Genomic DNA, 125,723 nt, shown 5'->3' on the forward strand with positions numbered 1-125,723 from the left:
ACCCACTGAGTGACCTTGGGCAAGTCACACTTTCTCAGCCTCAGGGCATGGCAGTGGCAAACCCCTTCTGAAGCAACTTGCCTTAGGGCTGCCATGAGTCAGAAATGACTTAAAGGCACAAAACAACAACAACAAACAGATCCCAAGGGAAGGGCAGGAAGACATCTTGTCTTGGGTCTGATCCTGGATACAAGCTTTGTGTTCATGTTGCTGCTGCTGATGGGCAAACTAATGCTGTACTTTGCAGCAATGGAAGTAAGCTAAGGGCAAAGAGAAAGAATGGGAGGCAGAGAAGAACTAACCAAATGGACTTCAACAGGGATAAATGTAAGGTACTGCACATAGACAGAAAAAATGTAATGCATAGATATAGGATTGGGGACACCTGGCTTAACAAGATGACATGTGAAAAGGATCTAGGAGTCCAATTAGAACACAAGTTGAACATGAGTCAACAGTGTGATGTGGCAGCTAAAAAGGCCAATGCGATTCTAGGCTGCATCAATAGAAGTATGTAGAGAGATCTTGTAGCACCTTTGAGACTAACTGAAAGAAAGAAGTTGGCAGCATGAGCTTTTGCAGACTTCAGTCTAGTTTCTCAGATGCATCTAGATGCATTCACTAAATGCATCTGAGCAAAGAGACTGAAGTCTATGAAAGCTCATGCTGCCAACTTCTTTCCTTCAGTTAGTCTCAAAGGTGCTACAAGATCTCTCTACATACTGATTCTACAGACTAACACAGCTATATCTTTGACTTCTACCTCAACAGAAGTATAGTGTCTAGATTAAGTCATTGTGCCACTCTATTCTGCTTTGGTCAGGCCTCACCTGGAATGCCATGTCCAGTTATGGGCACCACATTATGAGAAGCATGTTGAGAAGCTGACGTATGTCCAAAGAAGGGTGACCAAAATGGTGAAGGGCCTGGAAACCATGCCTTATGAAGACAGACTTAGGGAGCTGGGTATGTTCAGCCTGGAGAACAGAAGGTTAATAAATGATATGATAGCCCTGTTTAAGTATTTGAAGGCATTTCCTAATGAGGCTGGAGCAAGCTTGTTTTCTGCTGCTCCAGAGAATAGGATCCAGAGCAATGGATACAAGCTCCAGGAAAAGAGATTCCACCTCAACATTGGGAAGAACCTGCTGACAGTAAGAGTGACAGTGGAACACACCTCCTCAGAGAGTGGTGGGGTCTCCTTCTTTGGAGGTCTTTAAGCAGAGGCTGGAAGGCCATCTGTTGGGGGTTTGATTGTGTATTCCTGCATGGCAGGTTGTTGGACTGGATGGCCCTTGTTGTCTCTTCCAAGTGTAGGATTGTATGGTTCCATGAGAGAAACTGGGAAAATTTTCAAGCAGCTGAAAAAGTGGGATGTCAGCATATTAACTGGGATGGCCCCTGTCAAACTGGGACAGTTGGAGGGAATGAGTGTTGATGGGGGGAGCAGGGAAGAGAAGGAAAGAGAAGAGATAACGATGACCTTCTTTTAATGCAAAAGCACACAAGCAGTAAGAGAGTGCACACATGTCTGGAAAGAGATGTTGAAAAAGCACCCGCAGAATTTCTCTGTAATCAGAGGACTGGGCCTTCGTCCTCCAAACAAGTTACTGATGTTCGTACTTCCTGAGTAAATAGTATCCTATAAATATTTATGCCTCCTATGTGGTCTTGTGAGTCAGGGAGAAGAACGCAGGTCCTACAGATGGGAAGGAAGCCTTTGATTGATCCCAGCAGCCGGATGCTGTTTGGGGGTCGAGCGAAACATCCGTATGGTCCAGACGTGTGAAAATGAGCCAAAACGGAGGGATGGGAAGAGGAAAAGGGCGGGGGGGGGGGGGTTGTTCTTTCAAATAAAGCCAGATCAAAAGCCATCTTTTTGGACATTTGGGTAAACACGAACAACCCCCTGGAAGTGAAATCCCCACTTGAACTTCCAGGGATTGAACCTTTTTTTAAAAATAGTTTTCTGCACAGTGGGCCTTTTATTTAAGATGTTGGAGGGGAAAAATTTCCCCCCATCAAAAATGGATGCTTTGCGGATTACCTGGGTGTGTTTGTGGGATGAAGTCACCTCTGCCGAGATCGGATCATTTGCATTTCCAGGAAATTTCAAATGCAGAGCAAATATGGGACACATGAGAATGTCTTTCCCCTTCTTTTCCATTTCTCTTTTGAAGAAATCCATTCAGCGCCATTGACAGACTGGGAATCCAAAGTGTTGTGTTTGCTCTGGGGATCTCACCCTCTTTGTGAATAAAAGGCATGTGTTTTGTGAACCAGAACTTGCAAGAGTGTTAGGATAGGGTGAATCAATACATGACTATGGAGACATAGACTATTTGCATATTTCCTCCCCAGTTCCCAGGAGTATTCTTTGCATATCGTTTGCATGCCCATTGTGGATGGCACAGCTGGTGGAGAAAGCTCCATTGCATTGGAAATGTAGGTGAAGATGGACTAGTTGTTCTGATCCTTTGCCCTGGATGCACAACATCACACATCCACACTGCATGTTAACACACTTGAATTGAAGCTCACCCTAGAAGATTTGGAGAGATCAAAGTTCTCTGAGCAAGAAGACATGCCAGAATGACTTAAGGAATGGCAAACAACAGAATCCAGATGGCTCAAGCAAGTCAGCCAAGTCATGTGCTAAAGGGAAATGGAAAAGGGACAGATGGGAGCTGAAGCCATTTTGACTCTAGCCAATACATCCCGGGGCATAAATTTCATCTTGAATGGAAATGGAATCAGAGCACTTTTCCAGCCCCATGTCTTCCAGATGTGTGGGCTATAATTCCTGTTGTCCTTGTCAGCATGATGTAGATGTAGATTGATGGCACTATATAAATAAACATTAAAATAATAATAATAATAATAATAATAATAATAATAATAATAATAGGATTGTAGTCTAGCCCGGCTGGGGTGGGGGTCAGCTTGCAATAGACTGAAGTAGATCTTCAGCGGGATGGACAAATAGATTAGACAAATCTTTGATGGCCTTCTCCTGCACCTCTTCATTGAAAGAGTAAATAAATAAATAAATAAATAAAAGTTTTATTTATATTCCGCCCTTCTTGTAATCAGGGCGGTGCACAACAAATGAAATACAAATTACAAATACAAATACAATATAAATACAAATACAAATACAATAAAAACTATTAAGACCCATATTAAAAAACCCCATTCTAACCAGCTACTACTGCTGTCAGAGGGGGGAAGACTAGCTGGAACTTGTGTCTGGGAATGCTAGTTGGAACAGGAAGGTTTTTAGTTCCTTCCTGAACTGGGCCAGGGAGGTGGCCGAGCGGAGCTCCATGGGCAGCGTGTTCCAGAGGGTCAGGGCAATGATGGTGTATGACCTCCTTGATGTGGAGGCTAGTCTAGCCCCTGGGACCCTCAATAGTTGCTGCCCGGATGTTCTGAGGGTGCGGGGCGGAATGTATGGGGAGAGGCGGTCCTCTAGATATCCTGGGCCCAAGCCATGTAGGGCTTTATAGGTTATAACCAACACCTTGTATTGCGCCCGGAAGCGAATGGGCAGCCAGTGTCGATCTTTAAGTACAGGTGTAATATGACTGGTCCTGGATGTACCAGTGACCAATCTGGCTGCCATGTTCTGTACCATCTGTAGCTTCTGGGTGTGGTACAAGGGTTGCCCCATGTAGAGCGCATTGCAGAAATCCAGTCGAGAGGTTACCAGAGCATGTACTACCGTTTCAAGGTCCCTCTGGCCCAGGTATGGGCGCAGCTGGCGAATAAGCCGAAGCTGATAACAGGTGCTCCTGACCGTCGCATCCACCTGAGATGTAAGGTGAAGCGACGAGTCAAGGAGCACCCCCAGACTAGCCTTCTCCATTGTCACTCCTAGAACATCACAGACTGATGGTGACTTTCAGTCTGGTTAATTCTGAGTTTGAAAATCTCATCTTCCTGGGAGAGATTTTTCAGAGCGGTCCTTCAGGGGTGGGAATAAGATGGCCATCCAGAGGTAGTTGGTCTGCATCTCCCAGAGGCGCTAGTTAGCATGATGAATGCTGAGAGATGCAGTCTGGCAATATGTGGAGGCCAGCATGATTCACATTCCTGTCCATCCCTGTGCCAGGAATTGCAGGAAAATAATCTGGGACCACAGAAATGTCTTCATATCCTCCAGTATTTCATGGATGAAAATTGGGACACATGTGGCCAAGCAACTTGAGAGTGCGGTCAAGATGGCAACAGTTATTAGAGAGGTAGAAAATGAAATCTAGGAGAGGCTGCAGCAGTTTGGTTTTGCCTGACCCTGCAAGGAAGGAGAAGACTTTGTCCCCTTCTCTCTTCTCCTATGCTCAGTTAATATGAGCAGAAACTACTTTTGCACTTTCAGCTCAGTTTGCAGGAGTTGGCATGAGATGAGGAGAAAGCGGGAACCTGGGGGGAGGAAAGAGGAACGGGGGCATTTTAAAAGCAGCTGAGAAAGTGGGATGGGCTCTTGGTATCCTCTGAGGTTGGGTTCCAGGAATCCCATGGGTAGAAAAATCTGTGGATGGTCATGTCCCGTTGAATCCAGTGGCATAGTAAAATGGTACCCCTTATATAAAATGCCAAAATATTTACTATTTTCAAGCCATAGATGCTTGCATTCATGGATTCTTTATCCATGAAGGAGGAAGGAAAACACTACTGCTAAGAGATTAGCTTGTTTTGGAATTTTCCCAAAGAAAACAGCATCTTTTCTGCTCACACCAAGCAGTATTGGCTTCCACTTTTTTCTCTCCCACCTTGATTCAGGTTGTCTCTTTGGGGGGAAAACACCCCCAAATTTAAATGGTAGTGGATCATGGGGACTATTACACTATTCTTATGGAATGTGACTTTCTTTGCTAGATTTCATCTACCTCTCTTTCTCTCTCCTCCCACTCTTATTCTCCCCCACTGATTAAAACAATTCAGCATTGAAAGAAATGAACCTTTCAGATAACGAGACGAGGAGCATAGACTCTGCAGGAGATCAACACTGCTTTCCTTCTTTCCAGCACTATTTGAACCAAGTGCCAGGCCTTCTTTGGTGTTAAATGCATCAGCTTTTTGAGTGCAAGGTTAAGGCATACTGCTTGGAGATGGAACCAAAGAGACAGAAGGAATCCAGATGCGGGAGAGATCCTGTCATTCCTTAATTGTTCATTGTTGGGGTTTTATAATGGGAAAAGTTTTAACTGTTTCCTTTCTATCGCTCTGCTTTTGTCTCCAGACAGGTACAGCTGAACTTAACCTCCAACTTGGTTTTAAACTCCTGCTTTGGGGATTGTTTCAGATTGGTGGAGGTATTTTAAAAATGGTGGTACATTTCTTTTTAAAATGATGTTTATTGATCTCTCTATCCCTCTAACACTCTGTTGTTGGGTACCTTTACGGATGTGTCTACACAGCAGCAATAACGCAGTTTGACACCACTTTAACTGCCATGGCACTTGCGATTTGTAGTTTGATGAGGCACCATCTCACTTTGGCAGAGAAGGTTAAAGACCTTGTAAGACTACAAATCCCAGAATTCCATAGGATGCAGCTACAGCACACAAATGGTGTCAAACTGCATAACCAGAGTCCATGCTTTCAGGAAGACAGAGGCCAAAAGTGTCTAAGAGTAAAACCAAAGATTTGTTTACAGAAGTAAAATAAAACACAAGTCACGTTCTCTCAGCCTCAGGGGAAGGCAATGGCAAACTTCCTCTGAACAAATCAGAAAACCCCATGATAGATTTGCCTTAGTATTGCCCTAAGTTGGAAATGACTTGAAGGCATAGAACAACAAGAAACTACAACTGTGGTTATTTTTTGTCTTTTTGTATTTTTATTTGCCTGCTTTTATGATACTGGAACATTATTATATGTAACTTCATGCTGTAGCATACCAAGACTAACTAATACAAGTATTAGTTTGCATTCTCCTTCCCACTCCATCTTTGTGGCGCCAGGACTAACCCTCTGCATCCAGCTTCTGGCTAAAGGCAAGGAGGCTGGATTAAAAGTTCCTTATCCCAACGCCCTAGGAAAGTGAGAAAGAATAATCCTTGCATTTCATCTTAATGTTGGAACAGCCCCTTTAGCTAAGATTACTGTCTTAATTTCCAAACAGGAAAAATATGTCCTCTCTCTTCATCTGTGTGTGTGTGTGTGTGTGTGTGTGTGTGTGCATGCGTGCATGCATGCATGTGTGTGTGTGTGTGTGTGTGTGCGTGCCTGAATCAAGGTGTGAGCAACTATGGCTGGACCTTAATGCCTGATGCTTAGTGACATTGCCTAAGTCTCATCATAGACTCACAGAGTTGGAAGAGACCACAAGCCGCCTTGATCTTTGGGAGATGGGGTATAATATTCCAGGCCCCACCTGGAATATTGTGTCCAGTTCTGGGCACCACAATTTAAAAAAGCTGTTGAGAAACTGGAGCGTGTCCAAAGGAGGGCAACCAAAATGGTGATATGACTGGAAACCATGCCCTATGAGGAACGACTCAGGGAGCTGGGGATGTTTAGCCTGGAGAAGAGAAGGTTAAGGGGTGATATGATAACCCTGTTTAAATACTTGAAGAGATGTCATATTGAGGAGGGAGCAAGCTTGTTTTCTGCTGCTCCAGAGACTAGGACCCGGAGCAATGGATGGAAGCTCCAGGAAAGAAGATTCCACCTCAACATTAGGAGGAACTTCCTGAGAGTAAGGGCTGTTTGACAGTGGAACACACTCCTTCCTCAGAGTGTAGTGGAATCTCCTTCCTTGGAGGTCTTTAAACAGAGGCTGGATGGCCATCTGCGAAGATGCTTTAATTTAGGTTTGCTGCATGGCAGGGGGTTGGACTGGATGGCCCTTGCGGTCTCTTCCAACTATGATTCTATGAAAATATCATCATCATCATCATCCAGTCCAACCCCCTTCTGCCATGCAGGAACTCTCAATCAAAGCATCCCCGACAGATGGCCATCCAGCCTCTGCTTAAAGACCTCCAGGGAAGGAGACTCCACTACACTCCGAGTGAGTTTGTTCCACTGTCGAACAGCCCTTACTCTCAGGAAGTTCCTCCTAATGTTGAAGTGGAGTCTCTTTTTTCTGTAGCTTGAAACCATTGCTCTGTGTCCTATTCTCTGAAGCAGCAAAAAACAAGCTTGCTCAATGTAACATCCCTTCAAATGTTTAAACAGGAGTATCATATAACCCCTTAATCTTCTCTTTCCCAAGCTAAACATCCCCAGCTGCCTAAGTCACTCCTCATAAAGTTGGTGGTTTCCAGACCCTTCACCATTTTGGTGGCCTTCCTCTGGACACCCTCCAATTTCTCAACATCATTTTTGAATTGTGGTGATTGAACTGGACACAGTGTTATTCCAGGTGAGGCCTGACCAAAGCAGAATAAAGTGGCACTATTACTTCTCTTGATCTAGACACTATACTTCTATTGATGCAGCCTAGAATCGCATTGGCCTTGTTAGCTGCCGCATCACACTACTGACTTATGTCAACAGTGGTCTACTAGGACTCCTAGATCCCTTTCACATGTAGTCTTGTTAAGCAGGTGTCCCCAATCCTATACACACACACACACACACACACATATACACACACACACATTTCATTTTTTTCTGCCTAAATGCAGTACCTTACATTTGTCTCTATTGAAATTCATTTTGGTAGTTTTGGGCCAGCTTTCTAACCTATTAAGGCCATTTTTAATTTTGATCCAGGTTTTGGCCTGGAAACCTCAGGGCCTGGGAAAATCCTGAGCTAGCAACTCCAGTTGGACTACAAGTGCCACCATCCCCAGCCAACAAGCCCATGATGGCTGGCATGCTGGGAACCATAATCCAATACATTGGGAGGCACTATCTTGAGGAAGGCTGATCTGGGATCACAGCCAGGATTTCTGCTAGGCCAGACCCTGTCCCTGCCTCACTCCATTTCCACAATGCTGAAGACTCACTTTCCCCACCTGATATACATTAAACTGGTCATAACAATTTCCTTTTAAAAAAATAAAATAAAACAACTGAAGTCTGTTTCATAGAGTGCTTAATCTCATAATAGATCTGGTTGTACTTACAGAACAGCTATCACTGGAGCAAGTCTGCTGTCTGGTGATGGGAGGGAAAGATGTATGCTGCTGGCATATTTTATTTTGCAGCTGCTATGCTCTTTACACCTACCTAGGAACAAATCTCTGGATTATTATTATTATGACTGGAGGCATCCTTGCTTGTTTCCACAAGTGTGCATGCATTCCCATCGTCAAAAGCTGGTGGTTCCCATGTCTGCATTGGATTTTAGTAGGAAATTAAAATTACAGTTGACCCTCCGCATTTGCAGCTTTGACTTTTGCGGATTTGATTATTTGCCACTTTTATTAGTATGTTCTCTCTAGGAACCTCTAAGTCCTCCAACACAATTCTGCTGGAGGGTGACCATAGAGTTGTGCTGGAGAACCGAGATGTTCCTAGAGAAAACACTTCTCTAGGCATTTGTAGGTCCCCCAGCATGATTCTGTGATCAACTTCTGGCAGATGTTGACCATAGAGTCACACTGGAATACCTGGAGTTTCTTAGAGAGGTGTTCACTCAGGTCAAAAGAATAGCGTTCTTTTTATTTGCAGTTTTTCCACATTCACAAGGGTCCTTCGCCCCTAACCCCAGAGAATGTGAAGGGACCACTGTTGTTAAATTAAAAGGAGCCACCCAAAGTGCTAGACCTATTATCGGGACAAGGAGTCAGCACCTTGGACAACCTCTTCAAGCTAAAATTCAGAACAGATTCACCATCACATGGAAAAGCCACTACCCATCATTGGTTCATATGTGCAACCATGTCAGAATCAAGACAAAAGCAAGGCAAAATTCCCTTTTCCCCAGCTACAACCACCAGAATCTGACTACCAGCCTGACCACCCCAAACATCTGCCTGTTTCCCCTTGTGTCCCATTAAAATGCTGAAGAGATAGTACAAGTGGGGCAAGGCTCAGTGGAAGGAAAAAGGAGAGGCCTAGGTTAATAATAATAATAGTAGTAATGACTATAATTAATTTATTAATTAATATTATTAAATAATATCAAACACTATTAATTTAATAATAATAATAATAAGTTATTATTATTACTCTTATTTCTTTTAAAATTTCTTTAAAAACATCACTTCTAACCAAATTTTCACTTTATCCCACATGAAACTATGTACATGTAAATACATTTAGGCTGTGTGTATGATATTATAATTTATAGGTATAATTTTAATTTTGCTAGTCGTTTATGTCCCAGCTGATGCCATTGCATACTGGAATTAAGATTTATGAGAAATATTAACACGAAAATATTACTAAGGATTTTGTAGGGGATGGGAGAAGGTCAGTGGTGGAGGTGACACTGTGAGTTACCATACCAGGTGATGCCAACCTTAGGGATGCCACTGGGCATCTCCTTGGTAACTTCCACCTGAATGATTCTGTGTTTTTACAACTGATATGATAACAGCGAGAACACCAGAGTAAAATATAAAGAACATGGGACAGATAGTTTGGAAATAGCGCTTGCTCCGTATCAGTGAGTTTGCATGTCACAGCCATTTCTTGCTCAATTGCTGCCATTGCATGCCTTTGTGGGACTTTTAAAGTTGATTTAATTGCCTCTTCAGGGTGAAATCTTGGGCTACCAAGCCAGAGCCCACTTGGCACTGATGTTAAACAGCTGGGTTCAATCTGTTTTCTGACTCTATTCATGAACCTTGGCTGCATCCGCACTGCAGAAATAATCCAGTTTGAAACCTCTTTAACTGCCAATACAATGGAATGCTAGGATTTCTAGTTTTGTGAGGCATTTAGCCCCTTCTGTCAGAGAGCAACAAACTACAAATCTCAGAATTCTATAGCACTGAGCCATGGCAGTTAAAGTGGTGCCAAGCTCGATTATTTCTGCAGTGTGGATGCAGCCTCACAGTTGTTGTTGTTTTTAAATCCTCTCCACAAGTCTATGTCTCTTGTCAGGAGAGATGTTCTCCTTCAGTGAAGCCATTAAAGCAGAGGCTGGATGGCCATAAGTCAAGGTAGATCATGAGAGATCCTGTCTTGAATGGGGGTTTGGACTAGATGGCCTTAAAGTGTCCTTCTGGCTTTGCAACTCTGTGATTCCCTTCTTCTGTTTTTTCCCAGTCTTCAGCTCATCATCTTCAGAAATTTTAGCTAGTAGGGGCAGAGAATGAGAAGCCTTTAAACAGCCTATCGTTTCCAGAGCGGAGCTGTTTATATGCCACAAGCCATACAGGAATTTTAACTCCTAGTATCATGTGCTGGTACACTGCGCATCTCTAACCAATATGAAGTAACTTCATTGTAAGTAAGCGAGTTCGCAATGAAGTGGCAAAGCAATATCTGGCACCGATCGTGATCATTAGCGTCGTAACTACTACCTCTGCTCCTTGAAAGACCTCCTGAAAAAGAGATTAAAAACCAATGTTTAAAACACTTTTTTTAAAAAGCAGTCTTTAACAACAGTTCAAAAACAACAGTAAAAATCCAGATTTAGAAGCAGTTTCCAAAGACCATCCAAGATAATATGATTTTGGCTATGCATCAAAACCTCAACGGTATAGACCCTTTTTGGAGGGCTTGGGTTCCACAGTTGGGGTACTGCTACTGAGACACTTCAGTCTCATATACTCCCTGATCTAACTTCTCAGGATGATGGGAACTGAAATGCAAAAAATATGAAGTATGACTTCATAAGTGTGAATGTTCCATACGCTCCGACATTTCACAGATGAAAAATGGGACATATGTGGCTTAGCCACATCAGAGTGTGGGCCAAAGGATGCATCTAAGCAACAAGAGAGCAAAAGTTACTATTGAGGAAGAAAACACAAAAATGGTATTTTTAAGGAGACCACATCAGAGTGTGGTCATGATGCCATAAGTGATGTTCTCTATAGTAATACCCCAGTTGTGGAACCCATGCCCAAAAGAAGCTTTTGATGGTTAGCCAAAATCATATTATTTTGGATGTACAATTGTTTATTATTTTTCTTCTCTCTCTTTTAACCTATTTCAATTATCACCTCCCACTTATGAGTTAAGTAGTTTGTAACTTTTTCCCATTCTTCTACGTACGAACAACTTTTGCACTTTGAACACGGTTTGATGCAGCTGAAGTAATCTGAGGACAAAGGAGAAGAGTGGGAAGAGGAATGAAAAACCGGGCCATTTTAAAAGCAGCTGTAAAAGTGGGATGGCAGAGGATTAGTCGGGCTTGACTTTGCCAAAGCAGAATAGTTGGACGGTCTGGTGATATAATTTTCCACAAGTGGAGTTATACAGTGACTGTGGTCTGCGACCCTTGTGTTGAACTGCAACATAGCACAATGGAACACACAGACAACTGTGCAACCTAATGCTTAAGAAATGTGCATTGGCATTCCATGCACAACCATGTGCATGCACATCTGCGTGCGGATCACAGGCATAACTCCAAATTTCTTTCTTTCCGTTAGTCTCAAAGGTGCTACACGATCTCGCTACATACTGATTCCACAGACTAAGGCCTCATTCGCACTACATAATAAACTGATTTTTGCTTTGGATCATTTTGAATCAATGGAGCAATTTGCACCGGATCAGACTGTTGGCTGCCGCAATCAAACTGGCCCATTTCAATTTAACCCACTTCACATTCACATTAACAATTGGATCAATTCAAAATGGAGTCTCCATGTGCAATGCCACAGGGATGATTGCTTCACAGGGAACTGAATCCTATCAACAATGCACTTGCACTTGTGTTGAACAGAATCATTTAAAAAGATGCACTAAATGCCTCAGATATGGTTTAACTGGGTTTAGCACTGGGGCTGCTGCAAACCACATCAGTGCCAGTGTGAACAAGGGCCCTTTAAAGTGATTTATTATGTAGTGTAAATGAGGCCTAAAATGGCTATGTCTTTGATTTCTAGGCATAACTCCAGTACCTCAAAGTGGAACTCAGTGTGGAAATACTGTATTGAACAGTAGTGTCCGATGGCTTTTGCAGCTTACACATGCGCAAGACACCCAACAGGATCCTAGCCAATGAAAACTGAAAAGCGCACTCTTCTTGACTGACATTTCAAAGAGCATTATTGCACTCATGATTTGTGCACATTTCGGATTTTACCACATTTGCAGCTTTTACTTTTGCCAATTTGATTATTCGCAGATTTTATTAATAGGTTCTTTCTAGGAGTTTCTAGGTCCTCTAGAGCAAACCTATGGTCAATTTCTGCCAGAAGTCACACTGGAGGAGCTAGAGATTCCTAGAGGGAACAGCTCTCTAGGCATCTGTAGGTCCTCTAAGGCAATTCTATAGTCAACACCTGGCAAATATTGACCATAGAGTTGCTTTGGAGGACCTAGAAATCCCTAGAGAGATGTTCTCTTAGGTTAAAAAATAGTGTTTTTTTATTTGCATCTTTCCCACTTTCATGGGGATCCTGTGCCTCTAACCCCAGCGAATGTGGGCAGCCCAATGTATTATTATTATTTTAATTCTTAAAGGAGATATTGATAATTTCCTTCAAACAACGATTTTTCCCAGGTCTGATCCCAGAAAACAGGGACTCTGGGGGAGATATTTAATGGCAACCTCTGCAAGAGCCATCACAGTTGTGCACCTAACAATTGTGCACCTTCACTTTTATTTTTAACTGTGAATACCTTTGCAAGTTTGACTTCTCAGGTGTTTTTTAAAAGTCAGGGGAGATTTCTTTCTTGGGAAGGTTGGGAAAAGTCACACCCGGAGGGGGGCATGTGCATGTTCGGCATTGGTGTGTGTGTGTGCATGTGTGTGTCGCACATGATTTTATCAGAAAGTGCCAATGCTGGGCACACCTGTGCAAAAGGCCCGAGAACGCTGTTTGCTGTGTTAACAAAATTGTGTAGTTGACACGTCCTTTCCACACAATGCCTCTTTGCTGTCCCATAGCATCAGGAAATCGACTGTCGGCCCGCATTTGGGGCAAGTTGCAGCTGGCTCCTTCAAACTCACTTCTTTATAACACTGTGGGGATTCCTGAGGTGATTTAACAGCCCAAAACCCTGGTTTTTTCTTTATTTAAAACAAGTTCTGGCTGGAAAACAAAGTGGTTTAGATCAACACATCTGCTGAAAGGCCTCACTGAACGCGTTATCACAGTACACTTATTTTTTTAAATTATTTTGTCACTCAGCCTAGACTGGCTGCATCCATGCTGCAGAAATATGATTTGCTTAATGATTTATTTCATTTGTAGGCCACCTTTCTCCCAGAAAGCACTCACAGGTAAAGAGTATTGCAAAACAACAACAACATTGCAATAGAAACATAAAACATTCCAGGCTGACACCACTTTAACTGCCATGGCGCGATGCTATGGAATTGTGGGAATTGTAGTTTGCGGTGGTGCCAGAGCTCTCCGACAGAGGAAGGCTAAATGTCCCACAAAGCTACAGTTCCCAGAATCCCATAGCATTGAGCCAGGGCAGTTAAAGTGGCATGAACAGCTGCACCCACATTGCAAAATTAATGCAATTTGACACCACTTTAACTGCCATTGCTCCATGTGATGGAATTCCGGGAATTGTAGTTTGCTGTGGCACCAGAGTGCTCTGACAGAGGAAGGTTAAATGTCTCACAAAGTTACAGTTCCCAGAATTCCATAGCATGGAGCCATGGCACTTAAAGGGAGGGGTTAGCCTGGATTATTTCTGTGCTACTAGTTCTTGGAACTGACCTAAGGTGTTGCCACACTGCAGAATTCGTGCAGTTTGATACAGCTTTTACTGTCAGGGCTCCATCCTATGGAAATTCTGGAATTTGCATTTTTTTTGGTAGCACTAGAGCTTTCTGACAGAGAAGGCTAAGTCTCTTGCAAAACTACAAACCCCAGCATTCCATAACATTGAACCATACCAATTAAAGCAGTGTCAAACTAGATTAATTCTTCATTCTAGATGCAAAGGAACCAGTATGGTGTAGTGGTTAGAGTGTTGGACAATGATGCGGAAGGCCAGGGTATGAATCCCTGCTTAGCCCTGGAAAACCACTGGCTGACCTTGGGTGAGTCACACTCTCTCAGCCCCAGAAAACCCTGTGATAGGGTCACCTGTGGTTGCTATACATTGGAAATGACTTGAAGGCACACAACAGCAATAACAACAACAACAACAACAACAACAACAACAACAACAGAGATGTTGGCTGATCTCTTCTCTTTTTAACCATCGTATTTGTAGTTTGTTTTTACCATGGGATTTGTAGTTTATTGTGACATCAGAGATCTCTGACAGAAAAGGCTAAAACTTGCAAAACTAGAGATCCCAGGATTTCATTGGATGGAGCCATGGCGCTCAATGTGGTGTCCAACTGCATTAATGCTGCAGTGTGGATGCAGCCCTAGAAATGATGACAACAGCCTATCTGCCTCATTCAGGGGATGAGGATTTTTTCTTACTACACGTTCCTGATTTGTAAGCAGTGCTTAAACCATGCTTGGGCATCCCATTTCCCATTTGGGCATCACAGGTGACTCTGGTTTAAAATACCACAATCAGGGTCAGGTACAGCAAGGTCTATGGCAAGATTTTCTGTCAACTGGGTCCAACTTCTGCCTCGAACGTTGTTTCTTATTGTTATATGCTTTCACATCGACTCCAACTTATAAGGACCTTATTGAAGAGTTTTCTTGCAAGGCTTCTTTAGAGAAGGCTGAGAGTGTGTGACTCAGCAAAGCTCACCTTCGGGCAATGTGTATTAGGTATATATGAAACATAAATGAATTTCGGGTTGAGGCTTGGGTCTCAACTCCAAGATATCTCATTATGTATATGCAAATATATAATTAATTTTTTTAAAAATCCCCTGCAAAACACTTCTGGTCCTAAGCATTAACCTGAATTATTGAAATAATAATAATAATAATAATAATGATGATGATGATGATAATAATAATAATAATAATAATAATAATATCCATACATACAGGCCTGAAACCCAATACTTGGACCAAGATTGTAACATCCGAATGGGTCCTCTGTGGCCTGACCTCTTGTTAAGATTCTTAAAAAGAAAAAACAGCAAATCAAATGTTTTCTGTTTTCTTTCCTTTCCTTGGGTTTTATTTGGCCCGTTGCTCCTAGAAAACAGTATGGGGGCCAAATGATTAACACCTGTGGCAATACATTGGAAGGCGAACAGCAGTGGCTTGCAAATCTTCCTAAGGCACTTGACAAAACAATAAATCAAAATATTATCCTATGGCATCCCAGCTACAGTTACAAGTGATTTAGGCTCCAGTCCAATGCATGCTGGCATGGGGAGTAAACTCCATTAGACTCCATGTGGCTTACTTCTGAGTAGGCCTGGATAGGGTTGCACTGTTAAGCTCTCTAGAAAAACATTTCACTTCTGAGTGGGATCATTTCTAATATGTGAAAATATTGCGCTGCAAATATACAGACACACACAACTGGCAAGCCTTCTAGATATTAATTCAAGTTGTTGATGTTTCAGAAATGCTGGCTGTATACAATGCTGCCAAGAGGATGGGGGATACTTGGCTCAGCAGCAGTATATGTGAAAAGGACCTTGAGATTATAGTTGATCATAAATGGAACATGAGCCAGCAGTGTGATGCTGAAGAAAAGAAGGCAACTAATATTTTTAGCTTGCATTAATAGCACTGTAGTTTTCCAAGACAAGGGAAGTAATAATCTGACTAGAGACTACAGTAAAAACAATACTCAGAAGAGTTTATCAGACAAGGGAAATTGGAAGTATAATCCAATGGCAATCTGAACGCAATCATGGGGTTTCATGTTATTGCGTGATAGACTACCACACACAGTTTCGGACAATGGGCAAGCTATTTTCAGGCAATGGGAAGTCAGTTCAAATGCAATCTGAATTCACGTAAATTCGCTGAACTAGCGAATTCACGTGAATGTGTTCTTGCCCCACGTTCTTTTCATTCAAAATAAAGAGAAATTCTTCCCATGTGATAAACTCCAGAGCTATATAAGCAAGATGAAAGAATGGCAGATTCATCTGAGGAAGAATGATATGATGATGAACCTCCAGTTTTAGATCGTGAAGTGGAAGCTATACTCAAGGCACTTGGGAGAAATAAATTGCCAGGAACTGATGGCATACCAATAGAGCCGCTTCAAGCTATAGAGAGGGAATCTAGGTCTAACTAAAACCAGAAATGCCAAATATCTAAGCTGGGTTCAGTTAATGAAAATTAGTCAACAAATATGGAAAACAAAAGAAGGGCCCAATGATTGGAAAAGATCAATATAATTCCAATCCCCAAGAAAGGGAACACCAGGGATTGCATTAACCACAGAACTATTGCACTAACTTCCCATGCAAGCAAAGAGATGCTCAAAATTCTGCGATGAAGACTTCAGTCATATATAGAGCAAGAAATGCCAAATGTCTAAGCTGGGCTCAGAAATCGAAGAGGGACGAAGGAACATATTGCGAACATACATTGGATAATGGAATGTACCAAATAATTTCAGAAGAAAATCAGGCTGTTCTTTATAGATTCTAGCAAAGCCTTTGATTGCATAGAGCATGAAAAACTTTGGCTCACTCTTAAAGAGATGGCTGTGCCACATTTGATTGTCCCACTGCATAAACTGTATTCAGGACAAGAGGCTACTATCGGTACAGAATATGGCAAAACAGAATGATTTCCAATTGGCAAAGGGGTCAGGCAAGACTTCATTTTATCACTTTATTATTTGTTTAACTCATATGATTCACATACATCAGAGGAAGGTGATGTGAAAATTGGAGAAAGGAATATGAACAGTTTAAGATATGCAGCTGATATCACAATGTGTATGAGTGTGCAGTGTGCTTTCAAGTCATTTCCAACTTATGGCGACTATAAGGCAAATCTATCACAGCGTTTTTCTGGCCTCACAGGTACACCTCACTACCTATTCACAGATAAAAACCAGGACACATAAGGCCAAGCAACACCAGATTGTAATCAATATGGCAAAAGCTATTGATGAGGAAGAAGAGAAAGCTAGGAAAAGTTGTGTCAGTTTGCTTTTGCCTGAGCCGACTGGGAAGGGCAAGGCTCCACCTGTCTCTCAGACACTGAGTTCACTGAGTCCAAACTGGCTCTCAGTTCTATGTTACTTATGAAATATTAGCCTCATCCCCTTTCAGTTTCCTGGAAAACAAAAACTGAATTATTTCGTCTTCTGTTTCAACCCACATTGACAACAACCGCTTAGGACTTGGCAGCCGTCCTGCCTCAGGATGGTAGACAATTGCTGATATGACATAATGAAAGATAGGGTATCAGAAACCTGAATTCCAACCATTTCTTTATTGCTTTTGCATTCTTGTTCGGTGAGCTCAGCAGCATCAGTGGACTGAATTCAAAGCATATTCAGGCGAGGCTTAGCCAAAAAAGAAAAGCGGGGAGGACTTGCAAGGGCACAGCTATTGGAAAGGCAAACAAGATGGCATCACAAAGGCAATTGGTCATAGAATAAGGGCTCTCATTTGTGAGACTACCTTGTGATCTTGTGGGTAAGAAATCTTATTCCAGCCTCTAGTAAACCCTTCTCAAGATTATGAGACTACAACTTCCATTGTTATTGTTGTTTCTGTGTGCCTTCAAGTTGTTTACGACTTACAGCAATCCTAAGGCAAACCTATCTCAGGGTTTTCTTGGTAAGAATTGTTCAGAGAAGGTTTGCCATTGCCTTTCTCGGAGGCTGAGAGAGTGTGGCGTGACCAAGATCACTCTGTGAGTTTCATGGCTGATGTGGGTATCGAACCCTGGACTCTGGAGACCAGAGTTCTATTTCCCACACATGTACATACAGTGGTTGTTGTTGTTGTTGTTGTTGTTGTTGTTGTTGTTGTGTGCCTTCAAGTCATTTCCAACGCATGGTGACTTAACATAGGGTTTTCTTGGCAACATTTGCTCAGGGGAGGTTTGCTATTGCCTTCCCCTGAGGCTGAGAGAGTGTGACTTGCCCATGTTCAACCAATGGGTTTCCTATCCAAGCCAGGAATGGTACCCTGGTCTCCAGAGTCATAGTCCAGCACTCAAACCACTATGCCACACTAGCTCTCAGCAACCTCTTCCCACATTTCACAGCTGAAAACTGGAACATGTGTGGCTAAGCAACATCAGCTTGTGATCAAGATGGTGAAAAGGTCTTATTGAGGAAGAGTACCAGAGCTAGGAGAGGATGCAGCAGTTTGCTTTTGCCTGAACCAACTGTGAAGGACAAGACTTCCTCCTCCTTCATCTTCCCATTGCTGTGATAACTGAGTGCAAACTACTTTTTTCACTTTTCACTTTTTTTCCACTTTAAACACAGTTTACTGCAATTGAAATAAGCTGAGGACAAAAGGGGAAAGTGAGTAGAGAAAAGAGAAACTGGGACTTTTTAAAAGTAGCTTTTTGGTAGAAACAGCAAATCCCATAATTCCATAGCACTGAGCCGTGACAGTTAAAGTGGGGCCAATCTGCATTATTTCTGCAGTGTAACCGCACCTATGGAGTTTATCCCACACGACGAATCCCATGCAGAAACTAAATTTAAACTGAAAACAACCCGCATTTGCCAGTTGTTTTTCAGACAACGTTCGGTATTAACCCAAACAGAAAGTTGAAAAAAACTGTATTTGCAGGGTGTTTTTCAGACGACGTTTGTGTGAAAATAACCTGAACGCAAAGTCATCAAAACCAGCTCCTTTTTTACTTTCATTACATTCCAAAATTACAAAGGTGCTTTCTGTTTGGATTATTTTCGCATTATTTCTCTTTCACGCCAACACATCTGACAAACAACACCGGGATTTTAAAATCCCGTTCCTGCATGAGATTTTACCAATTCCACCTCTGTGTGATAAAGTCTTATGTTTGTTTTTCAAAAGCGCTCTTGTAAGCCACCTTAAATAATACATAAAATAATAAAAATTGTATTTGTATACCGCCCTTCCCACGATCAGGGCGGTGAACAGCAAATCAAAACAGTACAATACATACATCCGCAAGAAGACAACAATACAAATGCAATAAACTATTAAAATCAATATTAAAAACCCCATCAGCCAGCTACCCTTGCTGTCAGAGGGGGGAGACTAGCTGGAACTTGTGTTGGGGAATGCTGATCGAAACAGGAAGGTTTTCAACTCCCTCCTGAACAGGGCCAGGGAGGTGGCCGAGTGGAGCTCAATGGGCAGCGTATTCCAGAGGGTCGGGGCGACGATGGAATATGATCTCCTTGTTGTGGAGACTAGTCTAGCCCCTGGGACCCTTAGTAGTTGCTGCCCAGATGTTCTGAGGGTGCGGGGCGGAATGTATGGGGAGAGGCGGTCCTCAAGGTATCCTGGGCCCAAGCCATATAGGGCTTTATAGGTTATAACCAACACCTTGTATTGCGCCCGGAAGCAAATGAGCAGCCAATGCAGATCTTTGAGTACAGGTGTAATATGACTGGTCCTGGAAGTACCAGTGACCAGACTGGCTGCCATGTTCTGTACCATCTGTAGCTTCCGGGTATGGTACAAGGGTTGCCCCATGTAGAGCGCATTGCAGAAATCCAATTGAGAGGTTACCAGAGCATGTACTACCGTTTCAAGGTCCCCCTGGGCTGGGTATGGGCGCAGCTGGCGAATAAGCCGTAGCTGATAACAGGTGCTCTTGACCGTCGCATTCACAGGAAGCATGATCCCGTTCAGGACAGGTGGAACCACCGCCATTCCTGGACCAGGGGAACCTATCATAAGTACCTTCGTTTTCTCTGGATTCAGACTGAGTCGGTTTTCCCTCATCCAGCCCATTACCGACTCCAGACAGGCCACGAGAGGAGAGACTCCATCCTCAGTCACTGCATCAGTTGGAGACATAGAGAAGACTATTTGGGTGTCATCAGCGTACTGATAACCCCGCGCCCCATGTCTCCGGATGATCTCTCCCAGCGGTTTCATGTAAATGTTAAAAAGCATGGGAGACAGAATGGCTCCTTGAGGGACCCCAGATGTAAGGGCCCTCTTATTGGAGCACACGTCTCCCAGCTGCACCATCTGGAACCTCCCGGAGAGGTAGGACCGGAACCACTGGAGCGCAGTGCCCCCGATTCCCACCTCTGCCAGGCGCTCCAGAAGGATACCATGGTCTATGGTATCGAAAGCCGCTGAGATGTCCAAGAGCACCAATAGGGACACGCTTCCCCTGTCGATGCCCAGACGGAGATCATCGACCTAGTTTGATTCCCAAACTAGGGTGGGATATAAGTAAATAAGACATTTTTGTGCTGGTCTCAGGGGTCAGAGAAGTGGTGCCTAGAGACTTGTTTTTGTTGGCCATCCCTTCTGTATGGGCAAGATATTTCACAATGTGGATAAAGGCCATCTGTCCAACAGTAATCTTTCAATGCAACAGCTTTGAGACTTATCAGCATGGTTCAGAGGGAAATGCCCCCCAAAACACCAGATCCTCTCTGATCTTGGATGCTAAACAGGCTGGTCCCAGCTAGCACTTGGATGGAGCACTGGGCACTGTAGACAGAGTGACCAGATGTCCTCCTTTCCCAGGACATGTCCTATATTTGAACCTTCTGTCCAGGAGAAATTCCAAAATACCCTCCATTTTGAGCATGACCAAGAAGTCCATAACACCTCCTTTGCTGTTCCCCTTCTACAAATGCATCTACTTGGCATCGTGTCCTCACTGCAAATCCTACTAAAGTTATTTTTTTTCCCCTTGGAGCACCAGCAGACAAGACTCACACCCAGAGCTCAGGCTGCATTTGTTTCTCAGAGGGCAGAAAGGACAGCAAATGTATTAGGCAATGGCCTGCAAATGTTGAAAAGGTGTTTTTCTTCTTTTCAGTCCAACGGACAAATCAAGAGGTTGTTGCTAGTAAAGTACAATTGTAAGCCTTGCTCCGAGTTCCATAACTATATGGCAAACCAACAAAGCATTTTGACCAAGATAAGTTCATTGGAAAAAATAAGGTTGAGTACATAATAAAATATAGTATATATAATATAAATGTAATAATATATAATATATAATGTAAATGGACCATATGTAATGAATTTATGGGAGCCCGTGCAGCCTAGTGGTTTGAGTGTTGGACTACAACTCTGGGAGTCCAGGGTTTGATTCCCTGCAAAGCCATGAAACCCATTGGGTGACCTTTAGGTGAGTCACACTCTCTCAGCCTCAGGGGAGGGCAATGGCAAACCTCCTCTGAACCAATCTTTCCCCAAAACCCCCATGATAGGGTTGCCATAATTCGGAAATGACTTGAAGGTGCACAACACACAATGAATTTATATCAGTGTTTTTAGCTTTTATATGGTAAGGCCCTACATTTTTCTTGAATGCCCAACATTTTGCAGCCCCTTCTCCTCTTTTACGGTTAGGACATCTGGTTACCCTGGTTGTAGGCTAAATTTGAGAGGAAGGAACTAGCAAAACCATCTTTTGAGTATTCTTTGCCTAAGAAAACTCTCTGAAATTGTGGGGTCACCACATAGGTCCTTTCCAATGTCCCAAAGTAGAGCATTGCTCCAAACAGCAATTGTCAAGTCTGGCTTTCCTCTCAAATTCAGCAATCGTGCCTCTTCTCCTGTCACCTCCAGCACTGGTTACAGACATCTTCCAGAGCTCCCCCTTTGACATCATGGAGTTTGCAGGATTTCATAGACCATTTTGAGGCCCACGGGCTCCAAACAGTGATCCCAAAGAGGACAGGAATGGCATATCCAAACCTTTCCCCTATGGGATCTGTAAAGCCAGACCTGTTAAGAAGGAGTAAAATTCACAGATGATGTGCAGGTAAGTGCTGAGCCAGTCCTTTCATGCTGAACAATCACCCCTTAAAGAGTATCGGGGGACAGTGTTTATGTGTTCCGGTGAGATCACTGCGACTTTTGCTCAGTTTACAAATAAAAAGAAGTGGGAATTGACACACACACACACACACACACACACACACACACACACACACACCCTCCACATCCTCGGCCCAAATTGCTAGCTCTGGAAATAAAACCCATGATCTTGGAATCCAGATGTCCCTGGTCCACATGGCGCATTCCTCCCACTTATATACCTTGCATGAAGTTATTTCCCTAGCTTCCTCTCAATCCCCTGCCCAGCCCCTCTTGTCTGGGCTGAGACAGGACAAACAGAAAGTGTTTTGATGAAGTGACACTCAGCCCAACACATGCGGAATCCAATTTTAAGGAAGGCTGGAAAGAAAGAAAGAAAGAAAGAAAGAAAGAAAAGAAAAGAAAAGCACTGGCACTTAGGGCAGATAGTTAAAAAGAGTCCAGAGGCTGCTTCTCCAGAAACAATTTGGCATTTTTGAAATACCTAAAAGGGTTTGAAAAGGAAAGAGTGGTGTAGAGAAATAATTTCTTTTAATATTGTGCATAGATGTGGAATTCCCATCAAAATGCATGTCTTCTAAGGCACATTGGGCACTTCTGATGACACTGGGCATTTGAAGACTAGGACATGGAAGGGCAGCTTTGAATGAACTGGAGAAGATCCTGAAGGGTAAAAGGAGATCATTAAATACCAAAGCAAAGATTGTCCATGGCAGTTTTTCCCATTTCTATGCAAGGTTGTGAAAGCTGGAAAGTGAAGAAAGTGGATAAGAATAAAATTAACTCATTTGAGATGTGCTGGAGAAGAGTGCTGGGGATACCATAGATCGCCCAGAAGACAGTCAAATGGGTCCTTGAAGAGATCAAGCCCGAACTCTTCCCAGAAGCCAAGATGATCAAATTGAGGCTGCTGTATTTTGGCCACATCGTGAGAAGGCACGACTCATTGGAAATGACAACAATACTAGGAAAGGTAGAGGGTAGTAGAAAGAGAGGAAGACTGCATACCAGATGGATAGATTCGGTCATGGAGGTCCCAGGTCTGAATCTACAAGACCTAAGCAAAGCAGTGGAGGATGGAAGTATATCATCCATCATCCATGGGGTCACGAGTTGGAGTCAACTTGAGGGAAGTTAACAACAACAGTAGATGTGGATTAAGAACAGGGCCATATCCAGCATTCTTTCTTCTAAAGTACTGGCACTCAGTCTTTGGTCCTCCAGATGTTTTGGACTTCAGGTCACAGAATCCCTGAGCTTCACCCATGGTAACTGAAGCTTCTGGAGGACCAGTTAAGAACTACTGCCTAAGAACATACGAAGTCCAAGAGGCTATAGTGTAAATTGGTACTCATGTGGCATATGATGATTCCATTTACACTTTCTGCTAATACCAAAACCATGCAACCAATGGTGTATGTGCTGACGTGCCTACAAATTGACCCTTGGGTAATGGAGATGACAAAGCAGCTGTTTCTGCATCTGCTGCCAGACTGCAGAATAAATGCAGTTCAACACCGCTTTAACTGTCATGACTTCATGCTATGGCATCCTCAGATTTGTAATTTGGTGAGCTCTCTGACACCAGAGCTGTCTGACCAGAGGAGGTTAAGTATCATACAAAACTACAAATCCCAGGATCCCATACTATTGAGCCATGGCAGTTAAAGAGGTGTCCAATTGTATTAATTCTGCAGTGTAGATGCAGCCTCTGTAACAGTACCTATGGCGTTTTGTAAACAGCACCTATGGAGTTTTTATATAAGTCATGGAGCGTTTTGGCCACAGTTATCTGCACTGAGCCTGTGGAGGAAGTGAAGATGGCTTGAGTTCTTCTGGTCTTTTACACACATAAAACTTTCCTTACAGATGCAATTGTCCTTTTTTGGGCAATATGGAGTGCCCATATTCAGTTCATAGTTGCAAAAGCGACATTCCACAAGGGTAGCCATTGCACATGGATTAGCACATTCTGGGATGTTGTATAACTCTCAGACTGCATATTCATTGTACCTCTTGATTCCCTGGGATTGCAGAAACAGCCCCTGTGCATTTTTTCTCATTGCACAAGGAGAAAAGAAGCACCCAACACATAGGCAGATACATAACTGGTTGCAGTTCAGGTTGACTCTCCCTTATCTGGAATTCTGAAAGCCAAAATACTCCAAAAGCCTGAATTGTTCACATGGGCGGTTGAAACAGTGACATCTTTGCTATCAGGTGGTTCAACGTACACAAACCTTGTTCATGCACAAGATTATTAAAACATATTGTGTATAAAATTACCTTCAGGCAATGTATATAAGTTGTATACTAAACATAAATGAATTTCATGTTTAGATTTGGGTCCCATCTCCACAGTATATCCCATTGTGTATATGCATATATCCCAATATAAAAATATACTAAATAAATAAAACGTGATATCCCAAACACTTCTGGTCCCAAGCATTTCAGATAAGGGAGACTCAACCTATATTCAGCAAAAGGATGCTGTAGAGCAAATACTACCATTTAATAATGTGAGGCTAGATTTATGCTTTTTGAATAGTAATAATAATCATAATCTAAATAATAATAATAATAATAATAGGTATTTATGACTTATGATGACTATAAGGTGAAGCTGTCATGCAGTTTTCTTGATAAGATTCATTCAGAGGGGTTTGCCATAGCCTTCCTGTGAGGTTGAGACAGTGTGACTTGCCCAAGACCACCCAATGGGAATTCATGGCATCTACACTGCAGAATTAATGCAGCTTGATATTGCTTTAACTGCCATGGCTCAATGGCTTTGTAGTTTTGTGAGGATTCCATAGCATAGTGCCATAATAGTTAAAGTGGTATTAAACTGCATTAATTCTGCAATTAATGTGGCAGAATGCCAGCTTGGGTCAATATGTTGGGAGAAAGGTGGGATGTAAGAAAATAATAGTAATAATAATAACAATAATAAGTCTAGCACTTAAACCATTCCACCACGCTGGCTCTCTACACATTACACTATGCTACACAGACACAATGTGGGATCTCAGCCAAGATATACCTAAAATTGAAGCCATCAGTATAAAAAAAGAAAGAAAAGAAAGAAAGAAAGAAAGAAATCACAATGCACCCAGAAAAGAATCTGATGCTAACGAGGATGAGGATGATAACTGATGAGGATGATGGCTTTAGCAAAGAAGGAGCTGGCAGCAACAGCAAGCTGTGTGCTGGCAAATTTTATGGAAGATGCTGGGTTGTTTTGATGATCTTGCAGAAGGTAATAATATAGTGATAGCCTTGGCTTCAGGTCGGCTTGTATCTTGGAAAACATAAGAATGCATCTGCTGCCAAGCAGTGTTCAATCTAAACCAGTTTTCCAAATGGCATTCATTTTCTGAGCAAAACCCTCCAAGCCTTAGCATGGCCGGGGTGTGTGTGTCTGTAACATACCAAAAACACAAACTCACCCCCGCCACACACACACACACACACAAATGGAGAGGGAGAAGATTGACTGCTGTTTTCTTGTTTTCCTTCTTGATGACAGCTGTTTGCAAAAGAGCCAATTCTTATGCCTCAGCAAAGATATGTGTGAGAGGGCATGGTTTACGTCTGTGTCTTTCTGGGTGCCAAAAATCCTGAGCTGAACCCTGGTGGCTGGGAGCTTCCATGTCAATGGGGCGGTGAATCTGCTCCAGGTTTTAGCATGAACTTTAGGTATCTAAAGGACTGTGTTCGCAAATCCAGGGGTGCTCCTGGATCCATCGCTCCAGATGTCAGCTCAGATAGACGCGACAGCCAGGAGTGCCTGTTATCAGTTTCGGTTGATACATCAACTGCGCCCCTTCCTGGAACTTGAGGACCTAAAACTGTGGTACATGCACTGGTAATCTCATGACTTGACTTCTACAACATGCTCTACATAGGGCTACCCTTGCACCTAATCTGAAAACTTCAATCAGTTCAAAATATGGCAGCCAGATTGGTCACTGAGAGATCTAGGGGTGACCATATAACACCGATATTGAAGTCTCTATACTGGCTGCCTATTAGCTTCTGGGCACAGTACAAGGTGTTGGTTATGACCTTTAAAGCCCTTGATGGATTGGACCCAGCTTACTTATGGGATCGCCTTCTCCCATACAATCTGCCCTGCACACTCAGGCCTTCTGGTAAAAACTTACTGCAGCCAGCAAAAACTAGGCTGGTGATGGTTACCCAGAGGACCTTTTCTTCTGCCGCTCCCAAGTTATGGAGTAGCCTGCAGGAGGAGATCCGACATATTGTTAGTCTTGACTGTTTTAAACAGGCAGTCAAGACGTGCCTCTTCCGGCAGGCTTTCCCAGATTAGCCTCTCAGTGGCCTCCCATCAGTTGCCCCTCAATTGTCCCTGCTTAGTTTTATAATTAAAATGTGTTTTTATTGTGAATGGGAGGGTTTATGAGTTATGATGTTTTACTGTATTTTAAAGTTGTTCTATTATTGTTAGCTGCTTCGATCTGCTTGGAAAGATGGGATATCATCATCATCATCATCATCATCATCATCATCATCATCATCATCATCCAAACAGATCCAGCACCTTTAAAGCTTGGAGTACAGTTTAGAATGGTGCCTTTCCAGTTTTGGTCAGAACTTTAAAGGAGCTATCCAAGGCATTTATCCCTGAATAGGTTTAGCACCTTGGATAGTTTTGTTTTTGTAAATTCTACATTAAAAACTGAAGCTGAATCACTGCCACATAGATATGGAAGATCCTGGCTGCCTCCATAAACATGTACTCACAAAATGATAATTCGACCTTTATCCATTTTGGCTGCTTTAACTTTTGACCATTAAAGCAGTGTCAAGTTGCATTAATTCTGCATTAAGTAATGCAATCTGACACTGCTTTAACTGTCATGGCTCCATCCTCTGGAATTCAGGGATCTGTAGTTTGTTTTGGCACCAGAGCTCTCTAACAGAGAAGGCTAAATATCTCACAAAACTACAGATTCCAGAATTGCAGCACCTTGAGCCATGGCAGTAGAAGCGGGGTCAAACTGCATTAATTCTACAGTGTAGATGCCACCTTTGTCTTTTCTACCCAGAGTCACACAGTGTGTGTGTGTGTGTGTGTGTGTGTGTGTGTACACATGCACACACACACACACACCATTCACTTCCATGCCATCATTCTCTGACGATGCCAGCCACAGATGCCAGTCAAACATCAGGATAAACTCTACTAGGACATGGCCACGTAGCCAAAAAACCCCACAAAAAACTATGAATGCTGGCCTTGAAAGCCTTCAACTTCACACTTTGTCTCTTCTCTTTTTACCATGGTAGTTGCAACATCTCTCCTTCATGTTGTCTATAGGAACAATATGAACCAATTACAAGTGGTGGTCCTCCAGGCACAATAGCTAAATAAGAAGCAACATATCTTAGAGTAGCAGATGAAGGAAGACAAAGTCATGGGAAAGATGGTTGCTTTCATGAATTGCTTTGGATTTCCTAGATCATCGAGCAACCCACTGTTAGAAATAGCAAACTAGGCTAGATAAGAGCTTTGGATCACCTTCTGTTGAAGTGATAACTCCAGGTCATATTCATTACAGGAACAGATTCTGCCCCCTTCTTTCCTCTCCCACACCACTGAGTTCAATTAGGTGCAAATTACATTTTTCATTTTGAACTGTTTGCAGCAACTGAAGTAAGCTGAGGACAAAGGGGGACAGCCTCAAAAGGAGAGAGAAACTGGGACATTATAAAAGCAGCTGAAAAAGTGGGACAACAGAAGGTTAATCTAGACTGTCCCTGGCAAATCAGGACAGTTGGAAGGCATGATGCCAATTTGGGGAGTTGGGGAATTGCAGTCCAGAATAACAACTTTCCCAAGTCTACATGAAATGTGGTCTTTTCTTAAAAGTCCCCCCTTTTTTTCTGGCTTCTGACTTCCCTCTCCATCTGACTATCTCCTAGTGCAAGCATGTATGTTTTCCTTTTACACTGTGGGTCATGCATTGTTTATGGCCAAACATCTTCTTGGCTCCATTGTGAGATTCTCCAGCAGATTTCTTCCATTCCGTGGGGTACTTTCCCCCCTCGCATCATTTTTTGGCAGATCTGTGTATTTGGCTGGGTGTGATGAAAAGGAATGGTTTGATTTTTCTCCACACATATACAGACACCCACCCCTCTTTGCCGCCCCCACCAAGTTCCTTCAAAGATGCTTTCTCCCAAATGTGCTTTGAGAATGTCTGGCTTGTCATTCATTCCTTCGTCTGCCTCTGATGAATTATTTTGCTCAGACAAAGATTTGGATCAACACCCTAATTCCCCTCCCAGGTGCCTCTGAAAAGCAGGAAGAAAAAGGACGAAAGAGAGAGTCACTTTAAGAATGAACAATTGCACTATTTCATACCTAGGAGAATAAGATCACATGAAAAAGGTTAAAACAAACACTGTTCACTGAGAAAACAAGGGTGTGCCCCCCACAAAAAAGATATTAGATTGACTTACTTATTCCAAGTCTCTCTCTCTCTCTCTCTCTCTCTCTCTCTCTCTCTCTCTCTCTCTTTTTTTTTTTTTTTACAAGACCCAAGTACCACGTGATGGAGTGAGCTCCTGCCACTAGTCCCAGCTTTTGCCATCCTAGCAGTTTGAAAGCATGTAAAAGTGCAAGTAGATAAATAAGTACCACTTTGGTGGGAAGGTAACAGCGTTCTATGCAGTCATGCTGGCCACATGACCACTAGAGTTGTCTTCAGACAATGCTGGCTCTTTGGCTTAGTAACGGAGATGAGCACCACTCCCTACAGTTGGTCACAACTAGACAATCATGTCAAAGGAAAATCTTTACCTTTACTTTTACCTAGCACTGGTATAGCACAAGTGGTCTTCAGGTGTCATAAATTATTCCCATGGTGGTTCTGGGATTGCACAGTCCTATAGTGTCAGTGTTTCCTCCTCTCCCATGGCCCCCTTCCCCTTTGCTATTCCAGAACAGCCAGGCTTTGGGTTTTTTTTTTTTAAACTGTCTTTTATTTATTTTTGTTTTTTAAAACCATATTAGTATAACATAATGGAATTTCATTGCAAAAAACAACATGCACAAAAATGAAATGCACATTGGATAAGGCATAGGGCAAGGGAAGTGGAGTTAAGGATGAGGGCAGAATTGAGCACACAGGACCAGCAACAGCCCAGTAGCACTGATGATGGGATGTACAGTAAGGAGTGCTCCAAAACCGGTATGTATGCACTTCCCTTAATGTGATCATGGCAAGAATGGAGGTGAGGCCTCATAAACTTCTATCACTCCTCACCAATTTTTCTGGATCTTCCAAACCCTTACAGCTATCTGTGGTAACATCAGTGGCTCGAGGGTGGTGGTGTTGTCTGGTGAGGACATCTAGAAGGCCTCAACATTGGGTGCCACAGCAATGGGACAGGTGAAGGTACCACATTGGGTGGCAATGATGGGACAGGTGGATGATCCTATGTGGAATGGTGAGTCAGTATAGGGCAATACCTTTGATTCTGTGGTTCTGCTGTAGTCAGGACCGACAACAGGATTTAGACCCACATGAGAAAACTCCTAAGTCCATTTTTCCAACTAGAGTCAACCCATTGAATCCATTGGATTTCAGCTGTGTGTCAGTAACTGATTCAATGGCTCTATTCTAGTTGTGACAAACCAACAGGAATTAGGCCTTTGTGTAGAAAGATCTAGGGTGCATCTACTACATGGTACAAATAAGGCAGTTTGAAACCATTTTAAGTGCTGTAGTTGCATTTTATAGGATCCTAGGTTTTGCAGATTTACAAGGTCTTTAGCCTTCGCTGCCAAAGAGTGCTAGTGCCACATGAAACTAAAAATCCCAGAATTCTGTAGGATGAAATCATGGCAGTTAAAGTAGTGTCAAATTGCATTATTTCTGGAGTAGAGATGCACTATAGTCCAACAAGGATTTATTCATAGCAATGTTTTCTTCCTCTTCTGCTTAAAGAATGAGAGGGAGAAAGGAAGGAAGGAAGGAAAGAAGGAAGGAAGGGAGGGAGGGAGGGAGGGAAAAAAGAGAACAAAAGAAGGAAGGAAGGAAAGAAAGAGGAAGGAAGGAAGGAAGGAAGAAAAACAGAGCATGACTCACAATCTGCCTTCAATTTGAGTGCTTGCACTGGGGTTTCTGTTTATTTATAGTGAAATCTAATTAGATTGTGTAGTCTTTCCTATAAACATCTGAATTACCCCACGAAGAAAAGACATGCACCTTTCTGTAGTAAAGACTAGGGCGGGAAAGATTTTCCATCAGGCGAGTAAACCCAAACATCCTGATGTTTTAAGAAAGCAATTCCCCAATGGCATGCCACAGGAGAAACCACTCGGGTCTTGTGGAAATAAATTCCATGTGCCAGCGAGTTCAGAACTGTACTACTCACAAAAGAGGTTGCCCGCAGCATTGATTCATTACTAGCATTGGGAGGTATTACTCCCATCTGATTTTAGGCACATGGGAAGTTGTCTTCAACAATTCCCGAGCTTGGTAAAATTGCCATTTTGGAATGCAGTTCCAAAAAGCTCTCCAGCCAGCATGCCTCCTATTAAAATACACAAGCAGGAGTTTGCAACAAAATGTTGCAGCATGTCTTTTGGATGTGCATGTGTCGCAGGTAGTCATCCTTAGACCTCTGGGTCAAGGATCATCCTGACCTGACAACCTTATTGATGTTATACGCCTCTGCAAGTTCTCATACATATGCAATTGTACTTCTTTGAGCTGTTGTACAATGGACATATTCCAGTCAGTCAATGAATCATCCCAAATCCTGCTCTTATTCTAGAAGAAACTCACTGAATCCATGCGATTTACCTATGTGTTGATTTACCATTCCACAACTGATGGGATGGGTCTACTCTAGTTGTCATCAAAAAGACCAAAGCTTGCAAAAGTTACTGTTGTGGAATGCAGTTCCAAACCCCAAACCCCCTTCCAGCCATCCTGCCTGCCTTTGATTAAAATATTTAAGCAGGAGGTTGCAACAAAATGTTGCAGCCTGTAATCCAACAGGATCTCAGCCCAAAATGAACAAGGGATTGGAACAACTCTTGGAGTCCTAGGCTGCTTCCACACTGCATAATTAATGCATGGAATACTGGGATTTGTAGTTTGTTATAGCACCAGAGCTCTCTGACAGAGAAGGCTAAATGTTTCATAAAACTGCCAATCCCAGAATTCTGTAGCATTGAGGCATGGGCGTTAAAGTAGTGTTAAACTCATTAACTCTGCAGTCTTGTCTCCAGCCATACATGGAGAAAGAAATCCCAGAGGTCCAAGCAAGGTTCAGGAAAGGAAGAGGCTCTAGGGACCACATTGCAAACATACGATGGCTAATGGAGCACACCAAGGAATTACAAAATAAAAAATAAAAAAAAATCAGCATGTGCTTTATAGACTGCATAGATTTGACTGCATAGATCATGAAAGGCTAGGGCGTGCCCTTAAAGACATGGGAGTGCCAACACATGTGATAGTCCTGATGGGGAATCTGTACTCAGGACAAGAGGCTACTGTCAGAACAAAACATGGAGAAACAGAATGGTTCCCAACTGGCAAAGAGGTCAGACAAGGTTGCATCTTATCACCTTACCTGTTCAACGTATATGCAGAACATATTGTAAGAAAAGCAGGATTGGACAAAGAAGAAGATGAAGGAGTGAAAGCAGCAGGAAGGAATATCAACAATCTGAGACATGCAGATGACACCATAATACTAGCAGAAAACCCCCCAGACCTGGAACAACTACTAAGGAAGATCAAGGAAGAAAGTGCAAAGGCAGGCCTACTGTTGAACAGAAAGAAAACAAAAATAATGACAACGGAGAATCTACACAAATTCAATCTAGACAATGAAGAAATAGAAATACAGCGCGCCCGCGCCATACGTGGGCGCGCCATACGCGGCCTTGAGCATACGCGCTCAAGCCACGGGGGGTGGAAGGGGCAGCGCGTCCCATTCAATTGAATGGGTGCACGCGCCCGTTGCGCCCTGCGCGCGCCTGCACTGCCACGCCGCCACGCACGAGCCCCATTGTTTCCAATGGGGCTCGAGCATAGGCGGAATTTGCCTTACGCGGAGGGATCCGGAACGGATCCCCCGCGTAAGGCGAGGACGGACTGTAGTAAAAAAAGTTCTCATACCTGGGATCAAATATTGATAGAAATAGGGACTGCAGAGTGGAAATCAGAAGAAGATTAAGACCGGGGAGAGCAGCTACGAAAGAACTAGAACTAGAAAAGATTCTAAAATGCAAATACAACTCAGCACAAAAGTTAGTATCATACACGCCATTGTATTCCCTATTACCGTGGATGGATGTGAGAACTAGATAGTTAAGAAAGAAGATAGGAAGAAAACCCATTCATTTGTGATGTAGTGCTGGAGAAGAGTGCTGAGTCTCCCTCCCTGGAAGTCTGTAAACAAAGGCTGGTTGGGTATGCTTTGATTGAGAGTTCCTGCATGTCAGGATGGGGTTGGATTAGATGTCCCTTGTGGTTTCTTCCAGCTCTATGCTTCTTTAATTCTGTGATGCCATGAACAGCCAAAAAGACAAATAAATGGATCCTAGAGCATATCAAGCCATAAATCTCCCTGGAAGCCAAGGAGACAAAAATGTACTTTGGGCAAATCATGAGATGGGAGTACTCACTGGAAAAAAACAATAATGCTAGGAAAGGTAGAGGGATGTAAGAAGAGAAGACCATATGCTAAATGGGTGGACTCTATTAGGGAGGTAACAGGTATGAGTTTGCAGGAACTAAGCAGAACAGTAGAAGACAGTGGGTCTTGGAGATGTCTCATCCACAGAGTCACCATGGGTTGAGATCAACTTGAGGGCAGTTAACAACATCTAGATGCAGCACTCAAACCTCTACACCATGTTGGCTCATGAGGTGCACAGTCTGCCTTTGTACAACAAGGTGCATCTCTATAGTCCTTATTCTTCACCTAGCAAACTTTTTAAAGACTGAGCCATATGACTCACACTCTCTGTACCCTTCCTTGGGCATTTGACCTCTACACTTTCAGCCTGGTTATCAGATAGATCAGAAACCCAACAAAAAAGCTCTATGTCAGTTTTTTTTAAAGTACAATAGTGTTTGGGTTTATTTGTGAAACCAGTCTTTGAAATCAGTCCGTGCCAGTCGGCTTTCGAGAAGGTAACATGAAAGATTTCCGGCTGAACTATTAACAGCTTATTTTTTCTTTTTGGTAATCATTAACCATCCCCCGGAATCACTTTCAAAACACGATTACAGAGCTTATTTCCTATAAAGCAGAAAATATGACTGTCCTGGCAGTGTGGGTGGTGCAGGGGAGAGGGAATAACCCGACCATGAATGAATCTATGAATTTATGAATGAAAGACGGAAGTTTATTTTGGTCATAAACCAGCATGGTAATCTGAAAATAAACTTTACAAGTTCATGCTTCTTAAATCTTTGCCTGGGTTATAGCAATGTTGATTTACTCCCCATCATTTCTTAACTATAGAAAAACACTTGTATAGAGTATTTATTTATTTTCCTGAAACTCCAGTTGTAATTAGAAAGGGCAAACTTTAATTGACAAGGCAGCAAGTTAAGGGCACATATCGGTTTATTCTTTCCTGTTTGCTTCTGGTATCCCATATTAAGATAAAACGAACATTTAATTACACAGGCCTGTGATTAAAAAACTGTATTTTTTAAATACTGTAGCTAATTTTAATGTATATTTGGGTGATGAATTTTAAAAACACAATTTAAAAACTCTTACACCATACACAGTTCTTTGATTAAAAAAACTGAGATTTTCATTAATTCAAGGGTTACTTGGCTCTGATGAAGTGCAGCCGTTGCTGTTCCAGTGCGGTTTCTTTTCATGCTTTTGAACAGATTTTTCTGTTCCATATCAGCAAATTAAAGTGTTTTCCAAGTCTATCAGAAGATTTTAAACCCTTTCTTGTTCTTTGCGAGATCATTTCATTCTGTTACGTATTACAACACAGAAATGTCAAAGCAGGTTTGAGGTAATTTTGGGATTTAGAACACCAAATTCCTATAAAACCAGCACACATTTTAAGAAGTTTTGATCACCCTCAATTTTGCAGGCCTGTGTTATCACCTAAGATCAATAGCTTTTGTTCATGAAATTATGTTGCACATTCTTTTATTTATTTATTTATTTATTTATTTATTTATTTATTTATTTTTACAAAGCACCATTGTTCAAGTTTGGATGGTGCCTTTCTCTTATACCATTGGAAAAAGCAGCAGGGAACTGCATTAGTGACAAGTTTTGAATTGTGGATGCTCAATACAACAATTTGGATAGCTGGACACGCAAGGAGCATCCCAAACTTCAGGAAACTGTAGCAGTTTTCCAGTTCCAACAGATGCGGGTCTTTTGTAATGCTAATGGATCTTAACAACTACGATAGCAAATATATTGCTACTAGAAAAATCACACACACAAACCAGTTACTCTGAGGGTGCAGCTGACCTCAGAGGGCACAGGGAAGCCTGGGTAGATGGTGGCAGATTAGATTAGATTAGATTATCAACTGTGACAACCAAACCACTGGCACTTTGACTATGATTTATCAGACTGTATTACATCCCAGTGGGTGACTAGTGTCTGACCTATTCTTTTCCTGCGTCAACTCTTGCAACACTGAAGAGTCTGCAAGCTGGCTCGCTTCTTTGCACTGACTGTAGAGAGGCTGAATAAAAGTAATTCTTTCACTTGGAAACTAGTACCTTCTATGTATAAAGAGACAGAGAGAGGGGGGGGAGGGAGGGAGGGAGAGAGGTTCTAGCTTCTTGGAAAACTTTGCCCATCCTGACATCAAAAATCTTGCACTAATACTGTTCCAATCCTATCTGCAGTTTCTTGGGATTAACATCTCATTGATTTGAATGCCATTTGATCCACGCTGGTCCATGATACTCAGTGCTACTTGATTATAATATGGATATACAGTATTATATGTGCGCACACACAGAATACACACACACACACACACACAGAGGATTCTGTAGCCATATGTATAGATAGATGATAGATAGATAGATAGATAGATAGATAGATAGATAGATAGATAGACAAACAGACAGAATATATATTGTTTATACATTGTGGAGCCAGAGTGGCACAATGATTTGAGTGTTGGATTATGACTCTGGAGACCAAGGTTCAATTCCCAGCTCAGCCATGGAAACCCTCTGGTGACCTTGGGCAAGTCACAATCTCTCAGGCTCAGGGGAAGGCAATGGAAAACCTCCTATGAACAAATCTTGCCAAGAAAACTCCATGATAGGTTCCCCTTCAGGTCGCCATAATTCAGAAATGACTTGAAGACTCACAACACACACATGCATATGCCTGAGTCCTAATGCAATGCTCAAACCACTACACCCCAGTGGCTCTCTACGATTATGTATTAAAAGCAAAGACAGGGTCACCACAAGTCACTTATAATGTTCTAAAGTACAGGAATGTTCAAAATCCCCGAAACAGTGATACCTTTAATCAGCCAACCAAAATGCACAAAGTACATGATGCAATGCTTTCGGAGCTCCACTGACTTCTTCATCAGGCAGAAGTACTAAAGATCAAACAGGAGGGGGGGAGTGATACAATGACAGTGTTAGTCACAGACTTGCATTTTCTCAGGGGGTTTATGATGTTCCAATGATGTTCCAATGTTGTGGTTTGAGTGTCTGGACTAGGACTCTGGGAGGCCACGGAAACCCACTGATTGACCTTGAGCAAGTCACACACTCTCAGCCTCAGAAGAAAAGGCAAATCCCCTTTCCATGACACCTGGCCAAGGAAACCCTGGGTAGGGATCACTGTAAGCTGGGTGCCAACCTGCAGGCCCCCAAACCCAAGCAATCATGGGATTGCCTTGCACCCTTCAAGAGCCTGCCCTCTGGTGTTAATCTTTAGATATGGCTTGGAAAGACTGCAAAGGACTCTCTCTCTCTTTCTCTCTCTGTATGTGTGTGTGTGTGTATGGAAGAAGGAGAGAGAGGGAGGCTGGAGCAAGGCATGATCCCTTGGCAAATATGTGCCTTTTGGGGTTCCTTTTGTTGGCTTCCTTCCCCCTTTGAATAGATCAAACAGGTGATTTGGAAAGCTTGCAAATCCTGCAAGTTTTTTTCCCTTTCCTTTTCCCCTCCCCTTCTCTCTTTCCTTTTTTTGTTATGCTAATGCAAGCTGACATCATCATTCACATCAAAGCCCAGAGGAGAAGATATAAGCAGGTTGCAAAGGAGGGGGAAAGAGCCAGAAAGCAGTTTTACAGCTGCTCAGTTTAGAGGGAAACTAATCTGGGGACCGAGAAACCGTGCGTAAAAACGCACAGGATTGCACCTTTGCATCTCCTTCTTGCGTCTTGCATATCCTTTCCTCTCATCCATCATCATCATCATCATCATCATCCCTTCCTCCTTTTTAATCCCGCATCCAAACGTGTGGGGCTGATTATTCTTCCCTTCCTACTTTTATCCCATCCTCCTGTCTTTTTTAATTTTTAGAAAACATCCATTTATTGAATTTAACCCTCCCCCCCCCCTTTGGTGATGTTTGGTTTGGAGGGGTCCCCTGTAAACCCCCCAACAGCCCTTGTTTCAAAGATCTGAGGATTTTAGGGGGAAGAAAGAAGATTTTATTTTTTCAAAAAAGGAGTGCTGAAATCTCTTTTGGAAAGAAAATAATAGGAGGATTTGGAAAGGGAAGGAAGCGAGTGTCAAGCTTTCAAAACTGCTATAAGGTAAGATCTGGATGATAGACATATGTATTTTCCCCTCTTCCCCATAGCAAAACAAACAAACAAAAAGGGGAGATCCTTGTGTGGGTTTTGGAGGGCGATCCATAATATTTTTGGGTGGAATGCTTTGAGACAAAGTGGCAATTTTCAGGGTGTGTTTGCAGGAATGGACTGGGGTTTTTTTCCTTTTTTTTTTTTAGACACTTTGTGTCTTTCTAAACCCATCTTAGTGTGCAGATTCTTCCCTCCTTTGTGTATGTGTGGTCCATTTTTGCAACATTGACCAGACTGGGAAAGTGAAAAGTGTCCAAAATGTAACATAAGGGAGTGTGAAGAGTTACTTATCTGGGGGATGAGGAGGAGAGAGTGTCATTTACAACTTGGCAGTGACTCTGTACCCATAAAGAGGAGTAAAAGGCAAGAAACATGGGAAGAGGTTTTCTTTCTTTCTTTCTTTCTTTCTTTCTTTGCCACCCAGATCCATAGTGCCAGCTCTGACTGGCAGCTGTAGTTCTCAAAGCCTTCAGGTGGGACTTGAACCCAGGACCTGCAAAGAAACATGGCAAGTTGGTTTGATACGAAGTAAAGCCCTTATTTGTCCACTCTGACTGGCAGCCAGGGTGCCAAAGTTTCAGGCAGATTTTTTCCCAGCCCCATCAGAAGTGCATCTACCATCTACACTGTCGAAATAATGCAGTTTGACACTACTTTAGGTGCTGTGGCTCCATCCTGTGGCAACCCCGGGATTTGTAGTTTTGCAAGGTCATTAGCCTTCTCTGCCCAGGAGTGCTGGTGCCTCACCATTCTACATATCCCAGGATTTTGTAGCCATGGCAGTTAAGTTAAAGTGGCATCAAACTGCATTATTTCCGTAATGTACATGCACTCTAAGTATTCCTTCCTAAATTATATATCTGAAGATTCTGTAGCCATGGCAGTCAAAGTGATGTCCAACTGTCTTGACAGTGTAGATGAACCCAAAGTACCCATCCCGAAACTGCAAATCCCAGGGTTCTGTAGGATAGAGCTACAACCAACTACAGTTCTCAGGATCCCCTAGCACTGAGCCAGGCCAGTTAAAGCAGTCTCAAACTGGATTATTTTTGCAGTGTGTTTTGGATCTGAGTCACAGATCCCAACAGTTGATAGGATGTTGCTGTGGGAGTTAGACTGGAATCATAGCAGTATAATTGTGCCACGTGGAAGGTGTGATGTGAGAATCCGACACAATTTTGGAGGAAGGAAAGAGCCTTTCCTGGTCAGTGTCTGTGATTCCTCTTCCCTCTGAGGTGCTGAAAACTTAATGGATCTAGTCCTGGGAGTCCTCTCTTATCTCCTGCACTTGGTTTTTCAGCCTTCTGTAAGATGATCATCTGGAAGGAATTTTAAAAAGCTCGTAAAAGCAGAGCAAACAAGCAGGGATTCAATTGCATTTAAAAAAAAAATCTGGGATGAAAATGCTGGGAATTCAAATAAGAGGCTATTGCAGTTCTTGAGGAAGTTTTTCTTGGGGGGGGGGGGACAACAATGCCCACCATCCTCAGCTATGCTATCTGTGGGTTCTGGGAGCAGCAGTCCAAAAAAAGGTCCTTTCCTAAGTTTTGGGTTATTTTTAGTTGAGTGGCATGTTAAATCTTTACTTCCAGTTCATAAGTAAGTCTCATGATAATCACTGGAGTAAGGACAGGCAGCCCTCCAGATGTTAGACTGCATCTCCCATCATTCCACAACACTGCTGATGTTCACTAGTCCTGCTGGGAGTTGTAGTTGAACAGCATCTGGAGGGCCTCATGATTCCCATCCTTGTACAGGAGCTTTCACAGAAATGTGGCTAAGGATAAACATTAGGATTACCCATTGCAGAAATATATCCTATATAAATATTGGGAGAATATGTTCAGTATACAGCAGTAAGATATAAATCAGAGCAATCTGAATTTTGATCTTGGTACAATTCATTTACTCATGAGTAAGCTCTTTGCAAACAAGTCAGTATGACGTAGTGGTTTGAGCACTGACTATAGAACAGGATTCAAATGAAACCCACTGGGCAAACCACACTCTCTCAGCCTCAGAGGATGGCAATGGCAGGCCCTCTCACTTGCCAAGAAAACCCTGTGATGAGTTTGCCTTAGGGTTGCCATATGTCAGAAATGGCTTGAAGCCAAGCAACAACAACAACAAGAGACAAATGTTCTGTTTATAATTCACATTATACATTGTATTCAGCCTCTATTGACTTGTCTTACAGAGAACAGGGTTTGAATCCCCGGTCAGCCATGAAACCCAATATGGAGACGGGAGGGGGATTGTATTAAGGTTACAGTTAACAAGTCAAAGATGAACTGTACAAACAAATAATAATAATAAAAAATCATTACCCTTGTAAGAAAGGTGTGCATCACCTATCAAAGAGTATAACAGAAGGAAATGGTAAAAAAAATCACTATTAACCAAATGCAAATCTGACCATGAGAAGCCAGGGGACAATGGAAGTTGGGTTGTGTCAGGATTTGCAGCTGCCTGTGAACCCATACCCTCCAGAGATGCAACTCTATGGCCAGAATTAGTGAGACAAAGGCTGGTAGATTTTTCTCTCCATAGGATTAGGCTGTTTTTGCAAAGGAGATGAAGAGATCTCTCACAGGTGTTGTGTGCTGTCAAGTCATTTCTGATTTATAGCGACCCTACGACAACCCTATCATGAGGTTTTCTTGGCAGAAATTGTTCATAAGGGGTTCCCCTTTGCTGTCCTCTGTGGTTGAGAGAGTGTGACTTGCCCAAGGTCACCCAGTAGGTTTCCATGGCTGAGCGAAGATCTGAACCCTGGTCTCCAGAATTGCAGTCCACTGTTCAAACCACTGTATCAACACACTGGTTGTTGTTGTTGTTGTTGTTGTTGTTGTTGTTGTTGTTGTGTGTCTTCAAGTCATTTCTGACTTATGTTGACCCCCTAAGGCAACTTTTTGGGTAACCTTGAGCAAGTTGCATGCTCTCAGCCTCAGGGGAAATAACAACAACACCACCACATTTTATTTATATCCTGCCTACTCTGAGGTGGCTTACAGCAAAACAGTCAAATACATAATAATATAACAGGAAAGCAATGGGAAACCTTCTCCAAAGAAATCTTGCCGAGAAAACCCCATGATAGGGTTGCCTTAGGGTCGCCATAAGTTGGCAATGACTTGAAGTCACACAACAACAGCAACAAGAGGCAATTCAGCTTGCATGATAGCCTAATTTCCCCCAGAACATCTGCAATAACCCTCCAAAGGCCTGGCATCTCTATGCAACTCTAGCAGATAGTTACAGGCAACAGATCATCCTTCCTGGGTGGAAATTCCTGGAAGGAAGCCTCAGCAGGTGGGGAAACCTTGCATTGTGTTTCGGTGAAAAGGTGTCACATATTTTTGCAAGCCTTTTCAGTCCTGGAAGTTAAAGCACACACAGCTTCAAGAGGAATTTCCAAGAGGAAAGACTGAGGCGTGCATGGCTAAATCTTTAAGCCATCAGCTTTCTTGTTTACCAAGGTGAAAAGTCAGACCACAGGTCAAGCCAGGAACAAGTGGCTAGTTATCTCCTACTCTTCACAGGGTCTTGTTTGCCTTTGGTTGATGCATTGTTTTCTTTGCACATCCCAGCATGTGTCTTGGAGCAGAAATGTTTTACAGTCCACAAACATCACTTTGCATCCCAACGAAGGCGTGAGTCTTTAAGGTGCCATTAGATTCTTCGCTGTTGGCATTCTTGTACTTTAAGCTGGTTTTAAGAAAGGACTGGGGCTGCATCCACATTGCAGAAATAACCCAATTTGACACCATTTTAATCGACATGGCTCAATGCTATGGGATTCTGGGAATTGTAGTTTGTTGTGGCTCCAGAGCTTTGCCAGAATTCCATAGCATTGGGCCGTGGCAGTTCAAGTAGTGTTCAGCTGGATTATTTCTGCAGTGTGGATGCAGCCTAAGTAAATTCACAGTGGAAAAAAGAGGGAATTGGTCTGTGGTAATTCATTACGATCCCAGAAAAACAGAATTATAGTTGGGACATATGCGCTCCCCAAAAGTAATGCAGTCTCTCATTGATGCAGGAAATTCAGAGAGTATTTTATTTCACTCTCTACCTTTTTTCTCCATTACTGGTTTGTTAGTCTTCCACATATCAAACAAGTCCCTGTTCAAATCCTTTTAAGAAGGTTGGACCTTACTGAGAGCTGGTGCAGTGTACTGGTTTGAGTGCTGGACTATGACTCTGGAGACCAGGGTTCGATTCCCTCCTTGGCCATGAAGCCCACTGGGTGACCTTGGGTACATCACAGGCTCTCAGCCTCAGGGGAAGGCAATGGCAAACCCCCTCTGAACAAATCTTGCCCAGAAAACCACCACAACAAATCTTGCCAAGACAATAGTGTAGTGAAAGGGTCTTACAGTTCTCCTAAGAAGCATTCTGAATATACTGTTTTTGTTATTTATATCTCTCTCACCCCAGTTTGGGACTCAAGGCAGCTTGCAACACCTCAAGTTAAAGTTAAAAATCATCGGCTTTTAAATATTTAAAACATCCAGGTCTCCTGAAAAAGCAATTTTCAAGGGACTGTTGGACTGTTGGAATAAAAAGCTTTTTACTTGCCAGCAGAGAGATTGCAAGAAGGGTGGCAGTTTAACTTCTCTGGGAAGGGTGTTCCAGATCCCAAGAGCAGCCCATGAAAAGGCCCTGTGTCCCATGTTCCTACCAGGTGTACCAGTGTGCATGACGGGGCACAGAGAAGGGTCTTTTCAGCACATCTCAAAACACAGGCAGGTTTGGAAGTGAGAGTACAGTCCTTCAAATGATCCAGACCTGGACAATACATGTATGTCTGTGCCTTCAAGTCACCTGTTGACTTATGGTGACCCTATGAATTTGATAGGGTTTTCTTAAGGTGTATGCACAGTGATAAAAATAAAGCAGTTTGACATCACTTTAACTACCATGACTGAATGCTATGACATTCTTGGATTTGTAGTTCTGTGAAATATTTAGCCTTCCCTGCTGGAGTGTTCTGGTGCCACAACAAACTCCAAATCCCAGATTTCTATAGGATGGAGCCATGGAAGTTAAAGTGGTGTCCAATTGCTTTATCTCTGAAGTGTGGCAGCAGCCTTAAGCAAGGAATACTCAGAGGTGCTTTGGGCAGCTCCATCCTCTGAAATATAGCCTGCAGCACCTATTAATAAAATCACAGAATCATAGAGTTGGAAGAGACCCCAAGGACCATCCCGTCTAACCCCCTTCAGTCATGCAGGAACATGCAATGAAAGCACTCCTGACAGATGGTCATCCAGCCTCTCTTTAAAAACCTCCAAAGAAGACAACTCCAGTACTCTCCAACGCAGCATATACCACTGCCAAACAACTTTTACCATCAAGAAGGTCTTACTAATGCTGAGGTGGAATCTTTTTCTTGATAGCTTGAATCCATTGCTCCATGTCCCTAGTCTCTAGAGCTGCAGAGAATAAGCTTGCTTCTTCTTCAGTATGACATCCCTTCAAATATTTAAACATGACTATCATGTCACCTCTCATCCTTCTCTTCTCAAGGCTAAACATAGCCAGCTCCCTAAGTCGTTCCTCAGAGGGCTTGGTTATCCGTTGGTAGTCCCCCATCCAAGTACTAACCAGGTCTGACCCTGCTTAGCTTCCAAGATCAGACAGGCTCTGGCACCTTTATGGCTTTCTATGAGAGCCAGTGTGGTGTAGTGGTTTGAGTGCTGGACTACAACTCTGGAGACCAGGGTTCGATTCCCACTTGGCCATGAAATCTACCTTGGGCAGAACACATGTGCTCAGCCTCAAGGGAAGGCAATGGCAAACCTCCTCTGAACAAATCTTGCCAAGAAAAGCCCCAGAAAGGTTCACCTTAGGGTCATCATAAATTGGAAAGGACTTGAAGGCACACAGCAACAACAACCAACAATGTCATCACCAGCACTTTGAATTCTGCTTGGAAACAGATGGGTAGCAAGAGGGGTTGTTACAACAAGGGAGTCATGTGCTCCCTGTAGAATCAACAGGCAGCCCTTCTTATCCACAGATTAGATGGATAGATAGATAGATTTCAAAAAGCAAACCTTGATTTTGCCATTTTATATAAGCAGTGCCATTTTACAGTGCCATTGTGTCCAATGGGACTTGAGCATCCACAGATTTTGTTATCCATGGTGGGGTTCTGGAACCAAGGGCCCACTGCATTTTGTTTTGTTCTTTGCTTGCAGTATGATTTCTCTGAGCTGGGGCTGGTTTTGATGTTCTGCAATTTGTATTTCAGTTCTGCATTCTAACAGCTTAAAACAAAAAGCCAGCAGTAGTCTATATGGTTCAAAGGTCAAACCCAGTGGAGAGATAAGAAGTATATCAGAAATAGCCCATCTCAGGCCCTGCAATGAAGGCTCCTGGATTAAGCCCTGAAGGTTTGAAGTGGGCTTCTTTCGGGCAGAGATTAAAGGCACTGATGGATACCAGCTGCAGGGCAGAAATAGAAGACAGAGAGGGAGATGTGACTAGCAACTTATCTCTACTTGCAGTTTCAAAAGGGAAAAAAAGAAAGAAAACCTAGGGAGGGAAGGTGACTAAAGGCACGTTTGTTTTTTCCAATGGCCATTTTCCAAGAACGACATTTTAGAGATTCTTAGACCTGTGGGAACCTTTGGATGAAAACTTTAATGTGCACAGCAGAGTGCAGCAAATGTAGTTCATCAAATCATTTCCAAGTATACCTTTCTCCTCAGAGGCAGACCAGGGAATGGAGCTTTTCCATTTTCCTTATATTCCCAGTGTTTCACGCACACTCATAAAAATTACAATTACAATACAGTTTGTGTCTCTCTTATCTGGATCCCTGAAATCCAAAATACACCAAAATTCAATGCTTTTTTTTCATGGGTGGCTGAGATAGTGACACTTTTGCTTTCAGACGGTTCAGTCTATCCAAACTTTGATTCATGCACAAAATTATTACAGTTAGTATGCATAAAATTAACTTCATGGGGGATGAGGTGTATATGAAACATAAATGAAATTTGTGTTTAGACTTGAATCCCATCTCCAAGATATCTCATTATGTACAGTTGACCCTCCATATCCTCTGATCCTTTATCCATGGATTCAGTCAAAATATCCCCCCCCCCCCGTATATTCCAAACAACAACAACTTTGATTTTGCTAGTTTATATAAGGGACCCCATTGTCTATAATGGGATTTGATTTTGGTATCCACAGGGGGTCCTGGAACCAAACCCCAGCAGATACCACTGTATATGCAAATATTAATAAATCCCCAAAAATCCAAAACACTTCTGATCCCAAGCATTTTGGATAAGGAAGACTCAGTCTATATAATATAACAGAACAACAACATAATGGTAACAGGAGGTTGTGGGGAAATTCCTTCGCCGCCATCATACTTTCTAGCCAGAGTCAGATTGATTTCTGATGTTGGGAGCAGGAATGCTGTCAGTTTTGGGGAGAGTATCATCTGGTCTTAATTTTAGAGGCTTACTAGCTGATCCTAATTCAAATTCCCTCACCAAGAAAATCCACCCACCTCCCCATGCCAGAATTTAGTGAGATGAAATGGATGCAGAATTGGAGACTGGTGTTGTGATCCTTCATGTGTATACTGAAAAACTGACCCCGTTTTATAAAGAGCGATGTCTGTAGTGGTTAGAGCAGGGGTAAGCAACTATTAGAAGGCTAGGGTCCTCCTTGGAAGGTCCGCATCCTCATTGCACCCACTACTACAAATAATAATAATTCTTTTGCCCCCAAAAGGGGGGCATTGCTATCATGTTTTAGGGGCTTCCTTTGCCATCTTAGGTCCAGGAGAGTCCTTTTTTAACACATGATTAAGTTCACTGTAATCAATATTTTAATTTTCTATTTAGGCAAAACATAATAATGTTAATGTTAATAGCTACTTTCTGACTGTCATCTCCACATGTCATGAATTTGACTGTCCGTTAACTGCTGTTTTGGAAACCTGGCAACAATAGTCCTAAGAAATCAGGAGTAAGAACTTTGTGGCTGTCCATATGTTGTTGAACTGCAGCTGCTATCATTGGCTATATGGGCTACGGCTGATGGGAGTTGCAGTCCAAGAACATCTGGAGGGCTGCAGGGATACCAGCCCTATAAGGAAGTTATCAGCTTAGCTCAGGGGATGAAAGACTTGCAGCCCACCAGATGTTGCTGGACTACAACTCACACTAGGTCTTGCCATTATGTTGTTGTGCCTTCAAGATATTTCTGCTGGGTTTTCTTGGCAAGATTTATTCAGAGGGGGCTTGCCTTTGCCTTCCTCTGAGGCTTGGAGAGCGTGACTTGCCCAAGGTCATTCAGTGGGTTTCCATGGCTGAGTGGGGATTTGGACCCCTGTATCGAATCATCGTTCCATGCTCAAATCATTACACCACACTGGATCTCCTAAGAGGTAACATTGTTGTTGTTGTTGTTGTTAGCTGCGTTTAAAACAACATTGACTGAAGGCAACCTTGTGGACTCCACAGTCCCCTACCTTCCACTGTGTTTCTTTGTTCCTATCATAGACAATAGCAAAAAGGTGATGAGTTGCAATCCAATTCTATCTGCCTGTCTGTATCTGAGAACCAGCGTGGTGTAGTGATTTGAGTGTCAGACTATGACCCAGGGTTGGAATCCCAGCTCAGCCATGGAAACCCACTGGGTGACTTTGGGTAAGTCTCACACTCTAGCCTTAGAGGATGGCAATAGTAACCCTTCTCCGAAGAAATAAACCAAGAAAACTCCATGATAGGGTCATAGGAAATGACTTGAAGGCACACAACAACAACAATCTATCCATCTATCCATTCAAAAAGAAGCTGGACAGCTCCCTGCTAAGGATGCTCTAGTTCAGTGGTCCCCAAACGTTCGTCCTCCAGGTGTGATGGACCCCAGTTCTCAGAAGCCCTAGCGAGCTTGGTCCACTGTCAAGAATTCTGGGAGCTGAAATCCAAAACATCAGGAGGACCAAAGTTTGGGAACCACTGCTTTAGTTGGAGATCCTGCATCGAGCAGCAGGTTGGACTTGGTGGCCCATGGGATCCCTTCCAACTCTATGATTCTACAATATTGATTGTTGGTCTTCCATTCAATTACTATCCAGGGCTGACCCTGCTTAGCTTGCAAGAGCAGAAAGGATCTAGTTTAGGCTATTTGAGTTGGTTTACATTTGTAGAAAGGGATGGGAGCTTTCACTCATTTTGTCCTTAAAGAAAGAAGCAAGTATTTTCAGAAATTTTGATCTTGCTGTAAGATAATCCTTAAAAACGGCACACATTCTGATTTGGGACTTCATGTGTGTGCAGAAAACCCTATTTTCTTGGGTGAAATTTTCTCTTTGTGGGAGGGAAAAAAAAAAGGGGGGGTCTTGTGTAGAAAAGTCCCAAACAGTAGATTCTTGATACAAAGCACTTTTCCTCTGGAATGAGGCTTTGAGTGTTACTATGACTCTGGAGACCATTGGGTGACCTTGGGCAAGTCACATGCTCTCAGCTTCATGGGACAGCAGTGGCAAACTTCCTCTGAACAAATCTTGCCAAGAAAACCCCATGATAGGGTTGCCTTGGGGTAGCATAATTTGGAAATGACTTGAAGGCACATAATAGCATCAAGAACAAGTTAATGAGCTTACCAATGGGTGCCGTTTTCCCAGAATGCCCTGGAACAGTGCTGCACCAGGGGTATTGTGGGTAATCAAAAGAATAAGAAGCCGTCTGAACTACCTGCCAGTGCGAGGGGACTGGGGTCAGCCTCACCATGCCCAGAGTGTGGAAAAGTTACCTTTTGGGGTAACAATACAGGGAATCCTGGTTAAGAAGTTGTAGTTCAAAAATAATGCTTGTGAACCTTGATCCTGCCTGAGGATGTCAGAAGTTTGTCCTGGCCTTTGTTAAAAGACATGGTTTGGCAATGAAGTCATGCATGATCAAAGGTGGCTAGGCCCATATAAGTCCTCAGAAGCAGTTTATTTAAAAGGAAAGGGGGTGTACAATGAAAGATGTTTCTTTCTTCTCCATTCCTATCTTCCAACTATCTTATTTTGGGAGGGACAGTTCCAATTATGGTAATCCTCTGTTGTCCCACTGTTTCAACTGCTTTTAAAGTGTCCCAGTTTCTCGTGCCTCCTCCCACCTTCTGCCTTTTATCCTCAGCTTACTTACATTGCTGCAAATGGGGGTTCAACATGTAAAAGTAGTTTTAACACAATTAATTCAGCAGGCGGGAAGAGGAGAGGAGGGAGCAGAATCTTCCCCTTCCCCATTGGTTTAGGCAAAAGCAAACTGCTGCAACATCTCCTAGTCTGTGTGTTCATCCTCGTGAATAGCTTTTGCCACCTTGACCACATTTGCTTGTTGCTTGGCCATGCAGCCCATTTTTCAACTGTGAAATGTTGGAGGCCATTGCAACAGAGTTGAATGTTTGCATGTGTGTGAGAGGGGGGGATAGAGAGAAGGAAGGAAGGAAGGAAGGAAGGAAGGAAGGAAGGAAAGAAAGAAAGAAAGAAAGAGAAAGAAAGAAAGAAAGAAAGAAAAAATTTGGGATGCTCTTTGGTGGAAAACATAGAGCAATACTGATGTCAGGCCATGTTTTTCTTTTCTAATGCGTCAGTGTGTGTGTGTGTGTGTGTGTGTGAGAGAGAGGGGGGTGTGCTTTTGGGGGGGAAATTAGAGCAACTCTGACATCATGAACACAGGAAAATCTCCTCAAAACTATGTAACACATGCTCTTTTGTGTCTCCAAATGTGTGTCCCAGTGGTTGAGCCTAGAAAATCTGCTTTCTTGGATGATTACACCCAGACTCCTCCAGATTATAATCTGTAGGTTGCTTCCAGGGATTCCAAAAGGGAATTTTCCCAAACTCTGGTGTGTGTTTGTGCATTTGCATATGTGCACATATGTTTATGCACAAGCCATAAGCCTTACTGCAAGATGTTCCCCACTGGCTATCTTGACAAAGCAGCTGCACATTGGAAGAGCATTTGTTGTTTTGTGTGTTTGGCTTTGCATGCCTGGCAATACATACAGCATAACAAAGCGGATAAGAGAGCTGAGTTTACAAATACAAAAATGTCTTGGAGTCAGATCTGAAGTCTGTAGTAAATAGCCCCTGGGCAGCCTTGAAATTGAGATCCCCTCTTTTGGTATGGTGACAATATAGCCGACCTGTTTTACAGGGATATCATAAGTTGTTCTTGCGTGTCTTCAAGCCATTTCCAACTTATGGTGACCCTAAGGCGAACCTATCATGGGGTTTTCTTGAAAAGTTTCTTCAGAAGGGGTTTGTCATTGCCATTTTCTGAGGCTGAGAGTGTGTGACTTGCCCAAGGTCACCCAGGAGTTTGTCACACGAAGGAGCTCGGGAGTTTATCCCATGAATATCCTAGAAAAATCACGCAATTACGCATAACAATTTCACACAATGTTGCACAAAACTCACCATTAAAGTGGTCATAAAGAAGCTTTAATGCACATCTTTTTGCTTTTGAGATTTCAGCAACAATGCATTTCTGATATCACTTTATGTGCGCAATTGCGTGTGATAATCATTCACTCAATTACTCACCATTTTTGTTTTTTTGCAGGATGCTTTAAATGTCCTTTAATCTCTCTTTAATGCCGAAATTAGCCACAGTGTGATAAACTCACAAGTGGATTTATATGGCCCAATTGGGATTTGAAACGTGGTCTCCATAGTCCTATTCCAATATTCAAATTCCTTACACCACAGTGTCTGTCTGTGGTAAAACAATATATATGAAGATTAGGGTTCTAAGCTTCAACTAAACTCTCCATAGAAGTTAAAATTACTAAACCGAGTCTAGGATACTTTAGAGATATCATGAGATGATGTGACTCTCTGAAGAATGCTCTGCAAGAGGAAAAGAGGAAGAGCACATCCTGTCCAACAGTCTCACTGTGGAAGGGGGACTCCCCGTTAATTTCCCCTCATCCCACTTTTGGGAGCCAGTGTGATGTTGTGGTTTGAGCATTGGTCATAGAATCATAGAATCGTAGAGTTAGAAGAGACCCCCAAGAGCCATCCAGTCTAACCCCCTGCCATGCAGGAAATCTCAATCAAAGCATCCCTGACAGATGGCCATCCAGCCTCTGTTTAAAGACCTCCAAGGAAGGAAACTCCACCACTCTCTGAGGGAGTTTGTTCCACTGTTGAACAGCCCTAACTGTCAGCAGTCTTTGGCAGAGAAGGTTACAGACCTTGCAAAACTACAAATCCCAGGATTCTATGGGACGGAGCTACAGCACCTAAAGTGGGTGTCAAGCTGAACTATTTCTACAGTGTAGATGCACTCCAAGAGATGTCTCCATCAGCCCAGTCATGCTGGCCTTGTGAAGCATCCACACTGACTCAGAAAGAGCCCTAGACAGAGGCATACTTACCAGGGGCTTAGGTAAAAGTTTAGCCACAAGAGAAGAGGGCAAAAGGAAGGCATTGCTCACTAATAAGGATTCTACCCCCCAATGAAATTGACATTCTGTCCCCAAATCTCTAGCATTGCAGAAAGCGAGTCATGCAGACCTAGCACCCACCCTCCACCTGTCCCGATTTGACAAGGACTGTCCCATTTAATCCTCTGCTGTCCCACATTTTCAGCTTCCTTTAAAATGTCCCCATTTCTCCTCAGTTATAAACCTGGCAAAAATCAAACATTCAGAGTTTTTTCTGATCTCCATCATTCAACCTAGGGAAAGGTTCTGTGCACAGAAACCATTTTTGTAAGCCGTCTTGAGTTCCAGACTGATAGCTTTTACCAGGAGCCTGGAATGTCTGTGGAGACCTGGGTTGGACTCTGCCATAAAACCCCCTGGGTGACCTTGGGCAAGTCCCATGCTCTCAGCCTCAGGGGGAGGCATCGGTGAACCCCACTGAACAAATCTTGCCAAGAACACACTGTGATAGAATCATAGAATTGGAAGATATCACAAGGGCCATCCAGTCCAACCCCATTCTGCCATGCAGGAACTCTCAATCAAAGCATCCCTGACAGATGGCCATCCAGCCTTTGTTTAAAGACCTCTAAGGAAGGAGACTCCACTACACTCTGAGGGAGTGTCTTCCACTGTCAGGATGTTCTTCCTAATGTTTAGGTGGAATCTCTTTTCCTGTAGCTTGCATTCATTGTTCTGTCTTCTAGTCTCTGGAGAAGCAGAAAACAAGCTTCTTCCCTTCTCAATAATGACATCCCTTCAAATATTTAAACAAATATTTAAACAAAGATTGACAAAGATTGGAAGCAGAGAGCCAGCGTGGTGTAACAATCTGAGTGTTGGAATACGACCCTGAAGACTAGGGTTTGATTTCCCACTTGGCCATGGAAACCCACTGGGTGAAACTTGGGCAAGTCACAGCCTCTCAGCCTCAGAAAACTCCATGATAGGGTTGCTGTAAGTCAGAAAAGACTTGAAGGCACACAACAGCACCCACTACAATCCCAGCCTTGAAAGTTGTCCAGGTGCATGATTTGCCTCTCTATAAAAGAGGGACTTGCTGCAACAACTCTATCAGCACCTTTCAATATAGAGCAGGGCTGCATCTGCCATTCGGAAAAGCACAGCTGTTGCCCCAGGCGCTTGATGATGAGAAGATTTTGGAGGAGAGAGAGTGTGTGCCATAAGGTCCCCCCTGCTTCTGGCAAGCTAGTCTGTTACCTTTCTTGGTGATGGAAGATGCTCTCCCATTGTCAGTCTCAAAGAGATATCCAATTGCTGGGTCTGTCAGCTCTTCTAAATGGACAAGGACCATTTGCTTCCCTTTCGGCAGCAAACACTCAAATTAACTTCCCTGATCAGGTAAGTCAGGTGTCCACAAGAGTGCCAAAACTTTAATTCTGTGCCTAGAAATGTATTAAGAGGCGATGACAATTCTGTCATTTTTGCCTTGGTTTGTATAACAATATATGGGTATACTTGAGTTAGTGAAACAGATGTATTCTTTAACAGGAGATTTGTTACATGTTGAGTCTCCGTTATCCGAAATTCCAAAAACCAAAATATTCCAAAAACCAAAACTTTTTTCCTTGGTGGCTGAGATAGTGACACCTTTGCTCCCTGACAGTTCAGTGTACATAAACTTTGTTTCATGCACAAAATTATTAAACAGAGGCTGGATGACCATCTGTTGGGACTTGGGAATGCTTGGACTGTGTATTCCTGCAGAACAAGGGTTTGGACTGACTGGTCCTTGGCAGATCTCTTCCAGCTCTAGGGAGTTTATCGCACTGGGGCTAATTTCGGCATTAAAGATAGATTAAAGTACATTCAAAGCATCCCGCAAATAAAGCAAAAATGGTGAATAACTGTGCAAATGATTATCACATGCAATTGTGCAAACAAAGTGATATCAGAAATGCATTGTTGCTGAAATCCTGAAAGTAAAAAGATGCATGTTAATGCTTCTTTGTGACCATTTTAATGGCGGGTTTTGTGAAATGCCATGTGAAATTGTTTCGTGTGATTATGGATTTTTCTGGGATATTCATGGAATAAACTCCCATGAGTCTATGAGTCTATTATTCTAGCCACAAGAAGTAAGAGAGCTGATGTTGTGTGGTGGTTATGAATTAGGACTCCAGAAGCCCCAGGTTTGAATCCCTCCCCAGCCATGGAAACCCACGGAATGACCTTGGGCAAATCACTCTCTCTCCTAGCCTTAGAAGATGGCAATGTTACACTTTCTTTGAATAAATCCAGCCAAGAAAACCCTGTGATTGAGTCCCCTTAAGACAGACAACTTGAAAGCACACAACCACAACAACAACCACAATGAAAACAGGGTAGAAATAATACATCAGTCCTCTGTATTCACTGATTTCTTATCTATAGAGTCAATCATCCACGGTTTGAATGTATATCTCTCCAAATGACAAACCTTCATTTGAGGGACACCATTTTAGTGTGCCAATGTCTATAGTGGGACTTGAGCATCCACGGATTTGGGTATCCATGGGCAATCCTAGAACAAAACCCCAGTGGATGCCGTGGGCCCACTGTAGTAAGAACTATATTTCTACGAATCATGAACAATCTGGCATTCCCCTTCCTTCCTGCCTCAGTCCTCCAAGTCTCCTGCCCACAGTTCTCTGGAGATGCCTCACATTTTTGGGGTGTCTGTTTAGTTCCAGACTCATTTCTTCCATGCTGTCCAGGTGTGATATTGAGTTAATGAAGTGAGAAGGAGAAGGAAAAAGAGAAGGAGGTGGTGGGGGGGTCCCTTGCAACAAATGCATGCGTGCAAGCAACCCCTTGCACCTGCAGAAAGGAGACAGCACCTCCACAAGCCCACATTTGTTCTGGCCTTTTGTCCTTTCCTTAGCAGGGGCTCTTTTCCTGCACTCCGCTTTTAATATATTTGCAAATGAGCCAGGATCAAGATTAAAATCTCCAGGGAGATTGGGAATGGATGGCCATACCATTCCTTTCTTTCCCATTTCAATCAAACATATACATTTTTTTAAATATGTGGGGAATTTACGTTAGCAGAAGGAGCAGGGAGGATAAAGCTAGGATAAAGCTTGAACTCCCACCATGTGCAGTTAACTAAATGCATACAAGAGGACCTCAGCATGTTTGTGTAATGGGAGCCACACAGCTTGTCTTTTTCTTTGACTGTAGAGATTCTCTCCAGAAGAGAAGGATGGTGTTCAGAGGGAGGCAAGCTGAATTCTGCACATGATTCACAAACCTCTCCTTTGCCATTGTCAAGACTTGATTCCTCTGTCTGGATGAGTGTGATGTACTTGGGTGTTAACTTTGTCTTCTATTTTTTGTCATCTAATTCTCAATTTTAGGTTGGCATCTCCCATTGTGCAGAAAAAAAAAGGATTCACTCTCCACCACCAACGCTCTCACCACCAAGAAGCAGATCTCTTCCTTTTTGTCTCCTTAAGAGATCTGGGTGAAGAGAAGGCGGAAGATGGCAATGAAGCGACAGTGTCTGGTGGCCCTTTTCCTGGCTTTCATTTTGCAGAATGGGACCTGCAATGGAATCAAATGGCTGTAAGTTTTTTGTTTTAATTTTCTGTGTGTTTTTTTTTTAAAAAAACTACCTAAGCACCATGGAGGTTAATGGAGTATTAAATATGCAGTTTTGCCACATCCCCAAAGCACCTGATCCATGTGTGGTGCATTGCTGGGTTAGAGGGCAGGAAAAAGATCCAATCATTTCTAGGTTGGAGACTGAAACCTAATAGTGAATATGCTTGGCATAGAAATATTTCCCCATGAAATGAGGTGCAGGAGGGCCTTATTTCAACATAGAAAGGGGAACATTTGATCTCGTACAAACTCCTTTCCAAAACTTCAAGGCAAGAGTGGGAATTGTGTAGCCCTCTAGATATTTTTGTTGGACTGCAAACCCCATCAGCCATAGGAACAGAACAAATGGTGAGGAATCATAGGCATTCCAGTCCAAGAATGTCTGGAAGTCTACACATTCCCCATCCCTAACCAATGACAAGGAATAGTGGAGAGTAGCACAGCCACCTGCCAACATTTAGCCCTACTTTGAGCTTTGATTTCAAAAGGCAAGTTTCTAGTCCTCAAGGCTGCAGATAGTAGGCTTGGAAAGTGTTGTCGGAGCCTGTGGTGAAATCAGACTGGAGGAAAGGCTGAAGGGGATGTCGTGAAGCTGGGTCTTCCTTAGCACCTTTCAAACAGAAAGTGTATTTTTTGGTGTGTCACTACAGAATATGGATGATTCTAAAGAAGTCAAGGCAGACAAACCAGAAGGTTTGGATTTCAAACCCCCCCCCCCACTGTTTTTTTGGATGCTAAAACAACAGAGCTTGCCAAAGGGTATGGGGGAGAGGGGAAAGAAGAAAGATCACCCAACAGTATCCCGGCTCCAGTTCCTTAGATGATTCCTGTGCAAACCAGCAAACCAAACCTTCAAACAGCAGCCCATGTGCTTTTGTCATTTGCAGGCTGCCTGTTTAAATACTCTCTTTGGATACCATTCTAAGGCCATGCATGTTTGTTCTGAACAACCACCTCTTGTAACAGCTGCCTGCCAGCCGGCCTGCTCTTTCGCTTGTCAGGATATCGTACTGAACAGATACATGGCAGATGCTATTTCTCAGATCAGCACAGCGTGGGGCATGCCTCGACTGCTCAGGTCTCTTCCCAGGACCTATTTATTTAACATCCCAGAGCAACTGTGGTGTTGTGGCACATTCTGAAGTGTACACATGCTCCTCACAGCAGTCCCCATAACCATATCCCCAAGAAGATATTAAAGAAGAATAAGCATCAGGTAGCAGGGGTGATCCATATCAGTAAGTCATTGCCAGGAATGTTCATGTCGCCAGAAATCAGAAACAACTTGAAGGTATACAACAACAACAAGTTGTGATTAATAATAAGATTTAAGCCAATTTTGGAAGCAAAATACATTGCTTCCTGTGTGTGTGTGTGTGTGTGTGTGTGTGTGTGTGTGTTGTTTGCCTTCAAGTCATTTCTGACTTATGGTGACCGTACCTAAGGTGACCCTATCATGGGATTTTCTTGGCAAGATTTGTTCAGAGGTTTGTCATTGCCTTCCCCTGAGGCTGAGAGCATGTGATTTGCCCAAGGTGACCCATTGGGCTTACATGGGTTTCAAGGCTGAGCAGAAATTGAACTCTGGTTTCCAGAGTCATAGTCCAGAAAATGTCTATTTTGCAACCCCCCTGCCACCCCCCCCCAAAAAAAAAACTTAACAGAAAAACCATGTGTGTTTCTCCATAAACAAACAGTACCAAAAGGCATCCTGATCTGCATAGCACCTCTTGGCTGCTCTCCCTTTTTATCCCTTGTGTTGTCAGGACCCCTTCTGTTATTTTGGTCAAGGATTGGAAAAGTCACAAATATTCCTCATTCCCCCTTTGAGACAGGTTTATAGTACAAGGGATTTGGAACTGATTTTAAAGAGGACCGCTAGGAGGAGCCCCATGCAACACTGCACACTGCAAGCACACCAGCAGCTTTTCCCATTAGTTGGTATGGCCAGGCAAAGGGATGTTAAAAACTGGGGTGGTGAAAAACATATCTCTCCCTCTGCTCCACTTCTATCATTGGCCAAGCCTTATGAAGAACGCTGTTCATATTTTGTGGGAATTTCAACAGAGTGGTTCCCTTTTAAGGCCAGGGTGGGGGATTGTGTTGGGTCAAAGGGCCATGTTTCTCCCCTAAGACCCTCCTTGTTGTTGTTAGCTGCCCTTGAGTTGGATCCGACTCATGGTGATGCTGTGAATGAAACATCTCCAAGAATCCCTGTCTTCCACTGCCCAGATCCTGCAAGCCCTTGCCCATAATAACCCCCCCTGATTGAGTCTATCTATCTGGTTTGTGATCTTCTTCTCTTTCTTCTCCCATCTACCTTTCCTAACATTATCATTTTTCTAGTGATCTGTGCCTTTTCATGATGTGGCCAAAATACGATAGTCTCAACTTGATCATCTTTGCTTCCAAAGAGAGCCCTGGTCTGATCTGTTCAAGAACCCATTTGTTTGTCTTTTTGGCTGTGCATGGGATCCTAAGGACTCTTGTCCAGCACCACATTTCAAAGGAGTTGATTTTCCTTCTTTCAGCTTCCTTCTTTATCCAGCTGTCACATCCGTACATTGTAATTGGGAATACAATGTCCTGGATGATTCTGACTCTAGTGCTCAGTTTTATGTCTTCGCTCTCCAGTATCTGCCCATCCCGTTCCTAGTCTTCTTCTTATTTCTTGACTGTAGTCTCCATTCTGGCCAATGTTTGATCCTAGATATGGGGATTCTTTAATTATTACAATTTCCTTGTTGTCGAGATTGAATTTGTGTGTTTTTTCTGTGGTCATTATTTTGTTTTCTTTATGTTCAGCCTCAAACCTGCCTTTGCACTCTCATCTTTGACCTTCCTTATTAACTGTTCCAATTCCTGAATGTCTTCTGCTAATATTATAGTGTCATCTGCATATCTTAGGTTGTTAATGTTGCTTCCTCCTATCTTCAATCCTCCTTTTTCTGATTCTAATTCTTATGATGTTTTCAGCATATAAGTTAAACAAGGAAGGTGATAGGATGCAGCCTTGTCTCACCCTTTTGCTTATTGGGAACCACTCTGTTTCCCTGAATTCTGTTCTGATGGTGGCCTCTTGTCCTTCGTATTGATTCCTCATCAGGACTATCAGATATAGTGGCACCCACATGTAGGATGCCTGAAAATGCACACACACACAATCCCAGGAAACTTTGGTTTTGGGGGAAAAAAGATGTGCTTTTTTGCTATTAAACAATACAGGGAGGGTCTTCTTGTTGTTAAGGGTTATGGTTTTAACCTATAAACCTCATTATGGCTTGTGGTGGTGTACCTTCAAGTTTTTCCGACTCATGACAATCCTAAGGCAAATCTATTGTGGGATTTTCTGGGGCTGAGTGGGTTTCCACGGAAGTACTGTACAGATTAAAAGGTGCATAGTTAATAAGAGAGGGATGAATGGACATTGCGGCAAATAATAACAAAGATGGCAATAGAATGTAAATATATAAGCAATTGTTTGTGCTATTTATTTATGTCATTTTTTCATGTGAAAATAATGAACTAGATAGAAAGAATTTAATGACAAACCTAGAGATCACCCCTGGGGATTTTATTAAACCTGAAGTACCAGCTGCACTTGCTCTCCTGCTTGGGTGGGTAAGATAAGAAGATTTTAATCTTGTTTTTATTCAGAAAATGGATGGAGAGCAGAGCACAACAGAGGCATTTCTAGGTGGGGGGTACAGATAGCACCAGGTGACATCTTAGTGGGGGATGTCTCTTGGTGCACTAGTGGGAAGGGACTACCTTCTGGTGTCCCTCTCCATGAATAGTCTAGGACTTCCAGAGACTGAAGATCCTGGAAAGGACCTGGTCCACCTTCCAGGAGGCAGCAAGTAAGACAACCAGGATGCTGTTGGCATGCTGTGATGAACACCCAAAGGCCACTTCCTTCACCAAATAATGCCTGGACCCCTTCGGGAATTGCAAGCAAAGCAGGTAGACTGGAATGGCTTGGGGCACAGGTGGTCCCTTTGGGCGTCCTGGTCCACTGCCCTGTTGGTGGCAAGGAGCCTGGCTTCTCTCTTCCACAGTGTCTAGATCTACTCCTGTGGGATTGCTGGCTTGGCTGTGGGGATGCCAGGCGACCTGGGGATGACAGCATGAATTACTGCACTGGGGTGACACCAACCCTAGTGCCCCAAACAAAGTCTGGGCAACCAGCAAAATACTGGTTGCTACACAGCTGATAGCCAGCAGTAAATGAGCAAGCCCAGTCATGGAGCAGCTTTAAAGTTCAGCACTTAGTTACTTTACTTTAGGGGCTGGACAGACCTCCCCGAAAGGGCGGGCTGGAGGTGCCCATTTTTGCTCCTGAGAGATGCCGCAGCAGCCAAATTGTGCGGCGTCCCTCTGCACCAAAAAGAACCCGGAAAAACTGGGTTCTTTTAGGTGCGCACGGCCAACATCACAAGTGTGCCATTGGCAGACTGTCACAGGTCGATGACGAGAGTGCGGCACCGTGACATGTGGATGCTGCATTGCACTTGCATCATCATGGGGGCTCCCGTGTGGACTAGAGGCCACCACAACACTGGCGCTGGCACATACTAGGGTTTGGGAGTGTGCGGTTGCTGCATGCTCCTGAACCCTAGAATTGGCACCAGGATGGTGGTTCCCGCCTGTTTGTACCAGACCCTAGTTAATACAAGCCAAACAAAGTTCAGCAATGTCCAAATCAGGTAAATGGCATCCAGAGTCAATAAACACAGTCCGGGTCAAGTACAGGGTTTGGGAACATGACAGGGAGCCAGGTAGGTCAGATAATCTCCTACAGTCCCTGGAAAGCAGGGCTGGGAATTTATAGATCAGCAGCTCAATGCAGCTGCTGCTTATTTCCTGCTTCTTAGAAATCCTTTGAGACCTCCTCAAGCCCTCCCTTTGTTGTCTCTGCTTGGTGACGGTAGGTAAGTGGTCTTCTGTATCTGAATGGGAAGCAAGACTCTCTGCCAGAACTGGTCCTAAACTCTGGTCTGTCTTGGAGACATGGGGCTCTGGAACCTCCTCCTGCTCTAGTTCAGCATCAGGTCCCACTATGTCCCCTGCTTCAGTCTCTGAGTCCGAGTCCATGTCCATGTTCTGGAATGAGGCCATGACACAAATAGCCAGGGATTGACTATGGATGTGCCATGACAGTTCTCTCCCTGCTCACTGGAGATTCCACGCTGACTTCTGCATAAATACACCAGGAGAACTTTAGATTCCACAGCCTTCAACAAACCTCTGCTTTGCTATGACTTCTCCCCAAGCAAATAAATACAGTGGGCCCTGGAAATTCTCTGGGGTTACCATGTATGGATGCACGAGCTGGAGAATTAGGAAAACAGATAAAAATAAAATCAATTCATTTGAGGCTTGGTGCTGGAGAAGAGTCCTGAGGATACCATGGACTGCCAAAAAACCCAAATAAATGAGTCCTAGAACAGATCGGGTCTGAGAGATCCCTGGAAGCTAAGATGATTAAACTGAACTTGTCATACTTTGGCCATATCATGAGAAGACACAACTCATTAGAAAAGACCATAATTCTAGGAAAGGTGGAAGAAAAGAGAAAAAGAGGAAGACCATATACTAGATGGATGGACTCCATTACAATGGCAAAGGATATGAATCTGAAAGAACTAAGGAATAAGTGGAAGATAGGAACTCTTGGATATGTCGCATCCACAGGACAACTATGAGTCGAGTTCAGTATAGTACAGGGTTGATATAAAAAGTGGATGGGGAGGTTAACAATGACAACAAAAGGTCACAAGACCCCTATGGAAAAACCTCCCAACAGGTCTGCTGATTCAGTCTCGGAATCAGAGTCCATGTCATGTCCTGGAAGCAGAGCATGCCACCTAGTGATGCCACTGGAGCATCTGGCACCACAAAAACCGGAAAGAAAGTTAAATACGTGACTGTGCAGACCACCACCATGCCATGCAAGAGTCTTTGTAAGCTGCAGCAACAAATAAATTAATTCTTGCCTGCTGTAGCAAGCTGCTCCTGTACTAGCTGAGCTGAAGATTTGCACACAGATCTTTCCTTTTGCCCAGTGTTAAAATGGGAGCATGCACACCCTCGTCTCCCTCCTGGAGATGAGCCACTTAAACTGTGGAAAATGAGGGCCAGGCTCTGGGATCTGGCAACCCTAGAAGGAGTTTTATGTTTGCCTGGCCTGGGCACTAACTCCAGTGAACCAAAGCTGACAAATACTGATAAAGGGGTACTGGCTCGACTGAACGTTAATACAGCCAAACTTTCGCAGCTGGCTTGGACTTCAAGGAAGACTTTTTCCTCCATTAGACCTCAACAAAGCCATGCTTGCAGGTACCCAGAGAAGATTTGGCTCTGTGTCCATAAGCAGCAGTTCATATTTTACGTTTGACTTGTGTAGCCTGCAGATTGTCCTACTCTGTAATAGCTCGGCTGCCTTCGGTGAACCTACTCTGGAGTAAAAGGGGATGATGGGATGCTTGCAGTGTTGGCTCACTGAACAAAGACAGCAGCCTTGCTGTATACATTCCCTTTGCGAGTTGACAAGAAAAAGGCATCCAGCAGGGTTCCTTTCTTTCGCATCCAGTAGACAAACATTGTCGATGTTTAAAAAAGACTGGCTGCCCCTGCTAATATTTTCATGTTGGAAAGGGGGGAATATATTCTAAACTCAGTTGCATGCCAAGGAGAGAACAATCAGGGAGGTATGCTGTGTTTACTCAGACCTGTTCGCACATTTTGGTTTGGGTTGTATATCTCACGCCCTTTGGCTTTTCCAAAAGCAGTGCCCCTTGGGAGGGTTGGCTGTTGATTTTCCAGACAACGGTTACCCTTTGGAAAGCTGAGTCGGCAAGACAAAAGCCACCATCTGACACAAAGCTGCCTGTGTTTTGCACCAGGAGATGGGTAGCTTCCTCTTGAGGGCATTGCATTCTACGAAGCCTCTGTGCTGGGAGTAATTGAATGTGCCAGTTACATCCAGGGCAAAGAAGCAACAGACCTGGGGATGAAAGGAAAGGATGCAAGGACAGAATAGCGACTCACACACAGGACTCACTGTCACTGCAGAAATAATGCAGTTATCATTATTATTAAAGTTTATTTATATAGCTCCGTAAGTTTACACGGTGCTTTACATAACGAGTGATCAAAATCCAAATAAAAGCCTGCCTATGGCATACAGTCTAAGAGCAAAAAGCAGGAAGTTATAAAATTAACAACGTATCTTTGAATAATTCTAAAACGATAAACTACAAAACAATACAACTTAAAACACATTAAAACAGTTTCAACACTGCTTTAACTGCCATGGCTCAATGCTATGACATTCTGTGAGTTATAGTATTGTCAAATACTTAGCCTCCTCTGTCTCAGAGCTCTGGTGCCACAACAAACTATAAATTCTAGGGCTGTACAGATTGCCCCTAAGGGGTGGCATGCAGCTTTACTGGCCAGATCAGAGATGTGGCAATCTCACACTGCAGAACCATCAGTTAAAATACACATCATTTTAAAAGGACATAGCATTGCTTCCATAGAATGATGGTTAAAGGCCAAACTGCATTAATTTTGCAGTACAGATCTAGCCAGAGATGGACTCCTTTGTGTCAGCAGGCACTTTTTGTGTCTGGACCAATTTATTATCTTTTAACAGGCAATTGCATGATGTATGGTCCTGCACATTACTGATGTACCAAGCTAGGTGCATGCTTACTCAGACCTATGCTATGATCTTAACAGGGCTTGGTCTCAGGGAACTGTGTACAGGGATTTTGAATTGTATTTGATGAGTGAGTCATAGAATCATAGACTCATAGAATCTTAGAGTTGGAAGAGACCACTAGGCCATCCAGTCCAACCCCCTGCCATGCAGGAAACTCAAATCAAAGCATCCCCGACAGATGGCCATCCAGCCTCTGTTTAAAGATCTCCAAGGAAGGAGACTCTATCACCCTCTGAGGGAGTGCGTTCCACTGTCGAACAGCCCTTACTGTAAGGAAGTTCCTCCTAATGTTGAGGTGGAATCTCTTTTCCTGTAGCTTGCATCCATTGTTCCGGGATCCTGTTTTCTGGAGCAGCAGAAAACAAGCTTGCTCCCTCCTCAATATGACATCCTTTCAAATATTTAAACAGGGCTATCATATCACCTCTTAACCTTCTCTTCTCCAGGCTAAACATCCCCAGCTCCCTAAGTTGTTGGCAAGGTTTCCAGACCTTTCACCATTTTAGTCGCCCTCCTCTGGACACGCTCCAGTTTCTCAATGTCCTTTTTGAATTGTGGTGCCCAGAACTGGACACGATATTCCAGGTGGGGCCTGACCAGAGCAGAATACAGTGGCACTATTACTTCTCTTGATCCAGACACTATACTTTTATTGATGCAGCCTAAAATTGCATTGGCCTTTTTAGCCGCCGCATCACACTGTTGACTCATGTTCAACTTGTGGTCTACTTGGACTCCTAGATCCCTTTCACACATAGTTTCATTCAGCCAGGTGACCCCAATCCTATATTTGTGCATTTGTGCAAAGTCATATCTTTTTGTATGTGTGTGCACCTTCAAGTCATTTCCAACTTATGGTGACCCAAAGGAGAACCTATTATGGGGTTTTCTTGGCAAGATTTGTTCAAAAGAGGTTTGCCACTGCCTTCCTCTGAGGCTGAGAGAGTGTGACTTGCCCGAGGTCTCCCACTGGGTTTCATGGCGCTGTATCTTAGAGCAGCATTAAAGTTTATCACAGAAACTTTAGCATGAAGGGATGCACAAGTAAGTTGTTCAAAGAGGAATTTGTACCCATATCTCCCCTGTCCTTGTCCAGCACTAACCATTATGCAACACTGTTCTCCTGAGTAAACACACTTCATGCTGCAGCCTTTTGAGTGCATTTTACCTCCTTGTCAACCCAAATTTCCTGTGCTTGGGTTCTCCTGGTCTGCAGCCCTCGAGGTAAGCTGGTTTATATTCTTGTCTTTGGAACAGGGGAGAATTATTGCCACTCTTCAGCCCTTCCCTTGATAACATAAACTAACGTCACACTGAATTTATGCAGATATGACGGAGCTTTCAAATAACGTTATGGATACCGTCAGAAAAGCATAGACTTGATTGCAAAGGACGTCCCATCCATGCTTATATTGCTGGATCTGTCAGCTCACCTAATTGCCGCAGGCAGGTTGAATAAATTCACTTGGAAACAGGAATAAGCTACAGCAGGTAATGGTTTGCAAAGGATTTCTTTCCATTTCTGGAAAACAGCCTGTTCGGCTTGCACAAATAAAAACTAAATGGTCCATTCAGAACTATCAGAGTGGACTGCTTTCCCGGGACAGTGAAATACAACTTTGGAGGCAGTGGTGGCTAGTGTGTCCCTGATCAGTGGAGCGGTGAATCCACTCCAGGTTTTAGTCTGCACTTGAATGGAGTTAACCCAAGTTGCTGAATCTATTGTTGCATCTGGAAAGTTTGGAATAAAACCTGGAGCAGATTCTGATTGCCCCACTGACATGGAAACCGCCATTGGACTCAGTTTGGTTAAGTTAGCTGAGAACAGAGGGAGAGGAGGAAGAGAGAGAAATCCCCGGGCCCTTTTAACAGCAAATGAAAAAGTGGGATGGCAGGGGATTAATCTGGAGTATCCCTGCCAAATTGGTGGCCATGTAAGTCACTTTGTAAAACCCTGTTAAAAAGTGATACATAAATACTGTAAAATATAAAAGAAATTACTTTGGAGACGTATGTCCCATCCTGTTGGGCAATTTAATACGTCTAAGCCTGCCTTCTTCCCACTATCTCTGCTTGGCCCCAAACTGAAGAACATTCTGGAAGGTTTTCTTCCCGCCCTCCTTGTCTTTCAGTTATGCCTGGCAGCTTTCGCCGTCTGGTTTGCCAAGTCAAACTTTCAAAACCCGGAGCCAAAGAAGGCTTTGAAGAGATGGGGAATGGCTTAGCCTCTCACTGAAGTCAGAGCCACTCGTGGCATGGGTTCAAATGCCTTGGATCAAAGCCTCTGGTTTAAATTCATCTTTAATCTAGGTGTTTTTTTTTTTTAAAAAAAGCCCAAGCCTTTGAGACACCCATTTGCTCATGGCAAGGAATAAATCACATCCATAAAACGTGGCCATTAATAACCAAAGACCTTGGTGCCTAAATATGGCGCACAGTGGAATATATATGTCTACGCCTGGGATATGCATGCCTTTTCAACACCGCTAGAAAGGAAGCTTTGAGAAAGATGGGGGCACCATCAAATTTACCAAAAGGGTCATTCTCCAGCTGTTGAGTCCTAAAAGACTTTTTATGAGGGGAAAAAGGGCTGTTTTATGGCTATGCTAGCTAGATTATAGAAAGTGCAAGGAAGTCACTGTTCGTGCTTTGGATGGGCCTGAGTGGGTGGCTGAGGAAATATCCGACATTTTCGTGTCGGTCTCAGAAAAGGAATCTGGCACCAATGGTTGTGTATATTTTTTGCCAAAATGTCCATTTCCATTCCCAGCTGCAAGATAAAGAAAATGGCCAAACGTCTTCTGGGCCATCAAATGGCCAAACAGCAGCTTACAGGCTTCATTCCGTGGCCCGTAAAAAGCAGTTTTATTTCCCTTTCCTAATGGCTCTCCTATTTCTTTTGAAAGCTGAGTAGAGATTGGAAATATACTTTCACTCAGAAAGAAAACATGTTTTTAAAAATTGTGAGTTCTCCGGAGAGATGTGTGTGAGTTCAAAGCTAAGAGTGTGAGACCTGAGGTTTATCCGCACTGCATAACTGCAGCAGTTTGATACCTTTCTTACTGAAAAGGGTCCCTCCTATGGAACCCTATCATACATAGTTTGGTGTGGCACGTTCTTTACTATATCTCACTAGGCAGATTGACAGAGAACTCTCAGACTTCCAAACTACAGATTCCAGACTTCTATGGGAGGGAGCCATGTGAGTTAAAGTGGTATGAAACTGATGTAAGTGTGTAGTGCAGATCCACCCTAAAAGTCCAGAGTTTAAATGTTGTTTCTATCCTGAACACATTTCCATTGCCTTCTGCAATATAAAGATATTAATATTGACCTGGCAGCTGTGGCACTTTCAATATTACACACGCACACACAAAGTGCTATGTATTATTTAATCTAACAGTGCATTTCTTTGGGGGTTTACTTTGTAAGGCCTGAGCCAATAGCTATTTGGAGAGGTGATGGTGACTGTGAGATGTGTTTTGAAAAATAAATAAGAAAATATTTTTTTTTCGAATTCAGCAGAGACTTATGAAAAATGAAGTGAGTTCAGTCCTTTGGACCTGGGTCAGGAAAGAACATGGAATGAAGACTTGATTAACTGATGCTTGGCAGAACATATCTCTTGTTTTGAGATCTGCGTCAAAAGTAGCACATTCAGTGCAGCCATGTTCAACTGCATCACATCACAATGGAATATATATATATAGTGCCCATATGGCTGCAGGTGCTTCCCAGCATTGCATTATTTCCTTTCTCCCTTGTTGCTTTCACAGAACCTGGCTTCATTTTTGCATACTGTTGTTGAATGTGGTTAACCATGGCAACCTTTGAGATTGCATTTCCTCTGAGCCCACAAAGATTTAGCCTCCTAATATCAGGGAAGAAACCATATGGGTCACATAGCGGATGAATCAAGTCACTGGAAGGAACCCCAAAGGTCATCTAATCCATCTCCCTCCCAGTGTAGGAATCCATAGCTCATGGTAGATGGGCTTCCATTGCCTCTTTAAAAACTTTTGAAGAAAGAGAGTCCTTCTCCAAAGCAATCCATTCCATTGTCCAACAGCTCTCACTATCAGGACGTTCTTCCTAATGTTCCAATGGAATCTCTTTTCTTGTAATTTGAATGCAAGTGGTTTGTGTCTGAGATATGCAGCAACACTGCAGAAATAGTGCAGTTTGACACCACTTCAACTTCCATGGCTCAGAATCACTGGGATTTGTAGTTTGGTGACACGCCAACACTCTTTGAAAGAGAAGGTTAAAGACCTTGTAAAACTGCAAACCCCAGGACTCCATAGGATGGAGCTACTAAGTGGTGTCAAACTGCATTATTTCTACAGTGTAGATGCACCCATAGTCTCCCAAACAATCTGGATCCATGTTTTATCTACATGGCCTCTCTTTAGAGCAGTGGTTCTCAACCTTCCTAATGCCACAGCCCTTTAATACAATTTCTCATGTTGTGGTGACCCCCAACCATAAAATTACTTTCATTGCTACATGCAAATATGTGTTTTCTGATGGTCTTAGGCGACCCCTGTCCAAGGGTTGTTCGACCCCCAGACGGGTCCCGACCCACAGATTGGGAACCACTGCTTTAGAGAATTAGACCTGGCTGTTATATCACTTCTCAATCCTCTCTTCTGCAGGCTATGCATACCTAGCTTTCCAGACTCTTTAGCACCTTGAACATCCGTCTCTGGACAGGTTTCAGAGCCTTGCAAAGCACAAAAGCAAAGCAATAAAGGAAAATTCAAAATGTGTTCGGAGGTGGTTAGTTAAGCTGTGGAAGGGGTTTGCAGCAAACTATGTAGGGTATAGTTTTTTGTGGTTTTTTTGGGCTATGTGGCCATGTTCTATAAGAGTTTATTCCTGACATTTCTCCTGCATCTGTGACTGGCATCTTCAGGGAAAGCATTCTCTGAAGATGCCAGCCACAGATTCAGGTGAAATGTCAGGAATACACTCTTATAGAACATGGCCACATAGCCCAAAAAAACCACAAAAAGCTATGGATGCTGGCCATGAAAGCCTTTGGCTTCACATATGTAGGATATTTTCAGATAAGGACTCTGCTGTGGGTGGCAAACAGGTGACCTTCCAGATGTTATTGGACTGCAACTCCCATCAGCCCTAGGATCAATGCCAGTGGTGAGTTCCAGCCCAACAACATCTGGAAAGCTACAGATTATCCATCCTGGGATATTAGAGGGAGGGGAAAAATGAAAAACATTCAGCAATCTGGAAAGTGGTTATCTTCAGTCCCAGTCATGTCTATTTGCACTTTTGAAATTCAGCCCATTTTTAGCATGATCAAAACAGTGCCAACTGAATGTTTGCAAAATGCCAAGTCTATTTCTTTGGTATAGTTAACATTGTTAATGACCTATGTGTCCTCCCTCCTCTTTTTTTTCCTTGTTCTCAGAGCCTTGTTCAAAACTCCCTCCGCTCTCGCCTTGAATCAGACGCAGCATTGCAAACAGTTAGAAGGGCTGGTGGTCTCCCAAGTGCAGCTGTGCCGCAGCAACCTGGAACTCATGCAAACCATCATCCAGGCAGCACGGGAGGTGATCAAAACATGCCGCAAAACCTTCTCTGACATGCGATGGAATTGCTCCTCTATTGAGCTGGCACCCAATTACCTGCTAGATTTGGAGAGAGGTAAACAAGAAAGGCATTATTTGCCAGAAATGTGGCTACCATCCTTTCCTTGATGCACAAACTGGGCATGTAAATCCTGCAGATCAGTCACATTAGACCTATGCATTTGATATGTACAGTTCATAAGAAATTAGCTGCTACTTTGCTTCCCTCAAATGTGGAAATTCAGAGTTTGAATTCTGGAAGACATGTCCAGTTTTCATCATGTGTTTGTCATCTGCTTTGGGCACCCAGTGATATCTGACTGCAGTACAGTTGGCCTGCCATATCCATGGATTCTTTATCCATGGATTCAAGCATCTGCAGCTTGGGAAAATACACACACACACACACACACACACACACACACACTTCAAAAAAGCAAGCCTTGTTTTTGACATTTTATATAAGGGACACTATTCTACGATGCCATTGTATTTAATTGGACTTGAACATGCATGAATTTTGGTATCCATGGAGGTCCTGGAACCAAATGCCAGCAGATACCAAGGGCCCAATGTACCTGGAATTTGATTTAAGACTGGGTATGAGATGGTATTTGATGGCATGCAGTGTTATTTTGCATTACATAGTAGGCATGCTGGGTTATGGGAATTGTGGTCTCAAAAAGTAGGTTTTCCATGCTTTGCTGGCAACCAGCTCCTGAAGTTGTATCTTTGGTGCTTACCCAAATCAAAATGACTAAACTTAAAATGTAAGTCACATTTCAACGTTCAAAGTTTGTCTCTGAATCTCAGAATGAAGATATAGTAAAAGTTTTCAAAATCCAAATGGTACCTGACACCAGCACATTTTTCTCTTCACATCATATCTACACCCAGGTGAAAGATCACTAGGAGGAAAATTTTACTCCCGCCCCCCTTTTTAAGGCTGCATCCCAGGAGATGCTCAGGCTTCACTGCATGGAAACCATTAAAGAGCAGGAGAATACTCCCTGCTGGACCTTCCAAGTGTAACAAAGCAAAACAACTTATCTTACTTCACTAGCTGCCAAGAGATTTAGTTGTTGCTGTGTGCTTTCAGTCCATTTCCGACTTATGACAAGATTAAGGTGACCCTATCATGGAGTTCTCTTGGCAAGATTTGTTCAGAGGTGGTTTGCCTTTGCCTTTCTCTGAGGCTGAGAGAGTGTACTTGCCCAACGTCACCCAGAGGGTTTTCAGGGCTGAGCAAAGATTTGAACATTTGAGCATAGTTCAATGCCCAACCCGCTATACCATGCTGACCAGCCATTCAAAGGTGGCAAGTTTGCAGCCTGTCCAAAGTGGCAAGCTGCTGAAAGCACTCATACCCTCCAACATTCCACAAATGAAAACTGAGACATGTATGATCATGTAACATCAGAGCGTGGTCAAGAAGGTAAAAGTTCTTAATGAAGAAGAATGTGTAAGCTAGGAGGTGCTGCAGCAGTTTACTTTTGCCTGTGCTGACTGGGAACGACATGTTTCTGCTCTGTCCCCCGAGTTAACTGAGTGCAAACTACTTTTGTGCTTCGAACTCAGTCTGCAGCATTGGAAGCAAGCTGAGAGCAAAAGGGGGAAGTGAGAGGAAGAAAGAGAAACTTGGACATTTTAAAGCAGCTGAAAAAGTGGGACAACAGAGGATTAATCACTGCTGGCCCTGCCATAATGGGGCAGTTGGAGGTTATGTCACCATGAAACCAATGGTCATATTTAGAGGATGTAATGCAGGAATGGGTAACTTTGAAAAACCTTGGGAGAATCTCCCACTGAATTCCTGGTCATACCAGCCCCTCTCAGCAAAACCACTTCTGAAAGGTCATGCTGTCTTTTAAGAAAGATACTGAAGAATTTTGCAAAAAAAACCTAGCCAAAATCGTATACTAAGGAGATGGAGGTTAATTTTACGCTCACCTAGGATTATGTAACATTTGTGCCACATCAGTTCTTTAGTGAATTGCAACACTGCATGACCAAAGCACATCAAGCACAGTGTGTTTTTGTGCAAATCCATGTGCAGTGCATTCATGCATCCATGCACAAAGATACCACAGGGAGGAATCTCCTTCTGCAACCTTGATATTCCACAAAAAACAAAAATGTTCAACTATAGGGGAAATTTATGCATGACTAGGGGTGCATTTGCACTGTAAAAATAATGCAGTTTGACAGCACTTTAGCTTCCAGGCACCATAATGTAGAATCGCTGGGGTTTGTAGTTTTGTGAGGCACCAGCACTCTTTCCCAGCAAAGGCTAAATATTATGTAAAACTATAACCAGTATTCCATAGGATGGAGCTACTGCATTTAAAGTGGTGTCAAACTGCATTGTTTCTACAGTGTATATGCTCCCTTAGACACCAACAGAATTTCAGTCAAGTTGTGTTTGTGTGTGTAAGGGTTGTTACCTTCCTTTAGAGGAGAATCACACAGCTACAAACCTGATTCTCAAACTTTTGTTTTACAAAATGTTTATGAGGGAAAGCTCTGGGGACCATGTAAGCAGTTTTGGAGGCCACATACTACCTGCAAGGATGTCATGTTAACGATGGAGCAAGCTTGGTTTCTGCTGCCCCAGAGACTAGGACATGGAGCAATGGATGCAAGCTAAAGGAAAAGAGATTCCACCTAAATATTAAGAGGAACTTCCTGATAGTAAGAGTTATTTGACAGTGGAACACAATCCCTCGCAGTGTGATGGAGTCTCCTTGTTTGGAGGTTTTTAAAGAGAGTCTGGATGGCCATCTGTTGGGAGTGCTTGGACTGTTAATTTCTTGCATGGCATGGGATTGGACTGGATAGCCCAGGACATTTCTTCCAACTCTGTGGTTCTATGATTCTGTGTAGCATCTGCAAGACAGTATTTAGCATCTGCCAAGGGGTGTTTACCATCGGCTATGTTGCATTTGTAAAAGCAAATCCTGAGCCTAAGAAAGACCCACTGGTAGCTAGCATGGCCTCTTGTTCTGTCTTGCAGGTACCAGGGAGTCTGCTTTTGTGTATGCCCTCTCCGCCGCAGCCATCAGCCACACCATTGCAAGAGCCTGCACCACCGGGGACCTCCCTGGCTGCTCCTGTGGTCCCATCCCAGGTGAGACACCTGGACCTGGGTATCGCTGGGGAGGATGTGCTGACAACCTCAACTATGGTCTTGTCATGGGGTCCAAATTTTCAGATGCTCCCATGAAGATGAAAAAATCAGGATCACAAGCCAATAAGCTGATGCATCTGCACAACAGTGAAGTAGGGAGACAGGTAACCAATTCAAGAGAGTTATTGTCATTATGCAATCATCATCCGGGGTTGAACTGAGGGATCGCTGAGTTGAAACACAATTGAAGCAGTGGGATTGTCCTATTTACAAACTAGATAGCTCAGAGGCAAACTGTGGAGGTAAATAGGAGGGCTGTCTCTGGTGGCAAATTCTGGGTGCAGTGGAGTGAGTGAGAAAGGAGATAGTTCATATCTGCCAAGTAGAAAAAAATCAGTACATTTGGTCGGTGAATTCCTGGAGAGAATCCATAGCAAAATGGTCAAACATGTGTTTTGTGTCCAGAAGATTTCTAATCCAACCCACACAGCTCCCCACTGACAGGCTTGTTGCTCTTTTCCTGTATGATTTGTGGAATTACCACTTTTAAAAAATTCTCATTACAAATTTAGAGAATTTTTCTGAATATATCCTCTTTGTATATATAACTACCTTGGTAATTCAGAATAGTGTGTCTAGTATCTAGAGCTTTAAAAGGTTAAATTGTGGACCACAGCTCCTGGAAACCACTAGTCATGCTGGCTAGAGATTATTGGGAGATCTAATCCAAAACAACAACAACACATCTTCTGAGTTCTACCTTCCAGCAGTACCAAAGACCATGTTTTTGTATTACATTCCTATTTCTTGGTAAGCAGTTCTCCCATCAGCCTGCTTTTCCTCTGCCAAATACCATAGCTAGCAGAGTGTTGGACCCTCCACCTTTCCAAGCATTATTGTCTTTTCATGATGTGGCCAAAGTATGACAGTCTCAATTTGCTCATCTTGGCTTCCTGAGAGAGCTCAGGCTTGATTTGTTCTAGGACCCATTTGTTTCTCTTTTTTTACTTTCCATAGTATCCTCAACACTCTTCTCCAGCACCACATCTCAGATGAATTTATTTTCGTCTTGTCCTCTTTTTTCACTGTCCAGCTCTCAAATCTGCACACGATGATGGAGAATAGTATGGCCTGGATGATTGTGATTTTAGTTCTCAGTTGTATGTCTTTACTCTTTAGGATCTTACCTAATTCTTTCATAGCTGCTTATCCCATCCCTAGTGGTCTTATTTCTCAGCTGCAATCTCCATTCTGATCAATGTTTGTCCTAGGTACGGGAACTCTTTAACTATTTCAATTTCTTCCTTGTCTAGGTTGAACTTATGTATTTCTTCTATGGTCATTATTTTTGTTTTCTTTATGTCCAGCATTAGGCTTGCCTTTGCACTTACATCTTTAACCGTCTGTAGTAATTTTTCCAAGTTTATGATGTTTTCTGCTAGCAATCTGATATTAGCTGCATATCTTAGATTGTTGATGTTCTTTCCTCCTGTCTTCATCCATCCTTCTTCTGAGTCTAAGCCTGCTATTCTGATTATATTTTCTGCATACAAGTTGAACAAGTATGGTAAGAAAATGTAGCCTTGCCTGACCCCTTTGCCAACTGGAAACCAGTCTGTTTTTCCATATTCTTTCCTAACTGTAACCCCTTGTCTTAAGTACAGATTTCTCATCAGGACTATCAGATGTAGTGGCACTCCCAAATGCTTTGCTATAGTCTAAAAACCCCAGGTATAACACTGTTAGTGGTTTTAAAAACTTTGTTTGCTCTATATCTTCCTGGAAGATTGAGAGCTCTCCATTCCAACACCGGGTACTGTCACACGTACATCCCACTGTGCTTCCTGGCATGGCCACTGCCACCACCACAGGTTGCTTTGCTCTGAGATCAACACGAGATGTCCAGCCATATGATCAAAGCAGGATGCTTGTTCTGACCTCAGAAGTGAATCACTCACTGCAGTTGTGCCAAATGACACAGTGGGATGCCCATGCAAACAGCTACCTGGTGTCAGAACAGAGGGCAGAGTGTACCAGAGTGGGGTGTCACCTGGTGGGGTGGTACAGCCAGAGGGACAGCATGGCTACTGGGCAAGCAAGAAAGGCTGCTTTCTTGCTTGCTGAGCAGTTGCACCAGACCTTAAATGGTCCCTCCAGAGGCCACACTGCCACCCCCCTCAGTAGCAATGCCTCTGGAGTCTTGTGCAGCAGCCACCATGTGGGACTCTGAAGTCCATGTGGGGCAGCAGTCTGGCCAGGCGGGGTTGGGATAGGAGCAAGACAGTTCACCACCACCCCACACCTGGGGACACCGACCCTAGTGATGCCACTGCCCTCAGCCCCAAAATACACTGTATGTCATCCTCATCTTCTTCATCCCCATTACAGTGCACAACAGGTTGCTGTATAACTTAAGCAAAAATGATGGGCCCCTATCTGAAGGAACTTGCAATCTACAATGTTGATAGGGAGGCAGGAAAAATAAGGAGCCAGAGTGTCGAGGGGGGATTGAGGTGTGGATGTGGGCTTAATCAAAACCCTTTCCCAAATCTGTGCCAATGAGACACAACTTTGTTTTTGGTGCCCAAGTGGCATGGGGCTGTGACTGTAACCCACTGAGGACCCACATGCCTGCCAGTGTTCCTTGGGTGGGGAGAAGGTAGCAGCAGCAATGCTGGTGATGTTGGATGTTGGAGGGAGGTGGAACAGTTGCTTCAAGGTTCTTGTTGTTTGCTCTTTTTGCAGGCTTTGAAAACATCTCTGGAAATGAAATGCAAATGCCATGGAGTGTCTGGATCTTGCTCAATCAAGACTTGTTGGAAGGGGCTCCAGGAGCTGAGAGACATTGCCCTGGATCTGAAAAACAAATACCTTTCAGCCACAAAAGTGGTACACCGCCCAATGGGGACTCGCAAGCATCTCGTCCCCAAGGATCTTGATATCCGCCCAGTCAAGGAGACGGAATTGGTTTACCTGCAAAGCTCGCCTGATTTCTGCATGAAGAATGAGAAAGTGGGCTCCCATGGGACCCAAGACAGGTATGTGCCCTCCAGGAGGAGCTTCTTCCACCCTAAAGACATGAAAAGTACACCTTTCCATTAGTTGGTGGATTGCAACAGCCCTTCCCACCAGAGCCTGGATTCCTGGGAGCAGCAGTCCACCAATATTGGAATAGCCAGAATTTGTTCATCCTTGTTGACCATCCTTGACTTCACACCCTGTTCTTTCAGAAGCACCCCATATTTTCTGTGATAAACACCCAGGGAACAAGAACTACTACTGGTAACTAGAAAACCCTGTTTTGCTGTAATGAATTTGAGAGTCTATTGTTTTGCAGATCATTTTACTGCAGAGTGAGGATGCCAGAGATAGACCTATTTTGAAATTTAAATACAAAGGGCCATTGCTCATCGATAGAGGGCACATTTTAAAAGTAGCCATTCTGAACCAGTGCCCTGATTTGGACTACAAATCTCATTATTCCCAAACAGCATATCCATTTTCTAGTACTCAGAGGTGCTTAAATATGCAGGAAGCTGCCTCTCACTCTCTCACTGCACTCCTCCTGCAAAATAAAATAAAGTTCTGCCCTCTAAATGTTGCAGAATGGCTTCTCATCCCCTAAAGGATGCTTTGAAAGCAAAAATGTAGCAGTGAAATTGTAATTTTTGACCCCTGGGGGCTACAAAAACAGCCTTGGAGGTGGCATCTCACAGCCAGTGGGCCACATTTTTCTGACAGTTGATATAGACCACCTCCAGCTGGCTCTCTTGTTACAATAGACCTTCACAGTAAGTCTTCCAATGTGCCAGTCTCCCACCACTGGCATGCTTGCTAGAGCTGTTGTGAGTAGCAGTCCAACAATAGCTGGCAAGCCACCCATTTTCCAGCCCATATGCCCATCCTTTGTTATGCCAATGACCAGCATCTGTGGCCAAAAAGAAAAAAAAAACCCTGAGAACTTGAAAGGCAGCCCTCCAGATGGTCTGGAGATGACCCAATGTTATTTCTATCCAAGATGTTTGAGAAGTGTACAGAGAGGTCATCCAAAATCCCTGGTCCCATGTATATTTGTTTTGTACAAAACTGTATCCTGGTGCAATTCCCATGCAGAGAGTTACATTTCTCCCTTTCAGAAGAGTTCATTTGGACTCAACTATGTTCTTCATCGTCATCTTCTTTTATTCTTCTTCCCCTTGTGGTCTTGTAGCTCTGCCTTGAACAACCAGGCTGTTCCGTTGTGCTCCACTGAACAGTGTCTGTATATCTGTCCAAAACCATTTTGTTTGGCAGATCTTTTCAATTCCATGGGAGGCATGAAACTGGCCCCTCCACCCTGACCTGGGCAGTTGCCTTAGAAGATGCCAGTCTCCAAGGCTGTCCTTTTATCCCAGCTTTGCAACATTGGTCAGACAAGCCCAGGGATTGCGGGGCAGGGGGAAATAATATTTCTTGAATTATACCTCCTAGCATCACCTGACATTAGTCAAACTTGTTATGGGATTCTAGCCGCTGTAGTCCATAAAATGGAATCTTTCCAAACTCTAAAAATTCCACTCTGAGTAGGAAGTAAAGGGCTGTACCATAGAGAAAAGACCAGAGACTGTAGCTTAGGCGGGTCTAGGGCATTTTGCAACCTGAAGCAAAGAACAAGATGGCTGATATTGTGTGCCTTTAAGTCGTTTCCAACATATGGGAACACCGCCACTGGGTTTCCTTGGCAAATTTCTTCATTGCCATCCTCTGAGGCTGAGAGAGTGTGACTTGTCCAGGGTCACTCAGTGGGTTTCATGGCTGAGCGGGGGCAGCCCCTTTCTTTCCCCCCCCATGGATGAAAGCAGTTGGCCCTCTGTTTTGTGGGGGATCTGTTTAGAAACACCCCCCCTGCAAAAATGGAGACTTGCCCCATAGGCTTGAATGGGGTGTGTGCCACAAGTGCGCGCTGGGGGCGTGCCCCATTGAAAATTACAGAGGTCACCCCTCCATGAATATTGAAGACCACAGACCTCAAGTTCATGAGAAAGGAGGGGTGACTGTAATATTTCTACAGTCCTCTAATTTCTAGCACTGCAGTAACTTTAAAAATCTCAGCTGAGCATTTTGAAATAGAGTTTAGGCATCTAAAGAAAAGGGAAAAGCAGAATGGTCAAAGGAATGAAAACAAGCAAATATAAGGAAATTATTGCATTGACAAATAAAGTGACTTCTCCCCAATGGGATACAGTTGCAATTCGGGTTGCTACTGGGAATTATTGCATGTAATGTGCCACCGCTGCTGCCAGGCGGCTGCATCCTGGGTCCCAGGGGTGCTTCAGAGGCTGCTTTAGACTTGGAAAAGCACCCTCTGAAGCATGGCTGGGAACTGGGATGCAGCTGCCTGGCAGCAGCAGTGGCACATTACATGCAATAATTCCCAGTAGCAACCAGAATTGCGACTGTAACCCATTTTCAGAAGTCATTTTATTTGTCAATGTGATAATCTCCTAAGAGTATGAGTATGATTATAAGTATGAATTATATTCACCAACTTGTTCTGTGCTACTACTCAAATTTGGGAACTGAAGGAAAATATCATGGAAGACAGAATTCATATTTGAGGGGGGAGTGCCTCATCTTCACTCCCTATAGCTGCCTTCTTGGGGGGGGGGGGATCTTTGTTGTTGTTATCCACTCTTCAGTGGATCTCAACCCATGGCATGCTGTAGATGTGACATCTCCAAGACTCCCTATCCTCCACTGCTCTGCTTAGTTTGTGCAAACTCATACCCATGACCTCCGTAATGGAATCCATCCATCTAGCTTGTGATCTTCCTCTCTTCCTACTTCCCTCTACCTTTCTTAGCATTATTGTTTTTTCCAGTGAGTCTTGCCTTTTCATGATGGGGTCAAAGTATGACAGCCTTAGTTTGGTCATCTTGGCTTCCAGAAAGAGTTCAGGCTTGATCTGTTCTAGGACCCATTTATCTGTCTTTTTGGCTGTCCATGGTGTCCTCAGGACTCTTCTCCAGCATCAGATTTCAAATGACTTGATTTTCTTCCTATCCGCTTTCTTAACTGTCCAGCTCTCACATTCATACATGTTAATACAGAATACAGTGGCTTGTACAATTCTAATTTTCTACACAAGCCAAATAAAAGTGTTTCACCTAGTTTTCACAGCGAGCTGTCCAAATGATGTATAGGACAATTGGAGCAGAGTCTGAGCATTTTCCTTACTTGAGGGCTCTAATCCAGAGTGGGAAAAAGTAAGGATTTATCCCAGTTTTGAGCAGAAAATCCAGAAATCCATGCGTGTGGATTGTACTATGGACTGCATTCCATAGTGAGAGTGTGAGGTTGGGAGGAGTAGTTCATAAATATGTACATTTGCACACAGGGAGGGAAAAAAACAAACTGCATACTTCGATTTCTCAGACTTTGGTGAGTTCAAAAGGGAGCTGTAAGTGGACAGTTCTACTGAACTTGTCTCTGTTTGTGGAGACAGGGCTGTGGTTGCGGTGGATTGGGGTAACCTGAAGGTAACCTGGATTTTCTCTCATCACTCTAGATGCGTTCTTGGTATTCCTTCAAATACAGATTGAGTCTCCTTTATTTGAAATGCTTGGGATTTCAGATTTTTGTAGATTTTGAAATAACTGTATTTGCATATATGTAGATAATGAGATCTCTTGGACATGAGACCCAAGTCTAAAACATAACATTAATTTACATTTCATATATAACTTATGCACATAGGCTGAAGGTACTTTTATACAATATTTTTAATAAATTTGTGCATGCCGAAGTTTGTGTACCTTGAACCATCATAAAGCAAAGATGTCAGCCATAAAAAAAAGTTTGTTTTTTTGAATATTTCAGATTTTGAAATTCCAGATAAGTAAGACTCAGCCTGTTCTGGTGATGGGACAAAATGATCCAGTTTACCTGAAGGTAGCAGGGTGACCTGTCTTTCAACATCTTGACACTACCTTTGGGCAGCTGCCATCTGAGGTGACTGGCTCACTTTACCTTATGGCAGAGGTGGTTGTAACTTAAAGCCAGATATTTCCGCAAATATTTGGGTCCCGAACTAAGCCATTTAGGGCTTGAAAGGGTAGAGAACCACCACTGAGCAAGGAACCAAATAAGTATGCAGCATCTTCAGAATTGATATAACCTGATTCCCACCTAGCACTCTCTCTCTCTCTCTCTCTCTCTCTCTCTCTCTCTCTATATATATATATATATATATATATATATATGCAGTTCTAGCTATTGCATTCTGTACTAGCTGAATCTTATGCATTGTCTTCAAGGGCAGCCCCACATATTGTGTGTTATAGCAATCTAACTGGGAAGTTACCAGAGCAGAAACTACAGCTGCCAGACTTTCCCAATTGACAGTATAGTGGACTTTTGGTATCCAGGACCCCCCGCTTGGTCCTGTGGATGCTCAAGTCCCATTAAATACAGTGGCGTAGTAAAATGGTGTCCCTTATACAAAATGGCAAAATCTAACTTTGATTTTTGGAATGTATATTTCTTTGTATAACTTCAAGCTGTAGATAGTTAAATCCACTGTGGATACGGAAGGCCAATTGTATTTGTTTGGCTAAGATAGATGAAGAGTCTGACTCCTTTTAAGGCAGCTTCAGAGCTTGGAAAAGTTCTTTTTTTGAGCGACAACTCCCCAAAGCACCAAGGCAGCATGGCCAGTAATAGGTGAATAGGGGAGCTGCAGCTCCCAAAAGTAACCTTTCCAAGCCCTGAAGCTTCATAGAAAGTGAGAAAAAAAATCCCCATTATGCAAGAGAAGAAGGAACATATATATAGAGAGAAAGAAAGTCACGCTTGCTCACTCAAGCTGTGTGTGCATAGATATATAAAATATAGTTCACACTTCCCACACATAACAGCGTAATGTTCATATGGCCATTTTCCAAATGGCTTTACAGGCCCCTGAGGTGTCTTTAATATTTTATGCTGTTTAAACTTCCACTTTCAGACAATTTTGCCATTGCCTTTTTCAAACAGATCCTTTCGGCTGGAATCCCTTTGAGGGATTTCAAGCGATATCCTCAAGAAGTGTGTTCCCCTTCCTTTCTCTCTCAGTCTCCCCGCTGCCCTCTCTCCAGCCCCCCAACAATGTCCCCAGGCATCTCCCACTCCCACTTGCTTGCTTTGGGCTGGCAAGAGAAGAGGAGGAAGGTTTTGCCTTTCATGTTGCTTGTAAATGACATTCTGGGGACCAAAGGGGCAAAAAAGGAGGTGTCAGAACCATGATACAGCCAGGACATGTTCCTCCCCCTCCCATCATCTTCCCCTTCCACCCCCTCTGTGAACATTAATGGATTAACGGGTGCTATTAATGGATTTATGGTCTGAGTGCAGACTTTAAATAGTGTTGTAATGCATTGGAATAGTCCATGCCCTATGCACCATTTTCATCTGCTCTTTTAATATACAAGTTGAGCTTCCTTATACGGAATTCCAAAATCTGAAATCTTCCAAAATACAATAACTTTTTTCATGGGTGACTGAGATAGCGACACTTGTACTTTGTGATGTCTGTGGTGCCTGTTGCTTTTGGGGGTGGGGGGTATTTTACTTCTGAGAAATTCCCTACAAGTTTTGCAAAGATGTGAGTGCTCACGGCAAAGGTGCACATTTTCTCAAGACGAATCTCAGGATTCTCAGCTGATGGAATCCTATTTTCGTCACAGCTGTTGAGTCCAGCATAATCCTTTCCCATTGGTGTTATCTCTCACCTTTTCTGTTCCTGCCCCTGCTCACTTGGCCCCTTCCTCCTGCATATTGGTATCCATGGAGAATTTTGTAAAACAGATCAAGAAAGGAGTAAAGCTGAAATGATTCCTGCAGAGAAAGGACTGGTAGCTATGGCTGTCTGGTGAAGATTATACAAAACTCTCAGATTTTAGAACTCAATCTTGGGACTTTGGAAAGTGATAGTACCACTCTATTCTGCTTTGGTCAGACCTCACCTTGAATACTATGTCCAGTTCTAGGGGCCACAATTCAAGAAGGATGTGGACAAGCTGGAGCATGTCCAAGGGAGGGCAACCAAAAGGATGAAAGATCTGGAAACCAAAAGGCCTATGAGGAACAACTTAGGGATTTGGGTATGTTTAACCTGGAGAAAAGAAGGTTTTCTGGTGTTCCAGAGAATTATAGATAATAGGTCACAGAACAATGGATAAAATGGATGGATGGGGTTGGACTGGATGGCCCTTGGGGTCTCTCCAGCTGTATGATTCTATGATTGTACCTCTGGGGCAGCTACAAGTATGATGTTACAAGGGGCAGCTCTTGGAGATGCCATTAAGCAAGAGATGTAAAACTTCAACAACAGCTAAGCTTCAACCATATGTAAGACACCAACACAATGCCAACCATTGTATGTGTATGTGTGAGTGACACTGACAAGATGCCATTCAGACAGACAGACAGACAGACAAGACAAACAGGCAGGCAGGCAGGCAGAGATCCTGTTGGTGTCTTATGTATACATAAGTTCCCCTACAGAAGTGGCTGAATATTTTTGTCTGATGTGGAATGCTTATATTCAGCTGATGATTGTGGAAGGAGAGCTGTGCATGAGGTGCCATTATACATGGAGATGCATGTGTATCAATGATTACACTGATGCATACACATGTCAGTGTTGTTGCTGTTGTGTTCCTTCAAGTCATTTCCGAATTATGGTGACCCTAAGGTGAACTAGCATGATGTAGTAGTTTAAGAGACTACAACTCTGGAGACCAGGGTTCGATTCCCAGCTTGGCCAAGAAACCCACTGGATGACCTTGGGCAAGTCACATTCTCTCATCCTCAGATGAGAAAACTTCCACTGAAGAAATTTTGCCAAGAAAACCCAATGTTAGGGTCACCATAAGTCAGAAACAACTTGAAGACACACAACAACAACGACAAGGTGAACCACTCTGGGGGTTTTCTTTGCAAGTTTCTTGAGAGGGGATTTGCCACTGCCATCATCTGAGGCTGAGAACATGTGACTTGCCCAAGATCACCTAAACATTAGGAAGAACTTCCTGACAGTAAGAAATGTTTGACAGTGGAAGACACTCCCTCAGAGTGCGGCAGAGTCTCCTTCTTTGGAGGTTTTTAAATAGAGGCTGGGTGGCCATCTGTTGCGGGTGCTTTGACTGTGTATTCCTCTATGGCAGAATGAGGTTGGACTGGTGATCCCTTGGGGAACCATTGAACCCTAGGTTTCTGTAATTCCAAGCTATGGCCTATTCAGTATACAGCAGCTTCAGATGACTTAGGAAGATCTTTGCAATAATTTTTTTTCTTAGACAATGGCTGCTTCCACACTTCAGAAATAATGCAGTTTGACACCAGTTTAAGTGCCATGGCTCAGTGCTATGGAATTCTGGGATATGTAGTTCCTTATGGCACTACAACTCTCTGACAGAGAAGGCTAAGGAGATTATCACACATGAAATCTGTGCCAGATCCGTGCTGGGTTACATCCGGGTTGTAACCATCAGCGGGGGATCTTATCACATTTCCCATGACCAGGCAGTAGGCAACCCATATCCAACCTGGGCTTCTCCCACAGCTTTTCATGAATGGGAAAATTCGGCACGGATTTTGCATGCAATAATCTCCTCAATATCTCACAAAACAACACATCCCAGAATTCCATGGCTGTCAAAGCAGTGTCAAACAGCATTAATTATGCATTGTCGATGGAGCCTATAGCTTCAAGATTCCTTCAGCTAGGAAATTCTGGGAGCTGTGGTCCAAAAAGTGCTAGGTTAGGAAGCCTGAATATTCAGTTGGGAAGCCAGAATTTCTGTTGAATCCATTGTATCTTAAATTCTTTGGGGCCACTCAACTACCTTCCCAGGCTTGGATGGGGAGAAAAAAAGAAAAGATGGTTGGAAAGAAGGGAAGAAGGGATAAACATGGAGCACCTCTAGGGTCCTGCTGATTCAAACAAACATTTGGTCGCTTAAAGTGTTGACGGAGATAATGCTGAGAGTGTTCTATTGTCTTCTTTCATGGATAGGGTTGCATCATACACCAGAGGGAACAATTTCACATAAGCAGGTGGGTGGATTGGTTCACTAGTCTGCAATCTTCCACTTTATCCCACTATCAGTTTCCAAATAGATTCCTTCTATTTCTTTTCCTATGCGTTAATTCTAGGGGGAAGTGTCTGGAAAAGCAAGCGACTGAAGAGAGCAATATAAAATATTTTCCCGAAACATGGGCATGGGATGGTTGGAAAAGTTTAGAGCGAAACCAGGGACCCGTTCTCAGTGATCCTGGGGCCCATGTTGGAAAAGGAACCTGATTTCGCTTATATGCTTTATTCCGGCCTCCTCCTCTTCTTTCTCCTTCTTCATCCTTTAAATGACGTCCAAACTGGAAGCAAGCCTGAACTATAGTCCTGAAATCTCAACACACCCAAGCTTTAGGGAGCATTCAACTTCTGAATCTGGAATCTGTGTTCTTGTTAAAAGGTCCTTGCCCCCTTGGACTGAAACAATTCCTCCTACATTGTGTTAATGCACAAGCTCACTAAGGCCTTGATGGAAAGCAATGGGTCCAATTGCAGAGAATGGATCCAGAATGCAGAGTCTCTGCCATAAGAATCAGATTTGTGGAGGGTCACGCACTAGTAAAAAGACTGGCGTCCACTGCATCTTACAATTTTTGGGAGCTTGGTGTGGGCTGAACAAAAGGAAAATAATTTGGAGAGGAAAATTAATTCTGGCCAGAAGCGATTCATGAAGCAACTCATAACTTTGGGATTGTTCAAGAAGAATGTTATGTTTACTCAGGAGAAAGATGGACACCCTTAACTCCTGTGATCTTGGAATTTGAAAACATTAGTCATATAATTATAGAATCATAGAGTTGGAAGATACCACAAGGGGCACCTAGTCAAACCTCCTGCCATGCAGGTAGGGTTGCCATAGTGCCGGACCTCGAAACCGGGAAAAATGTAGGACAAAATTTTCAAATGTAGGACACACAAAAAGTGTGTCCTACATTTGAAAATTCTGTCCTACATTTTACTGCGATCGCAGCGGAGGCCAAGCGGCAAGGGAAAGCCTCCACTTAAGGAGGCTTTCCCTCCCCGCCTGGGCCCCGCCACGATCGGAGGCCAGGATCGGGGCCTCGCCTCGTTCCTGGGACCCTCAGGGACCAGGAAGGAGGCGAGGAGGCCGGCGGCGATCGCCCCGATCCTCGCCTCCTTCTTGGCCCCCGCAGGGACCAGGAAGGAGGCGAGGAGGCCGGCGGCGATCGCCCCGGCCTCGCCTCCTTCTTGGCCCCCGCGGAGGCCAGGAAGGAGGCGAGGAGGCCGGCGGCGATCGCCCCGGCCTCGCCTCCTTCTTGGCCCCCACGGAGGCCAGGAAGGAGGCGAGGAGGCCGGCGGCGATCGCCCCGATCCTCGCCTCCTTCTTGGCCCCCGCAGGGACCAGGAAGGAGGCGAGGAGGCCGGCGGCGATCGCCCCGGCCTCGCCTCCTTCTTGGCCCCCGCGGAGGCCAGGAAGGAGGCGAGGAGGCCGGCAGCGATCGCCCCGGCCTCGCCTCCTTCTTGGCCCCCGCGGAGGCCAGGAAGGAGGCGAGGAGGCCGGCGGCGATCGCCCCGATCCTCGCCTCCTTCTTGGCCCCCGCAGGGACCAGGAAGGAGGCGAGGAGGCCGGCGGCGATCGCCCCGATCCTCGCCTCCTTCTTGGCCCCCGCAGGGACCAGGAAGGAGGCGAGGAGGCCGGCGGCGATCGCCCCGGCCTCGCCTCCTTCTTGGCCCCCACGGAGGCCAGGAAGGAGGCGAGGAGGCCGGCGGCGATCGCCCCGATCCTCGCCTCCTTCTTGGCCCCCGCAGTGACCAGGAAGGAGGCGAGGAGGCCGGCGGCGATCGCCCCGGCCTCGCCTCCTTCTTGGCCCCCGCGGAGGCCAGGAAGGAGGCGAGGAGGCCGGCGGCGATCGCCCCGATCCTCGCCTCCTTCTTGGCCCCCGCAGGGACCAGGAAGGAGGGAGGAGGCTGCAGGGAGGCGGGGAGGTTGGCGCGGCTGCGCCCAAGAGGCGCCGCCTCCCTGCAGCCTCCTCCGCCTCAGGCCTCGCTGCCCTCCTTTTCCGTCCCGACTCCCAGGCCTCAGAAAGGCCTTGGAGCCGCGGCGGCGGCGGAGGTGGCCGCGGTGGGCGGGGCCGTCCCGGTTTGGGCGCCAAACCGGACCGGGACCGGGATGGCACCGCCCAAACCGGGATTGTCCCGCCGGGGGGCGGGATATGGCAACCCTACATGCAGGGATACAAAGAACACAGATGGCCATTCAGCCTCTGTTTAAAAACCGCCAAAGAAGGAGAGACCACTACACTCCTAGGCAGCATCTTCCACAGTTCAACTGCTCCTAGTGTCATGAGCTTCTTCCGAATGTTTAGGTGGAATCTCTTATCCTGTAGTTTGAATCCATTGCTATGGGCCCTATTCTCTGGAGCTGCAAAAACCAAACTTCTTCCGTCTTCAGTATGACATCAATATGACATCCTTTCCAATCCTTTCCAGTTGCAATAGCAAGTACATTTCTGTACCACTTATCAATGAACTAAGCACTCCCTGGGCGGTTTACAGTGTGTAAGCTAATTGCCCCCAACAAACTGGGTACTCATGTTAGTGACCTATGGAAGGATAGAAAGCTGAGTGGACCTTGGAGCCCCTGGGACTGAACTCACAACTTTGTGGCTGCAGTATTGACATTTATGTCACTGCTTAACCTAATCTTCTCCAGGCTAAACATACCCAGCTCCCTAAGTCGCTCCTCATAAAGCATGGCTTCCAGACACTTCACCATTTTTGTGGCCTTCCTCTGGACATTCTCCAGCTTGTCAACATCCTTTTTTGAATTATGTTAACTTTTGAATTAGTGTTCAAATGAATGTTTAATCTCAATTTGCTTTGCTCCTATTAATCATTATTATGCCAAGTGTTAATAATGTATTGGTAACATAAGAGCCAGCACAGTGTAGTGGTTTGAGAGTTGGACTACAACTCTGGAGACCAGTGTTCCAGTCCCACTTGGCCGCGGAACCCCACTGGGTGACCATGGGCAAGTCAAACTCTCAACCTCAGAGGAAGGCAATGGCACACCTACCCCTGAACATACCTTATCAAGAAAACCCTAGGAGAAGTTTGAAGGTAGAGAACAACAGCATGTTAAGCTGAATAGTGTTGTAAAAATCAACTGAAATGACTAAAAATAGCAATAGCATTAATAGTATTTAAAGTGCGCCTGTGTCATACACAGGCAAGCTTTACGCGGTTTTCAGCATATGCTGAAAGCCATGCAGGGAGATGGGGTGGCACGTCCCATAGGGACTAATGGGGTGTGCACCCATGGTGTATGTGCACTGCTGTACCGCCATGCCACCGCGTGCAAAAGCCTCATTCATTTAAATGGGGCTTGAGCATAGGTGGTATTGCTTTATGTGGGGGAGTCTATACCACTTCATACTGAACTCAGCACTCTCTAAGTGGTTTACAATCTGTAAGCCAATTGCCCCCCAAAAGCTGGGTACTCATTTTACTGACCTACAAAAGGATGGAAGATTGAGTCAACCTTCAAGCCCTGGAACTGAATGCACAAACTTGTGGCGGCAGTATCGGCACTTAACCGATTGACACTTAGCTCTTTTGCTTTTTCCTACCATCTGTATGCCGATGACACCCAGTTGTATCTTTCCACCCCTAACATCTTTCCAAGGCTTGAACGGCAAGTTTCGTCTTGTCTCACAGCTGTCTCTCAGTGGATGCACCATCGGCGTTTGAAGATCAACATGTCCAAGACGGAGCTTCTTGTCCTTCCTCCTAAGTCCACCCTTCAACACTCCTTTTCTGTCTCTGTGGACAACATTTCTATTCAACCAGTCCAGCAAGCCCGCAGTCTTGGTTTTATCTTTGATTCTTCTCTGTCATGTATCCCTCAGATCCAGACCACATCCAAGGCTTAGAATAATAGAATCATAGAATCATAGAGTTGGAAGAGACCACAAGGGCCATCCAGTCCAACCCCCTGCCATGCAGGAAATCCAAATCAAAGCATCCCCAACAGATGGCCATCTAGCCTCTGCTTAAAGACCTCCAAGGAAGGAGACTCCACTACACTCCAGGGGAGTGTGTTCCACTAACAGCCCTTACTGTCAGGAAGTTCTTCCTAATGTTGAGGTAGATTCTTATTATACAATATTGCCAAAATCCGACCATATCTCTCCGCCTCTGCTGCCAAGATCCTGGTCCATGCCCTAGTGGTCTCACGACTTGATTACTGTAATGTCCTCCTGGCTGGGATTCCTCTTTCTCACCTCCGTCCTTTAATTTCTGTCCAGCATTCAGCTGCAAGCATTATCACTTCCACCCACCGCTCTGACCATGTCTCTCCTGTGTTGGCATCCCTTCACTGGCTCCCTCTCCCTTTCTGCATTCAGTATAAGCTCCTGCTGTCGACGTTTAAAGCCCTCCATGGACTGGCCCCTCCTTACTTATCAGACCTTATTTCTCCTCGCCTTCCCACTAGGGCCCTCCATTCTGGTAGTCAAGGTCTACTGTCCCAGCCCAGGATTTCCTCTGCCCCATCTCGGATTCGCCCCTTTTCACTCGCTGCTCCTCACTCCTGGAACCTTCTTCCCCCATGAACAAGAGCCATCACTTCTTTAACCAGCTTCAAAATGGAGTTGAAGACCATCCTGTTCAGAGAAGCGTTCCCAGGCATTGCGTGATTATCACTTGCTATTTGATGTTCTTTTTGTTGCCTGTTTTATTGAACCATTTCCTGTATTGCTATGTATTTTATATGTATTATCCTATTATTTCTTAGATTGTACGCCATAGACAGGTTTACTCATTTATATTTATTGTTTTTATGTATAGCGTTGTGCAAATCTACAGCATTATATAAATAATAATAATAATAATAATAATAATAATAATAATAATAATCCCTTGTGCCATCAGGGTTCCATGAAAATGGTTAACCCTCCCAAAGCTACTCTGCAAAATGGAGAGATTGTGGTCCTGTCTTCACTGGTCAGGATACTCTGGGGGACAGCCTGAAGTATCCTGGCCCTGGGGCTTTTTTGACCTCTCCTGTTACAATGACTCCATTCCAATGCTGGACAGCTGTTTGCACACATGTCCAGCTCTGCTGCCCAGTGCATCCTACACTTCAGTTGGTTGCTTTACTCTGAGGCCAGAACAAGGTGTCCAGTAATGATACTTTGGCTAGGCCTTTATTCTGACCTCAGAGCGAGTGACTGGTGGCAGTGACAGCAGTGCTGGGTAGCTCAGCAGGATGAGTTTTAAGCAGCCGCCTGGCATTGGAACAGAGAGCTCCACATCTTCCAGGAAGCTCCAAAGCAAATAGTAAGCTTTTACTCCAGTATAGGCTTTTCCCCCTTTTTTACCCCTGTTCTGGTGCATAATGGGGCCAGACATTATCTGGTGTCTTCACACTAGAACTGGGGTTTGGGCTGTGGATCATCTGGACTCCCTGCCAAGAGGACATGGAAGGATGCTTTATTTGGCCTGTGCAGACAGGGCCTAAAATTCCTCTGAATCCTGAACCATTACTTCACCCTGTTGGTCTTTAATAATTTTAAAATATTAACATTTCAAATAGTAAATGGATTGGTTTAAGAAATTAGAGGGCCAGTGTGGTGTATTGGTTTGAGTGTTGGATGAGGACTCTGGAGATATGGGTTTGAATCCTGGTTCAGCCACGTTAACCCACTGAGTAAATAAATAAATAAATAAATAAATAAATAAAACTTTTATTTATATCCTACTTTTCTGTGACAAGACAATCAAAGCGGCTAGAACATGTTAAAATCCACATTTACAAATTTATGTCCCAAATTCCCCCCTTAAAACAGGATTAAACAAATTACAATTATTCTTGAACAAGTCACAGTCTCTCAGAGGAGGGCAATGGCAAACCCCTTTTGAAGAAACAAGTCAAGGAAACCCCATGATATATTTGCCTTAGGGTCAACATAAGTCAGAAACAACCTGAAGGCACACAACAACATCAACAAATTAGTCCAAGATCTTACCTGAAACTGGCAGAGTGCAAAGTTCAACCAGCACATCTATACAGAAGTCGGGAAAGACAAATGCAAAGGATGCCATTGAAAACAGAGGGCAAAGGAAGCTAGAGGAAAGAGAGGAGGAAGATGGGTGGTAGGGTAAGGGATCTCTTTTGGGATATCAGTGCCAATTATGTTAGGAGCACAGATCCCCGGCATCATCCAGCAGCCATGGCACAAACTGGCAAAATCATCATGTAAGGAAGTACTGTATACCACCTTATGCGAGATCAAAAAAACAGTTAGGTTATGCCATCATAAGTCACCAAAAGGATTCCTGCATTCATTTTTATCCAGTTATATCTTGTAACTTTATTTTTTTAAAACAGTTATTCTGTTTCCTTGCTGGTTGGCCACAGTGTGACTAGAATGTTAGACTAAACAAGCCTTCGATCTCATCCTGTGCATTCAACTAACCCAATATTGTCAACACTGTCTGGAAGAAACTCTCTAGAGTTTCAGGCAGGATTCTTCATTAGTCCTACCTGTGACTATCTGCATACAAACCATGCATTCCACATCTGAACTCCCGGCCATCCGTTTCTCCCCATGTACTCATTTAAGCCTCTAAACCTTTGCTCCAAATATTTGTGTTCTCTACTGATTTGTGTTGGAGGTCTCTGCATTGATTTTTCTCCCCCCTCCCTCCGTGTTTCTGGAGGCGTCCTTCTGGCTTGCAGAGGTGTGTGTATATAACAACGCCTTCAGTCCAGCACTAGGCAAACATTCAGCATGTGGCCGCAAGTCATAGATTTTGGCTCGGAGATGCAGAGCTATTTTGCAAAGAATGCCTTCCAAAGGCTTCCAAAGATGTGTAAATATTTACACACATCGGTCTCCCCATACACACACACACACACACACACACACTCCACCAAAAAGAAAACTTGGTCATGAGAAAGAATAAGTTGAAGGTGAGGAGCGAGGAGTTGAATCTGGATAGGACCTCAAATCTGCAATAACAAACAGGAGGCCAGGGTGAGTCAGAAATAAATAAAAGGACAGACTGAGAACAAGATCTCAGCACTTCATTAATCCCATAACTTCTCATAAAGCATTACCTCATGAGGAATTTCATATAAATCTCTTTGGATTCCTTTCCATCCATGAACAGAGCAGCTCACGGTGCGGTACAGTTCTCCTTGTTTTCTCCACCCCCGTCCTGCACATTCCCCTCTCCTCATCCTTGCCAGCTTGATCAGATGTTAAATTATTGCTCTGTCCAACACAATGTCAGGCCAGGCAATTTTAAGAAACAGGTTCAGGCTGTTTGTCAAAGAAATATGTAGCTTTTCCAGAATCCACTGGTTATAATATTTGATCACTGTTGCCCAAGACTGCAGCAAGGAACTGCAACCTGCTAGACTCTGATCTCAGCTGTGGCTAAGCATGGACAATATGTGTCTGCATGTGGTGTTAGGGGGACTAATTTGAAGACTTGGCCTCAGGTTTTCAAGGGATTTACCATTGGCGCTCTGCATTTGCGGCTTTGATTTTTGCAGCTTTGATTATTATCAGATTTAATTAATATGTTCTCTCTAGGATTCTCTAGGTTCTCCAGCATGATGCTGCTGGATGTTGACCATAGAGTCACCCTAGAGGACCTAGAGATTCCAAGAACAAACACCTCTCGATTTTTTGTGGGTTTTCGGGCTATGCGGCCATGCTCTAGAAATTTATTCCTGATGTTTCGCCTGCATCTGTGGCTGGCATCTTCAGAGATGCAGGCAAAACATCAGGAATAAACTCTCCTAGAATATGACTATATAGCCCGAAAAACCCACAAAAAACTATGGATGCCAGCCATGAAAGCCTTTGACTTCTCTAAGTATTTGTAGGTCCTCCAGTACGATTCTATGGTCAGCTTCCAACTGATGCTGACATAGAGTTGCACTGGAAGACCTAGAGATTCCTAGAGATGTTTTTTCAGATAAAAAACAAACAACAACAGTGTTTTTATTTGTGGGTTTTCCATTTTCATACGGGTCCTGTGCCCCTAACCTCAGCAAATGTGGAACTCCCACTGTATTTATTTGCTCTGGGAGAGGCTATAGCATAGCAGAGGTTTCTGGCTCAGATCCTCACTGAAGCCTGTGGAGCCTAAAATTCTCCTAGCAGGTCCTAGCAGGGGTCTGAGTAACATGCAGATGTCTGTGTGATATGTGCTATCATGACATATCCATGGTCAGTGGGTGACCATTTGGGTTGAAGATACATCTTCACCCAGCAGCCAAACAACTGCTTTTGTGCAGCTTGGAGAAAAAAAACCATTGTGCAAGGAGGTGCTAGATACCTCTGTGTGCAAAAAGTTCTTATGCTAGCATAAAACCCAGTTACACAAGCTTCATCCTCCAAGAAGATCTTACTCTGCATGTAGAGCAGCTCTAGGTTCAAACCTGGGACTTCCTGCTAGAAAGGTTAGGCAGCATGGCTACAAAACCTCTCCCTGAGACCAAGGATGTGTCTTGTCAAGCCTTTGGCAGTGCAACCATCCAACCTCCGATACAGAATTTTTGAGGGGGTCTGTTAGCATCCTGTTAGTGATATGTCTGTGTCTCTGTGTGTGCCTTCAAATCCCCTGTCAATATATGATGACCCCATGAATTTCATTGGGTTTTCTTAGGTAAAGAATACTTGGAAGTGGATTTGCCAATCCCTTCCTGTAAAATATAGCCTACAGTACGTAGGATTGTTGATGGTCTCCATCCAAATATCTGTTGGGGTTTGGTTCCTGGATGCCTATGGATACCAAAACCCATGCAACTTCAACACCTAATAAATACAATTTCATAGTAAAATGGTGTCCCTTATATAAAATTGCAAAATTAAGTATTAAATTTTTGGTATTTATAAATTTTATAATATTTTCAAGCTGTCGATGGTTGACTTGGTGGATAAAGAATCAATGGATACAGAAGGCCAGCTATACTAACAAGGGCTGACCCTGCTTAGCTTCCAGGACCAGGTGGGATCTGGTGCATTTAGGTGCATACATTTGAGAGCCTCCATGTAGTTTCCAACTTATGGCAACTTTAAGGTAACAAGATCCCAAGATCACCCAGTGGGTTTCCATGGTCAAACATGGAATGGAAGCCTGGTCTCTAGATTCATAATCCAACCCTCATATCGTGCTGAACACACATGTAAGTCCACCTTATACCTTTTTTTCTGGTCATTGACAGGGTTGGTATTCTCTGTTCACCCGACACAATGACCAAAGCCTCCCCATCCCCAGTTTTGCTAGAATATCCCCCCAGAATGGTTATTCTGTGGCTGGTGGAGATGGAGGGGGATCAGAGAAGCATCAGATTATGGAGATTATCACACGGAGGGCAGGGCATTCTTGTTCCATCCCTGCCCTGTTATTCCTGGGCAATCGCACTGAGGTTTTTTAAAATAATATTTTTATTAGTTTTTAAAAGATTTTACATATATACATATACATAAAGATAAATGATGAGAATAGGAAAAAAGAATTATAGGGTGAAAAGAGGGAGGAAGAAAAGAAAGGGAAGAGAAAATTATGTGGAAATATATATAATAGCAAGAAAGAGAAGAGGTAGTGGGTAAAAAAGAAACAGGTAAAATAGAAAAGTGAAACATCTTCAAATCTGCATGCATCCTTTCGTATTATAACTGTTTCTAAGAGTTAATTCATGCATTTCCCCCCTTAAACCAGTCATGATTTGTTATCTTCAACATCGGTTATTCTGAATATCAGAAATATAAACAACTTGTCTGAGCCAGGGAAATTTCCTATTTGTACATTTTATAATAATCTTATAAACACGATTTACCGTATCCTATAATAATGAACAATATTTATATTTTGTTCTATTTTTCCCATTCATTTATTTATTTATTCTGTTTCTTTATTTCCATATTTTGGCAATGTTCTTCCACTTTTCTTCATATTGTTGTTTTGTCTTTCCATTAATATCCATGGATAAAATATCCATTGTTGCCAAATCATTTAGTTTAAGTATCCATTCATCTTTGGTGGGTATTATATTAGTTTTCCAGTGTTTTGCATGAAGTAATTGTGCAGCAGTAATCGTGTACAATATTATGCTAGTATCATCCTGTACTGATGTGTCATTAATTACATCAGTGATGTTTAGTAAGAACAATTGTGGTTTTAAGGGAATAGTCTTCTGTAGTAGCTTTCCAGAAAGTTTTGGCTTTACTACACTGCCACCATTGCTGAAACAATGTGCCTGGTTTGTCATTGCATTTCCAACAGTTAGCATTATCTCCTTTCTGAATCTTTGATCGCCGACCGGGGTCATGTACCATCTAAAGAAAATCTTATTAAAAAATTATTTTCAGTTGTTACATTTAGTAAATCTTAGGTTATTTTCCCATACTCACTCCCTATTTGCTATTTCCTGTATGGAGAGCCATTGAGGGATTTTACTATAGAAGTGTCTTTTATATTTCTTCCAGACTAGATACAACTTCCATATACAATGAGTATAGATGTCTTTATTGATCTCTGTTTTCTCATAACACAAATATGCGTACCAGCCATAATTGATCTTTGTGCCTTCTAACTCCAGAAGTTTTAAATGTTCTAAAGATATCCAGTCCTTAATCCATGTTTAGTCTGTAACCTGCTTCAATCCACTGGGAGAGGTGGGGAAACATAAATAATAATAATAATAATAATAATAATAATAATAATTATTATTATTATTATTATTATTATTATTATTATTATGTTAAAGCACATGCATTATAATAGCTTTCTAAATTTGGAAGACCCAATCCGCTCTTTTCTTTCAGGTCTTGCATCGCCAATAGTTTTATTCTTGGTTTTTCCCTTGCCAAATAAAGTTGGATAGACCTTATTTCCACCTTTTAAATGGCTGGTTATTTGATATGATAGGAATTGTTTGAAATAGATAGAGCGCTGAGATTTTCAGACGACGTTGTCATTACCCGGTTCTTAGCCCGTTCTTATTGTGCAATTGTGATAAGATTTTCAGGCACCGTCACACTTATCCCGTCTTTCTCCTGTCCCCGAAGTGGCATGGCCCCATCAGTTTGCATTAACAGAAACTTGCATTAATACAATGACAGGTGCCACTGACGGGAGAAGGACGGGATAAGTGCAGACGCGATAAAGACGGGTAAAGACAGGAGTGATGCCTCTTGCCCCGTGTGATACTCTCCTATGATGCTGTAATCTTCATAATTAACTGATTGGCATGGAAGGATGTTCAACAGTTCTATCGCTTTGTGTGTGTGTGTGTGTTTGTGTGTGTGTGTGTAATATGGGCTGTCTGTGTTTTTTAAACAAATATTTTAAAAAACTGTTTCAATTGCATTGGTTGTTTAATGCTTTGTAAACATTGTACTAGGTGTTGCTTTAGCTATTTTATTTTAACTTATATTGTAAGCCGCTTTGGATCCCATATTAAGAGAAAATTAGGGTATAAATTAATTCAGGGGTGGGTAACTATGGAAGGCTAGAGGGTTGCATTAGCTCCGCAAGAGAGCTTGGAATTCCGCACACCACAACTACATCCACTCCCACAAAAACAATGCCTCCCAAACGCCCTTTGGGGATTATGGGGAGCATTTCCCTCATGGTTTTGAGGCCTTCCTGAGCCACTGTAGACATGAGAGAGGCTTTTTTTTAAGTGAGTCGGAGTGTTGGCCTAAATGGGCCTAAATGGGCCCTGGGTGCCCCAGAATGTGGTGGAAATGCTCACCATCACTTCTGGAGGGCATTTGGGGCCTAAACCAATTGAAAAATTTTGGATAAAATCTGGAAAACTTTGAAAAACTTTGAAAAATTTTGCCAAACTTTTTTGACCCGTAGGTCAAAACATATCCTTATCTTCAGAAGGCATTTTGAGGCCAAACCAATGGATTTTTTCTTGCAAAAACCCTGGAAAATTTTGCAAAGTTTATCAGGGGCATGCAAATGTGGAAATGTCGTCCACACAGCTAGAGGACACTGTGGGGCATTTGAATTTATTTTATGATCTTGGGGACCACAAAATGACCTGAGTGCCACACTTTACCCACCCTTAATCAGATGACAGATAGATAGATAGATAGATAGATAGATAGATAGATAGATAGATAAGAGATAACAATAGATAGATGTTTGAGGACACTATGCTCTGATTGTTGGTGCCTCACATGTCCTTTTTTTCTTCCAGGCAATGCAACAAAACTTCCAATGGGAGTGATAGCTGTGACCTCATGTGTTGCGGCCGTGGCTACAACCCCTACATGGACAAAGTGGTGGAGCGATGCCACTGCAAATACCACTGGTGCTGCTACGTCACTTGCAAAAAGTGCGAGAGGACTGTTGAGAGATATGTGTGCAAATGAGGCCCTTGCCAGTGCCACCAAGGGGCTCATGGACAGAGAAGCCCAGGCCTCCCTTTTCCCAAGTGCTCTTCAGACAATGGAGAACAGCTTCCTCACACTAGATCATATTTGCTTCATGAATGAGAAGGGGAAACTAAAATATATGGTGAAAAGCTACTGTGGCCTTTGAATGATGATATTTTAAAAACTGTCACTTTTGGGGCACATGCTGAAAATTCTCTCCCACAAACTTTGGAGAAAGCAAGACTCATAAAAAAAAGTGCCGTTCCATCTTGGATGAGAGTTCAGTTGCAAAAATGATGAAAGCCTTCACTGAGATTGGAAGCCTGGACACACTTTTTGCAATAGTCAACTGGCATTTGCTTTCTGTGTTATTCAGCTACTAAGTGCCTTCGGTGTGCTATGGGTGGGGATGGCAAAGGGGGATTTTTTGTTGTGGGAGGTTGGGATAAGAATGCATGGAAGCTGTAAGGGATAACACTTGTTTCTGTGTTGTAATGCAGTGGACTCAGTCTCCCAGAGAAAATGATATTCACTCCTTTGTAAAGGGAATAGTACTTTTCTTTTCTTTCTTTTTTTAGCAATCAGGGATGTAGCTATGAGGGGAAGGCAAAATAAAGGCACACACTCCAAATAGGAATACTTTCCCCCAATAGAATTTTCTTTCAATCCCTAAATTTCTAGCATTGCAAGGAATGAGATTCTAAAAATCATTCGTGCCAAGCACCCGGATATTGACTGCATTCACATTCCTTTGGCCATTTGGACTGCTGCCACGCTGCAGAATTTATGCACTTGGACATTGCTTTAACTGTCATGGCTCCATCCTATGGAATTGTGGGATCTGTAGTTTGTTGTGGTCCCAGAGTTTGCTGACAGAGAAGGCTAAATAGCTCACAAAACTACAAATCCCAGAATTCCATAGCAAGTGGTGTCAGACTGCATTAATTCAGCAGTGTAGATGCAGCCTTGTCTTGCCTCTCTTTCCACATGCTTGCCTGATGTTTTAAGTTGCCGCAGTATTAGAAATTTGGGGTCTGAAGGAAAATTTCATTGGGGGGGAGACAAAATTTCCCCAGCTACATCTCTATGAGCAATGCTTTTAATTCTTTTAATTTGCTTCCTCTTCATCTTAATTCCACCCCTTAACAAAGTCTTTAAATGACAGAGCATCTGCAGTTTGGAAAAGTGCTTGGAAAAGTTACTTTGTCAGAGTACAACTTCCATGAAGCAAAGGGGAAGACAGTTCTAGCCAGAAACCCACAAAATACTAACCAGCTTGCACTGTAGTGTAAGATGCATATACAGGTTTCCCCCTCCTAGTGCCACTGCCTATACTGGTATAGCTGTGCCACTATGATGCAGCAACAAAGTCCATAACAGTATTTGGAATTTCTCCATATCCCTTCAGACAAAAGAAGTTGGCAGCATGAGCTTTCATAGACTTCAGTCTACTTCCTCAGATGCATATAATTGTTATGTGCATCTGAGGAAGTAGACTGAAGTCTATGAAAGCTCATGCTGCCAACTTCTTTCTTTCATAGTTTTTTGTGGGTTTTTCGGGCTATGTGGTCATGTTCTAGCAGAGTTTCTTTCTGACGTTTCATCAGAATTCTCTGAAGATGCCAGCTACAGATGCTGGCGAACCGTCAGAAAGAAACTCTGCTAGAACATGGCCACATAGCCCGAAAAACCCACAAAACTATGGATGCCTGCCATGAAAGCCTTCAATTGTACATTCTTTCTTTCAGTTAGTCTCAAAGGTGCTACAAGATCTCTCTCTACATACTGATCCTACAGACTATATCTTTGAATCCCTCCAGAGAAAGGTTGTCCTGACACTTGAGGACACCGTCTTGAAAATATTGTCAACAGGCATGAGATGTTTTTGAAATTTTTTAAAAATATTATTTTCATTTTGGGAGTTTTTGTGAAACAACTACAGTGGTACCTTTGTATATGCGGGGGATCCATTCCAGACCCCTCCGCATATGCGAAAAACATGGGACATCAAGCCCCGTTGAATTAATGATGGCTCCTGCATACACCGCCACATGGGCACACATGCCATTTTGTCTCCACGGGCTCACCGTCTGCATGAGCTCAAGTCCATGGATGGCAATACTGCATATGGCACAGGCGAACAGTACAGGAAAACAGATTTCATCTAAACATTAGGCAAATCTTCCTGAGGTTAAGAGCTGTTTGATGGAACAATATGTTGCTACCTCAGTGAGTGGTGGAGTCTCCTTCTTTGGAGGTTTTTAAACAGGACGCAAGTGTTTTGATTGTGTCCTCCTGCATGGCAGAATGGGTTGGACTGGATGGCCCTTGGGGTCTCCTCCAACCCTATGACTATATGAACTACTAAAAAAGTGACCCCTCCCCTCCAAGTTGCATGTGTAAAACCTTTATTTTGTGCAAAACATTGTCCACTGCACAAAAGAATTCCTTTTTTTCAGAGCAATTCTCCTTGAGATTTTTCAAGTCCCAAAATGTAATAAATCATAGGAAATGGTGCACGGATATTCATAGCCTCACCCAGTAGGGAGAAAGATTTGGATTTTTAAGTGATTGCATGTGAAAATGAAATAAGCAGATATCTGAATTCTTATTTGCTATGGCTTAAATCCAGCTATTAGTCCAAACTAGAGTCTTTGAATCAGCAGAACTTACATAAATGTTCACTTAAGAGGTTCTTATTGATTTGTGGGCTGTACTATAAATCAGGACCAACAATGAGATTTTAGGCCTGTGAATGCTTAGTGGAGATGCAAGGTTCGGTTAAAGGGGAATGTTAATGTTTTGGACTGTAGCTTCTACAACTCACAGCTAGCACAGCCAGTAATTAAGTTGGTTGTAGGATGCTGGGAGATGTAGTTTAAAAACCCACCCTTTCCCAAATACTGGTTCAATAAGAGTATTCCTCTGAATATCAGGTAAATAGGAGAGGTAGGAGGCAAGTGGTAGTGCAAGAGCTGTTCCCCTGATGCCCTGCTGTGGGATGCTGAGCAACATCTGGCTGACCACTTGAAAACCAGATGTTGGGGATGAATGGCATTATAGCCAGGTAAGCCAGATTTCTGTTGGTGTTTTAAGCATGCCTAGATTTCCCCATGGAAGTTGTTGGACGTGTTCTGATGCAGAACATGTGCATTCAGTTCAGATTTATAGAAATGGGGTTGTACCTGAGAATGGCCCATTTGGTTGTGCCGTCAATTGTTCACTCAGCTGTGCCTTAGGACATATGTTTAGACATGTAATTGCTTGCGCAATGTTGCCCTTCAACTCAAGAATTCAGTAGCACTACTAATGCCTAATTCGGCATGTGGGTCTTTAAACAAGTCAGGCTTGTTTAAACAATCTTGGCCAATGAATCATAATACTGTAAACTGGGGTCATTTAGATCAACCCTGCACCCAGTATGATTATCTGCCATTACAGACACCCCAAAAGATAGCTGGCCAGCTTCCCCTCAAATGCCTCCAGCAAAGAAGAGGCTATCACCCCTTGGAGGAATTATTCCCAAACTTCCTCCTGGAGTTTTGGATTGTGTATTTCTGCATGGCGGGAGGTTGGACCAGATGGCCCTTGTGGTCTCTTCCAGCTCTATGATTCTATGAAATATACACACTTTTCAAGGCAGCACTCTCACCTGAGATTCCTCCCCTGTGCCCTGAGGACTGGTGAAGAAGGCCCACTATGAAACTTGGGACCAGGCCCTGAGATCTGGCAACCCTATTTGGCAACCCTACCAACTTGGTGTACCCAGGGAAAGGGACCTCAGACCTTGGACTGAATTGGCCCTTCTGGCATTCCAATCCAGCCCTCGGGGGTCATGTCTCCTTCCTCCGTCACCCGCTTTGTGCAGTCCTACAGCTTTTGCAGTTTCTCCCACTTGTTCTAAAAGGATGGAATATCTCTCCAAGGTTTAGCTTTTGACAAGAAGGCCTTTCAGATAAATTCTTTCCAATCCTTTTTACATTTATGCCAGCTCACCGCTGGAATGTGGCCCCAGAGAAAGTTGGAATTGAAAGAGTCCCCCCACCCTTGCTCTAACCATTTATATCAGTGCCAGTGTGTGCAAATAGCTACAAACACACAAACAAAATATACTCCAGAACCCACCAAAGGGTACGTAGGAATTCCTGAGAAGACAGAGCATTGCCTGTTGGAAGTATTGGCATGAGATGCACAGTCCTACCAGGTTGCCAGCTCAGAACCACTATCCGTTACGGATGTACATATTTTATTTTGTATGCGGAACATACAGAAAATATTTATAAAAGTATATCTGATGCTTTCCCCTCCCTTTATTCTACTTTATACAAATATACATATGTACATATATATATATATGATATATATTATAAACAAGCTTAACAACGGTATGAAATAAAGGCTGGATTTAAACACAGGTCTGAAACAGAAATCTTTAAGAACTCTTATGTTGTTAATCATCAGGACCGAAACCCCTGGTGAGTCAAGAGGTGATAAATGCTATCTATTTACCTCTCTATCTGTCTGTCTTGTTCATCCATCCATCCATACCTACCTGATATGGTACCCCGAACAGAAAGTTTAAAGAACCATAGTGGTTTAAGCATTGGAATATAACTTGAGACCAGGGTTGAGTCTCTGCTCGGCCATGGATACCCACTGTGGTGACCTTGAGCATGTCACACTCTCTCTGCCTTAGAGGAAAGCAAAAGCAAACCCCCTTCTGAACAAATCTTGCCAAGAAAACCCTGTGATAGAATTGCCTTAGGGTTGCCATAAATTGGAAGCAATGTGAACAACAAACAAACAAACAAAAATCCAGCAGGTAGAACCTTACCAGATGTGTAAAAGAATATGATGATACCAGTAAATGATATTCTACAGCAGTAGTTCCCAATTCTTGGCCTTCCAGAAAATTTGGACTTCAGCTCCCGAAATTCCTGACTGTTGTCCATGTTGGCTAGGGCTTCTGAGAGCTGAATTCCAAAACAAGTGGAGGAACAAAGGTTGGGAACCATTGTTCTATATTATGATCTTCTAAGATCCTCTAAGATTTCTTTTAAATTATGTTTTAAGGCAGTGGAGCACAATAGGGGCTGTTCAAAAAGCCCTGAAGTGGTGGCATGCAGCCACTCCTACAAAAAGCAGCTCCTTTTTGCACCCTTTAAACGGTGCTATAGCCACGGCGGTGCAGCTATATGGCATCCCTTCAGTGCTGCATCATCTGGATGCAGTGTCTGAGAGGTGTCATGACCCCATGCACCACGCAAAGCGGTGCGCAGCATCATGGCACCATGATGGAGTCATCAAGGATGTGCGTCATCTGGACGCGATGCCCTGACTCTGCCCCCAGGCTGGTACAAAGTACCAGTCTGTACAGGGCCAATAGTTTCCATGTTAGTGGGGCAGTTTATCTGCTGTGGATTGTAGCCTGAACATTTAGGAGCTATCCAAGGTGCTCAACTGATTGTGGGAAGTGAGTCCAGTATTGTGGCTAGTTCTCTTAAAGATTGGATGAAAAGATAGATCATATTTCCTATTCCACAGAGCCACCAGCCTCCATGGGTTCAAGTATGAAGGCCTTGTGGGTGAACTGCAGTTTAGCCACTGGGTCAATAAAATCTCAATGTGGTGCTGGAGAAGAGTTCTGTGGATACAGTGGACTGCTAAAAAGACCAATAAATTGGTCCTAGAGAAATCAAGGCTGAATTCTCCTTAGAAGCTAAGATGACTCAACTGAGACTTGTATTTTGGATATACCATGAGAAGATGTGATTCACTAGGGGAAAAAAAAACCTTGGGAAGAGAGACGGCTGTCAGAAAAAAGGAAAGCCACATTCCAGATGGATAGACTCCATCAAGGAAGCCTCAGCCCTGAGTCTTCAAGACTCTCTCTTGAGGAGAGGGTGACTTGGAGGTCTCTCATTTATTGGACTTATATCCTACCTTTCTCCCCAAATGGGATTCATTCATGGGGCTGCCATAAGTCAAAGTTGACTTGAAGGCAACTAGCAGCAACAAAACTCTAGGTTACCAATATGTAACTGCAGTACTGAATGCTAATCACTGTCATTGCTCAATAGCATCCCAAATCCACAAACACCTTTACTGGCCAGCCAAAATGCACAAAATGCAAGATGCATGTTTTTGAAGTTCCACTGACTTCTTGCATCATGTATTTTGTGCATTTTGGTTGGTGATAAAGGAAACACTGTTTTGTGGATGCTAGATGCTATTGTACTTTGCTGTATGGCCAACATGACCACCTCTGGATACATCATCATTGCTGTTGCTTTTGCTGGTTTTGGAGTTGCTGTTATATTTGTTTATATCCTTCCTTTTCCTTACTACTGGACTCAGTATGGCTTACAGATAGTTGAAACCAGGATAGATTAAAAAAAACCAACCCAGAAACATTACTAAATACATACATGGACAATTAATCCATAGGGTTAAAAACATTAAAATTCATTAAAAGAGAGAATATACACCATGAACAAGACAGCACACCATCAAAATCCCATCATAGTAAGTTCCAAAAAACCTGACAGAGGAGGAAAGTTTTCACTTGCTGGCCACGGGAGAGCAAAAAGGGAGCCATCCTAGCTTCCCTATTAGTGCCATGATACCACTTTAACTACCATGAATCCATCCTTGGGAATATGAGGATTTATAGTTTAGGCAGAGGTCTCCAAACTATTTTTGGTGCATGGCCAACATGGCTACCCCTGGGTATGTCTCAGATTTAGAGATACTGAATTTTGCTGCAACAAGATGGAACAATGGACTGGGACTTAATTCAGGTTTTTATGTCCAACAAAGGGAAAATGCTTCCATTTGGACTAGAGTTGGCAGGTTTTGCCAATGCAGCACCTGAAAGTGTAACAGTACCTTCTTGATGCATAGGGATCTGGTAGCACCTTTGAGGCTAATGGAAAGAAAGAAGTTGGGTAGCATGAGCTTTTGTGGACTTGAGCCTGTTTCTCAGATGTGTGTTTTATCTTGTTGAGAAATTAAATGTTCTCTGCCTAAGAAAGGGATAGTTAACTTCGTACAGGATAGGAGCAACCTGGATTTCAAGTGAAGTTACTTTTATTTAATTAATGGAGCCAAAATTTTATTACTTGTCTTATGTTGCCATTTGTCTGTAAGAAAGGGTGTGATTTCTGCCTTGAGTTATATCCCTTTAGACCATCTTAACTGACAACAGAGGAACATCTGAGACAAAATGTAGACCTATGACTCTAAGATCATCACCTTTCTTCTCTTGCACGATTTTGAGCCAGTGTGATGTAATGATTTGAATGTTGGATCATGACCCTTGAAACCATGGTGTGAAATTCTACTTGGACAGGAGAAACCCATTGTGTGACCTTGGGCAAGTCACAATCTCCCATCCTCTGGGGAAGGCAAAAGCAAACCCCCTGTGAACAAATCTTGCCAAGAAAATGCTGTAATAGTTTCATCTTAGGGTTGCCACAAGTCAGAAACAATTTGAAGGCACACAACAACAGTAACAGCAGTTCACCTTAGGGTTGCCAAAAGTTGGAAACAACTTGAAGGCACACAGCAGCAGCAGTAGCAGCAACGACAATGATTTTTTAACATCTTTGCCCAGCAAAGAAGCTGGTTAAGCTTTGAAAGCTTGCATGTTTTTTAACTTTTGTATTTTGTGTATTTTTTTTCACAATGTTTTTTAGTTATTGCAAGCCTCTTTGCATCCCAATCTGGAGGAAAGGCCTCTCGGCTACATGCCTAAAACATCCCTTATGATATCAGCTTGGTATTGAAAAAGAGGAGGGTGCAGAATATGAACAAACAAACAATGAATTGTCTGCATTTTGGTTAGCCAATAAAAGTATCACTCTTTTATGAATTTTGGATTTTGCTGCATTTTGCTGCATGCACAATGCAGCTACCCATGAGTATGTTTTCCCTAAATTGCCTACCCCAGTATAACATTGGAGCCAGTCATGGCAGTTAAAGTGGAAGCAAACTGCTATAACTTTGTAGTGTGAAAGGGCTTTGAATCTGCTCTGTTTCCAAGCCCTCCCATCCCTTCTCATTTGACAGTCTCTGTTCATCTGTAGGAATGATGTCCATGAGAGAAAACTCCTAGCTGCTGAGCTGCTTGTTTCTTTTTTGTGTTGTCCAAAAAGGAAAGGACTTAAATTGTCCTGAAGCAGATGCCGCAAAGGATAGCGTTCTCTGCTAAAGCTATACAGTGCATGCTGAAGGGAGGTTTGGGGAGGGAGACAGCAATCTGAATGCAATTAACAATGGCTTTGTCAGAAAAGTGATAAACGGGTCCCAGAGGAATCAGCCTTGTTTCCTGTTAGAAAACAGACCCTCGGAGGCAGGACCAGACAGAGTGTCTTACGATGTGACTGCTCTGCCGAACAGAAGAAGGCCGCCTTCTCAGGGATGTAAATCTTGGCTTATTTGATTCTGTGCAAGAATAAATAACACACCCGCCAACATTTTACAGATGAAAATCATGTCCATGCAATGTCAGAGGGCAGTCAAGATGGCAAAAGTTATTAACAAGGAAGAAGTCAACAGTGTGATGCGGCAGCTAAAAAGGCCAATGCTATTTTAGGCTGCATCAATGGAAGTATAGTCTCTAGATCAAGGGAAGTAATAGTGCCACTCTATTCTGCTCTGGTCAGGCCTCACCTAGATTATTGTGTCCAGTTCTGGGCACCACGATTCAAAAAGGACATTGAGAAACTGGAACATGTCCAACGGAGGGCCACTAAAATGGTGAAGGGTCTGGAAACCATGCCCTATGAGGAGAAACTTAGGGAGATTGATATGTTTCGCCAGGAGACGAGATGGTTGATATGATAGTCCTGTTTATGTATTTGAAGGGGTGTCACATTGAGGATGGAGCAAGCTTGTTTTCTGCTACTCCAGGGACTAGAACATGGAACAGTGGTTGCAAGCTACAGGAAAAAAGATTCCACCTCAACATTAGGAGGAACTTCCTGACAGTAAGAGCTGTTTGGCAGTGGAAGACATTCCCTCAGAGGGTGGTGGACTCTGCTTCTTTGGAGGTTTTTAAACAGAGGCTGGATAGCCATCTGTTGGGGATCCTTTGATTGTGGGTTCCTGCATGGAAGAATAGGGTTGGACTGGATGGCCCTTGGGGTCTCTTCCAACTCTATGATTCTAACCCACAAGTTAGGAGAGGCTGCAGCAGTTTGCTTTTGCCTGAGTTGCCTGGGAAGGGCAAGATTCCTCTCCCTCCTCTCTTCTGCTCCCTATTGATGCAGAGGTAGGCAACTCCTTTTTAACTCTGAACTCAGTTTGTAGCCATTGAAAGATTGAGGAAGCCAGGCATGTTTAATTTGGTGGAGAAAAGACAGAGGGGATGACATGATCACACTGTTTAAATACTTCAAAGAGTGTGGCTGCATCTACACTGTAGAATTAATGCAGTTTGACAACATTTCAACTGCCATGGTTCAATGCTCTGGAATTCTGGGAACCATAGTTTTATGAGCTATTTAGCCTTCCCTGTCATAGAACCCTGGTGCCACAACAAACTAAAAATCCCAAGGTTCTATAGCAATTGTTACTCCAAAGTCTGGACCTCAGCACCCCTCCTCTTTTTCAATACCAAGCTGCTATTATAAGGGATGTTTTAGGCATGTAGCCAAGAGGGCACCCCTAATGAGGGAAACTAGCCATGATAGAAGGAGAGCCAACTAGTTCAGCATGGGGGAATGCTAAAATCCATAGCCAGGATACATCAGTTAAAATCAGATTCTGCATAATCCCTGGAAGGGGCATCATAGCTGTGACAGGGCGGCATGATGACGCCCTTTCTGCACTGTGCTGTTTGTGTAAAATGGTGTGCCATTTGTGTTGAATGATGCAGTGCACTGTGTAGAATGGTGTGCAGTGTCATGGCATGATGAGGGCAGAGTTACACTATCCAGCATGTGGATGCTACACCATGACTTGGCCCACAGGCTGGCACAAAGTGCCGGTCTATATCCGCATCAATCAACATTCAACTAAGGACCAAACCATACTGCAGAAATAATCTAGTTTGAGACCACTTTAACTGCACTGAGTCAATGCAAGGGAATTCTGGGAACAGCAAACCTAACCAGTGCAAGAATGAGTCTGCTGACCGTGTAGCTCAGTTGTGATGGCTTTTGGAAGCAGGTGGAGGAACAGCAGCATATCAGCCTATGAAATACTCCAGCCATCTCGCTGGGAGGAGATCTCATATTTATCACGTCTCTGCCTCCTCACTGGGACTGACAAGAGAACAGATTAGAGTGATCAAGCTAAAGAGCCAACATCTTCTCACGGCTCTTTTCCTTCAAGCACCAAAGTTTCCAAGGAGGATTTGTCCTGACAGAAGTAAGTCCCTTATTCAGGCTCTTCTCCTTAATGGGCTGCGTCTGCTTAGTGTAACTTTTGCATTCGACCTTGATGTCTTGTCAGGCTTGGAAGAAGTACACTGAGCAATGCATTTCTCTTCTGCTTGGCCTAAATTAGCATTTCCATTTTTTACTTATCAACCTGCTCTCCTACATGATTTAGTGAACGATTGATACAGTGTGTTATATGTAGGACTGCTTTTGAGAACAGCCTCTAAATTTAGCTAGGAATGAATGCAACTTTAAGAGTGCCTATTATAAGTGGGTCTATTCAGGGGTGCCCCAAAATATTCTGGTCCCAACTCCCCTCAACTCCACCCCTTACCTGCTCTCTTTTGCTGCAGGTTTTCAGCTTTCATAGAATCATAGAATCGTAGAGTTTGAAGCGACTACAAGGGCCATCTAGTCCAACCCCTTGCCATGCAGGAACTCTCAACCAAACCCAGCAAATGACGGGTGGCTGCCTTCTCACATGGGCCATGTTCATAGCCTAGTGCCGGTACTGAGGTCAGAAGGAGATGCCCAACTACTATATATACTCATGTATAAGTCTAGAAATTTAGATCAAAAAAATTGACCCAAAAAACCTGAGTCAACTTATCCATGGGACAATGTAAGTACTGTATCTTCGCTCTTTATTAAAAAGAAGGAAACATCCCCTGGTAAAAGGGAAGAGTATAATGTGTCTTGGAAGCACTGATCCTCTCTATTCTCTCACCCATCCACCCTGAAGGGTGAGCACAAAGAGCTATAGTTTTTTGTGGGTTTTTCAGGCCATGTGGCCATGTTCTAGAAGAAAATCTTGTAGAACATGGCCACATAGCCCGAAAAACCCACAAAAAACTATAGATGCCGGCCACAAAAGCCTTCAACTTCACACAAAGAGCTATGTCCAATGGAATTTTGAAAGTTTTTGACATTGCTTTGCTTAGCTTTATCCTTTAGATCCTTTGCTAAATGCCCCTAAGTTTTACCCTCGACGTATCCATGAGTCACAATCAAAATCCATAATTTTGGCCCCAAAACTTGCCCTTGACTTATACATGAGGTTGGCTTATATACAGTGTGTTATCAATGATCTGGTCCCTTGATCTGAACCCAGAGTGACTCTCACCCACAGGACAGATCTCAGGGACCACAAGTGAAGGTACTCATTGCCGTTGCTGTAAAGAAAGCAGAAGCCCACATCAAAAGGTGAGTTATTTAAATGTGGCATAGTAGTTTGAGTGTTTGGACTACAACTCTGCAGACCAGGGTTCGATTCTCAGCTTGGCCATGAAACCAATAATAATAATAATAATAATAAATTTTATTTATATACCGCCCTGTGGTGAACCAATCCGGGCGGTTTACAACATTAAAATAACATACAGCATAAAAACAATATATTTCCCTCCCCCCTTAAAAAGTTATTAAACTGCATATCTAAATTAAAACCACAGTAACTAGTTAGAACAACAATAAATTAAACAAAATAATACCAACCGATAAACCACTGCAACCTTGGGCAAGTCACATGTTCTCAGCCTCAGGGGAAGGCAATGGCAAAACCTCCTCTGAACAAATTTTGCCAAGAAAACTCTATGATAGGGTTTGCCTTGGAGGCGCCATAAGTCAGAAATGACTTGAAGGCACAAAACAACAAGAAGACGGGAAGTATATAGAAAACATAAAGTACATATACAGCACGTATATATGAAGTTTCACTCCCTCAAGTACAGGCATACATACCTCATTTAGGAAGGCTCTTTTAATGTCAACCAGTCCTTCCTTTTCCTCATTGTCCTCTGTCTAGCTGGAAATTGTTTTGCAGCATCAGCATTGGGAGGATGATGAAGGACGGATGGAAAAAAGCAAGGGACAACAAGAGGAGAAGAAAGCCCTGGATCAGGTGCTGGCTTCATGAAGATATTCTGCACTTGATTTGGGGTTTTGGCCCTCCATCATGTAAAGGATGCAGTGAGAATTTGGGGTAATTTGTCCAGGTAGACAAGGTCTTGGACAAAACAATACAAACATAAAGGCATACTTCAGTCAACAAAGCCTCTGATACTGAAGTTCCTTTTAAATAAAAGGAACTTTTAACAAGTTCTTTTTACAATGCGCTCTTCCCCCTCCTCTGTCCAGCTGGAAGTTTTGTTTAGCAGCAAGGACATTGGGAGGATGGTGAAGCACAAATGTTTTATGCTGGGTTGAAGCAACATGTCTGCAATAAATAATGCAGTAAACAAAGCTTATGATGGGAAAGATCAGGATTCTATTCTAGCTGATTTTGCTGTAATTTATTTTGCCTGCTTATGGTAAACAGTGTAAACAGCAACTAACCCCAGAATCAGACAATGAGTACATGTCTCAGCAGCTACTCCCAATATGGTTTTTAAAAAGTGAGTATGTGTGGCCAGCATAATGGATATCATAAGAAAAGTAGAGGCTGGTAAAAGAAAAAAAATCACCTCTGGATGCAATTTGGAAGATGCCTTCAAGCGGTCTCTAAAAGGTTCAAAATATTTCTGCTTACTTATGCCAGGCTTTACCAGACCTGGCTGTTTCATATCATACATGCAAATTGTTAGTTTTGAATAAAAAGTTTGCTGAGACATATTGAACAGCTTTTCTTTTTTTATGGTATGGGAAACTCTCCTTATTCTTTTCATTCTGTTTCTGCCTCTGCTACCAAATTTTATTAGGAAAAAAAATGTCCGGGAACATGTCTATTTTCTTAACAAAACTGTACCTGTATTATGTCAGTATTTGTATTCCAAAGCATTGCATTTGGCTTCCATTTCCATGCCTGTTTTAATATCTAAGGCCTTTCCTGGCATAAGACCAGATGACCTAAATCGCACAACCACAGAGTTGAAAGGTTACCCAAAGGTTGTCTAGTCTAGCCTCCTTCCACTGCAGGAACACACAGCTAAACCATTCCTGACAGGTGACCATCCAATCTCTGCCTTAAAAATAGCCAACAAAGGGTTGCCACTTTCACAGGCCATCTATTCCATTGTCAAACAGCACATACCACCAGGAAGTTCTTCATGTTTAGTCAGACTCTCTTCTCCTGTAATTTGAATCTATTGCTCTGAGCCCTAGTCTCTGGAGCAGCAGAAAGCAAACATGTTTTCTGCATGACATCCTGTCAAGCAGTGCTGTATTTAAGTATTTTACTCCAAGGGGCTGTGCAGACTGGCCATTAAGACCAGCCAGGGGGTGGAGTTGGGGTGTGGTGTCCATACGATGCACGCCCTGACTCTGTTCCATGGTGGCGTGATGCCATGTGCTTCTCCACAAGGCGTGTGGCATCACGGCACTCCTCTGGTGCTGTGTCCATATGGCACCCCAAATGAATGCCTTAAACCCATGGCACTGCAGCTATTGCACCCTTTCCAAGGTGCACAAAGGAGCTGCTTTTTGTTGCTCCGTTTTGAACCCTGGAAAGGCCAGATCAGGGCCATGGCATGTGGTTGCTGCAGCCTCCGATCTGGCGCAGCTGGAGGTGGCTGCAGGCCACCCCTTAAGGTTGCTCTGCACAGCCTGCAAGTCTCAAGTTGTAAGAAGCTTTCCAGTCTCAAGTTGAATCTCATGTCTGGGAACCAAACTTTAACATGGGACACATTTTTCAAAGAACAGCGTATGTATCAGGCAAAGGGCTTCAGGTGAAGGTTGAGATCTGCCCAGCAGTTGGTAACTGCTGCACATCAGAAAATCCTTCTGCCTCAAGCCCATTGCCTAATATCTTTGCTCTTCCCCTCTGAGAAATGTATCCCGCACTTTGCCTGCTGCTCAAAGTGTATGGCACCAGCAAGTCAGTCACTAAAAATATACAAGTCACAAGTCAAGTCAGTGTGTCATTTTTACCAAGTCAAGTCATTTAAGCAACTTGAATCTGACTCAAGTCCTGGTCAAGTGACTCACTTTTGCATCACTACTGTCAAGTATTTGAAAATGGCTACCATTTCACCTCTCCATCTTCTCTTCTGCAAGCTAAACATACCCAGCTCCCTCCGTCTTTCCGCATAAGGCTTAGTTTTCATACCTTTCACTATTTTGGTCATCCTTCTCTGAATGCGATCCTGCTTGTTGATACCCTTCTTGGACTATGGTGCTTAGAAGTGGACATGGCACTCTGAATGAAGTGTGACCAAAACAGATAGAATGGTTCTCTTGCTTTGTATTTATCCAGCCCTTGTGTTCATCCTTGAAGCACTTTGGAACTGTCTGGAGGGCTTTCTTCAGGTGTCCCCAAACAGAGCTGGCCCTACCTTTAGGCAGGTGACACTTGGGGAGTGATGAACCTGTCACCCTGGAGAGCTGCCATTGGTCTGTACTAGTGGAGTCACTAGGGAGTGCGGGGGTTCAGACCTCTTGTCAAGCCAAGTGTCCCCCATGCTATTTCTCAGACTTTCATTCCCCCCCCCTCCCTAAGTGTGGTACCCTACATTTCTCCCTGCTGAAATTCATTTTGTTAGTTCTGGCGCAGCACTCTAATCTGTTAAGGTCAATTTGAATTCTAATTGAAACAATGTAAAAATCAGATGATTTTTAAAGGCCAAAAAATGCATGAAACCATTTACTCAGTTTAGGAGACAGATTAAAACTGGCTCACATAGTCCAGAATGTTTTAAAACTATGTATATATGAGGGTTTGTAGGAAATCAATCAAGATGCCAAAGCTTTTGTGAACAGCCCATGTTTTCCCTTGGCGATGGAATGATGGCAATGTTGGCACCAATGTGGCCTTTAAAGGAGGGATTTCACAACTGGGGTGCCACAACAGAGAAGGTCTTCTCCCCTGTTATACCACAATACATTTCCCCAAATGATGGGCACCAAAGAAGACCTCTCCTGGAAAGCTCAAACCTTAGGCAGGTATTTATAAGAGAGAAGCAGGCATATACAGGGATATCGATATCCCAAGCCATTTAGATTTAGAAGGCAGTGGCAACCCATTCTCTTTATGGGTTGTGGAGCAGAGGAATATGGCTACCAGCTGAGGATCAGTAGTAAGGAGGCAGCAGACAGAACTTTGAAAAGTTACTTTTTTAGATGACAATTCCCACAGTCCCCTAGCCAGCACAGCAAAACATCATGGCACAAATAAAGTAACCTTTCCAAGCTCTGGTTATAACATCAACAGAAATGTAGCTGTCTTTCTCATGTGTGTTTTCCCCCCGTGGGGTTTTCATTCCAATTTGTCTTCAATAAAAGCAGAGAACATTAATGAAAAAAAATGAGTAGCCAAGAAATGATTCAGCCAAGGAACCAGAAGGGAAATCCGTCCACAGATGAAGGAAACTCCTTGTAGTTGCTTTTTGCTGTGGCCAGTCCTGAGGAAGGTTTTCCCGTCAGCCGTGGGGCTAGGATCCAAGAGGTACAGTCTGGGAGCCAGGATTCGGCCATCTTTATTGTGCAAATATTGACGGGTGTTGAAGGAAAAGGCCATAAACGATTGTCAGAAGGTAACCAAAAAGTTATTGAATTTTGGTCAGGAAGATCTGAAACCAGATGTTGAGGGCATTTGTTCACCTGGGAGATGACTTTTGCGAGCCAAAAAGCAAGAACTAATTTTCATTTTGGGCGTTTGGGGGCTGAGGAATTTTTGGTGATTGGAATATATATGGATGGAAACACTCATTGGTCTATGGTAATGTCTGATTGTCCAGGAATGGTTTGCGTAATGACCCAAACCATGACTTGATCCACATGCCGCAAAACTAATAAAGAGGTACCTGGCAAGAGTTGCAGATGAACGTCTGTAATACTGTATTATGGGTTGGCTCCAAGAACAAAGGCCTTGGCCGGAACAATATTAGAAAAAGATGTAACGTCGCTCAGGACATAAGCTGAAACAGCAAAAATTGCTGAGGATGCAGTGGGATAGAGGCATGAGGCTTTACATTCAACAAGGTTACTGGGGCAAAGCAAGAAATGATGTGTAAGATATAGACACCAATAAAAGAAAGGCAAAAGAGCAATATATGTGTAAAGACATCACACGGAGGTGTGATTGAAACTGAAGAGAGGCAAAGTCTTTCTAAACACTCTTCTTGACCTACCTTGAAATTTCTGTTTTAAATGTTCCTCAAGGGCAGAACCACTAAAACTACTTGGAGTTTGGATATCTTGGGTGTGGTGTCCTTGGGCCAGATCCTATATGGATGCTTAGATTTTTCAGTGGTGCTCTTCTACTATTAGTCCAATGGTTCTCAAACAGTGGGTTGGGACCTCCAGTTGTGTGCAAGAATTGCTCAAGGGGGGCACAAGATTGGAGGCCCTGATCCTTCCTCCTCTTCTTCTCAAACTTTTAAATGTGTGAAGTTTACACATGCACTGAGTTAAATATTGAATTTATTTAGATAAAACTCCTAATTTGAAGAATGCTTTCCCCCTGATAAAATGTTAAGATATAAGTATATGTGAATGTGCAAACAAAAAAACGCACACTATTTTTATTCATATGCTACATTGAGTGGGGACATGCGACATCCGCATGTAGATGTAAAGGAGGCCCCCAAGAATAAAATGTTTGAGTACCACTCTGAAGAGTTAGTGTGGAGTAGTGGTTTGGAGTGTTGGACTAGGACACTGGGAGACCAGGGTTTGAATCCCAGCTCAGACATTAAACCCAGGTGGAATCTGCTTTCTTGTAATTTGAATTCACTGGTTTGGGTCCTATCTTTTGGAGCAGCAGAGAACAAGCAGGCTCCATCTTCCACCTGCATCCCTTCAGACAGATATCCTATCACCTCTCAGGGAGCATCTACTACACTCTAGAAATGATGCAGTTGGACACAATTTCAACTGCCATGGCTCTATCTTGCAGAACATTGGAATTTAGAGTTTTGCGAGGTGCCAGTCCTCTTTGGCAGAGAAGGCTAAAGATCTTGTAAAACTACAGATTCCATGATTCCATAGACTGGAGCGGCGGCATTTAAAGTGGTGTCAAACTGTATTATTTCTGCAGTGTAGATGCATCCTCAGTCTTCACTTCCCCAGGCTAAGCATACTGTTGGAAGGCTCTAATTAGGGGAATTTCTGAATTTAGCTCCAGTTACTGAGAGGGAAGGTCCTAACAACACCTTCGCAAGACCAGGTCCCACTGTGTCTACGAGAGGTCCTCAAGAATCCCTTGAGAGAATACGCTGAGACAGATTGCTCCAATTAAGTCCAAATATTTATTAAAAAGGGGAAAACAAACACACAGCAAAGGGGCACAAGCATTCATGCACACATGCAATTCTCAATTAAAGTAAAGGAGGGAAATTGGGAGATGGTTGAGAGAAGCAAATCTACGGGAGATATTTACTTCTGAAGGCTTCTCTGGGAACCAGATGTGGATGCAAATGATGAGAGGACATGGCCGCCGAAACGTGGGGGAAAATGGCTGAGGGAGCTAATATCAAAGTTCAATCTGACGTGAAGCCAGGCTGTATTCTGAATGTAGCACACCGGTGTGTGCTTAGACTGAGGCTTATATAATAATAATAATAATAATAATAATAATAATAATAATAATAATAATTTGTTTCATTTATATACCGCTATTCCAAAGATCATAGCGGTGAACAGCAAGTAAGCTAATTTGCCCCCAACAGTCTGGGTACTCATTTTAGCTCCCTCCTCGGAAGGATGCAAGCCTGAGTCGAGCTTGGGCCCTTTTGCTGGTCTTGAACTCACAACCTTGTGGTTTCGAGTGAATGGCTGCAGTACAGGCATTTAACCACTGCGCCACCAGGGCTCCTTGTATAGACATTTTGTAGCCTCTAGCTATGAACTAAATGGCTTAACTTCAGCCAAGACAAAAGGTACAAAGACCTGGGCTTTTGTTAAACCAAGGTGAAGAATAGAATGAGCCAATGCACTTGGATCTGAACACAATCAAGGAAGGCAAACAGATGAATAGATGGCAGTTGGCTTAATCACTGGCCATCAGGTGTGAGGCTTAAAGGAGATGGTTTTTCTTGTCTAGAAACTCCCAAACTTCCTGTGGGGATTTTCCAATCCTTTTCTCTAGGGCTCCTACCACTTCCTTTGCAAGCTGCCTACATGACATCTCAGCTTTGGAGAAATGGCGGTGCCCCTAGGAGGTCGGCTTGGGGTCAAAGTGAATTCCTCACACACTCCAAAATTTGATATAAATCAATATGCTCTAACAAAATCTAACCACCACCACCCCCACTTGCTCCTCATAATGCTTCATTTCCAGAACTCTGAAAACAGTAGAAAACAATGTGAAATTGAAGGCTTTCATGGGTGGTATCCATTGTTTTTTGTGTTTTTGGGGGGCTATGTGCCATTTTTCACCAGGAATTCTCTGAAAATGCCAGCTACAGATGCTGGAGAAACGTCAGGAATAAGCTCTTCTAGAACATGGCCCCATAGCCCAAAAAAACCTATAGTAGAAAACAAGCTTTTCTCCATCTTCTATAAGACAACTCTTCTGCTATTTGAAGGTGGCTGTCATATCACTAGAAAACCAGCATGGCTTAATGGTTAAGTGCTGGACTATGACTTTGGAGACCAGGGTTTGATTCTCATTTTGTCCATGAAACCCCCTTGTGACTTTGGACGAATCACAGGCTCAGGGAAGGCAATGGCAAACCTCTTCTGAATAAAGGAAAGGAAACCCCATGATATGATCTTCTTAGGGTCACCATAATTTAGAAATGATTTGAAGACACACAAGACACAAACGCACACATATCATATACTACTCAGTCTTCTCTCTTTACATACCCAGCTTCCCCAGATCACTTATTCTGTTTTCACCGTATCCAGTCACTCCTGTAACTAGTCAATCATGCCATGTTTATGCCCCAGCTGGGTTCCAGCCAAGATGATATTTAAACTAAATTAAACTAACTAGTTAAGAACTACCTAGCTAGATAAACAAAGAGAACCATATAAATAGATTGCCACAAGGAGCCCTGATGGCGCAGTGGTTAAACGATGGCACTGCTGCTACAACCTTGTGAGTTCGAACCCTCAAAGCTCTAGGTTGACTTAGCCTTCCATCCTTTTGTAGGTTGGTAAAATGAATACACAGCTTGTTGGGAGCAATTGTAAACCATTTGTAAACCAACACATTGTAAACCACTTAGAGAGTGCTTAGTTCACTATGATGTGGTCTATGCTTTGCAAAAGTCTTCCTAACCCAGGCTCCACACAGTTGTCCTCCGAAATGATGCAATTGAATGCTACACATTGGAAAAGTCTCTGTTTTGAACAATATAATTCCCCTCCAGGCTTCTGACAGCTTTCATCAAGATGGTACATTGCAGACCTCAGTCTGTACAATCCTCAAGTTTCACATGCTTTCTTTAAACCTCTCCAGATGGCACATTGGCCATAGCCAGTTTTGCTTCTCTTATGACTATGGCATCCAAGTGGGAACAGACACACTCATCTGTATCAAGTCATATTCCATTTAGATTCCCCACCACCACCACAATATTCTCTTCTAGAAGGAAAATAGAACTGGGTTTGTTATTAAGCTTTGCCATTTCTGCTTCTTTTCCAGCAGAAGAGGAAAATGCCCAAGATCATATCATATATTGCAGAACACAGGAACTTTGGTCAGTGTCCTTTGCTACTTACCGGGTTCAGTATACTTAACCAGGTAACCTCTCCTGGTCCAACTTCCCCAAACCTGATGGAAACGTCATTCACCTGTGCTCCAATCACTGGCAGAACAGACCTCATTTTCTCCATGCAGCTGATGCCTAGTGAAGTAGGTTGGAGAAGTTACAATTGTGGCAATAGTTTCACGGTCATGAGAAAGTATTGACCATGAATATGGAACTGTTGTTGTTGCTGCTGCTGCTGCTGCCTGCCTTCAAGTCGTTTTTCTGACTTATGGTGACCCTGTCATAGGGTTTTCTTGGCAAAATTTGTTCAGAGGAGGTTTGCCATTGCCTTCCCTTGAGGCTGAGAGTCTATGACTTGCCCAAGGTCACCCAGTGGGTTTCATGACCAAGCTGGGAATTGAATCCTGGTCTTCAGCGTCATAGTCCAGCACTCAAACCACTATGCCATGATGGCCCTGTGGAAGAGTGGTTATGGAGGACTAAACTTAGGTGACTGTTCCATATTAATGACTGCTACTTTTTCAAGACTGTGCCCCTATTGCCATGATTTCTCCCACCTCCCTACTTTACTAGGCATCAGCTGAATGGAGAGAAGGTGGCCTATTTTGCCACAATCAGGGCATGGGTAAATGACATTTCCATCAGGGAGGTTTGGAAGGCTCAGTCCTGGAGAAATTACTTAGTGAAACATACTTAACCAAGAGGCTGATACAGAATATTGAGCCTTTTTCAACAAATGAACTGCAGCTTCCAGAATCCCTACTGAGCTATAATCCAAAGTAATACCCTTTCCAAGTTCTTTTGGGTGCACTGATTCAGAGTGTATCTACACTATAGAAATAATGCCATTTGACAACACTTTAAGTGCTGTCACTCCATCCTATGGAATCCTGGGATTTGTAGTTTTACATAGTCTTTAGCCTTCCCTGCCAAAGAGTGCTGGTCCCTCACCAAACTACAATCCCAGGATTCTGTGGGTCAGGGTCATGGCAGTTAAACTGGTGTCAAACTACATTATTTCTAGAGTATATATGTGTTGTTGCTGTGTGCCTTCAAGTCTTTTCTGACTTATGGCAACCCTAAGGCAACCCTATCATGAGGTTTTGATAGCAAGATTTGTTCAGAGGAGGTTCACCATTGCCTTCCCCTCAGGCTGAGAGACTGTGACTTGCTCAAGGTCACACAGTGGGTTTCATGGCTGAGCTTGGAATTGAACCCTGGTCTGCAGTCATAATCCAACACTCAAACCAAAATGCCACACTGTACCACCAGAGATATACACTCAAAAAAATGTGTTGTGCAAGTATTCCATGGTTGGCAATGACACTGTTGTTGTTGTTGTTGTTGTTGCTGTTATAGTTGTTGTTTCCTACATTTCCCCAAAATTGGGACTCAAGGTGGCTAGTCTTGCTCCAGCTGTGCTCACAACAATGCGCTATTGTGGCAGATCACCTGTTACCAGAAGCAGGGTCCAATGGTGATTGAGAATATGTTGATTGTGAAATCCTGGAAGCCACAGCTGCATCACATTCCTGGCTAGGGATGCATGGTCTGGACAAATCCTTAGACCAGCCAACGCCCTCCCACTCCATCTCCTCTTCTTCACTACAGACTTGTTGCACATGAGGCAGACGGTGTGCGGAGTGCGTGCTCTGCTTGTGCTGGTTTGTGTCACGCAGTTGCTCATAAAACGAGCTGTCAGGCCTGGGAATCTGCTCTTCATCTGGCCGAATCTACATCTGGTCCTCGACACGAGTGAACCCAGAACGCAGCAGCATTGCTTGCAGGTGGAGAGATGGTGAGGCTGGATGCTCAAGCCCTGATGCTCATAACCTTTGCGCTTGAGATAATGAGGTGAAAAGCTCTCTCTGCTGTGGAGAAGGAGAGGGACTTACCCTTAAGCCAGCATCCGCAGTTTTGCAGAGAAGCAAGCACATTTTTACATGCGTCAGGCCCAAATCTGTATTGCAGGAACAGAGGGAGCTGCCTGACATTAAGTCAGGCCCTGGTTCCACCTAGTCCAGTATCACTTTTTTAAAAAAAATATTTTTATTATACACATATTTTATTATACACATATAAAACAAAAGCATTTATACTCATATAAAACATAAACAAACATATTAAAAAGAATTAGCTTATATTCCATCCATACCAACACATATTAATGTATAGCATGATTGTACGTATATACCAATATCAACAATACTTCATATTTCTCTATCATCTTTATAATTTACTAATCCCTTACTCTCATAAATACACTTTCTCATCTCCTTTTCTAGTCCTCACCTCATCTACACCTTCCACAAGGAGCGCTGAAGGTGCAGTGCTTAAATGACAGCACTGCAGCCACAACGTTGTGAGTTTGAACTCTGTATTGCTAGTTCTAACTTGGCAGCAGAAGTTTTCCAAGATTTTAGGGAGGACCTTTTCATAGTCCTGTGTGGAGAAGGTAGGGATTGGGACGTTCTGCATAAAAAGCTGCCTCGTACTGAACCAAACCCTGAGTCTGTCTAGCCTAGTATTTCCAACTCTGAAAGGCAACAGAAGTTCTCCAGGGTTTTAGGGAGGACTTTTTCCTAGCCATGTGAGGAGAAGGTAAGGATTGAACCATGGGACCTTCTCTGTAAGAAGTTGCCTTGTACTGCATCAGACCCTGAGTCAATCTGGTCCAGTATTGGCAACTCTGACTGCCAGCAGAAGATCTCCAGAGTTATAGGGAGGATATTTTCCTGGCCCCACTATAGGAGATTTCAGGTACCGTCTGGTGATCTCCCACCTAAGTACTCACTAAACATGGTTCTGCTTAATTTAAAAAACAAGCAAGATCAGGAGCTTTTCAGGTTTGTATGGTGGTATAAAAACACCAAATTGTGGGTGTTGTTTTTGGTCCCTTTGTAGATGCTGACATGCTCTGCTTCCCGTTTTATTTGGAAGAGGGAACCCAAAGTGTTGCCCATGATCAATATATCTATATCTATACATAGATACATAGATAGACAGATAGAGACCCAAAGAGGTGGGGATAGTTACTTTTTTTGCACTACAGTTCCCTGGGGAAATTTTATAGCCCAAAGAAGTAACTTTCCCCAGCTTTCACACAGCCACCTGGTGACTCACATGCTGCTGTTATGTGCCTTCAAGTCGTTTCCAACTTAGGGAAACTCCAAGGCAAATCTACTATGGAGGATTGCCTTTGCCTTCCTCTGAGGCTGAGAGAGTCTGATCAGCCCAAGGTCATCCACTGGATTTGCATGGCTGACGGGAAATTTGAACCTTGGTTTCCAGAGTCATAGTCCAACACTCAAACCACTACACCATACTAGCACACACACTATGTATATCACATGGAGCTTTTTGGGGATTTTCCGGCTGAGTTCCGACGTGACTGCACTTCCAACAAACAATGAGCATTCATGTCGTAACATGAATGTGTTATCAGAGCCCATTCCTTTCTATGGGAGCTCTTTGCGAGATGTTTCTGCAGTGATTCCAAAGTGACCCCTCATTTTGATAAAACTGGGAAAAAAGTGACTTCACAGAATTCGCTTCCAGGCTCACTTCGATTGCATTGCGGATTGGTCTGGTGTGGAAAACCATTCCAATGTCACCCCCCTTGGCCCCCTGCATCCTGCCCCGTCATCCCCCTCTTCCTCCTTCATGCCATCTCGCCCCCTCTGTCACCCTGCAACCCATCCCATCATTCCCATCATCCCCTGCCTTCTCCTGATTCCCGATCCTGGCCCCAGCGACCCCCAGTGAGCTTTCCCATCATCCCCTGCCTTCTCCTGCATCCCAATCCTGGCCCCAGCAACCCCAACAACCTATCCCATCATCCCCTGACTGCTTCTTCACCCCATGAAGGATGACAGCTAAGGAGGGAGCAGGGAAGGAGGACAGTGTCCAGAGCTCCAATGAGCATGTGTAAGGGTGCTGATTCGAATCGCTGAACCCTCTGGTGTGGTAATACAATGTGCACTCACTCCCCTTTGCTTGAATCCACATCATGTGACTTGCTTGGAATCAAACTGACTCCGCGTCCCCCTCAGTTCGGAAGGGCAACAGAAAGGTGTGGTAAAACATCACGTTTTAACCTTAATTCGCATTGCTAGACAGGAGTGACTCTGGATCTGGTGTGAAAAAACATCATGCTTTGCATTGCTAGAACAGTAGTGACTGTGGATCTGAGCTGCACACACACACACACACACACACACACACCCATGTGTGATAAGGTCCTATGTCTCTGAAAAAGTGAGTAAAAATCTACCAGATTGTTAAGCAGCAAGAATATAATAACATAAGAAGAGCCAAAGTGGATCAGAGCAAAGGACTGTCTAGTATTCTGTACATGGTGGCCAGCCAGTTACCTATAGCAGACCCACCAGCCATAGGACATGAGTAATTTAATAACAAAATATGGCTTGCTCAGAATGATCCCAGCAGGAATAGGTACACATCCAAAAATGGGTGGGTCAATATACTATCATAAAGTGAAAATCTGTTCCAGGCTCTGCCCTTACGCCCATCTCAGCCAGTTCTTGGCTCAAGAGAGGAAAGTTTCTAGCCCATTGAGCTAATCTGGTCCATGCATGGGTGCAAATCCATCTGTAGATGCTCCAACACAGCCAGGTAACACACCTTGCCACAGAAGTGGGTGATTTGTCCAGGTGAGCCTCCAAACACGTCTTACAACTCTTTTGAAGTCACCCGGGGACCAAAAGTCTATGAATGGGGGAGTGTGCTCTTAGCACAGTGGAGGACTGGTCTTTTCTGTCGAATACACACATACAGATGAGACAGAGTAACCAGAGATCCTTCTTTTCCCAGACATGCCCTATATTTCATCCTTCTGTCTAGGAAGAATTCTAAAATGCCCTCTGTTTTGAGTATGACTAAGAAGCCCAATGAGTAGCACCATGTTTGCGGTCACCTTTCCAGAAATGCGTCTACTTGGCAGCCTGTACTTGCTGCAAATAGTGAGATAGGCTGGATCCTTCTAAAATTCTTTTTTCCTAGGAGCAGCAGCAGATAAGACTTGCGCCCAGAAACAGAGGTGTGTTTATTTCTTGGAAGGGGAAAGGCTAGGAAACGTCTTAGGCAATGGGCTGCTTGAGGACACAGTTCAGATGTTGAAAGGGCTTCCCCCTTTAATTTCAGCACAATGGACAAAGGAAAGGAATCATTGAAACGTAGAGTCAGTCAAGTGTTTGTGGCTAGCAAAGTACAATTTTAAGCATTTGTCTTGCTCAGAGTTCTATAAGTATAATGCAAGCCAACAAGGCATTTTAAGGAAAATAAGTCACCAGAAAAATACCAGAGTACATAATAAAATACAGTATGTAATATAGCTGTAAATAAACCTTTATTTACAATTTACAGGTCCTACAATTTTGCAGTGCCTTGTCCTCCTTTGCGGTTATGACATCTGGTCACCCTGAAAGAGGGGCCTGGGATTTCAGCAGCAGGAGCAAGTGACAGGTGGGACTGAAATCTAAATCCTATGATTCAACCCAACTACAAAAGAGCCATTGAATCAGTTCTCAGGGGTGTAACCATGGGGGTTGGGAAATGAGGGTGCATGTCTTCCAACATTTTATAGGTGAAAACCAGGACACATGTGGCCAAGCAACATCAAAGTGTGGTCAAGATGGCAAAAGTTATTACTGAGGAAGAACAGGCAAGGTGCAGGAGTTTGCTTCACTTTCATTTCTAGAAGGCTTGTCCAGTTAAGGTATATACTGCATATACTCATGTATAAGTCTAGACATTTTAGTCAAAAAATTGACCCCAAAAACCTGTGTCGACATATCCATGGATCAATGTAAGTACTGTACTTTAACACTTATTTAAGAAGGAACCATTCCCTGGTGGAAGGCAGGAGCATAATCTGTCCTGGAAGCACTGACCCCCACTATTCTCTCACCCATCCAGCCTTTTGTATGAGCGCAATGTCTGCTGGAATTTTGTATGTTCTTTGACATTGTTTTGCTTTGTTTCATCCTTTAAATCCTTTGCTACATGCCTCTAAGTTTTACTCTCGACTTATCCATAGGTCATACAAAAATCCCTCATAGGTCATACAAAAATCCCTCATTTTGGCCCCAAAAATTGCCCTTGAATTATACATGAGGCCAACGTATAGTCAAGTATGTACAGTAATCCCTACTGAGAAGGGGTTTCCATATCTCCCAAAATAAAATTGGGATATGTGTGGCCAAGCAACATCAAAGTCTGGTTAAGGAGGTAAAAGTTGATAATGCGGAAGAACACAGAAAACTATTATTGAAAGCAGAGAAACTCTGGATTTATGTATTGAATTCAGGAAAAGCTGGGAAAAAAGGAGGTGGGATGAGCCTACAAGGAAGGGCACCTTGAACTCAGTTTGTGGCAATTGAAGTAAGTTGAGGACAAAGCAGGAAGAGGAGGGAGAAATTGGGGCCTTTTAAAAGCAGCTGAAAAAGTGGGACAACAGAGGATCAATCGGGAGTCTCCCTGAAAAATCAGGAATGTATGTGGTACTTATCTCTTCTGGAGAGAGAAAGAGGAAGAAAAATGAAGTCAAGATATGAAGAGGATTCCCGGGACCAATGCCACAGAAAAGGATGATGCTAATCAATTTTAAATCAGTTCCAAAAACCTGCAATTTCCCTTCAGCTGGGGCTGTATCTAACAGATTGTGTCAAGAGGGCAACAGAATATTAGAGCCTCAAATGAGATTCATCATCACTATGCGAAAAATCTGGTAATGTTTAGTGTGTCAAGAAAGACTCTCCCAATGAGCGGATTTCGGATCAAGAGCCCTCAGCGTTCTGTAACATGTTAGAGTTTGGATGGAGCTCAGACAGCTGTGTAAGGGGTCATCATTTATTAAAACGATTAGTATCTGTCAAGTCGCTGATTTACGGGGCTCTTAAATGCACCAGAAAAAGACCTCAGAATTTCTTTGCTTACAAGTGATGGGGATGGAACCCATTTAGCTGAGATTCTGCTTTCCCCAAAAGAATTGATTCCCATGCTTCAGCAATTTCTCATCCTCTTGCAAATTGCCAATTTGTATATATTCAGAATTGTCTTTGTGGGTAAATCATTTCCCCATTAGATCCTAGGCTGAGATGAGCTAGGACATTTTGCTGTACCGTGGATGAGATGTTTGAGAGAACTTTTAGGACCAGCTTGCTTGGCTAAGTGACTGTGATTTGAAGAGCTTTATTTAAAGTTTTATTTAATAATAATAATAATAATAATAATAATAATAAATTTCACCATATACCCAAAGATAATTTGAAAGGCAAGCACACTAGAATGCTCAGCAAAAGTCATTCATTGCTGTTTATTATTCTAGGCTGGGGTGGGCAATTCTTCAAGGTATGGGGGCACTTTTCCTTCCTAAAACCTTCCTCTAGTTATACCTACATGTTCTGGGCACATAGGAAATTATGCAAAATTACTTCAACCCACAATTTTGAAGGAGTTCTTGAACGTTTCAGGCTTCTGTACAGATGGGTGAATAGAACTGCCATGTCTGTGGGCTGTTTGGGATCATTACAATATGTATTATTTTAAAATATGTATTGGCTTTCAGCAACGATGATGATCATGATGATAATTCTCTTACTGTCTTTCCCTATGGATTGAGATGAGGAACAACAGCAAATAACGTAACACATAACACCAGTTAAAAGAGCATCTAAAACCAATACCTATTGAAATCCATCCACAAACACTTTAAAGTTCACAATTTTAAAAGCCTCTGGATAGGCCGGTCTAAGTGTACTTGGCAGATTATATGGGAGAAGGTGATCCTGCAGGTAACCTGAACCTAAAGCATACAGAGCTTTCAAGGTAACAACCATCATAGTTTTTTGTGGGTTTTTCAGGCTATGTGGCCATGTTCTAGAAGAGTTTATTCCTGACGTTTCGCCAGCATCTGTGGCTGGCATCTTCAGAGAATGCTGGAATTTCTACCTTGACTGGGCACTAAAGGGCAGCCGGTGGAGTTATTTTAATGATGGTGTGATATGAACAGTAATAAAACAAAAATAATGACCAGAGATTATTTGCATAACTTTAAAGTAGACAATGAAGACATTGAAACAGTTCAAGATTTTCCATACCTCAGTCCTTAATCATAATGGAGACTGCAATCAAGAAACTAGAAGAAGGCTAGCTCTTGGAAGGGCAGCTATGAAGGAACTAGACAAGATCATGAAGTGTAAAGCTATACCACTGATTTATATGATCTGAAGAGAAACCAGAGTATACCACTGAATACTAAAGTTAGGATTGTCCATGGCATCAAGTTTCCCATTTCTATGTATGGTTGTGAAAGCAGGACAGTGAAAAAAGCTGATAGGAGAAACATCAACTCATTTGAGATGTGATGCTAGAGAAGAGTTCTGTAGATACTGTAGATTGCTAAAAAGCCAAATAAATGGTTCTAGAGCAAATTAAGCCTCAACTCTCCCTTAAAGCCAAGATGACTAAACTGAGACGGCCATACTTGAGACACATCATGAGAAGACATGACTCATTAGAAAAAACAGTAATGCTTAGTAAGGTAGGAGGCAATAGGAAAATAGGAAGACCACATTCCAGATGGATAAGCTCCCAAGGAAGCCATGGCTGACTTGAGTCTGCAAGACCTGAGAAGGGCAGTAGATGAGACGATGACTTGGAGATCTCTCATTCATAGGATCACCATAAGTCAAAGATGACTTGACAGCAGTTAACAACAACAACAACTATATGAGTGTAAATTTATACTGCCAAAGTACCACGTAGGACCCATGCTTTTGTCTTAATGGTCCTTTCTCCTAACTGTACAGTTGGTTTTAGCTGTTATCATTAAATTCCATGGGCTGAGGGAATTTTGCTTTTCTATACACCCTTGTCATTGCAAGCCACTCGAACAACTCCTTGGAGCTGTATTGGTGGTATAAAACTGGAAAAACCAATAATTTCCCGGTTACTTTGAATGCAAAATTTGGGCTTTCTTTGGCAGAGAAGTAGAATTATTAATTACGGTTGGCATGAACAATAATGTCAGCATCTCAGAAGGGATACAGTTCTTTGCTAATTTTCTTCCTGAAGATAGGGTTGCCATTCATCAGGACCTCCAAACCGGGACAAATGTAGGACAAAATGTTCAAATGTAGGACACATTTTTTTTGTGTCCTACATTTGAATAGGAGCCTTCGAGGCTTTCCCTCTGGGCCTGGGCCCCGCCCTCGGCAGGAGCGGAACCCAGGCAGAGTGGGATTCCTCCCCTTCAGGGAGGCTTTCCCTCTGGGCCTGGGCCCCGCCCTCGGCGGGGGCGGAGCCCAAGCGGAGAGGGACTCCTCCCCTTCAGGGAGGCTTTCCCTGCAGGCCTGGGCCCCGCCCTCGGCAGGAGCGGAACCCAGGCAGAGTGGGATTCCTCCCCTTCAGGGAGGCTTTCCCTCTGGGCCTGGGCCCCGCCCTCGGCGGGGGCGGAGCCCAAGCGGAGAGGGACTCCTCCCCATCAGGGAGGCTTTCCCTGCAGGCCTGGGCCCCGCCCTCGGCGGGGGCGGAACCCAGGCAGAGAGGGATTCCTCCCCTTCAGGGAGGCTTTCCTTGCAAGCCTGGGCCCAAGCGGCAAGCGAAAGCCTCCCTCAGCTTGCTATATCTCGCCCGGGAGCAGGGGCAATCCCGGGGACGGGGCCAAACCGGGCCGTGACCGTGCGGCCCTGCCCCAAACCGGGAAAGTCCCGCCCCCAGGCGGGATATGGCAAGCCTACCTGAAGACAGCAATGAGTACTTTTAGCAATTTTTTTCTTTTTGCAGCTCGAGATCTATTCAACGCAAACAATCAAAAATCACATGTGATTGTTTTCTACAGGGAGATAAAAAGCATTTTCTTTGCAGCACTATTTCTGGTTAGAAATATAATTTTCTACACAGAAAAGTTGTCTGAAACTCTAAAGGCTCTCATCAGTCTGGGCTTCTTCGTTTCAGGGATTCTTGACACTTGTGAAACATATTTTTGACCATTTGTATATATTTTCAAATATTCTTTCCATCTCTGCATCTCAGGCGAAAGAATAAATTCCCTTCCGTCACAATCTGTCCTCTCTTTGCAAGCCTATTTCTCCCCACCCTGACTCCTCGGTTGCCCTGATTTCAATTAAGACAGAAAATAGCTGGACATTAGAAACATTATAATCCTATTTCTAATCCACCACCCCACCTGGGGATACCACATTATCAATCTGGCAGTCTCTGATGATGGGAACCACATGGGAATCTGAGATAATGGATTGCAGAAGAGGATGTGTTTCCAAATGGTTTTAAGATGTTTGCAATGAAACATCTTATGAAAAGGCCAAAAAAGGGGGGAGTGGTCAAAAAAGAATGGGAAGTGGGATGAGAAGGGGACATGGGATGCAACAAGTCCCTTAAGTCAAAATAGTTATAGTGGAATGCTGACAGATAGGAATAAATGGCAGAAAGGACAAGGCTGAATGAACCATAAATGCCTAAGAACATAAGAAGAACCACATTGAGTCAGACCATGGGTCTATCTAGTCCCCAAACTGTCCCCTTTAAGAGATTTTTGACTTCAGCTCCCAGAAGCCTCAATAATGTTTGCCAACAGTCTGGGATTCTGGGAGCTGAAGTCCAAAATTCCTTAAAGACACAGTTTGAGGACCACTGATCTAATCCAGCATTCTGTTCACAAGGTGGTCCATGTAAGAGTCTAGCCAGCCCATTAGGTAGAGAGAACACCTTTAGATTGTAATCCTGAGGGCAGGGAACCGTCCAATTAAAAAGATTGTATGTACAGCGCTGTGTAAATTTACAGTGCTTTATAAATAAAGGTTAATAATAATAATAATAATAACAAGCATTTAGGGCTTGTCCATAGGGTTAAGCTTGAGTTTTCACAGTATAGCGCCTTCACTTTGGCCAGAATTCACTTAGAGAGATATGCAAATGTAAGTGTTTAATTTGTATGCTGAACATATACATAAAGCAGGATTCAATCTGCATGAAGGAGGCATTGAAAACTTGAGGAAGGAACTTCAACAGTTTAAGATGTGCAGATGACACCATACTTCTACCAGAAAACAGCAAAGGCTTGGAACAATTACTGAAGAAACTCAAGGAAGAAAGTGCCAAAGAAGATTTGCGGTTCAACATGAAGAAAACAAGAATAATGACCACAGATCATTCTGTTGTTGCTAACTGTCCTTGGGTTGATCTTGACCCATGGTGACCCTATGGATGAGACATCTCCAAGACCCCCTATCCTCTACTGCTCTGCTTAATTGATGCAAACCCATACCTGCGTCCTCTTTAACAGAGTCCATCCATCTAGCATGTGGCCCTCCTCTCTTTTTGCTTCCTTCCATCTTTCCTAGCATTATTGTTTTTCCCCCTAGTGTCTCCTCCCTTCTTTTGATGTGATGATTTACATGACTTTGAAGTAGACAATGAAAGAGATTGAAATAGTTAAACATTTTCTGTATGTTGGTTTGGTCATTAATGGAGAATGCAGTCAGGAAGAAGACTAGGATTTGGAAGGGCAGTTACGAAAGATAAGATCCTGAAGTGTAAAGATATATAATTGAATACTAAAGCTAGGATTGTCCATGTCATCACATTTCCCATTTCTATGTATGGTTGTGAAAGCTGGAGAGTGAAGAAAACTGACAGGAAGAAAATACCCACCCACCCCTTTGAAGGGAAGTTGATGGAGGAAAGTTCTGTGGATATCATGGATTGCTAAAAAGACAAATCAATGGATCATAGAGTAAAGCCAAGATGACTAAACTGATGCTGCTATACATTGGACACATCATGAGAAGACAGGATTCCCTAGACAAGACACTGTTTGGAAACACAGAACCAGTAGGAAAAGAGGAAAACTGCATTCCAGATGGATGGATTCAAAGAAGCCACAGCCTTGAGTCTGCAAGACTGGAGCAGGGCTGATGGTGATAAGATGACTTGGAGGTCTCTCATTCATAGCATCTATGCAGGCATCTAGGTAGGCAGATAGAAAGAGAGAGAGGTTTGATTTACACCCAGCCTTTCTCCCAATATGGCGAGATACAAATCAAGGCTATGAGTCAACATCCCCTCAGTGTGGTATAAATGTTAGGGATGATGGGAGTTGCAGCTCTTCTCCTGGCTTTCACTCTCACCCCCCTGGTCAGCGGAAGAACAACCAGTTTGACCAGTAGCTCTGAGAATTGGCTGAAGATGTCTTCCAATCTTCTCTGGAGTCTGCTGGTTCTTGTTCAGCTCTCAAGACACCAGACAACACAGTAGTCTTCTATAAAAGATCTACTTTTATTCTAATATATACACTATGCACAAAACAATTCACTGCTCACAAAACTCACACTACTATACTCCTCAATACCCTCACTACTATACTCCTCAAAACCCACACAAAGTATTGCCATACATTATTGCTTATATAGGCATTTGTCTCTCCATTCATTATACAGTTGCCACCTCCTGGGCGTGTACATACATTATGATTGACATATCATACTTGGCTCAATCTTTACCTCACATTGCATCATACATTACTGTCCACTAAATGACTTTCAGGTGATATCAATTTGCACCTTTTCACTTTGTCCTTGCCACATGTGTCCTTGGCTTTTAGGACCTTCTAATTACATTATATGCAACACCTATGTGCCATTTCAATAGCTTTTGCTGTGTTATGTTACTTTCAAATACATTCATATACATATTACATTTCTTGTGACTATATATCCCATGTTGCTTTTTCCTGACAATAAATATCCATATTAAGATATGCAATGTAGCCATGCAGAATAGCAACAAGACACAACACATGCCTATGACTGGATGCTACTGCACAATGCAAGATTGCTGCATGTCCAGCTCTGCTTCTGTCATCTGCAAAATGTGTCCATTGTGTTAAGGAAAAAGCAACATGGGACATACAGTGATTGAAATAAAACATGTATGTGAGAGTCAGGATGACTCAGCAGAAGCAAGTAGCAACCAC

The 125,723-nt window shown here is 43.3% G+C and overlaps 1 protein-coding gene across 1 annotated transcript; it reads left to right on the forward strand.

Annotated features, from left to right (window-relative positions):
• Positions 1 to 36,534: 36,534 nt before the first annotated feature.
• Positions 36,535 to 94,149, forward strand: WNT11 (Wnt family member 11). Its single transcript, XM_089508281.1, has 6 exons — positions 36,535 to 36,707; positions 52,571 to 52,778; positions 65,978 to 66,213; positions 69,151 to 69,428; positions 72,010 to 72,302; positions 92,553 to 94,149. Exons 2-6 carry the CDS (start codon positions 52,696 to 52,698, stop codon positions 92,725 to 92,727), a joined length of 1,065 nt encoding a protein of 354 aa, XP_089364407.1. The 5' UTR covers positions 36,535 to 36,707; positions 52,571 to 52,695; the 3' UTR covers positions 92,728 to 94,149.
• Positions 94,150 to 125,723: the final 31,574 nt, after the last annotated feature.

The sequence above is a fragment of the Sceloporus occidentalis genome, unplaced genomic scaffold (assembly GCF_023333645.1).
Source record: "Sceloporus occidentalis isolate IW3139 unplaced genomic scaffold, rSceOcc1.0.p SCAF_2, whole genome shotgun sequence".
NCBI lineage: Eukaryota > Metazoa > Chordata > Lepidosauria > Squamata > Phrynosomatidae > Sceloporus > Sceloporus occidentalis.

What these genes read in the sequence shown, in the direction of transcription:
- WNT11 (XM_089508281.1), top strand. Translation starts at nt 52,696, where the DNA reads ATGGCAATGAAGCGACAGTGTCTGGTGGCCCTTTTCCTGGCTTTCATT. An exon ending in ACAGTGAAGTAGGGAGACAG is followed by an intron (nt 69,429 to 72,009) that starts GTAACCAATTCA and finishes CTCTTTTTGCAG; the next exon opens with GCTTTGAAAACATCTCTGGA. An exon ending in TCCCATGGGACCCAAGACAG is followed by an intron (nt 72,303 to 92,552) that starts GTATGTGCCCTC and finishes TTTTTCTTCCAG; the next exon opens with GCAATGCAACAAAACTTCCA.